Raw genomic sequence first — 103,431 nt, 5'->3', positions numbered from 1 at the left:
TGATTCTGCAGGTAAAAATGCAGTCAGATCGCTATTTTAATAATAGATCAAAGGCTCCAAAACACTGAACCCCAGCTACAGAAGCATCTGCAGAGACTTTTAAACTGCAAATTTCCAGGTCCCTCCTCAGAGCCCGATTCAATTGGTGTTAGATATAGTCTCAGAAGTAATACTAAAAACCTACAGAGTGATTTTGATGCATAGCCAAGGTTATGAACCACAGGCTGCAATGAGAAAGCTTCTGGCCTCTCTGATAAAGACTGGAAGCAGGGTGAGAAGACAATGGGGTCAAAAAAGAAAAAAAAAAATGTAGAAATGACATAGAAGGTATTTTAGTCTCTGTTAACTGCCCAATATTCAAAATAATAATTTCTACTGTTATTTGAATTTAATAAAAAACACTTGCCAAAAAATATATATATATATTTTCAGCCGGGCACGGTGGCTCACACCTGTAATCCCAGCACTCTGAGAGGCCGAGGCGGGTGGATCATGAGGTCAGGATTTCGAGACCAGCCTGGCCAATATGGTGAAACCCCGTCTCTACTAAAAATACAAAAAATTAGCTGGGTGTGGTGGCGTCCGCCTGTAGTCTCAGCTGCTCGGGAGGCTGAAGCAGGAGAATTGCTTGAATCCGGGAGGCAGAAGTTGCAGTAAGCAGTGATCGCGCCACTGCACTCCCTGGGCGACAGAGCAAGACTCCGTCAAAACAAAAAAAATAGTTGCTCGTCTAGATAGATTGGCTACAGCAGACAAAAAGACAGGACACTCCGCGAGCTGTCGGCATCCCGCAGGTTGGCGGAGGCCAGGCGTGCACTTCCCCAGAGACCTGCCGCGAGGCTGGGGGGGGCGCCGCTCCCCGCAGAAAGCAGGGCGAGGGGCGAGGGCGAGGCGCGGCGAGTAGGGCTCCCGTGAGCAGGGAGTGCCCTGGTCATGGCTACTAGGCCGACTTCCACGCGGCGACAGCGGCGGCAGCCACCCTGAGGAGGGAGGGGACCCGTGAGGCCGGCACGCTAGGGCCAGCAGGGCGCCAGGGCGGAGGGCGGGGCGAAGGGGGCGGAGCGTGAGGCCCAGGTGGCCCGGGGCGCCTCCAGGCCCTGTTTCGAGAGCGATGGAAGTGCGGGGTCACCGGAGCCCAGCCGGGTCTTGTGTTTCCAGCTGTGCACGATCTGGCGCCGCAGGGCAGCACGGGGAGAGGCTTTGGTGAAGGTGGGAGCAGGGAGGTCCTCAAACCGAGGATTTTTAAGCTAGAGCAAAAAGATCCGGCTGATTGATTGGATGTGAGATGTGGATGGGGAATCGGAGTGACTCCGGGGAGTCGCGGCTACTCCCTGAGCGGGGAAGCCTCCTCCACGCCTCGCTGCGCCAGACCCTGAGCCAGTGCTGAGAGTGAGCCCATCATGTCCCCTCTGATCACCTTGCCGTGAAACACACTCAGCCACACACAAACACAAAAATCGTACCTTCCAGAATACTTAGGACAAACTCACTGAACACTTGCAGAACCATTGTACTTTTGATGAGTGAGACACGGCCGTGAGCAATCCAGTAGACAGCTGAGTTGTGACCAAAAGAATTTCTTTCCTCCTTCACTCATAATGAGACTAAAAGACGACCTCGCTGGCTGTAAACAAGTCTCCCTCCCACAAGAACTTAGTCTTGATTTTCACATATTTCTCTGCAAAGTAGGGACACTCTGGTGCTCCTAGAGGGAAATATTGATGATACAATAACCATGTGATACCATCTGAAGCGCACAGTGGAAAGATGATACAATTGGGAGGGTTCTAATTTAAGTGGTCCCTGACCGTCCTTTACAGCTTTCAGCAATCCGTTGCCTTTCCTGCCACCTGTATGCTGTATATGATTTTCCACCTTTTTTTATACCATTTAACATTGGTTCTTCTATAATTTTTTTTTACTTTCAAGTACTGCAATGTAAATGTTATTTATGTAATATAAAATAACATGTATTTTCCATAAGTATTCCTGTAATACTAATGTATTATATTACCATGAACTATGTTCTTATTTTTGGTTATGAATCTCTTCAGGTGCTTTTTCTTGAGGCACCTCTTAAGATAAAATTGGGTATACCCACCGGATGCCTAAGGCCACACAGTGTTTTGCCAGTCACAGCACTTTACCCCTACTTTGTTTTGTATTTCTAGCAATTATGACACATGTGACTCAATGATTCTTGCCTGAGAAATTTGTTTTTTCTTCATTAAGTCAATGAGGGGAAAGATAAGTAAGAATCTTGGCATCCTTATACTTTGTCTTCTAACAGGAAAATAAATACAGCCATTTGCCTTCATCTCCTTAAGCTGTCAGAAGATATCAACTAATATGGGGTCCTTCTAGTTTTGTATGAGTCTGTGCAATTACATGCGTGTATTTGCAGTTTTGATTGTGAAGCCTTCTGAAAAAAGAAACTGATGGTCAGCTGCCATCAACGCTTTTCCTTTCCTCTAGTTCTATACACCAAGTCAAGGGTTCCCCCCAACGTGTGGAACTCCAGTTCCACATCAAAGACAAAGCATATAAGAAATACATTTACGTTTGTATTCTCTTCTGAGTCCAGCCTTCCATCTAAAAGGCATGAGTCATGCCAATCCACACACACATGCATACCTTCCACACTCCCGACTCAGTCCCTTCCTGATTCAAGACAAGCAGGAAACCAGTCCGTCAGTGGCTCCAAGTCATTGAGGAACTTCTTATCGTGTTTATCTTATTAATAAAGCAACTGTCCACTGCATTCCTGCCATATTCCTGGCCTGTGCCCGTGTAGAACCTCACAGTGGAGCTCCTCTTCCCTCCTCGCTTCTCACTCGCTCATATGGGATAGTATCCCCATGGCTAGTCTTTCACCTGGACTTCAGATCCCTGTGTTCACCACGTGGTGTCTCAGAAGTACCTTCAGCCACATGTTCAAAGGCAGCACAGATCTTCACAGGCTCATGCATGTCTCCACCAGGGAATGGCACAGTTATCCTTCCAGATGTACAATCCAGAAAGGGGAGGCAATCCCTCAAAACTCCCTGTTACCCACCTGGCATAGTCAATTTGTCACCAGATCCTGTAAATTTACATTCCCAAACAAATAAAAAATCCATTCACCTTCTCCCTCTCTGCTATCACCTCTCTAGTCCAAGCTACAAGTATTATACACTCGCTTCTCTGAAAGAACCTAGATCTGCCCAAATCTACCCAGCCTTCTAAAATCTGCTGTTGATACAGCCTAGCCTCTGTGCTGCAACTGCCCAAAGCCCCCGAGCTGCTCACCGCTGCTCTCTAAGTTGGACCTCAAAGCCCTGCAATGTCTTGGTGTGATTCACTCCCTTCCTGCCTCCAACTCACCCTCCTTTCCTTTTCTCCACGCCCTAGCTTTTTCCCACTAGATTTCACTTGTTAGCTGCTATTCATCTGTCATATCACAGCTGAAGATTCACCTCTTATAATAAATATCCTTCCCTCAGCACAGGCTCTCACAACACCCTACAACGTCTCTCCCATGAAACTGAGCACAGTTGGGAAACATGAACTGAGAAACGGATCTGCCTATGTGGTCAGTGCCTTCCCCTCTATGAGACTGTAAGTCCTACGAGAAGGGACCAAGTCCAATTTGCTCATCACCATATGCCTAGCATCTAAAACAGACTCTGGTACATAACTGTTGCATTACCAATATTTGTTGCAAAAATATTTTTGAGTGATCAAAATATAGAGGTCATTTTTTAAACAATAACTTTGCTAATGAGTCCAGAATAAGGAGATGGTAATATTGACTTCTCCTTTTGTATGAATTTGCCCTACCACCCAATATATAGGCCAAAGAAAAAAATTCTTTTTTAAATTTTCAAAACAATTGTGTTGATTCTTCACTAAATGTCATGCATTATATGCATTATGCTAAGTGCTACATATGCACAATCTCATTGAATAAATCCAAGGTTACTTACATTTTCTGGCATCAATCTGGGGGGTAGGCAGGAAGGCTGCACACTTTTATCTGTCATCACACGTTGTCACAATCACTCTGGGACAAGAACCCTGTTTGTGGGTGATGAAAAGGAAGCTCAGAAAGTTTAGGGGATCCTGAGCTCATTCAGCCAGGTAAGTGGCAAGCCCATATCTAATTCTTGATCACCAGCTCTACTTCCAGCACGTGCTCCAATGTGGCAGTTGGTCAAAATAGTGGCAAATTACATAGAAAAGTGTGTCTCATGCTGCTCAACTGATGTGATCTTAAATGTTTTATCCTTAATTTGTGTTTTCAGTAAGTATCTATTGTAAGACAAGAGTCCTTCATGAGCTCAGCAAAACAACTTAAGTACAAGTATACCCTTTACCTCCCCAGAAAAACTCTGCAATCTCACAGGAGGCTTGGTCTGACTGGCCACCACTGCCTTTGACCCTCTGCCATAAACTAGGAGTTATAAGTTAAATCAGAGGTTATAAATGTTTACAGAAAATGTACTTCATGGGTTCAAACACTACATTTAAAAATCCTTTTCAACGTATCCAAAACTTGACAGAAAAGTTATTATTTGTTCACTTTCTAGACTGCTAACTTGGCAATTTGTTCACAATATGGGCTACAAAGAGACCAATTCAAAGTCTGTATTTATTCACGTCTGGTGCTGAAATTCCTTCAGTCAGAGTGGAATGTTCTTTTTTTTTTTTTTTTTTTTGTATCCTGAGTAGAGCTGAAATTTTTTTATTTGTAAATGTTCACATAAAAAACAATTCCTAGCTTTAAAATCTAGAATGTCTCAAAAATGTCTGTGTATTGGCCAGGTGAGGCCAATACACCTCACCTGGCCAATACACAGACATTTTGGGGAGGCTAAGGTGGGAGGATTGCTTGCACCCAGGAGTTTTGAGACCAGCCTGGGCACCACAGTGAAGCCCTTTCTCTACAAAAAAAAAAAAAATTAATCATTTATCCAGATGTGGCAGCATGTGCCTTAGCCTCAGCTACATGGGAGGCAGCAGTGGGAGAATCCCTTGAGTTCAAGAATTTGAGGCTGCAGTCAGCTCTGATCACACCACTGTACTCCAGCCTGGACCACAAAGTGAGAACCCATCTCAAAAAAAATTAAAATATCTATGTATTTTTGTGATATTTTCATCAATTTTTAAACAAATAAATGGAAATAAATGCAGGGTTCAAGAGAAATCAGCATTTTCAAGAGGCTCCCTTTAAAGGCTTCAGTCTTACTGAAAACTTCAGGAAGCCACGGTTGTCTGTGAAAGTCACAGGGCTGAACGGAGCCATCCATCACTACTCACTGCACTCTGAGTTACAGAAATGTCACTCTCTGAATTCACGTTCTGAGCCCAATCATTAAATTATGTATCATAAGGATAGCCCTCATTTTACAGCTTTTCTAACTCTCCTGATTTGGGGCATATTTTCAGATCTCTGTCACTGTTTTTAATATTTGCTCTACTTGGGACTTTCCACAAATATCATCTCTGGCAAGGAAGCAAATAAACATGTTCTTCCAACATAAGACCTTTATTTTCCACCCTGGTTATACTTGCTACAGACCTTTGGCCGAGCCCCCTAGCTGATCAGAAGCCTCTCATTGTTTCAATCCTTGCTGCTAGAAATCTTCCTGGAATTGCCCTGTTTTCTTAACTCAGGAAATAGTGCACAAACAGTTCTTAACAATACAAATAAGCTTATTCCAAAAATTCATTTTTGTAAATTATTTAGAACTTCAACTACACTAGGCAATGAAAACACTATTACAAATTGTTGCTTTTCTAAACTAGCTCACAAAAGATCATTTTACTCATAAGACATTTGCTAAACATAATTTATTCAGATGACATATCTGAATAAATTCTATCACATAGCTATCCATTCCAGGTTCTCCTCAAATAAAATACTCTGTTTTGTTCTTTTTCTTTCTTTTTTTTCTTTTTGTTTATTTTTTATTGGATTTTAGGTTTTGGGGTACATGAGCAGAGCATGCAAGACAGTTGTGTAGGTACACACATGGCAGTGTGCTTTGCTTTTCTTCTCCCCTTCACCCACATTTGGCATTTCTCCCCAGGCTATCCCTCCCCACCTCCCCCTCCCACTGGCCCTCCCCTTTTTCCCCCAATAGACCCCAGTGTTTACTACTCCCCTATCTGTGTCCATGTGTTCTCATTTTTCATCACCCACCTATAAGTGAGAATATGCGGTGTTTCATTTTCTGTTCTTGTGTCAGTTTGCTGAGGATGATGTTTTCCAGATTCATCCATGTCCCTACAAACGACACAAACTCATCATTTCTGATTGCTGCATAATATTCCATAGTGTATATGTGCCACATTTTTCCAATCCACTCTATTATCAGTGGGCATTTGGGTTGATTCCAGGTCTTTGCTATTGTAAACAGTGCTGCAATGAACATTCGTGTACATGTGTCCTTATAGTAGAACGATTTATAGTCTTTTGGATATATACCCAGTAATGGGATTGCTGGGTCAAATGGAATTTCTATTTCTAAGGACTTGAGGAATCGCCACACTGTCTTCCACAATGGTCGAACTAATTTACACTCGCACCAACAGTGTAAAAGTGTTCCTTTTTCTCCACATCCTCTCCAGCATCTGTTGTCTCCAGATTTTTTAATGATCGCCATTCTAACTGGCGTGAGATGGTATCTCAATGTGGTTTTGATTTGCATCTCTCTGATGACCAGTGACGATGAGCATTTTTTCATATGATTGTTGGCCTCATATATGTCTTCTTTCTCAAAGTATCTGTTCATATCCTTTGCCCACTTTTGAATGGGCTTGTTTGTTTTTTTCCTATAAATCTGTTTGAGTTCTTTGTAAATTCTGGATATCAGCCCTTTGTCAGATGGGTAGACTGCGAAAATTTGTTCCCATTCTGTTGGTTGCCGATTCACTCTAGTGACTGTTTCTTTTGCCGTGCAGAAGCTGTGGAGTTTCATTAGGTCCCATTTGTCTATTTTGGCTTTTGTTGCCAATGCTTTTGGTGTTTTGTTCATGAAGTCCTTGCCTACTCCTATGTCCTGGATAGTTTCGCCTAGATTTCCTTCTAGGGTTTTTATGGTGCCAGGTCTTATGTTTAAGTCTTTTATCCATCTGGAGTTAATTTTAGTGTAAGGTGTCAGGAAGGGGTCCAGTTTCTGCTCTCTGCACATGGCTAGCCAGTTTTCCCAACACCATTTGTTAAACATGGAGTCCTTTCCCCATTACTTGTTTTTGTCAGGTTTATCAAAGATTGTATAGTTGTATGTATGTTGTGTTGCCTCCGGTGCCTCTGTTTTGTTCCATTGGTCTATATCTCTGTTTTGGTACAAGTACCATGCTGTTTTGATTACTGTAGCCTTGTAGTATAGTTTGAAATCCGGTAGTGTGATGCCCCCCGCTGTGTTCTTTTTGCTTAGAATTGACTTGGCTATGCGGGCTCTCTTTTGGTTCCATATGAAGTTCATGGTGGTTTTTTCCAGTTCTGTGAAGAAAGTCAATGGTAGCTTGATGGGGATAGCGTTGATTCTGTAAATTACTTTGGGCAGTATAGCCATTTTCACGATGTTAATTCTTCCTAACCATGAACATGGAATGTTTCTCCATCTGTTTGTGTCCTCTCTGATTTCGTTGAGCAGTGGTTTGTAGTTCTCCTTGAAGAGGTCCCTTACGTTCCTTGTGAGTTGTATTCCAAGGTATTTCATTCTTTTTGTAGCAATTGTGAATGGCAGTTCGTTCTTGATTTGGCTTTCTTTAAGTCTGTTATTGGTGTAGAGGAATGCTTGTGATTTTTGCACATTGATTTTATATCCTGAGACTTTGCTGAAGTTGCTTATCAGTTTCAGGAGTTTTTGGGCTGAGGCAATGGGGTCTTCTAGGTATACTATCATGTCGTCTGCAAATAGAGACAATTTGGCTTCCACCTTTCCTATTTGAATACCCTTTATTTCTTTTTCCTGCCTGATTGCTCTGGCTATAACTTCCAGTACTATATTGAATAGGAGTGGTGAAAGAGGGCATCCTTGTCTAGTGCCAGATTTCAAAGGGAATGCTTCCAATTTTTGCCCATTCAGTATGATATTGGCTGTTGGTTTGTCGTAAACAGCTTTTATTACTTTGAGATACGTGCCATCGATACCGAGTTTATTGAAGGTTTTTAGCATAAAGGGCTGTTGAATTTTGTCGAATGCCTTCTCTGCGTCAATTGAGATAATCATGTGGTTTTTGTTTTTGGTTCTGATTATGTGGTGAATTACGTTGATAGACTTGCATATGTTGAACCAGCCTTGCATCCCCGGGATGAATCCTACTTGATCATGATGAATAAGTTTTTTGATTTGCTGTTGCAATCGGCTTGCCAATATTTTATTGAAGATTTTTGCATCTATGTTCATCATGGATATTGGCCTGAAGTTTTCTTTTCTCGTTGGGTCTCTGCCGGGTTTTGGTATCAGAATGATGTTGGTCTCATAAAATGATTTGGGAAGGATTCCCTCTTTTTGGATTGTTTGAAATAGTTTTAGAAGGAATGGTACCAGCTCCTCCTTGTGTGTCTGGTAGAATTTGGCTGTGAACCCGTCTGGACCTGGGCTTTTTTTGTGTGGTAGGCTCTTAATTGCTGCCTCAACTTCAGACCTTTTGATTGGTCTATTCATAGTTTCAGCTTCCTCCTGGTTTAGGCTTGGGAGGACACAGGAGTCCAGGAATTTATCCATTTCTTCCAGGTTTACTAGTTTATGCGCATAGAGTTGTTTGTAATATTCTCTGATGATGGTTTGAATTTCTGTGGAATCTGTGGTGATTTCCCCTTTATCATTTTTTATTGCATCGATTTGGTTGTTCTCTCTTTTCTTTTTAATCAGTCTGGCTAGTGGTCTGTCTATTTTGTTGATCTTTTCAAAAAACCAGCTCTTGGATTTATTGATTTTTTGAAGGGTTTTTCATGTCTCAATCTCCTTCAGCTCAGCTCTGATCTTAGTTATTTCTTGTCTTCTGCTGGGTTTTGAGTTATTTTGATCTTGCTCCTCTAGCTCTTTCAATTTTGACGATAGGGTGTCAATTTTGGATCTCTCCGTTCTTCTCATATGGGCACTTATTGCTATATACTTTCCTCTAGAGACTGCTTTAAATGTGTCCCAGAGGTTCTGGCATGTTGTGTCTTCATTCTCATTGGTTTCGAAGAACTTCTTTATTTCTGCCTTCATTTCATTGTTTACCCAGTCAACATTCAAGAGCCAGTTGTTCAGTTTCCATGAAGCTGTGCGGTTCTGGGTCGGTTTCTGAATTCTGAGTTCTAACTTGATTGCACTATGGTCTGAGAGGCTGTTTGTTATGATTTCAGTTGTTTTGCATTTGTTGAGCAGTGCTTTACTTCCAATTATGTGGTCAATTTTTGAGTAGGTGTGATGTGGTGCTGAGAAGAATGTGTATTCTGTGGATTTGGGGTGGAGAGTTGTGTAAATGTCTATCAGGTTTGCTTGCTCCAGGTCTGAGTTCAAGCCCTGGATATCCTTGTTGATTTTCTGTCTGGTTGATCTGTCTAGTATTGACAGTGGAGTGTTAAAGTCTCCCACTATTATTGTGTGGGAGTCTAAGTCCTTTTGTAAGTCATTAAGAACTTGCCTTATGTATATGGGTGCTCCTGCGTTGGGTCCATATATGTTCAGGATCGTTAGCTCTTCTTGTTGTATCGATCCTTTTACCATTATGTAATGGCCTTCTTTGTCTCTTTTGATCTTTGTTGCTTTAAAGTCTATTTTATCAGAGATGAGAATTGCAACTCCTGCTTTTTTTTTGCTTTCCATTTGCTTGGTAAATCTTCCTCCATCCCTTTATTTTGAGCCTTTGTGTATCCTTGCATGTGAGATGGGTTTCCTGGATACAGCACACTGATGGGTTTTGGATTTTTATCCAATTTTCCAGTCTGTGTCTTTTGATTGGTGCATTTAGTCCATTTATATTTAGGGTTAATATTGTTATGTGTGAATTTGATACTGCCATTTTGATACTATGTGGCTGTTTTGCCTGTTAGTTGTTGTAGATTCTTCATTATATTGATGCTCTTTAGCATTCAGTGTGATTTTGGAATGACTGGTACTGGTTGATCCTTTCTATGTGTAGTGCCTCTTTTAGGAGCTCTTGTAAAGCAGGTCTGGTGGTGACAAAATCTCTGAGTACTTGCTTGTTCGCAAAGGATTTTATTTTTCCTTCACTTCTGAAGCTCAGTTTGGCTGGATATGAAATTCTGGGTTGAAAGTTCTTTTCTTTAAGAATGTTGAATATTGGCCCCCACTCTCTTCGGGCTTGTAGTGTTTCTGCCGAGAGATCTGCTGTGAGTCTGATGGGCTTCCCTTTGTGGGTGACCCGACCTTTCTCTCTGGCTGCCCTTAGTATTCTCTCCTTTATTTCAACCCTGTTGAATCTGACGATTATGTGCCTTGGGGTTGCTCTTCTTGCAGAATATCTTTGTGGTGTTCTCTGTATTTCCTGCAATTGAGTGTTGGCCAGTCTTGCTAGGTGGGGGAAATTTTCGTGGATGATGTCCTGAAGAGTATTTTCCAGCTTGGATTCATTCTCTTCGTCTCCTTCTGGTACACCTATCAAACGTAGGTTAGGTCTTTTCACATAGTCCCACATTTCTTGGAGACTTTGTTCATTCCTTTTGGCGCTTTTTTCTCTAATCATGGTTTCTCATTTTATTTCATTGAGTTGGTCTTCGACTTCAGATATTCTTTCTTCTGCTTGGTCAATTCGGCTATTGAAACTTGTGCATGCTTCGCGAAGTTCTCGTATTGTGTTTTTCAGCTCCTTTAATTCATTCATATTCCTCTCTAAGTTATCCATTCTTGTTATCATTTCCTCAAATCTTTTTTCAAATCTTTTTTCAAGGTTCTTAGTTTCTTTGCATTGATTTAATACATGATCTTTTAGCTCACAAAAGTTGCTCATTATCCATCTTCTGAAGTCTAATTCTGTCATTTCGTCACAGTCATTCTCCGTCCAGCTTTGTTCCCTTGCTGGTGAGGAGTTTTGGTCCTTTCTAGGAGGCGAGGTGTTCTGGTTTCGGGTGTTTTCCTCCTTTTTGCGCTGGTTTCTTCCCATTTTTGTGGATTTGTCCGCTGGTCGTCTGCGTAGTTGCTGACTTTTCGATTGGGTCTCTGAGTGGACACCCAGAATGTTGATGATGAAGTATTTCTGTTGCTTGGTTTTCCTTCTACCAGTCTAGCCCCTTCGCTGTACGACTGCTGAGGTCCGCTCCAGACCCTGCTTGTCTGGGGTGCACCTCTAGCAGTTGTGGCACAGCAAGGGATGCTACCAGTTTCTTTTTCTGCTATCTTTGTCCCAGGATGATGGCTGCCTAATGTCAGTCTTTTGGATATAGAGGGGTCAGGGAGCTGCTTGAGGAGACAGTTTGTACTTTATAGGAGCTTGATTGCTGAGCTGTGAGCTCTGTTGTTCATTCAGGGCTGTTAGGCTGCTATGTTTGATTCTGCTGCAACTGAGCTCATTAAAAAAAAACCCTTTTTTTTCTCAAATGCTCTGTGTTGAGGGGTTTGGGCTTTATTTTTGGATGTCCATTGAGGTCCTGCCCAGCTAGGACGCAGACTAGCCACTGTTTGCCTGCCGAGGCTCCGCCCTGCTGTTGTGATGATTGCCCTGTCTCTGCTGTTCTGCTGTTCTCCGCCACACCCTGCGGCGGAGTCTCTCTGTTGTAGCGGGTTGCCTCGGCAACGGCAGGCTGCGTCAGCAGTGGGCGTGTATCTCAGTAGGGACAGGTTGCCTCGGTAATGATGGACGCCCCTCCCCCTCAGAGCGTCTCCGGCCATCTGCATGGGGCTTGTTTGAAATCGCGGTTTTGTTCGTCCCACTGGGCCACCCCTAACGCTCTGTCCCTGCAATCCCCTGGGCTGGCCTACTGTCCAAGTCTAGCTCAGTCTCAAGTCCAGCCCTCTCACTTCTCCGGTTGCCGGTTCAACGGGGCACCCGTATGAGCGTGCCCTGTGGGGAGCGCTGGGTAGGGCCGGCCGCCGCCACCCCCGCTGCCGGCTTCGCCAGGCGGAGTTTCTGCCTTGTGTACCGCATCTCTTCTTCACTTGGGAATTTCCCCGTTCCGTGGGCAACAAAGATCAGTCTGGAAATGCAGCTCAGACTCACCTCTCCGTGGACACAGCGAGATCTCCAATCCTGGGTTGTTCTCACAGCGCCATCTTGAGTAGCAATCTGTTCTTTTTCTTTTAAAGACAAAGCCTCATTCTGTTGCCCAGGCTGGAGTGCAGTGATGTGATCATAGCTCACTGCAGCCTTGAAGTCCTGGGCTCAAGTGATGCCGGCACCTCAGCCTCCTGAATAGCTGGGACTACAGGCATGCCATGCCCAACTAATTTTTGTATTTTTTTGTATAGACAGAGTCTTGATATGCTGCCAGACTGGTCTCTGACACCTGGCTTTAAGCACTGGGATTACAAGTGTGAGCCACTGTGCCCACCCAAAAGAAAGGACTTGGTATAATACTCACTCTACACCTAATTTAGACACTCTGAAAGGGGCGAACACAGCTCAAGCATGAAAGAGGAATTTTACCACAGTCAACCAATGCAGAACGCTCCCTGAGTCCTGATTTTCTGTTATTCTGACCTAGATTCATTCAAAACTTTCCATTCAATAAACAGCCCTTACCATATACCCTGATGCTGCTGTTGCTCTTTCTCTGCTTGCCATTGCTGGTAATGAGTCTGCTTGAGATCTGTGCTCTCAGAACTGCCACTTCATGGTCTCTGCATGGTCCCAGCTGACCGCTCATTCCTGTCTCCAGGATATCATCCCACTGACCCAATCAATGTGTGTATAGGCCAGGCATAGTGGCTCACACCTGCAGTCCCAGTGCTTTGGGAGGCCAAGGCAGGAGGATCACTTGAGGTCAGGAGTTGGAGGCTGCAGTGAGCTATGATTGAGCCACTGCATTCTAGCCTGGACAACAGAGCAACACCTTGTCTCAAAAAAAAAAAGAGGGGTGGGGCCGGGAGCAGTGGCTCACACCTGTAATCCTAGCACTTTGGGAGGTCGAGGCAGGCAGATCACAAGGTCAGGAGATCAAAACCACCCTGGCTAACACAGTGAAACCCAGTCTCTAATAAAAATAGAAAAAATTAGCCAGGCATGGTGGCACATGCCTGTAGTCCCGGCTAACCGCTTGAACCCAGGAGGCAGAGGTTGCAGTGAGCCGAGATCACACCACTGCACTTCAGCTTGGGTGATAGAGCAAGACTCTGTCTCAAAAAAAAAAAGAGGGGTGGGTATGTAGCAAATGCTACTAGACACCAATGAGCTTTCTCTTCAGAGTGGAGGCAGGCTTTCTCCTCCTGCCAGGATGTTGGCTGTTAATGGATCCCAGCTATGCCCTCCCCAGGAGTATCCTGGCTAAAGGAAGCTTTCTTGCCCATGGTCATGCCCCTTGCTGAGGACAGGGACCTATGAACACAGGAAGCAGGTTCTTCTCAACCCAGGAGCACAGAAACTGGGTGCCCTGGATTAAGTCTGGACTATGGGAGCTCAGAACCCCCTGAAGGAGCTGAGAACAGCTCACCTTCTCCCTTTACCCAGTCCTGCTTCCCTCTCTTCTTACGGGTGCTGTTCTGGAGGGCAGTAACCCCCAAAAATCCTGCATATGAAAATCTGACTCCCAGTTCCTTCCCAGAAGAACTCAAACTAAGATATTTAGTACTGGGGACAGTCCAGGGAAGGTCATCGGGAGCTCACTTACCTGCCTCTGGCCAGCACTGAGCTCCCTGGGGGACCCATCCCCCTGGCAGGTTGCAGCCAAGAAACTACTGCACAATTCATTGTGGTGCATTTGGGCAGGTCATGGTGAAGGAGTCCCATACTGAAGGTGACATCCCAGACAGTCAAGAGGTTCTGGTGGAATAGTAATTATAAGGTCTATGGAATGAGGCTGCCTTCTGGAAGCCATCAATGCATTGCAGAAAGACAATTAAGGCTTCATTAAATGAACCTCACATTTGATGTAAAATGTGAACACTACTGGGCCACCAAAGCAATGCAGACACTTTCATCTCCTCCAGCAGAAGAGCCAGGACAACAAAAGATCACACCAGGACTTAATTTTGAAGGAAGCAAAAAAAGAGGCTCAACCCTGCAAGTCTGATATCTCAAAGTCAAGGCCCCAAATGAAAAGAAGTGAAATCCTGAGATCGAAGTAGGAATACCCTGGAACATTTTGAATCTGTCTACTTCCTTGAGCCTCAGGGTCTGCAGAAGTGGCCCATCCTCCCTATGAATGGCTTATGCTCCCACTTGCACAAAGTTGATGCAGAGGTCTCTGCCTTGTGGGACAATGTGTGCCACTATCAAAGTCCACCTCCAGATGCCATCCTGGCCAACAGGATTAGTAATGAGGGTCAAACCATAACACAATTTAGCCAGGTAAGTGCAGGTCAGTCAACTCTTTGCTACTCTTTTCATTAAGAGCTAAATATAATCTCTTCTGCTTGCTTCTGGGCTGCTTTTAGTGACCAGTTTGCCCAACAGAAAGTGGAAGAATAGTAATTCTGGGGCTAGGGCATAAGGAGCCTTATAGCTTCTACCCAAGTCGCTTGTAACATACTTTCAGGGAACTCTGGACTGCCATGTGAGAAGTCTGATTACCCACCTATTGTCAAACTAAGGAAGCCTTGCAGATCCCTGTCGAGACACCAGACACATTGAGTAAAGCTATCTTAGACCCTCCAGGCCAGTCCACTGCCAGATACACACCACTAAGTGAACTCCAGTGATGCTGTGGCATAAGAGTCACCTGGCAGAGCCTGGCCTGTATTCCTAACTCTGAAATATGTAAGCTATAATACAATTGTTGTGTTGAGCCACTAAATTTGAGGACTATATGCTGAAGTTACTGCAGTCACAGCAAACTTGCACCAGCAAGAGCCATGAGACTCTGTAGGGGACTGGATATGCTGAGGGGGCTGGGTCAGGATTGGTGGAGCATAAATTTAGAAAGCTCATTGAAATGACAACACTTTCCTCTAATAAAGAACTGAATATCCAATACAGGAAGGAGCATGGTAGGATGGTTCTTGAAAGGCTGAATAGCAATGGCCCACACCAAATGAAATAGAATTATCAGAACTGCTTGAGGCAGAGAATGGAAGAACTCATAAAGGCTTGCAGAGGTGAACATACAAGACTAGATATTCTATGTAAGGCCTCAAGCCACCCCCTAAACACACTGCATTCTAAGGAGGGCACAGAAGACACCGTTTTCCAAAGGTATAAGGGAGGTGATGAGGATAGGGACACCAGCATCACTAAGAAGCTCAGAGATGCTGGTGCCAGGGTGACGGCAGGAGATGCCATCACACAACTGAGAGTAATTGGGATGCCAGGAGCCAAGCATGGCAGCAGACAGCGGTCAGCACTTACCTACCCAAAGTAGGGTGGGCACAATTGTCACAGTGAGCAGCAGGACTGGAACGGCGGCCAGGAGGCCCAGCCTGCAAAGAACTATGGAGGAGGTTGTCAGACACAGTGTGCTTAGGGACAACATGGATGTGCATCCAACATGAGTATTATTCAGTATTTGTGGTGTGAACGCTTCACCCACAACATGATGCCCTTATTCATGGTGACAAGTTGATTACATGGAGCCCTTCTATGCTGGAAGGGACAGTGATTCACACAGACAGGAATTAATACATAGTCCAAGTAAGGTTTAGGCTTTTTTCTTCCCACATAGCCTCGGTCAGAACATCTGTTAGCTCTCATAGGGTTTGGCCATTAGGCACAGTGCCTCCTGCAATATTGTGTGGGACCAAACCTCTGCTTTGTAACAGAGGAAGTGGAAAGAGGATCTCCTGGTCCTGTCACACCTCACGGTACCCAGTTGCATCCGACCTTTTAGACTGACCGAATGTGTAGTCTTCAAATGTGTAGATAAGCATCAACTTAGGCAAGATACTCGTTGATGGGTCTTTTTACATTGCTGGATTATGAAATTTAGATTGTCTAATAAGGTGTCTAAATAAAAAACTGCTTTAACACAAACACACTCTTCTCTACTCCACTTGTTTTGAAACAAACAGTTCCTTTGCCCCCTCTCCTAGACTTCAGTAAGAGCTTGGGTCAGGGGCTGGTCACGAAGCTTGGAGAGTCTTATGTCACCTCTGCTGCTCTTCTTGATCTAATTGAGTAACTTTCAGTCACTCTAGGAAAGCATAATCAGTGTTTTAGCTGGAAATGTTTCTATTCCTGTACTTTATCCCTGATCCCAAGACACCCTATATAAAATAGCAGCTCCCAGCTCTGTCTCCTTAGCCTGCTTGGTTTTCTTTCTTGCACTTGCTACTATGTGATATGCCACATTCTCCCGACCCCCTCTCTGCCTTTTACACACACAAACACAGACACAAGACATAAAACTCAAGATGAGCAGAGATTGAAAACATTGGATTGGTGCAAATCCCCACTTTGCATGCTTTATATACTGAGCTTATGCCAGTGAGGTTCCTGGAGTACATGTTCTGATTGGATGAGAGAAAACCGCTAGGCCTACTCTGATCGGACTTTATTTTCATACTCTGATTGAATGAGAGCAAGTCTTAGGATAATCAATCAGAACATGAAGATAAAATCCAATCAGAGTAGGCCTAGCAGTTTTCTCTCATCCAGTCAGAACATGTAGTCCATAATCTTGGTTTATGAATGGGGAGGGTGGGGATAATCATGCCATTCCAGTCTCTTTTGTGTTTGCCTGCACAGTTGCTCTGTTCCCAGCTTGGAGAAGGAGGCGCCACCTGCTGTACACTGGAGACTGAAGCCTGTGGAACTGTGGCTTGCCCAACTGGCTTGCTTGCCCAGCTCACAAGGCTGTGGTTAGTGACAGTCACAGACACTGCAGCCAGCCAGAGTGTAATGCACTGGGGTAGGCCTGCTTTCCAGGGCTGTACTGCCCGCTGCCTGGGGTGGGTTTGGGCACTGTCTCAGGCATTACTGCTAGCCTTGAGTGGCTGCTTGGGTGTGCTATCCAAGGTTGTGCTGCCTGCACAGGGTGAGTAGATTGGAGGCCCGGAGCTGCACTGCCCTTGGTAGGAAGCAGGTTGGGAGTGCTATCCGGGACTGTATTGCTGGCAGCAGTGAAGTGGGTTGGGGGTGCTATCCAGGGCTGCACTGCATGCAGGGGTGGGTGTGGGGGCGCTATCAGGTGCTACAATGCCTCAGTATGGGGAGTGGGATGGTTTGAGTGTGTTGGGTGTGCTGGAGGGGGCTATACTGTTAGTGGCTAGGGGGCGGGGTGGGGTGAATTGGGGGCCACATGAGGGGCTGCAATGATTGCTCTACCTAGGATTTCCAGTACTATGTTAAATAGCAGTGGTGACAGTGGGCATCCTTACCATGTTCCAGATCTTAGAGGAAAGGCTTTCCATTTTTCCCCATTCCATGTGATTCTAGCTGTGGGTCTCTCTAGTGGTTATTTCATTAGGTTGAGGTATGTTTCTTCTGTACCCAATGTTTTGAGGATTTGTAGCATGAAGGGATGCTGAATTTCATCAAATGCTTTTTCAGTTTCGACTGACATGGTCATACGGTTTTTGTCCTCTTTTTGGTTGATAGGATATATCACATTGATTGTGTGTTGAATGGCCCTTGCGTCCCAGGGATACATCCCACTTGTTCATGATGAATTGTGTTTTTAATGTATTGTTGAATTTGATTTGCTGCTATTTTGTTGAGGACTTTCGTATCAGTATTGGTGATACTGGCCTGCAGTTTTATTTTTTTATGTCTTTGTCTGATTTTGGTACCAGGGTAATAATGGCTTCATAGAATAAGTTTAAAAGTATTCCCTCCTCTGTTTTTCAAGATAGTTTTAGTAGGATTGATACTAGTTCTTTAAATGTTTGGCATGAAGGCATCAGCAATGAAGCCATGAGTTCTTGGGCTTTTCTTTACTGGGAGACTTCTTCTGATGGCTTCAATCTTATTACTTATTACTGATCTGTTCTGGTCTTGGATGTTTTCATGGTTCAACCTAGGTAGGTTGTATGCATCTAGGAATGTGTCCATTTCTGCTAGGCTTTCCAATTTATTGGCATATAATAGCCAGTTATGATGCTTTGAATACCTGTAGTATCAGTTGTAATGCCTCCTTTTTTTAGCTCTGATTTTACTTATTCAAATCTTCTCTTTTTTCTTAGTTAACCTGGCTAAAAGTTTGTCAATTTTGTTTAACTTTCCAGAAAACCAACTTTTTGCTTCTTGGGTACCTTTTTCATTTCAATTTTATGTCTGCTATGACCTTTATTATTTCTTTTCTAGTTTTAGGTTTAGTTTGTTCTTACTTTTCTAGTTCTTTAAAATGTATTGTTCGAAGTTTTTCTTCTTTTTTGATGGTAGGCACTTATAGCTATAAATGTCTGCATTTGTACTGCTTTCTGTGTATCTTAAGTTTGGTATATTGTGTTTTCATTACCATTTGTTTCAAGAAATTTTTCAATTTTCATCTTAATATCTTCATTGACCCACAAAGTCATTTATTCAGGAGCACATTGTTTAACTTCCATGTGACTGTATGGTTTCCAAAATTCCTCTTGTTACTGATATCTAGTTTTATTCCTTTTTAATCAGAGAAGATGCTTGATGCTATTTCATTTTCTTAATGTTTTAAAACTTGTTTTGTGACCTAACATATGGTCTATGCTTGAGAATGGCCCATGTGCTGAGGAAAATAATGTGTATTCTGAAGTTTTGTAAATATGTATCAGATGCATTTGGTATATAATTCAGATTAAGTTCATTGTTTCTTAATTTTCCATGTGGAAGATCTGTTCAGTGTCGAAAGTGGGACGTTGAAGTGTTCAGTTATTATTGTATTGAGTTTCTAGCTCACTAACTGTAATAATATTTTCTTTATATATCCAGATGCTTCAGTGTTGACTGCATATATAATTACAATTGTTACATCTTCTTGCTAAATTCATCCTTTATCATTGTATAATGGCCTCCTTTGTCTCTCCTTATAGTAGTTTTAAAGTTTGTCTGATATAAATATAGTTATTTCTGCTCTTTTTTTGGTTTCCATTGGCAGGGAATCTTTTCCATTCCCTTATTTTCAGACTATGAGTGTCTTTGTAGGTAAAGCGTGTTTCTTCTAGGCAACAGATAAATGGGTCTTACTTTTTTTATCCATTCTACCACATGCCTTTGGATTAGAGAGTTCAGTCCAAGTACATTCATTGTTATTACTGTTAAGTAAGGGCTTACTCTTACTATCTTGTTATTTGTTGTTTGGTTGCTTTGTAATCTTCTCTTCATTTTCTATTCCTTCCTATCTTCCTTTTAGTGAAAGTGATTTTCTCTAATATAATTTAATTTTTCCCTTTTTACTTTTTGTGTAGCCTTTGTATGTTTCTTTTATTGCATTTTAGGTTTTGGGGTACATGTGCAGAGCATGCAATACAGTTGCATAGGTACACACATGACAGTGTGTTTGCTTGCTTTCTCCCCTTCACCCACATTTGGCATTTCTCCCCAGGCTATCCCTCCCCACCTCCCCCTCCCACTGGCCTTCCCATTTTCCCCCCAATAGACCCCAGTGTTTACTACTCCCCTCTCTGTGTCCATGGGTTCTCATTTTTCATCACCCGCCTATGAGTGAGAATATGCGGTGTTTCATTTTCTGTTCTAGTGTCAGTTTGCTGAGAATCATGTTCTCCAGATTCATCCATGTCCCTACAAACAACACGAACTCATCATTTCTGATTGCTGCATAATATTCCATGCTGTATATGTGCCACATTTTCCCAATCCGGTCTATCATCAATGAGCATTTGGGTTGATTCCAGGTCTTTGCTATTGTAAACAGTGCTGCAATGAACATTGGTGTGCATGTGTCCTTATAGTAGAATGATTTATAGCCCTTTGGATATATACCCAGTAATGGGATTGCTGGGTCAAATGGAATTTCTATTTCTAAGGCCTTGAGGAATCGCCACACTGTCTTCCACAATGGTTGGACTAATTTACACTCCCACCAACAGTGTAAAAGTGTTCCTTTTTCTCCACATCCTCTCCAGCATCTGTTGTCTCCAGATTTTTTAATGATCACCATTCTAACTGGCATGAGATGATATCTCACTGTGGTTTTGATTTGCATCTCTCTGATGACCAGTGACGATGAGCATTTTTTCATATGATTGTTGGCCTCATATATGTCTTCTTTCGTAAAGTGTCTGTTCATATCCTTTGCCCAATTTTGAATGGGCTTGTTTGATTTTTCCTGTAAATCTGTTTGAGTTCGTTGTAAATTCTGGATATCAGCCCTTTGTCAGATGGGTAAACTGCAAAAATTTGTTCCCATTCTGTTGGTTGCCGATTCACACTAGAGACTGTTTCTTTTGCTGTGCAGAAGCTGTGGAGTTTGATTAGATCCCATTTGTCTATTTTGGCTTTTGTTGCCAGTGCTTTTGGTGTTTTGTTCATGAAGTCCTTGCCTTCTCCTATGTCCTGGATGGTTTTGCCTAGATTTCCTTCCAGGGTTTTTATGGTGCCAGGTCTTATGTTTAAGTCTTTTATCCATCTGGAGTTAATTTTAGTGTAAGGTGTCAGGAAGGGGTCCAGTTTCTGCTTTCTGCACATGGCTAGCCAGTTTTCCCAGCACCATTTGTTGAACGGGGAATCCATTCCCCATTGCTTATTTTTGTCGGGTTTATCAAAGATTGTATGGTTGTAGCTATGTTGTGTTGCCTCTGATGCCTCTGTTCTGTTCCATTGGTCTATATCTCTGTTTTGGTACCAGTACCATGCTGTTTTGATTACTGTAGCCTTGTAGTATAGTTTGAAATCCGGTAGTGTGATGGCCCCCGCTGTGTTCTTTTTGCTTAGAATTGACTTGGCTATGCGAACTCTCTTTTGGTTCCATATGAAGTTCATGGTGGTTTTTTCCAGTTCTGTGAAGAAAGTCAAAGGTAGCTTGATGGGTATAGCATTGATTCTGTAAATAACTTTGGGCAGTATAGCCATTTTTACAATATTAATTCCTCCTAACCATGAACATGGAATGTTTCTCCATCTGTTTGTGTCCTCTCTGATTTCGTTGAGCAGTGGTTTGTAGTTTTCCCTGAAAGGTCCCTTACATTCCTTGTGAGTTGTATTCCAAGGTATTTTATTCTTCTTGTAGCAATTATGAATGTGAGTTCGTTCTTCATTTGGCTCTCTTTAAGTCTGTTATTGGTGTAGAGAAAGGCTTGTGATTTTTGCACATTGATTTTATATCCTGAGACTTTGCTGAAGTTGCTTATCAGTTTCAGGAGTGTTTGGGCTGAGGCGATGGGGTCTTCTAGGTATACTATCATGTCGTCTGCAAATAGAGACAATTTGGCTTCCACCTTTCCTATTTGAATACACTTTATTTCTTTTTCTCGTCTGATTGCTGTGGCTAGAACTTCCAGTACTATATTGAATAGGAGTGGTGAAAGAGGGCATCCTTGTCTAGTGCCGGATTTCAAAGGAAATGCTTCCAGTTTTTGCCCATTCAGTATGATATTGGCTGTTGGTTTGTCATAAATAGCTTTTATTACTTTGAGATACGTTCCATCGATACCGAGTTTATTGAGGGTTTTTAGCATAAAGGGCTGTTGAATTTTGTCAAATGCCTTCTCTGCATCAATGGAGATAATCATGTGGTTTTTGTTTTTGGTTCTGTTTATGTGGTGAATTACGTTGATAGACTTGCATATGTTGAACCAGCCTTGCATCCCCGGGATGACTCCTAATTGATCATGATGAATAAGTTTATTGATTTGCTGTTGCAATCGGCTTGCCAATATTTTATTGAAGATTTTTGCACTATGTTCATCATGGATATTGGCCTAAAGTTTTCTTTTCTTGTTGGGTCTCTGCCGGGTTTTGGTATCAGGATGATATTGGTCTCATAGAATGATTTGGGAAGGATTCCTTCTTTTTGCATTATTTGGAATAGTTTCAGAAGAAATGGTACCAGCTCCTCTTTGCATGTCTGGTAGAATTCGGCTGTGAACCCGTCTGGACCTGGGCTTTTTTTGTGTGGTAGGCTCTTAATTGCTGCCTCGACTTCTGACCTTGTTATTGGTCTATTCACAGTTTCAGCTTCCTCCTGGTTTAGCCTTGAGAGGACACAGGAGTCCAGGAATTTATCCATTTCTTCCAGGTTTACTAGTTTATGTGCATAGAGTTGTTTGTAATATTCTCTGATGATGGTTTGAATTTCTGTGGAATCTGTGGTGATTTCCCTTTTATCATTTTTTATTGCATCTATTTGGTTGTTCTCTCTTTTCTTTGTAATCAATCTAGCTAATGGTCTGTGTATTTTGTTGATCTTTTCAAAAAACCAGCTCTTGGATTTATTGATTTTTTGAAGGGTTTTTCATGTCTCAATCTCCTTCAGTTCAGCTCTGATCTTAGTTATTTCTTGTCTTCTGCTGGGTTTTGAGTTTTTTTGATCTTGCTCCTCTAGCTCTTCCAATTTTGACGATAGGGTGTCAATTTTGGATCTCTCCATTCTTCTCATATGGGCACTTATTGCTATATACTTTCATCTAGAGACTGCTTTAAATGTGTCCCAGTGATTCTGGCATGTTGGGTCTTCATTCTCATTGGTTTCGAAGAACATTCAAGAGCCAATTGTTCAGTTTCCATGAAGCTGTGCAGTTCTGGGTTGGTTTCTGAATTCTGAGTTCTAACTTGATTGCACTATGGTCTGAGAGGTTGTTTGTTATGATTTCAGTTGTTCTGCATTTGCTGAGCAGTGCTTTACTTCGAATTATGTGGTCAATTTTAGAGTAGGTGTGAAGTGGTGCTGAGAAGAATGTATATTCCGTGGATTTGGGGTGCAGAGTTCTGTAAATGTCTATCAGGTTTGCTTGCTCCAGGTCTGCGTTCAAGCCCTGGATATCCTTGTTGATTTTCTGTCTAATATTGACAGTGGAGTGTTAAAGTCTCCCACTATTATTGTATGGGAGTCTAAGTCTCTTTGTAAGTCGTTTAGAACTTGCCTTATGTATCTGGGTGCTCCTTTATTGGGTCCATATATGTTTAGGATCGTTAGTTCTTCTTGTTGTATTGATCCTTTTACCATTATGTAATGGCCTTCTTTGTCTCTTTTGATCTCTGTTGCTTTAAACTCTATTTTATCAGATATGAGAATTGCAACTGCTGCTTCCTTTTGCTCTCCATTTGCTTGGTAAATCTTCCTCCACCCCTTTATTTTGAGCCTTTGTGTATCCTTGCATGTGAGATGGGTTTCCTGGATACAGCACACTGATGGGTTTTGGATTTTTATCCAATTTTCCAGTCTGTGTCTTTTGATTGGTGCATTTAGTCCATTTACATTTAGGGTTAATATTGTTATGTGTGAATTTGATACTGCCATTTTGATGCTAGCTGGCTGTTTTGCCCGTTAGTTTCTGTAGATTCTTCATTATGTTGATGCTCTTTAGCATTTAGTGTGATTTTGGAATGGCTGGTACTGGTTGTTCCTTTCTATGTGTAGTGCCTCTTTCAGGAGCTCTTGTAAAGCACGCCTGGTGGTGACAAAATCTCTGAGTACTTGCTTCTTCGCAAAGGATTCTATTTTTCCTTCACTTCTGAAGCTCAGTTTGGCTGGATATGAAATTCTGGGTTGAAAGTTCTTTTCTTTAAGGATGTTGAATATTGGCCCCCACTCTCTTCTGGCTTGTAGAGTTTCTGTCGAGAGATCTGCTGTGAGTCTGATGGGCTTCCCTTTGTGGGTGACCCGACCTTTCTCCCTGGCTGCCCTTAGTATTCTCTCCTTTATTTCAACCTTGTTGAATCTAACGATTATGTGCCTTGGGGTTGCTCTTCTTGTGGAATATCTTTGTGGTGTTCTCTGTATTTCCTGCAATTCAGTGTTGGCCTGTCTTTCTAGGTGGGGGAAATTTTCCTGCGTAATGTCCTGAAGAGTATTTTCCAGCTTGGATTCATTCTCTTCGTCACATTCTGGTACACCTATCAAACGTAGGTTAGGTCTCTTCACATAGTCCCACATTTTTTGGAGACTTTGTTCATTCTTTTTTGCGCTTTTTTCTCTGATCTTGGTTTCTCGTTTTATTTCAATGAGTTGATCTCCGACTTCAGATATCCTTTCTTCTGCTTGGTCAATTCGGCTAATGAAACTTGTGCATGCTTCGCGAAGTTCTCGTATTGTGTTTTTCAGCTCCTTTAATTCACTCATATTTCTCTCTAAGGTATCCATTCTTGTTATCATTTCCTTAAATCTTTTTTCAAGGTTCTTAGTTTCTTTGCATTGATTTAAAGCATGTTCTTTTAGCTCACAAAAGTTTCTCATTATCCACCTTCTCAAGTCTAATTCTGTCATTTCATCACAGTCATTTTCCATCCAGCTTTGTTCCCTTGCTGGTGAGGAGTTTTGGTCCTTTCTAGGTGGTGAGGTGTTCTGGTTTTGGGTGTTTTCCAACTTTTTGCGCTGGTTTCTTCCCATCTTTGTGGATTTATCCACCTGTCATCTGTGTAGTTGCTGACTTTTCGATTGGGTCTCTGAGTGGACACCCAGATTGTTGATGATGAAGTATTTCTGTTACTTGGTTTTTCTTCTACCAGTCTAGCCCCTTTGCTGTACGACTGCTGAGGTCCACTCCAGGCCCTACTTGTCTGGGGTGCACCTATAGCAGCTGCAGAACAGTGAGGGATGCTACCAGTTTCTTTTTCTGCTATCTTTGTCCCAGAATGATGCCTGCCAAATGTCAGTCTTTTGGATATAGAGGGGTCAGGGAGCTGCTTGAGGAGACAGTCTGTACTTTGTAGGAGCTCAAGTGCTGAGCTGTGAGCTCTGTTGTTCATTCAGGGCTGTTAGGCTGAAAAAAACCCTTCTTTTCTCAGATGCTCTGTCAGGGGCGGGGTTGGGGCTTTCCTTGTGAGTGTCTGCCTCGCTGTCCTGTCCAGCTAGGAAGCAGTCTAGTCACCATTTGCCTGCCGAGGCTCTGCCCTGCTGGTGTGAGTTTTGCCCTGTTGCTGCAGGCTCTGCCCTTCTGCTGCAGTCTCCGCCCTGTTGTCATGGGCTACGCCCTGCAGCAGAGTCTCTCTGTTGTACCGGGTTCCCTTGGCAATGGTAGGCTGCATCAGCAATGGGCATATACCTCAGTAGGGGCTGATTGCCTCGGTAATGGCGGACGCCCCTCCCCCATGGAGCTGTGCTTTAAGAAAACCTCCTCACCGGGAGCATTTGGAATCACCGTTTTTTTTGTCGCACTGCACTACCCCAAACGCTGTGTCCCTGGGATTTCCTGGGCTGGCTCACTGTCCGAGTCCCATTCAGTCTCAAGTTCAGCCCTCTCAGGTCTCAGTTTGCCGGTTCAACAGGGCACCCGTAACAGTGTGCTTTTGTATGGAGCGCTGTGGAGTGCCTCTGTGCTCTGGCGCGGGCCAGAGCTGCACCGGCTGCCGGCTACACCAGGCAAGACCTCTGCCTGGCATCCCGCGTCTCTTTTATACCTGGGAATTTCCCCATTCTGTGGGCAACTAAGATCCATCTGGAAATGCGTTCCCAACTCACCCTCTTCACGGATCCAGCGAGAGCTTCAATCCTGGGTTGTTCTCGCAGCGCCATCTTGAGTCCTCCCCTGTATGTTTTTTGATTTGAGGTTACCATGAGGCTTGCAGATACTGATATATAACTTTATTTTAAGGTAATAACATGGCTTGCATAAACTAACAAGCAAAAAGAAGGCTAACATAGGCTCTCCACTTAACTTTGTCCTCCTGCTTTTTACATTTTTCCTTTTTTTTAAGATGGAGTCTCACTCTGTCACCCAGGCTGGAGTGTAGTGGTGCAGTGTCAGCTTACAGCAACTACTGCCTCCCTTAGCCTCCCAAGTAGCTGGAATTACAGGTGTGCACCACCAAACCTGGCTAATTTTTGTATTTTTTTGTATAGACGGGGTTACACCAAGTTGGCCAGGGTGGTCTTGAACTCCTGACCTCAGGTGGTGTTGCCTTGGCCTCCCAAAGGGATGGCAACTCTTTCCTTCAACTTTTTCGTCAGCTCCTATAACATTTTCCCCTTATTTCTAATTCTGCTGTTATGGGATAACACTATAATGCTTATCTTATAAGCAATATATTCCTCAAATGTAACATGATTTTGTACTTTTTGCTTTTTGATATGAATTACTTCACATAGCCTGAAACTTTCCACATTGTCATTAGAAATCATGTGTTTCCAGGGACAGATCCAAGATGGCCAATTAGGAGCAGCTCAGGATTGCAGCTCCCAGTGAACATGCAGAGGGTGAGTGGATGTCACACTCCCAGATGGATTTTTATTGCCCACAGACCAGAAGCAGAGGAGCTCCACGGTCACCAACACTGCTGTTTTGGTTGACAAGGTGGGTCTCCGCACAAAATACATGGATCCAGGTGCCGTTTTAGCTGGTGATTGGAGCTCCTGGGAGAGAGTTGCCCATTTAACTGATAAAAAAAAAAGGGAGGGGACTGAAACAGGGAGTCAGACCAGGAAATTCCCAGGCAAAAAAAATGCCACGAATCTCAGCACAGCTGTTTCAGCAAGCACAGTGGGTTGCTGCATAGGTAATCACACAGATCCTAGCACCTTTTCAACAGGTGACTGGAATGCCTGGGAGACAGAGTCACCTGTTCAACTAAAAAAAAAAAAGGAGGTCTGAGGCAGAGAGCCAGGTGATCAGGCTCAGCTGGTCCGATGCCCACAAAAAGACATCAATCTGAAACACTCTGGATTGAGAGTTTCACAGCAAGCACAGCTGAAACAGGGAAGAGAAGCTCTGTGGGGGAGGGGCATCCACCATTACCGAGGCAGTCCACCACTATGGAGGCAGTCTGCCCTTGCTGAGGCAGCCCACCATCACAGAGAGAATAAGCCATTACAGAGGTGGGCCGCCATTGCCAAGGCAGTTCTAACTATACCCGTATAAACAGGACTGCAGGGAAGTTCACATGGCAGGTAGGTGGAGCCCACAGCAGCTCAGCAAAGCCTCTGGAGGCAGACTGAGACTAGGCTTCCTCCTCCCTGGGCAGGGCAGCCCTGTAAAAAGGCAGCAACATGACAGAAACTTATAAATAAAGCCCTGACTCCCTGGGACAGAGCAGCTGGGAAGAAAAAAAAAGCGTTTATGAGTTCTGCTGCAGCAGACTTAAACATACCCGCCCAGCAGCTCTGAATGAACAACGGAGCTCACAGCTCAGCTCTTGAGCTCTTATACAGGACAGATTGTCTCCTCAATCAGCTCCCTGATCCTCATATATCCAAAGAAACCTCATAAAGGAGAGTTCAGACTGACATCTGGCAGGTATCCTTTTGGGAAAAAGATAGCAGAAGAAGAAACTGGCAGCAACCCTTACAGTTCTGCAGCCATTGCAGGTGATCTGCAGACAAGCAGGGCCTGGAATGGACCTCAGCAGTCTTACAGCAGAGGAGCCTGTTAGAAGGGAAACTAAGAAACAGAAAGAAATAACTTCATCATCAACAAACTGGACATCCACTCAGAGACCCAATCTGAAAGTCAATGACTACAAAGATGACAGGTGGCTAAATCCACAAAGATGGGAAGAAACCGGTGCAAAAAAGGATGAAAACACCAAAAACCAGAACGCCTTTCCTCCTACAAGGGATCACAACTCCTCACTAGCAAGGGAACAAGGCTGGATGAAGAATGAGTGTGATAAACTGACAGAAACAGGCTTCAGAAGTGGATAATAAGAAACTTCTCTGAGCTTAAAGAACATGTTCTGACCCAATGCAAAGAAACTAAGAATGTTGAAAAACGATTTGATGAAATGCTAACAAGAATAAATAGTTTAGAGAGGAATATAAGTGAATTGATGGAGCTGAAAAACACAACACGAGAACTTCATGAAGCATACACAAGTCTCAATGGCTGAATTGACCAAGCAGAAGAAAGGATATCAGAGGTCAAAGATCAACTCAATGAAATAAAATGAGAAAGCAAGATTAGAATAAAAAGGGTGAAAAGGAATGAACAAAGTCTCCAAGAAATATGGGACTATGTGAAAAGACCTAATCTACATTTGACAGGTGTACCTGAATGTGATGGAGAGAATGAATCCAAGCTGGAAAATACTGTTCAGGATATTATCCAGAAAAACTTCCCCAACCTAGTAAGGCAGGCCAATATTCAAGAAATACAGAGAACACCGCAAGGATATTCCTAAAGAAGAGCAACCACAAGGCACATAATCGTCAGATTCACCAGGGTTAAAATGAAGGAGACAATGCTAAGGGCAGCCAGAGAGAAAGGTCGATTTACCCACAAAGGGAAGCCCATCAGACTCACAGTGGATCTCTCAGCAGAAACCTACAAGCCAGAATGAGAGTGGGGGCCAATATTCAACATCCTTAAAGAAAAGAACTCTCAACCCAGAATTTTATATCCGGCCAAACTAAGCTTCATAAGTGAAGGAGAAATAAAATTCTTTATGGACAAGGAATTACTCAGAGATTTCATCACCACTAGGCCTGCTTTACAAGAGCTCCTGAAAGAAGCACAAAACATAGAAAGGAACAACGAGTACCAGCCACTCCAAAAACATACCAAATGGTAAAGAGCATTGACACAATGAAGAAACTGCATCAACTAATGGGCAAAACAGCCAGCTAGCATCAAAATGGCAGGATCAAATTCACACATAACAATATTAACCCTAAATGTAAATTGGCTAAATGCCCCAATCAAAAGACATGGAATGGCAAATTGGATAAAAAGCCAAAACCCATTGGTGTGCTGTATCCAGGAAATCCATCTCACATGCAAGGATACACAAAGACTCAAAATAAAGGGATGGAGTAAGATTTACCAAGCAAATGGAGAGCAAAAAAAAGCAGGAGTTGCAATTCTCATCTCTGATAAAATAGACTTTAAACTAACAAAGATCGAAAGAGACAAAGAAGGACATTACATAATGGCAAAAGGATCAGTGCAACAAGAAATAATGATTCTAAATATATCCATACCCAATACAGGAGCACCCAGATACATAAAGCAAGTTCTTAATGACTTACAAAGGAACTTAGACTCCCACACAATAATAGTGGGAGACTTTAACAACCGTTGTCAATATTAGTCAGACCAACAGACAGAAAACTAACAAGGATACCCAGGGCTTGAACTCAGCCCTGGACCCAGCAAACCTAGTAGACATTTACAGAACTTTCCACCCCAAATCCACAGAATATACATTCTTCTCAGCACTACATCACACCTACTCTAAAATTGACAACATAATTGGAAGTAAATCACTTCTCAGAAAAGCAAAAGAACAGAAATCATAACAAACTGTCTCTCAGATGACAGTGCAATCAAGTTAGAACTCAGAATTCAGAAACTAACTTAGAACTGCACAATTTCATGGAAACTGAACGACTGGCTCTTGAATGTTGACTGGATAAACAATGAAACGAAGGCAGAAATAAAGATGTTCTTTGAAACCAGCAAGAATGAAGACACAACATACCAGAATCTCTGGGACACATTTAAAGCAGTCTCTAGAGGAAAATATATAGCAATAAATGCCCACATGAGAAGCAACGAGAGATCTAAAATTGACACCCTATGGTCAAAATTGAAAGAGCTAGAGGTGCAAGATCAAAAAAAACTCAAAACCTAGAAGAAGACAAGAAATAACTAAGATCAGAGTAGAACTGAAGGAGATAGAGACACAAAAAACCCTTTAAAAAAATCAATAAATCCAGGAGCTGGTTTTTCAAAAAGATCAACAAAATAGCCCACTAGTCAGATTAATAAAAAAGAAAAGAGAGAATAATCAAATAGATGCAATAAAAATCAATAAAGGGGATATCACCACAGAGTCCCTAGAAATAAAAACCATCATCAGAGATTATTACAAACAACTCCATGCAAATAAACTAGTAAACCTGGAAGATATGGAAAAATTCCTGGACACTTGCATCCTCCCAGGCCAAACCAGGAGGAAGACGAAACCCTGAATAGACCAGTAGCAAGGGCAGAAGTTGAGGCAGCAATTAAGAGCCTACCACCCAAAAAAAGCACAGATCCAGATGCATTCAAGGCAAATACTACCAGGTGTACAAAGAGGAGCTGGTAGCACTCCTGAAACTATTGCAAACAATCCAAAAAGAGGGAATCCTTCCCAAGTCATTTTATGAGACCAACATCATCCTGATACCAAAACCCAGGAGAGACACAGCAAGAAAAGAAAACTTCAGGCCAATATCCATGATGAACATAGATGCAAAAATCTTCAATAAAATACTGGCAAACCAATTGCAACAGCACATCAGAAAGCTTATCCACCATGATCAAGTAGGATTCATCCTAGGGTTGCAAGGCTGGTTCAACATATGCAAGTCTATAAACGTAATTCACCACATAAACAGAACCACAGACAAAAACCACATAATTATCTCAATTGATGCAGAGAAGGCCCTTGACAAAATTCAACAACACTTTATGCTAAAAACCCTCAATAAACTAGGTATTGATGGAACGTATCTCAAAATAATAAAAGCAATTTAAGACAAACCAACAGCCAATATCATACTGAATGGGCAAAAACTAGAAGCCTTCCATTTGAAATCTGGCACTAGACAAGGATGCCCTCTCTCACCACTCCTATTCAATATAGTACTGGAAGTTCTAGCCAGAGTAATCAGGCAAGAAAAAGAAATAAAGTGTATTCAAATAGGAAAGGTGGAAGCCAAATTGTCTTTATTTGCGGATGACGTGATTGTATATTTAGAAGACTCCATTGTTCAGCCCAAAATCTTCTGAAACTGATAAGCAACTTCAGCAAAGTCTCAGGATACAAAATCAATGTGTAAAAATCACAAGCATTCCTATACACCAATAACAGACTTAAAGAGAGCCAAATCAAGAACCAACAGCCATTCACAATTGCTACAAAGAGAATGAAATACCTAGGAATAAAGCTAACAAGGAACGTAAAGGACCTCTTCAAGGAGAACTAAGAGAGGACACAAAGAGATGTAGAAACATTCCATGTTCATGGTTAGGAAGAATCAATATCATGAAAATGGCCATACTGCCCAAAGGAATTTACAGATTCAACGTTATCTTCATCAAGCTACCAATGACCTTCTTCACAGAACTGGAAAAAACCACCTTAAACTTCAGATAGAATCAAAAGAGAGCCCGCCTACCCACCTCAATTCTAAGCAAAAAGAACAAAGCTGGACGCATCACACTACCTAACTTCAAACTATACTACAAGGCTACTGGTACCAAAACAGAGATATAGACGAATGGAACAGAACAGAGGCCTTGGAGATAATGCCATATATCTACAGCCATCTGAGCTTTGACAAACCTGATTAAAACAAGTAAAGGGGAAAGGATTCCCTGTTTAATAAATGATGTTGGGAAAACTGGCTAACCATGTGCAGAAAGCAGAAACGGGATCCCTTCCTGACATCTTATACTAAAATTAACTCCAGATGGATTCAAAACTTAAACATAAGACCTAGCACTGTAAAAACTCCAGAAGAAAATCTAGGCAAAACCATTCAGGACATAGGTGTAGGCAAGGACTTCATGAACAAAACACCAAAAGAATTGGCAACAAAAGCCAAATAGACAAATGGAACCTTATCAAACTCCACTGCTTCTGCACAGCAAAAGAAACAGTCATTAGAGTGAATCAGCAACCAACAGAATGGGAACAAATTTTTGCAGTCTACCCATCTGACAAAGGGCTAATATCCAGAATCTACAAAGAACTAAAACAGATTTACAAGAAAAAAACAAAGAAGCCCATTCAAAAGTGGGAGAACACATGGACACAGGGAGGGGAGCATCACACACTGGGGTCTGCTGGGGGGAAATAACGGAAAGACAGTGGGGGGTGGGGAGTTGGAGAAATGCCAGATATAGGTGATGGGGAGGAAGGCAGCAAATCACACTGCCATGTGTGTACCTATGCAACAATCCTGCATGTTCTTCACATGTACTCCAAAACCTCAAATGCAATAAAAATAATAACAATAATTAAAAAAAAAGAAATCATGTGTTTCCCTGCTCAAGATACTAGTCTTCCTGTTTACTTTTCTCTATAATACAACATTCTCACATGACCCTGGACACATTCTTGCTACATCTAATTAAATGCAAGTACCCTTTTCATCAGGTTTGACTTCCAAGTTATTTAAATAAACATTCTATAAAAAGAAGCAATCACACTACAGGAGGTTTTCCTTTACCTTTTTGATGACTGGACTAAAAACAAAGATTTTGCATTTTATGAAGATAATTACTTTGTTGTCTTTACTGGTTTTTCTGATTACTTGGGAAAACTGAGCGTAAAAGTGTTAAGGTTTTTATATCAGTGTAACTTTCTGTATTGCTTTTGAGGTCTTTTGATTATCACTCTAGCTAAGCAAATAACTATTATTTTTTAATGACCTGTGATTCTGTTTTGATCAAGTGTTTTGAAACCTCGACATCTTGACTAAGACATTTGGAAAACTGTTTGGAAGGCATTAGCAAATCATACATAACATTGATCTGCTTTTGGTTACATTTATGGATATGTTATTGATACAAATTTTCCAAAATTTATTAAAATATACTGTGATATTGGTCATACTTTTACCTATGTTAAATCTCTTCTAAAGTTACAGTAGTATGGTTATATTATTAGTCTAAGTATTCCAAGGATTTTATAAAATTTACAAAAGTCTGTTGATCCTAATGTGATGCTATCAGTCAAAATTCTGGTTATTACCTTCAAATGCTGCATATAATAGAAAACATTAAATTTCTTGTCAATTGAGAGCTTCCATTAGATTTTAATTCCAAGTTTTTGCCATCAGAGTTACTCTTTTGAATTCTTCTCTCAGAACAATTGTGATCATCTATAATTCAAATTACTTTTCGTGAAAAAGAGTACTCTTAAACACAAGTCTGATAACTTCGGAGATTATACCATTGGACTAGAAAACACCCTCAAGGACTCCACAGTAAAAAATTGCATGAGGATTGCTGACACAATATTTAGCAGAAAAGAGGAAGCAGTAATAGAAATGAGCTTTTTGTGTGAAGTTTATTTCGCACAAAAATTTACAGTAATATGATTTGTCTTTGGTAAAATTGGGAATTGGAGACAGAGAAATTACATCTCAGAAGAAAACTGTAATACACCTGTCTCTGCTAACAGTAAACCAAATAGGTAACTTTCAGAATGTGTCAAGGGCTTATGTGAACCTCCTGCATATATATTTGTTTGTCAATATATCAATCACCCATGGGTTTGGGATGAGAGATATTTGACTATTAGGATATCTGGCTACTCCCGTTTCTATTTATAGCTCCAGTGTTATTCAGCACAGAACTAGTTTCTTAAAATTTTTTCCAGGACTAGACAAACTCTACCTGAAACCCGAGAAGACAGACCTTGGCCTATGTTTGGCAGATCTCTCTCACCATGGTGAGTCCCTTATGAACATATATGGTTAGAAATCTGTCAATCACTCTAGGTAACTTAGTGAATGAAGCAACTGAAGCTTTAGCTACCAAAAACCTTTAGACTTTTTAGGCAGGATAGTCCTGGATAACGAACTATCCTTAGACCACATATTGGTGGAACAGAGAGGAGTTTGTATATTATTATAGCTAACACATCATGTTGTGTTTACACCAATACATTTTCTCAAGATAAAAGACGTTTAGAAAAAATAAGACAATCTTATTGGTTACGACATATTGTTAGAGAAGGAGGAGGTACCAACTGGTTCTCGTTTGTTTTTGATTTTGTTTTCGTTTCTGTTTTTGTTTGACCCCCACACAGAATTCGATCTGTGCTCTAGGGCATAGTAAAATTGGAACTTTATCTACTGTTAATTTTCATTGTTGTATATCTGGTAATCTGGTAATGCTGTTTCCAATGCTATGTTAAAACTGTTTTTAAAAAGCAATGCACTTGTTACAGCAACAGAAAAAAACAAAGCAATGCAGTAGTGATGCAAAATGTTAATATTGAACCAGATGTTAGAGAATATCTTCCACTTAATGTGAAACAATTTCTTTCCTCATGTTCAGACTTGCACCCCTAGTCAGCAGGAAGGAGCTAGAGTGAACACTGTCCCTTATTTTTCACAATGGAAGAATGTACATAGGACAAGGGAGTCTAAATTCATTGCCCAAATAATTTAAAAAACTAATGTTGTTATGGCCTAAATTTCTGTGACATGTTTTATACTAACTTTCCCTGATTTCCACAGGCAACCAATGAGTCAGCATAGAGAGATAACTGCCCATGCCCAAGGACTTCCAGACCTCCCCTTTCCCTCCACCAGTAACCTACTCATCTCAGAATACACCCTTTGTATCTTTTCTAATAAAAAGACACTGCCTTGAAGCCAGCATGGGGAGGCAAACTTGAGCTTGACTCCATCTTCTAGGCTTGAACTTGCAGTATAAAGCTTTTCTTTTCTCAAAAACCTGGTGTCATAGTATTGGTTTCTAGTGTATCAGACAGTTAGCCCCTTCTGCTTGATAACATGATTTATCTAACTTCTAGGAAGTTGGAGAGCTGGACAAACTGATGTATGTCAATAAAAATCAAAATTGGCTGCATGAGGTGGGGTGGGTGAATATTAGTTGAAAAGTTACAAGGGAGTATTTTGTTAATGAACATGATCTATATATTGATAGAACTTGTTGGATACTTTAAGCAATACAGTGTTCTAAAAATCAGTAAAGCCATACACTTTACATGTGCAGATCTTACTATAATTTTATAATGATATAAAATAACCAAGAAAAGGTAAAGAATGATCATTAAACAGTAACAGAGATAAGCATCTTTTACTTACAAATGTCCCGCTGTCAGTAAGCATATAACTGACCAATCCAAGATGCCAGTTGCTGGTTGGGTTCCAAGCAGAATGTTGGAGTATTCTCTGGAGTTTGTTGTGGCTTCAGAATCCACGGTTACTGGGCAGCGCCCTGTGGTGGCTGTAGTGCCATGGAGGAGCTGCCATCCTCTGAGGGGCTGCGCCCTGGGCTGACCCTTGGGAAGCTGGGCAAAATGGTGGTGGAGCTGCTGCCCGCTGACCTGAGTCCACAACTCTCCTTCTGCTATCTTCAGGAGAATACACTGGTATGTCCATCTCTCATTGGCTTATTGGTGGGTCAGTCCATTGGGAGTCAACTTTATGGAAGATGTAAAAAGCAGCTTCTGGAAACACCGGATTCACAGATACAGAAGAAATGTCAATTCGATGACAAGCTTAGTACTGCCAAAAAGGAGTATGTAGAGGTCAAGTTATCTTTAGATATTATCAGGGTAGACAAAGTCTTTTCAGATGCATCGGCCCTATAGATACCTATGAAAAGCTTAAGAATACCAACTCAGTGCTAATGGGCATGAGGGTGGTGAGTGTGAGGAGTAGGCAGAGGTCAGAGTGGCCTAACTCAGTGAAAAAAAATGGCCAGAGAGGATGTGGCAGGGGGTTGGCTGAAGGCCCCCAGGGGTCCGATGATGCATGGAGCCATTGCCCATAATAGAGTGTAATTTTAATATAAAAGGTCAGAAGCTGCCATGTGAGAAATAGGGTAAAGTAGGGAGACCATGTGGGAGACTGTGACAGTGATTGAGGCTGAGGATGGTGATGGTTAGACCCTGGGAAGCAGTGGAGGTAGAGATGGAGAGATGGGGTTGGGCCCAGGACCTGTGCTGCAGGCAGAGACCATGGGGTTTGCTGATGCCTCTGGGTGCAGAGAAGAGGTGAATCAGGATGAGGATAAGGTGTCCTGTGCGAGCATCTGCATGACGGGGTGTCCTTCACTGCAACAGAGAGAGATGGCAGAGGAGTGCATCTGGATGATAGTTGTTTGGGGAGAAGACCAAAAACTTTGGACATCAGAGTAGAAATACAAAGCACTCCAAATAATGTAACACAGAAGATTCAGAGGAAATATCATGGAGTATAAATGTGATGGGTCATGAGGGAGTGAGGTAACTACAGCAGAGAAGACATTCAAGGTCACCAGTATATTCCATGAGATAAATTCAATGGTCCTATTGTTGGGCAGAGCCCTTCTTAGGTTTTCCAGTATCAACAACACCACAGAGTCTCAAGAGAGATCTACCCAAATCCGTTCCTGTAAGCTGGGGCTTGAGTTTTGCAGAATCTCCATAGCTTAGCCTCCATCACATGTGTATGTGTGTCCAGCACATGCCATATACAGCATATTGATGAAGCTTCTGTCTTTGACCAGGCTCTAGATAGGCTCACCTGAGTTCTCTTCTACACTGGGGCTCAACTTTGGCCCAGGAAATGTAGACTCATCACAAATTATTGAGTCCACATCTTCCCCTGTATTTCAAGGCTTAGACATTCACATAGCTCCATCACCTAAAGGCTGTACTTTTTTACCTATTAACCAACCTGTCTCCATCCCCCTGCACCCTCCCCTCCCTATCCTCTGGCAACCACTATTCTACTTTCTAGTTCCATGTGAACAAGTTTATCAATTGCATATATGAGTGGGATCAAGTGGTACTTCTCTTTCTCTGCCTGGCTTAGTTCACCTAACATAATATACATAGGAGTGCGGATATCTCTTAGACATACTGATTTTATTTCTATTGCCTAATACACCCAGTAGTGGGATTGCTGGATCATATGACAGTTCTTTTAAATTTGTTTGAGAAACTTTTATACTGTTTTCTATGATGGTGTATAGGTGCTCCCTTTTCTCCATATTCTTATGAATACTTGTTACCTTTTTATTTTTTGAGGGGAGACATTCTGAATGAAGTGACACATTACCTCATTGTGGTTTTGATGTGCATTTTCTTTGTTTGTGTCCTTAAATGGAAATCTTTTTATTATTTTTCCTGATTTTATAAATAATACATTCTCATGGTACAAAATTTAAACAATTCAGAGATGAGTATTAAATTTAAACAATTCAAAACTCCCATAAACATATTTCTTAAAAAATCACTGTTAACAATTTGATGCATCTTTTTTGATATTTTATCTTACTGTATTTTAAGTTCCAGGATACACATGCAGGACGTGCAGGTTTGCTACACAGGTCAATGTGTGCCTTGGTGGTTTGCTGCACAGACCTTCCCATCACCTGCATATTAAGCCCAGCATCCATTAGCTATTCTTCCTGATCCTCTCCCTCCTCCAGGCTCCCTACCCTCTGACATGCCCAAGTTTGTGTTCTCATAATTCAGCTCCCACCTGTAAGTGAAAATATGCAGTATTGGGTTTTCTGTTCCTGCATTAGTTTGCTAAGCATAATGGCCTCCAGCTCCATCCATGTCCCTGCAAAGGACATGATCTCATTTCTTTTTATGGCTGCAGAGCATTCCATGGTATTTATGTACCACATTTTCCTGTCCTTTCCTTATCTAGTCTCTCACTGATTGGCATTTGGGTTGATTACATGTCTTTGCTATTCTCAGTAGTGCTGCAATGAACATACTTGTGCATGTATATTTATAGCAGAATGATTTATATTTCTTGGTTATATACCTAGTAATGGGATTGCTGGGTCAAATGATATTTCTGTTTCTAGATCTTTGAGGAATTGTGCCCCTGTTTTTCACAGTGGTTGAACTAATTTACGTTATCATCAATAGTGTAAAAGTGTTTCTATTTCTCCACAGCCTCAACAGCATCTGTTGTTTCTTGACTTTTTAATAATTACTATTCTGACTGGTATGAGATGGTATCTCATTGTGGTTTTGATTTTTATTTTTTTCATGATTAGTCATGTTGAGCTTTTTTTCATGTGTTTATTGACTTATTGCGCATTTTCTTTCCTGATGATTAGTGATATTGAGCATTTTCTCATATATCTGTTGGCCATTTGCATACCTTCTTTTGAGAAATGTTTATCCAAGTCTTTGGCTCATTTGTAAATCAAGGTCTTTGGGCTTGTTGTTGTTTGTGAGTTGTTTGAGTTCTTTATGTATTTTGGGTATTAGCCCTGTTATCAGCAGTATCACCTGCAAATATAACTCTTTCTGTAGGTTGTCTCTTCACTCTGTTAATTACTTCCCTTGACATGCAGAAGCCTCGCAGTTGCATGTAATGCCATTTGTCTACATTTTCTTTGGTTGCCTACAGGTTTGAAGTTTTATTCAAAAAATCCTTGCCTCATAGTTTTACATTCAACATTTAAGACTTTAATCCATTTTGAGTTAATTGTTTTATATGAGAAGTGAGGGTAGAGTTTTATCTTTCTGCATATGGATATCCAGTTTTCCAAGCAGCATTTATTAAAGAGGTTGTCCTTCTCTTATTGTGTGTACTTGGCACTTTGTTCAAAAGTCAGTTTGCTGTAGATGTGTGGATTTATTTGTGGATTTCTATTCTGTTCCATTGGCCTATGTGTCTACTGTGTTGTTTTGGGCCTTAAAGTTTTGCAGTATGTTTTGAAGTCAGTTAGTGTGATGCCACTAGCTTTTTTTTTTAATGATTGTTTGACTATTTAACATCATTTGTGGTTCTATACAAATTTTAGAATTTTTTTCTATTTCTGTGAAAAATGTCATTGGTATTTTCCTAAGGATGACATCGAATCTGTAGTTTGCCTTGAATAGTATGAACATTTTAGCAGTATTAGTTTTTCTAATCCATGAACATGGAGTTTCTTTCTATTTATTTGTATCTGTTTCTTTTATCAGTATTTTTCAGTTTTGATTGTAAAAATATTTTACTTGGTTAAATTTATTTCTAGGTGTTTTACTTTTTTGGAGCTATTGTAAATGGGATTGTTTTGTTTTTTCAGAAAATTTGCTGTTCATGTATAGAAACATGATTGATTTTTGTACATTAATTTTTTTCATCCTGCAATTTTACTGAATTTCTAGAAAACACAAGAGTGGACTCATTGTAAATAACCCTAAGAGAAATACACGAAGGAAAGACTTCCAAAATGTCTCATTACCTGGTTGACATTAACGTTCTCACATGAAGAGATCCTCTGGCCTAGAGTCAATGTGAAAAAGCCTTCTTCTAGGACTTATATGAGAAAATTCAGGTATGTTATTAAAGTACCAACCAAAGGAAAGCAGAAGTGGCTAAACTAAGATCATATAATGTAGAATTCAAAGGAAAGAAAATTACCAGATGCTTAAAAGAATATGTTACAATGATAAAAGAATCAACCTATTTAGAAGACATAATTTAAAATATTTACATACCAAACAACAGAGCTGCAAAATTAGAAAAGTGAAAAGGTGATAGTATTGAAAGGAGAATTAGGTTAAAAACTACTCTGCAATAAAGAGGAATGAATACATTTTGACACACAAAAACAACTTGAAAAAATCTTCAAGAAATTTTCCTGAGTGGGAAAAAAAGTCAATCAGAAAACTTTCCACGTTTTTCTGGAAAAATAAATTTTTGAAAATAGAGAAGAAATTCATGGTGGCAAAATATTAGGTCTGGAGTAAGTATGGTAGGAAGTGAGTTTGAGGCAGTGGGTTTGGTTATAACAGGACAAGAGGAGAAATTCTAGTACTGGAACTGCTCACTATCTGAGTAATATCCACAAGATGGCAGAGACGGGAGCTCTGGACCATCCTTCTTCTGATACACACAGTGATTAGCAAAAGTTAACCCTCAAGTTCAATTGCTGAGAATTATAAATTAATTGAAATACTCCTGTACCCTGGAAGAACTAATAGTGTTTTTGTGGAGTCTTTGGGTTTCTATATATAAGATCACGATGTCTGCAGACAAGAACAGTTTTGACCTCTTTTTTGTAATCAATTTGGATGCTCTGACTTTGTTGATGTGAATGTATTCTTTATGATGTTGAAAGATGTTCTATTTATCCCTAGTTTGGTGTTTAGTTAGCTGTGATTTTGTTATATATGTTCTTTTTTTTTTTTTTTTTTTTTTTTTTTTTGAGACGGAGTCTCTCTCTTGTTACCCAGGCTGGAGTGCAATGGCGCGATCTCAGCTCATCACAACCTCCGCTTCCTGGGTTCAGGCAATTCTCCTGACTCAGCCTCCTGAGTAGCTGGGATTACAGGCACGCGCCACCGTGCCCAGCTAATTTTTTGTATTTTTAGTAGAGACGGGGTTTCACCATGTTGACCAGGATGGTCTCGATCTCTTGACCTCGTGATCCACCCTCCTCGGCCTCCCAAAGTGCTGGGATTACAGGCTTGAGCCACCGCGCCCGGCCCTATATGTTCTTTATTGTATTGAAATATGTTCTTTCTGTGTTGAAATATGTTCTTTCTGTTGTTGTTTGTTGAAATATATTCCTTCTATACCAATTTGTTGAGGAAATTTGATATGTCAAATTTTATTAATTACTTTTTCTGCATCTATTGAGATGATCATATTGTTTTCATTCTGTTTACGTGATGTATCATTTTTATTGGCTTGCATACTGGGGACTATCTTTGCATCTCTGAGATGAATTCCTGGATTTCTTAGCCCTTGCAAAGGTACTATTGTATATGGATCCTTGCAAATTTGATATTTCTGTGGGAAGAGGGTCACTGGACAGTCGTATTTTGTCAACTTGCTTCACCCCATTCTCTCTTAAAGATTATTTCCAAAGGTGCACTTCTAATTTTTCTAAAACTGATTCTCATGTCACCCACATCAAGGGCTTTTAATGTTAAATATTTGGGCTCCAATAGATTTATGTCTTGAAAGATAAATTTCTCTTAGGCAAGGAAAAAGAAACAACCATCGGGTTCACATAGAGGAGATGGGGGAGGACAGCCCTGACACTGTTCTCAGGTCTCCAGGGGTAAATTTCCTTCTTTGAGCTCAGCTCACCCTACTCACACCTGCTGGGAAGTGGACACAGAGTAAGGAGCTGGGGCTCCACATGTTCCACATTTGGAAGTCAACGGGTGGTCTCAGGAGAGCAGAGGACCTTCAGGGAGACTCAGGTCTGTTACACCAACCAGGGTGCATTCATGCCACATGAGTGCTAACACGACAGTTTCCAAGGTGTTCTCTGAGCACAAATTCCCCAAGATGCTCAAAAGAAATAATGTCCAAACCTAGAAAACTGTGACCATTCATCCTCTTCATGAAAACACAATGGACATTTGCATTTTCTGAAACAGTGTGACCTTGGGACTAACTTAGGCAGTGTGATTTACTAATATCCAAGCAACTTGCATTTATAGAATATCTGGAGAACATTATGTATATGCATCTCAAATCCTAATTACAGTCCATGTTGCTTGCAACTCAGAAAAGTGGGTGAAGCATGCTTTCCATCTCTGTCAGACCTCAGCAGCCAGAAGCATATTGCTTCCACTCTACCTTTCCAGGTGAAAGGAGTGCTGTGTTTCCTACACACTCAGTACCATGCTCACTGAAGTGTACCTTCTGCCGTCTTTCCCAGTGTCAGGTCTCTGAATGCCTGATCTGACCTCTTTATTTCCTATCCAGCTAACTTTACCACCAAGTTAATCACATCCTTTATGAGGTCTCCCTCACTCCGTGTCCCACCAACCTAGCCTCCCTCCTCTCCAGCCTAGATTAAATGCCCTCCTCTATACCTATCTCTGCCATTCAACAAATAAAAGTAAAGAGGTACTTCCTCATTACTTGCTTGGTTCTAGGCACTTAAATGTGCTTAATAAATACTTTAGATTGAATCTCCAACTAGTATGTTTGCTCCAAAAGCAAAAGTATTTTATTTTACCCATAGTTGTAGCTTTAGTATTATGCAAGTACTATGCGGTAACTGCTCAATAAATACATTTATTTGACAAATACTTATACATATTATGTACACATACAACTCTTAATATACACATAAATCAAAATACTAGCTAGTTAAACAAATTAATTAATACATTAATGGACATGATTGGAATAGGGAAAGGAGCTGATTCAGTCTAGTCCCTACTTGAAGATTCACAGATATGGTAGAAACTAAACAATACATTTCCTTTAAATGCCAACATCAGAAAAGAAAGAAAAAAAGAGAAAGACCTCCAGTCAGTACCTAACTTTATACCTAGAATAATTAGAAAAAGAGTAATTAAACCAAAAGCTAGTAGAAGAAAGGACATAATAAGCATCAGAAATAAAATACAGATAGAAATAAAATAATGGAGAAAAAAATAAAAGAATACAAAAACAATAGAGAGAATCAACAAAACCAAATGTTGATTCATGGAAAAGGTTGGAAAAATTGAAAAATCTTTAGCCATACTGACAAAGACAAAAAGGGAAATGACAGAAATAACTAAAGAGAAATAAAGTACAGATTTTTTTATTGCATTTTAGGTTTGGGGGTACATGTGCAGAACATGAAAGATAGTTGCATAGGTACACACATGGCAGTGTGATATGCTGCCTTCCTCCCTTTCACCCACATCCGGCATTTCTCCCCAGGCTATCGCTCCCAAGCTCCCCCTCCCTGCTGTCCCTCCCCTATTCCCAACAATAGATCCCAGTGTGTAGTGCTCCCAGCCCTGTGTACATGTGTTCTCATTGTTCATCACCCCGCTATGAGTGAGAATATGCAGTATTTCATTTTCTGTTCTTGTGTCAGTTTGCTGAGAATGATGTTCTCCAGATTCATCCATGTCCCTACAAAGGACATGAACTCATCGTTTTTGATTGCTGCATATTATTCCATGGTGTATATGTGCCACCTTTTCCCAGTCTAATCTATCATTGACGGACATTTGGGTTGGTTCCAGGTCTTTGCTATTGTAAACAGTGCTGCAATGAACATTCGTGTGCATGTGTCCTTATATTAGAGCAATTCATAGTCCTTTGGATATATACCCAGTAATGGGATTGCTGGGTCAAATGGAATTTCTATTTCTAGGTCCTTGAGGAATCGCCACACTGTCTTCCACAATGGTTGAACTAATTTACACTCCCACCAACGTGTAAAAGTGTTCCTATTTCTCCACAACCTTTCCAGCATCTGTTGTTTCCAGATTTTTTAATGATCACCATTCTAACTGCCGTGAGATGGTATCTCAATGTAGTTTTGATTTGCATTTCTCTAATGACCAGTGACGATGAGCATTTTTTCATATGTTTGTTGGCCTCATGTATGTCTTCTTTTGTAAAGTGTCTGTTCACATTCTTTGCCCATTTTTGAATGAGCTTGTTTGTTTTTTTTCTTGTAAATCTGTTTGAGTTCTTTGTAAATTCTGGATATCAGCCCTTTGTCAGATGGGTAAACTGCAAAAATTTGTTCCCATTCTGTTGGTTGCCAATTCACTCTAATGACTGATTATTTTGCAGTGCAGAAGCTGTGGAGTTTGATTAGCTCCCATTTGTCTATTTTGGCTTTTGTTGCCAATGCTTTTGGTATTTTGGTCATGAAGTTCTTACCTACTCCTATGTCCTGAATGGTTTTGCCTAGATTTTCTTCTAGGGTTTTTATGGTGCCATGTCTTATGTTTAAGTCTTTAATCCACTGGGAGTTAATTTTGGTGTAAGGTATCAGGAAGGGGTCCAGTTTCTGCTTTCTGCACATGACTAGCCAGTTTTCCTAGCATCATTTATTAAATAGGGAGTCCTTTCCCCGTTGCTTGTTTTTTGTCAGGTTTATCAAAGATTGTATGGTTGTAGATATGCTGTGTTGCCTCCGATGCCTCTGTTCTGTTCCATTAGTCTGTATCTCTGTTTTGGTACCAGTGCCATGCTGTTTTGATTACTGTAGGCTTGTAGTATAGTTTAAAGTCCAGTAGTTTGAACACAGCCTCCCACTGTGTTCTTTTTGCTTAGAATTGACTTGGCTATGTGGGCTCTCTTTTGGTTCCATATGAAGTTTAAGGTGGTTTTTTCCAGTTCTGTGAAGAAGGTCATTGGTAGCTTGATGGAGATAGCATTGAGTCTGTAAATTACTTTGGGCAGTATGGCCATTTTTACAATATTGATTCTTCCTAACCATGAACATGGAATGTTTCTCCATCTGTTTGTGTCCTCTCTTATTTCGTTGAGCAGTTGTTTGTAGTTCTCCTTGAAGAGGTCGTTTACGTTCCTTGTTAGTTGTATTCCTAGGTATTTTATTCTCTTTCTAGCAATTGTGACTGGCAGCTCGTTCTTGATTTCAGTCTCTTTAAGTCTGTTATTGGTGTATAGGAATGCTTGTGATTTTTGCACATTGATTTTGTATCCTGAGACTTTGCTGAAGTTGCTTATCAGTTTCAGGAGTTTTTGGGCTGAGACGATGGGATCTTCTAGATATACTATCATGTCATCTGCAAATAGAGACAATTTGGCTTCCACCTTTCCTATTTGAACACCCTTTATTTCTCTTTCTTGCCTGATTGCTCTGGCTAGAACTACCAGTACTATATTGAATAGGAGTGGTGAGAGATGACATCCTTGTCTTGTGCCAGATTTCAAAGGGAATGCTTCCAATTTTTGCCCATTCAGTATGATATTGGCTGTTGGTTTGTCATAAATTGCTTTTATTATTTTGAGATACATTCCATTAATACCGAGTTTATTGAGGGTTTTTAGCATAAAGGGCTGTTGAATTTTGTCAAAGGCCTTCTCTGCATTAATTGAGATAATCATGTGGTTTTTGTTTTTGATTCTGTTCATGTGGTGAATTACGTTTATAGACTTTTGTATGTTGAACCAGCCTTGCATCCCCGGGATGAATCCTACTTGATCATGGTGGATAAATTTTTTGACGTGCTGTTGCAATCGGCTTGCCAGTATTTTATTGAAAATTTTTGCATCTATGTTCAACATGGATATTGGCCTGAAGTTTTCTTTTCTTGCTGAGTCTCTGCCGGGTTTTGGTATCAGGATGATGTTGGTCTCATAAAATGATTTGGGAAGGATTCCCTCTTTTTGCATTATTTGGAATAGTTTCAGAAGGAATGATAACAGTTCCTCTTTGCGTGTCTGGTAGAATTCAGCTGTGAACCCATCTGGACATGGGCTTTTTTTGTGTGGTAGCCTCTTAATTGCTGCCTCAACTTCAGATCTTGTTATTGGTCTATTCATGGTTTGGGCTTTCTCCTGGTTTAGGCTTGGGAAGACACAAGTGTCCAGGAATTTATCCATTTCTTCCAGGTTTACTAGTTTATGTGCATAGAGTTCTTTGTAATATTCTCTGATGATGGTCTGAATTTCTGTGGAATCTGTGGTGATTTCCTCTTTATTGTTTTTTATTGCATCTATTTTGTTATTCTCTCTTTTATGTTTTATCAATCTGGCTAGTGGTCTATTGTGTTGATCTTTTCAAAAAACCAGCTCTTGGATTTATTGATTTTTTAAAGGGTTTTTGGTGTCTCGATCTCCTTCAGTTCTGCTCTGATCTTAGTTATTTCTTGTCTTCTGCTAGGTCTTGAGTTTTTTTATCTTGCTCCTCTAGCTCTTTCAATTTTGATAATAGGGTGTCAATTTTGGATCTCTCCACTCTTCTCATGTGGGCACTTATTGCTATATATTTTCCTCTAGAGACTGCTTTAAACGTCTCTCAGAGATTCTGGTATGTTGTGTCTTTGTTCTCGTTGGTTTCAAAGAACTTCTTTATTTCTGCCTTCATTTCATTGTTTATCCAGTCAACATTCTAGAGCCAGTTGTTCAGTTTCCATGAAGCTGTGCGGTTTGAGTTAGATTCTGAGATCTGAGTTCTAACTTGATTGCTCTATGGTCTGAGAGACTGTTTGTTATGATTTCAGTTGTTTTTCATTTGCTGAGGAGTGCTTTACTTCCATTTATGTGGTCAATTTTAGAGTCGGTGTGATGTGGTGCTGAGAAGAATGTATATTCTGTGGATTTGGGGTGCAGAGTTCTGTAAGTGTCTATCAGGTTTGCTTGTTCCAGTTCTCAGTTCAAGTCCTGGATATCCTTGTTAATTTTCTGTGTGGTTGATCTGTCTAATATTGTCAGTGGAGTGTTAAAATCTCTTACTATTATTGTGTGGAAGCCTAAGCCTCTGTGTAAGTCATTAAGAACTTGCCTTGTGTATCTGGATGCTCCTGTATTGGGTCCATATATATTTAGGATCAGTAGCTCTTCTTGTTGTATCGATCCTTTTACCATTATTTAATGTCCTTCTTTGTCTCTTTTGATCTTTGTTGCTTTAAAGTCTATTTTATCAGAGTTGAGAATTGCAACTCCTGCTTTTTTTTGCTCTCCATTTGCTTGGTAAATCTTCCATCCCTTTATTTTGAACCTTCGTGTATCCTTGCCTGTGAGATGGTTTCCTGGATACAGCACACCAATGGGTTTTGGCTTTTTATCTAATTTGCCAGTCTGTGTCTTTTGATTGGTGCATTTAGCTCATTTACATTTAGGGTTAATATTGTTATGTGTGAATTTGATACTGCCATTTTGATGCTAGCTGTCTGTTTTGCCCGTTAGTTGATGCAGATTCTTCATTTTGTTAATGCTATTTAGCATTTGGTATGTTTTTGGAATGGCTGGTACTGGTTGTTCCTTTCTATGTGTAGTGCCTCTTTCAGGAGCTCTTGTAAAGCAGGCCTAGCGGTGACAAAATCTCTGAGTACTTGCTTGTTTGCAAAGGATTTGATTTTTCCTTCACTTATGAAGCTCAGTTTGGCTGGATATGAAATTCTGGGTTGAAAGTTCTTTTCTTTTTTTTTTTTTTTTTCAAATAAAAAGAGGTTTAATTGGACTTACAGTTCCACATTACTGGGGATGTGTGGGAATGATGGTGGGCGGCAAAAGACACTTCTTACATGGTGGCAACAAGAGAAAATGAGAAAGAAGCAAAAGTGGAAACTCCTTATAAACCCATCAGATCTCATGAGACTTATCCACTATCACAAGAATAGCATAAGGAAGACCTGCCCCATGATTCAATTACCTTCCCCTGGGTCCCTCCCAGAGCACATGGGAATTCTGGGAGATACAATTCAAGCTGAGATTTGAATGGGGACATAGCCAAATCATATCATTCCACCCTTGGCCCCTCCAAATCTCATGCCCTCACGTTTCAAAATCAATTATGCCTTCCCAACAGTCCTCTAAACTCTTAACTCATTTCAGCATTAACCCAAAAGTCCACAGTCCAAAGTCTCATCTGAGATGAGGCAAGTCCCTCCTGCCTATAAGCCTGTAAAATCAAAAGCTAGCTAGTTATTTCTAGATACAGTGGGGGTACAGGCATTGAGTAAGTTCAGCCATTCCAAATGGAAGAAATTGGCTAAAACAAAGGGGATACAGGGCCCATACAAGTTTCAAGTTCAGTGGGGCAGACAAATTTTAAAGCTCCAAAATGATCTCCTTTGACTCCAGATCTCACATCCAAGTCAAGCTGATGCAAGAGGTAGGTTCCCATGGTCTTGGGCAGCTCCACCCCTCTGGCTTTGCAGGGTACAGCCTCCCTCCTGGCTGCTTTCCTGGGCTGGCATTGAATGTCTGTGGCTTTTCCAGGCACACAGTGCAAGCTGCTGGTGGATCTACCATTCTGTGGTCTGGAGGGCAGTGGCTCTCTTCTCACAACCTTACTAGGCAGTTCCTCAGTAGGGACTTCGTTGTGGGGGGGGCTCTGACATCATATTTCCCTTCTGCACTGCCCTAGCATATGTTCCCCATGAGGGCTCCACCCCTGGAGCAAACTTTTGTCTGGGCATCCAGGTGTTTCTAAACATTTTCTGAAATCTAGGCAAAGGTTCCCAAACCTCATTCTTGACTTCTGTGCATCCACAACCTCAACACCATGTGGAATCTGCCAAGGCTTGAAGCTTTGACCCTCTGAAGCCACAGCCCGAGCTGTACGTTGGCTCCTTTCAGCCATGGTTGGAGTGGCTGGGACAAAGGGAACCAAGCCCCTAGACTGCACAAAGCAGGGGGGTCCTAGCCCTGGCCCACAAAACCACTTTTTCTTCCTGGGCCTCTGGGCCTGTGATGGGAGGGGCTGCTGTGAAGGTCTCTGACATGGCCTGGAGACATTTCCCCATGGTCTTGGGGATTAACATTAGGCTCCTTGCTACTTATGCAAATTTCTGCAGCTGGCTTGAATTTCTCCTCAAACAATGGGTTTTTCTTTTCTACTGCATCATCAGGCTGCACATTTTCTGAACTTTCATGCTGTTTCCCTTTTAAAATGAAATGCCTTTAACAGTATCCAAGTCACCTCTTGGATGCTTTTCTGCTTAGAAATGTCTTCTGCCAGATACCCTAAATCATATCTCTCAAGTTTCAAGTTCCACAAATCTCTAGAGCAGGGCCAAAATGCTGCCAATTTCTTTGCTAAAACATAAAAAGGGTCACCTTTGCTCCAGTTCCCAACAAGTTCCTCATCTTCATCTGAGACCACCTCAGCCTGGACCTTATTGTCTATATCACTATCGGGACATTTGTCAAAGCCATTCAACAAGTCTGTAGGAAGTTCCAAAGTTTTCCACATTTTCTTATTTTTTTTAATTATTTTTTATTGCATTTTAGGTGTTGGGGTACATGTGCAGAACAGTACCCTAGTTGCATAGGTACACACATGGCAGTGTGTTCTGCTGCATTCCTCCCCTTCATCAACATTTGGCATTTCTCCCCAGGCTTTTCCTCCCCAGTTGCCCTACCCACTGTCCCTCCCCTATTCCCCCAATAGACCCCAGTGTGTAGTACTCCCCTCTCTGTGTCCATGAGTTCTCATTTTTCATCACCCGCCTATGAGTGAGAATATGCGGTGTTTCATTTTCTGTTCTTGTGTCAGTTTGCTGAGAATGATGTTCTCCAGATTCATCCATGTCCCTACAAACGAAACAAACTCATCATTTTTGATTGCTGCATAATATTCCATGGTGTATATGTGCCACATTTTCCCAGTCCAGTCTATCATCAATGGGCATATGGGTTGGTTCCAGGTTTTTGCTATTGTAAACCGTGCTGCAATGAACATTCGTGTACATGTGTCCTTATAGTAGAACAATTTATAGCCCTTTGGATATATACCCAGGAATGGGATTGCTGGGTCAAATGGAATTTCTATTTCTAGGTCCTTGAGGAATCGCCACACTGTCTTCCACAATGGTTGAACTAATTTACACTCCCACCAACGTGTAAAAGTGTTCCTATTTCTCCACAACCTTTCCAGCATCTGTTGTCTCCAGATTTTTTAATGATCGCCATTCTAATTGGCGTGAGATGGTATCTCAATGTGGTTTTGATTTGCATCTCTCTGATGACCAGTGACGATGAGCATTTTTTCATATGATTGTTGGCCTCATATATGTCTTCTTTCATAAAGTGTCTGTTCATATCCTTTGCCCAATTTTGAATGGGCTTGTTTGTTTTTTTCCTGTAAATCTGTTTGAGTTCTTTGTAAATTCTGGATATCAGCCCTTTGTCAGATGGGTAAACTGCAAAAATTTTTTCCCATTCTGTTGGTTGCTGATTCACTCTAGTGACTGTTTCTTTTGCCGTGCAGAAGCTGTGGAGTTTCATTAGGTCCCATTTTTCTATTTTGGCTTTTGTTGCCAATGCTTTTGGTGTTTTGTTCATGAAGTCCTTGCCTACTCCTATGTCCTGAGTAGTTCTGCCTAGATTTTCTTATAGGGTTTTTATGGTGCCAGGATTTATGTTTAAGTTTTTAATCCATCGGGAGTTAATTTTAGTGTAAGGTGTCAGGAAGGGGTCCAGTTTCTGCTCTCTGCACATGGCTAGCCAGTTTTCCCAACACCATTTATTAAACAGGGAATCCTTTCACCATTGCTTGTTTTTGTCAGGTTTATCAAAGATTGTATGGCTGTAGATACGTTGTGTTGCCTCCGATGCCTCTGTTCTGTTCCATTGGTCTATATCTCTGTTTTGGTACCAGTACCATGCTGTTTTGATTACTGTAGCCTTGTAGTATAGTTTGAAGTCCGGTAGTGTGATGCCTTCTGCTGTGTTCTTTTTGCTTAGAATTGACTTGGCTATGCGGGCTCTCTTTTGGTTCCATATGAAGTTCATGGTGGTTTTTTTCCAGTTCTGTGAAGAAGGTCATTGGTAGCTTGATGGGGATAGCATTGATTCTGTAAATTACTTTGGGCAGTATGGCCATTTTCATGATATTGATTCTTCCTAACCATGAATATGGAATGTTTCTCCATCTGTTTGTGTCCTCTCTTATTTCATTGAGCAGTGGTTTGTAGTTTTTCTTGAAGAGGTCCCTTACGTTCCTTGTAAGTTGTGTTCCTAGGTATTTTATTCTTTTTGTAGCAATTGTGACTGGCAGTTTGTCCTTGATTTGGGTCTCTTTAAGTCTGTTATTGGTGTATAGGAATGCTTGTGATTTTTGCACATTGATTTTGTATCCTGAGACTTTGCTGAAGTTGCTTATCAGTTTCAGGAGTGTTTGGGCTGAGGCGATGGGGTCTTCTAGGTATACTATCTTGTCATCTGCAAATAGAGACAATTTGGCTTCCACCTTTCCTATTTGAATACCCTTTATTTCTTTTTCTTGCCTGATTTCTCTGGCTAGAACTTCCAATACTATATTGAATAGGAGTGGTGAGAGAGGGCATCGTTGTCTTGTGCCCGATTTCAAAGGGAATGCTTCCAGTTTTTGCCCATTTAGTATAATATTGGCTGTTGGTTTGTCGTAAATAGCTTTTATTACTTTGAGATACGTTCCGTCAATACTGAGTTTATTGAGGGTTTTTAGCATAAAGGGTTGTTGAATTTTGTCAAATGCCTTCTCTGCATCAATTGAGATAATCATGTGGTTTTTGTTTTTGATTCGGGTCATGTGGTGAATTACGTTTATAGACTTGCATATGTTGAACCAGCCTTGCATCCCCAGGATAAATCCTACTTGATCATGATGGATACGTTTTTTGATGTGCTGTTGCAATTGGTTTGTCAGTATTTTATTGAAGATTTTTGCATCTATGTTCATCATCGATATTGGCCTGAAGTTTTCTTTTCTTGTTGAGTCTCTGTGGGGTTTTGGTATCAGGATGATGTGGTCTCATAAAATGATTTGGGAAGGATTCCCTCTTTTTGCACTATTTGGAATAGTTTCAGAAGGAATGGTACCAGCTCCTCTTTGTGTGTCTGATAGAATTCGGCTGTGAACCCATCTGGACCTGGGCTTTTTTTTAGTGGTAGCCTCTTAATTGCTGCCTTGACTTCAGATCTTGTTATTGGTCTACTCATAGTTTCAGCTTCCTCCTGGTTTAGGCTTGGGAGGACACAGATGTCCCAGAATTTATCTATTTCTTCCAGGTTTGCTAGTTTATATGCATAGAGTTGTTTGTAATATTCTCTGATGTTGGTAGAATTTCTGTGGAATCTGTGGTGATTTCCCCTTTATTGTTTTTTATTGCATCCATTTTGTTGTTCTCTCTTTTCTTTTTTATCAGTCTGGCTAGTGGTCTGTCTATTTTGCTGATCTTTTCAAAAAACCAACTCTTGGAATTATTGATTTTTTGAAGGGTTTTTCGTGTCTCTATCTCCTTCAGTTCTGCTCTGATCTTAGTTATTTCTTGTCTTCTGCTAGGTTTTGAGGTTTTTTTATCTTGATCCTCTAGATCTTTCAATTTTGATGATAGGGTGTCAATTTTGGACTCTCCACTCTTCTCATGTGGGCACTTATTTCTATATATTTTCCTCTGGAGACTGCTTTAAATCTGTCCCAGAGATTCTGGTATGTTGTGTCTTCATTCTCGTTGGTTTTAAAGAACTTCTTTATTTCTGTCTTCATTTCATTGTATATCCAGTCAACATTCAAGAGCCAGTTGTTCAGTTTCCATGAAGCTGTGAAGTTCTGAGTTAGTTTCTGAATTCTGAGTTCTAGTTTGATTGCACTATGGTCTGAGAGACTGTTTGTTATGATTTCAGTTGTTTTGCATTTGCTGAGGAGTGCTTTACTTCCAATTATGTGGTCAATTTTAGAGTCGGTGTGATGTGGCGCTGAGAAGAATGTATATTCTGTGGATTTGGGGTGCAGAGTTTTGTAAATGTCTATCAGGTTTGCTTGTTCTAGGTCTGAGTTCAAGCCCTGGATATTCTTGTTGATTTTCTGTCTGGTTGATCTGTCTAATATTGACAGTGGAGTGTTAAAGTCCCCCACTATTATTGTGTGGGAGTCTAAGTCTCTTTGTAAGTCATTAAGAACTTACCTTATATATCTGGGTGCTCCTGTATTGGGTCCATATATATTTAGGATCGTTAGCTTCTCTTGTTGTATCAATCCTTTTACCATTATGTAATGTCCTTCTTTGTCTCTTTTGATCTTTGTTGCTTTAAAGTCAATTTTATCAGAGTTGAGAATTGCAACTTCTGCTTTTTTTGCTGTCCATTTGCTTGGTAAATCTTTCTTCATTCCTTTATTTTTAGCCTTTGTGTATCCTTGCCTGTGAGATGGGTTTCCTGTATACAGCACACCGATGGGTTTTGGTTTTTTATCCAATTTGCCAGTCTGTGTCTTTTGATTGGTGCATTTAGTCCATTTATATTTAGGGTTAATATTGTTATGTGTGAATTTGATACTGCCATTTTGATGCTAGCTGGCTGTTTTGCCCATTAGTTGATGCAGATTCTTCATTTTGTTGATGCTCTTTAGCATTTGGTATGTTTTTGGAATGGCTGGTACTGATTGTTCCTTTCTATGTGTAGTGCCTCTTTCAGGAGCTCTTGTAAAGCAGGCCTGATGGTGACAAAATCTCTGAGTACTTGCTTGTTCACAAAGGATTTTATTTAACCTTCACTTATCAAGCTCAGTTTGGCTGGATATGAAATTCTGGGTTGAAAGTTCTTTTCTTTAAGAATGTTAAATATTGGCCCCCACTCTCTTTTGGCTTGTAGCATTTCTGCCGAGCGATCTACTGTGAGTCTGATGGGCTTCCCTTTGTGGGTGACCCGACCTTTCTCTCTGGCTGCCCTTAGTATTTTCTCCTTCATTTCATCCCTGGTGAATCTGACGATTATGTGCCTTGGGGTTGCTCTTTTTGCGGAATATCTTTGAGGTGTTCTCTGTATTTCCTGGACTTGAATATTGGCCTGCCTTGCTAGGTTGGGGAAATTTTCCTGCATAATATCCTGAAGAGTATTTTCCAGCTTGGATTTATTCTCTTTGGCCCCTTCTGGTACACCTATCAAAAGTAGGTTAGGTCTCTTCACATAGTCCCACATTTCTTGGAGACTTTGTTCATTCCTTTCTGCACTTTTTTCTCTAATCTTGTTTTCTCGTTTTATTTCATTGAGTTGATCTTCGACTTCTGATATTCTTTCTTCTGCTTGGTCAATTCGGCTATTGAGACTTGTGCATGCTTCACGAAGTTTTTGTGTTGTGTTTTTCAGCTCCTTCAATTCATTCTTATTCCTCTCTAAGTTGTCCATTCTTGTTATCATTTCCTCAATTCTTTTTTCAAATCTTTTTTCAAGGTTCTTAGTTTCTTTGCATTGATTTAGAACATGTTCTTTTAGCTCATGGAAGTTTCTCATTACCCACCTTCTGAAATCTGATTCCCTCATTTCATCACACTCATTCTCCGTCCAGCTTTGTTCCCTTGCTGGTGAGGAGTTTTGGTCCTTTGTAGGAGGTGAGGTGTTCTGGTTTCAGGTGTTTTCCTCCTTTTTGCGCTGGTTTTTTTTTTTTTTTCATCTTTGCAGGTTTATCCACCTGTCATCTGAGTAGTTGCTGACTTTTCGATTGGGTCTCTGAGTGGATGTCCAGATTGTTGATGATGAAGTATTTCTTTTACTTAGTTTTCCTTCTAACAGTCTAGCCCCTCTGCTGTAGGACTGCTGAGGTCCTCTCCAGGTCCTGCTTGTCTGGGGTACACCTGTAGCAGCTGTGGAACAGTGAGGGGTGCTACCAGTTTCTTCTTCTGCTATCTTTGTTTCAGAATGATGCCCACCAAATGTCAGTCCGATCAGTTTTTTTTTTGAGGTGACTCTTTGGATATACAGGGGTCAGGGAGCTGCTTGAGGAGGTGGTCTGTACTTTACAGGAGCTCAAGTGCTGAGCTATGAGCTCCGTTGATCATTCAGGGTGGTTAGGCTAGTACATTTAAGTCTGCTGCAGCAGAACTCATAAAACCCCTTTTTTTCCTCAGATGCTCTGTCTCGGGGAGTTAGAGCTTTCTTTGTGAGTATCCGTTGCACCTTCCTGCCCAGTTAGGAGGTAGTCTAGTCACTATTTGCCTGTCCTGGCTCTGCCCTGCTGCCATGGGCTCTGCCCTGTTGGCGGAGTCTCTCTGTTATGGCGGGTTGCCTCGGCAATGGCAGGCTTCATCAGCAATGGGAGTGTACCTCAGTAGGGGCAGTATGCCTCGGTAATAGTGGACGCCCCTCCCCCACTAAGCTGCACCATCCCAAGCTGCACTGTCCTGGGTTCAGCTGTGCCTGCAGTGAAACTCTCAACCCCGAGCATTTTGTATCGCTGTTTTGTTTGTCCCTGTCGGGGTGGGACCTGCCGAGCCTGATCACCTGGCTCTTTGCCTCAGAGCCCTCTTTTTTTTTTTTAAGTTTAAAGGTAGACTCTCTCCCAGGTGTTTCAGTCAGCTGCTGATACGGCACCGGGTGTGTGATTTCCTGTGCAGCTACCCAATGCACCAACTCAAATCTCTCTTCCTGGTAATATCCTGGTCTGGCTCACTGTCCAAGTCCCATTTAATCAGATGGATATGCTAATCTGCCCTCCCAAATTTCAGATTGCCAGTTTAACAGGGCATCAAGACCAGTGCATTCTGTGTGGAGTGCCGCTGCACTGTGGCACCAGCTGAAACAGGCCACGTGAGCCTTAACAGCTGTGCTGGCATCCCATGTCTCTCCTACACCTGGGAATTTCCCCATTCTGTGGGCAACAAGGATCCATCTGGAAATGTGGATTGAACTCACCCTCTGTGTCTTCACTGAGAGCTGCAATCCTGATTTGCTCCTACCATGCCATCTTGGCAGTCCTCCGAAAGTTCTTTTCTTTAAGGATGTTGAATATTGGCCCCCACTCTCTTCTGGCTTGTAGGGTTTCTGCCGAGAGATCTGTTGTGAGTCTGATGGGCTTCCCTTTGTGGGTGACCTGACCTTTCTTTCTGGCTGCCCTTAGTATTTTCTCCTTCACTTCAGCCCTGGTGAATCTGTCAATTATGTGCCTTGGGGTTGCTCTTCTTGAGGAATATCTTTGTGGTGTTCTCTGTATTTCCTGGACTTGAATATTGGCCTGTCTTGTTAGGTTGGGGAAATTTTCCTGGATAATATCCTGAAGAGTATTTTCCAGCTTGGATTCATTCTCTTCATCACATTCTGGTACACCTATCAAACGTAGGTTAGGTCTCTTCACATAGTCCCACATTTCTTGGAGACTTTGTTCATTCCTTATTGCACTTTTTTCTCTAATCTTGGCTTCCCGTTTTATTTCATTGAGTTGACCTTCAACTTCTGATATCCTTTATTCTGCTTGGTCAATTCGGCTGTTGAGACTTGTGCATGCTTGGCAAAGTTCTCGTGTTGTGTTTTTCAGCTCCGTCAATTCACTCATATTCCTCTCTAAGTTGTCCACTCTTGTTATCATTTCTTCAAATCTTTTTTCAAGATTCTTAGTTTCTTTGAATTGAGTTAGAACATGTTCTTTTAGCTCATGGGAGTTTCTCATTACCCACCTTTTGAAGTCTGATTCTGTCATTTCATCACACTCATTCTCCATCCAGCTTTGTTCCCTTGCTGGTGAGGGGTTGTGGTCCCTTGTAGGAGGTGAGGTGTTCCAGTTTTGGGTGTTTTTCTCCTTTTTGCACTGGTTTCTTCCCATCTTTGTGGATTTATCCACCTGTCATCTGAGTAGTTGCTGACTTTCCGATTGGGTCTCTGAGTGGATGTCCAAATTGTTGATGATGAACTATTTCTGTTTCTTAGTTTTCCTTCTAACAGTCTAGCCCCTCTGCTGTAGGACTGCTGAGGTCCACTCCAGGCCCTGCTTGCTTGGGGAACACCTGTAGCAGCTGTGGAACAGTAAGGGTTGCTGCCAGTTTCTTCTTCTGCTATCTTTGTCCCAGAATGATGCCTGCCAAATGTCAGTCTGATCAGTCCTTTATGAGGTGACTCTTTGGATATACAGGGGTCAGGGAGCTGCTTGAGAAGACAGCCTGTACTTTATAGGAGCTCAAGTGCTGAGCTGTGAGCTCCATTGTTCATTCAGGGCTGCTGGGCAGGTATGTTTAAGTCTGCTGCAGCAGAACTCATAAAGCCCCTTTTTTTCCTCAGGTGCTCTGGCCCAGGGAGTTAGGGCTTTATTTATGAGTATCTGTTGCACTGTCCTGCCCAGCAAGGAGGCAGTCTAGTCACTGCCTGCTGGAGAGGCTATGCTGAGCTGCTCTGGGCTCTGCCCTGCTGTCATGGGCTCCACCCTGTGCTGTGGGCTTCTCCCTGCTGCTGTGTGTAATTCCCTGTAGTCCTGTTTATATGGGTGTGGTTAGAACTGCCATGGTGATGGTGGCCTGCCTCTGTAATGGAGGACCCTCTCTGTTATGGCGGGTTGCCTCGGCAATGGCAGGTTGCCTCGGCAATGGCAGGCTGCATCAGCAATGGCAGAGTACCTCCATAGGGGTGGAGTGCCTTGGTAATTGTGGACACCCCTCCCCCACCAAGCTGCACCATCTGGGGTTCAGCTGTTCTTGGCATGAAACTCTCAACCCTGGGCGGTTCCAATTGCTGTTTTGTTTGTTTTTTGGGGGGGGGACCCGCCAAACCTGATCAACTGAATCCCTGCCTCAGAGCCCTTTTTTTCTTAAGTTAAACAGTTGACTCTCTCCCTGGTGTTCCAGTCGCCTGCTGAAAGGGCACCAGGATCTGTGTGATTTCCTGTACGGCAACCCACTGTGCCAACTGAAACAACATCACTGCCCAGGAATCTCCTGGCCTGGCTTACTGTTTAAGTCCCGTTTAATCAGATGAATGTGCTAATCTGCCTTCCCAAATCTCAAATTACCAGTTTAACAGGGCAACCAGACCAGTGTATTTTGTACGGAGTGCTGCTGCGCTGCGGTGCTGGCCAAAACCGCTGCGCCTGCCAAACAGCCTCACTGGCAGCCTGCAGGGCTCCTACACGTGGCAATCTCCTGGTCTGTGGGCAATAAAGATCCATCTGGAAATGCGGCATCCACTCACCCTTTGCACTTTCACTGGGAGCTGTAATCCTGAGTTGCTCCTGTAGTGCCATCTTCTCCTCCCTCCCCCTGAAGTACAGATATTATTTATAAACCTTAAAGAAAGAAAAAGAATTAAAAGAGAATACTGTGAACAATCATAAGTCAACAAATTATATAATACAGATAAAACAAACTAATTTCCAGAAACATAAAAACTGTCTACACTGACTCAGGAAGAACTGGAAAATCTCAAAATACCTGTAACAAGTAAGAGATTGGATCATTCATCAAACACTGCCAACAGAAAAAGTCAATGAGGAGAGACCTCCATGGGTGAACTCTACCCAAAATTTAAAGAAGAATGATTTGATGTCAATTCTTCTCAAATTCTTCCAAAAAAAATGGAAGAGGAGGGAATATTTTCTTATGTATTCTAATAAGCTAGCATTATTATACTATATTAGCCAAATAAAGACATGACAAGAAAAAAAATTACAGACCAGTATCCCCTAACAATAGATATACAAAACTATACATACAGATACACAAATACAAGCAAGATATATCTAACAGTACATTAAAAGGATTATACATCAGGACCAAGTGGGACTTATCTTGAAAATTCTAGCATGGGTCAACATAAGAAAATTAATATACCACATTAATAAAACACCACATTAGTAAAATAAAGGGAAAAAAACACATGATAATCTCAGTTGCTGCAGCAAAGGCATTTGACAAAATCCAACTTCAATTTATGATAAAGAAGAAAACAAGGAATAGAGTTTCCTCAACATGAAAAGAGCATTAGTGAAGAATCCACAGCTTACATTGTAGTCAGTCATGAAAGAAGGCTTTCATCTGAACATCATGAACAAGACAAAGAAACCCATCTTCACCAGTGCTATTTAACATTATAATGGAAGTTTCAACCAAGAAATTAAACAAGAAACAAAAATAAAGACATCCATTGTGAAGGAGGAAGTAAAACTATGTCTGCTTACAGATGAGATATCCTAAAGATAGAGAACATCATAAAGAATCAACAAGAAAAAGACTGTAGCTAATAAACATTCAGTAAAGTTTCCAGATATAACGTCCACACGCAAAAATCGTTTGTGTTTCACACCTGCAAGGACAATCTGAAGAGGAAAATAAGAAAACAATTCTATTTATGGTAGCATCTAAAAGAATAAAATACCTAAAATAAATTAAACCAAGAAGGTGTAAGACTTGTATCACTGAAAACTATAAAACATTGCTGAAAGTTATTAAAGAAGGCATAAGTAAATGAAATAGTATCTCAAGCTCATGGTTTGGAAGATTTCAGATTGTTAAGATAATAATACCAATCTACAGATTAATGCAATTCTTATAAAAACTCATCAGCACTTTTGCAGAAATGAAAAGCTGATTCTTAATGTCACATGGAATTGCAAGGGGTCCTGGATAGCCAAGGTAATTTTTAAAGGGAAAAACAAAGTCACAGGACTCACAATTTCCAATCTGAAAACTATTAAGTTTTAATTAGAAAGCTACAGTAATCAACAGTGTGGTCATAGCATTCAGATAGACATATAGACAAGTGGGATACAACTGACAGCCCCAAAATATACTGATTTTTGACAAAGGTGTCAAATCTATTCACTGGGAGAAATGGATATAGACAAATGGAATACAACTGACAGCCCCAAAAATAAACTTATTTTTGACAAAGGTGTCAAATCCATTCACTTGGAGAAACTCTGACAAATGATGTTGGGTCAGCTGAATTTCCACATAAAAAATGAATTTATAGTCTACCTTAAACCACATACAAAAATTAATTCAGAATGTATTAATAACCTAAATACAAGAGCTAAAACAATAACATGCTTGGAAGAAAACATAAGGCAAACCTTTGTTTTGGTAATGGATCCTCAGATATGACGTCAAATGTGTGAGCAACAGGAGAAAAAATAAAAATATTTCAGCTGTCCACCAAAAAGCTAAAAAAAAATTACCCCTTGATAAAATAATTACACTCCTATGTATATGCCCAAATTAATTGAAAACAGGGACTTTAACATATAATAATATTCTACTGTTCACTAAAACATTATTCATGGTAGCCAAAAGGTGTACATGAACTGATGAATGAATAAGCAAAATGCAGTACACAGAAAGAATGAAATATTATTCAGTCAGGAAAGAAAAACTTCTGACACTTCCTTCACATAGGTGAAACTTGAAAGCACTTGCTAAATAAAATAAGGCAGACACAAAAGAACAAATATTGTCATAGTGCTATTGGCATGAAATACTTAGAAAAGTCACATTCATAGACAAAAAGTAGATCAGAGGTTACCACAGGCTGGTGAGAGAGGGAAATGAATAATTATTGCTTAATGGTTATAGACCCTCTGTTTGGAATTATGAAAAGGTTTTGGAAATAGACAGTGAAGATGGTTCCACAACATCATGAGTGCAATTAATGCCACTGAATTGCACTATAAAAGTGGTTTAAATGGCAAATTTCATGTTATGTGAATTTTATCATGATAGAAAAAAAGATGTTGTCAGAATGTTTCAGCACCATTTGTTGAATTCCTGAAAATAATTTTTTTTTTTTTTGAGACAGATTCACTCTGTCACCCAGGCTGGAGGGCAGTGGCATGATCTTAGTTCACTGCAACCTCCGACTCCTGAGTTCAAGTGATCCTCCCACCTCAGCCTTCCAAGTACCTGGAACCATGGGCACATGCCACATCCAGCTCATTTTTTGTATTTTTAGTAGAGATAGAGTTTCACCAAGAGCTCAAGCTATCTGCCCACCTCAGCCTCCCCAAAAGCCCGGCCCTGCATAGAATAAAGAAGCATTCCTGTCAACAGTCGGTTTGGTATATATCTCAGTTCCAGCTGCTATAACAAAATATCACATACTGTGTGGCTTAGACAATAGTTTATTTTCTCAAGTCTGGGGGCTGAAAGTCTGAGATCAGGATACCAGCATCAGGCCAGGGCCTGATGAGGACCTTTTCCTGGCATACAGACAGCCACTGTGTGTTCATGTGGCCTTTCCTCTGTGCATGCATGTGGAGAGAGAGCAAGCTCTTACTTCCTCTTTCTAATCTCAAGAGCCCAATTCTCAAGAACTAATCTAACCCTAATTACCTCCCAAAGGCTCCGTCTCCAAACACCACCATATTGAGGACACGGAATATAAATTTGGAGGAGACACAAACATACAGTCTAATATAGCACATTCTGAGTCAATTTTTAGATTTTCTAGTTGTCTTCATTTTTCTTTATGTGGATTCCATCAATGTGTATATTTCATTAACACCCTCTTCCCTTATTGCAGTTTTATATAGTAGTCCCCCCTTTATCCATGGGTGACACATTCCCATACCCCCAGTGGATGACTGAAACATTGGATAATATTGAGCCCTGTAAATAACTATGGTTTTTTTCTATATATACATAACTAAGATAAGGTTTAATTTGTGAGTTAGGCATAGTAAGAGATTAACAGCAATAAATCATCAGAAAACAGAAAAGTTATAACAATATGCCGGCATCACTAAACTTGCACTTTAGGGCCATCGTTAAATAAAACAAAGGGTACTTGAACACAAGCACTATGAAACCATGACAGTGGATCTGATAACCAAGACAGCTACTAAGTAACTAGTGGATGGTTAGCATATAGAGCCTGAGTATGCTGGACACAGGTTGATTGATGTCTCTGGAGGGATGGGGTAGGCCTGTGGAAGATTTCATCATGCTACCCAGAATAGCATGCAATTTAAAACTCAAGCATTTTTTATTTCTGGAATTTTCTATTTAATATTTTTGAACTGCAGTTGACCTTGGGTAACTGAAACTGTGGAAAGCAAAGCCTCAGGTCAGGGGGAACCTGTTATAAGCTTTGCACTGACTTACACCATACAATGAGTCCTCCTATTATTCTTTCTTTCAAAATTTTTTCAGCTATATCTAGTTCCTCTGTCTGTTTATTCCACTTTTGAAATGTTTATTTAGGACTAAAACATCTTCCTGGGATTTTGACAGAAATGCCAATAAACCTATAAATCACTTCAGTGAGAATTAATGTACTTACTACGTTGAGTCTTTCAATGCACAAAAACCACATGTCTTCATTTATTTCAGTATTCTTGTCTTTCTTTCATCAGCATTTTGTAATTTTCAGCACAAAGGTCCTATACACATTTTGTTTTAATTTATTCCAAAATATTTCATTTTCCATGGAATGATTATTAGCAGTTTTGTGTTTTTAACTTGGATTTTCATTGGTGCATTGTTGCTGGAGAAAGATGGATTGATTAAAGGTATGTTCATCTTGGATCCTGAAACTTTGTGGAAAGCATTCACTGGTTCTGGGAGGTTTTGTTTTGTAAAATTTCTTGGAATTTTATACAAATGCAATTATGTCATATGTAAATATGAACAGTTTTATTTATTCTCTCAATCTCTATGCCTTCCACCTCTTTTTCTTCCCTTATTTGGCTTTTTAAAAGTTACAGTACTATTCTGAGTAGGAGTGGTGAGAGCAAACTTCTTTGCTTCCTCCTCAATTTTACAGGGAAAGTATTCAGTCTTGAATGCAAGTCTACTATTTGTTATAGATATTTTGTAGATGTTCATTTATCAACTTGAGAAGTTCCTCTCTCTTTCTAGTTTGGTGAGTTTTTATCACAGATGGATATTACATGTTATCAAACATTTTTTCTACACAAACTGATACTATAAGATTTATCTTTTTTAGCCTATGGTGGATTAGTTACATGGACTGATTTTTGAATGTTGAAGCATTTTACTTGCATGCCTCAAGTAAATCCCACTTGGTCAGTGTATGATAATTTCAACATGTGACTACTTTATTAATGTTTTTGGTAAGGCTTTTTGCTACTAAATTTACAGGAGACATAGGTCTGCAGTTTTGTTATTATTTTGTACTGTCTTTGTATGGTTTTTGTGTAAAATAATTTTTAAAATGTGTTCTGAAGACACTAAAATCATCTTGAACTCCTTATTAAATGTTTGATAGAATTCTCTAGCAAAGACTGCCAGTCTCTCACACTAGGAAATAGCTCTTTTATAGGTTTATACTTAAAATTTAATTTCTTTAGCTCGAATTATCCATATCAACCTCCATGACAATTTATGAATCATTCAAATAATCTATATGACCCTGATTGAATTTCAATAATCTGTAGTTTCTGAAGAATTGGCACATTTCTTTTAAGTTGCAACTTTATGAACATAAAGTTGCTAATGATATTCCCTTATCCTATTAGTGGATGCTGGCTTGATATTCCTTGTTTCTTTCCTGATATTGGTAATTTATGTTTTCTTTTTATATTTTTGTCCATATTGCTGGAGGTTTACCAATTTTATTTATTTTTTTAAAGAAGATTGTGTTTTATTCGTTGTGTCTAGTGTTTTCCTATTTTACTTACTTATTTCTGCTCTTAGCTTTTAAATTTTTCTTTTCTATCCTTGCAGAAGTTTTATTTTGCTCTTTTCCAGTTTCTTTTTTGGTTTTTTTTTTCACCACTTACTGGTTTCCCACTGCCAGCCAGGCACTGAGCTGGATGCTCATAGGACACATGGGCATATACCTCACAGCAGCCATTTGAGGCAGGGATGATTCCTACTGAACAATCCAGAAACCAGAGGCTCCCAGATGACCTACCCTGTTCACACAGCTAGTCAGATGGTGGCATCAGGGACTAAATTCTGTTCTTCTTGACTCCAGTTTCAATTCAACTCTTGGTTCCATCACTTTAGAAAATACAAAAGGTTTGATCCCAATTCAAAGAGTCTATTAAATATTTTTCCAGGTTTTGTTTCCTATACTGCCACCCCCATAATCATTTTTGGAGTTTGGAAAAAATACAGTTAAAAATTAATTTTGTTGTATAGTTTGGAGTTCAGTAAATAGTACACAGGTTCTGTTTGGTTCAGAGACCTTTCCATCTAGGTCCCTGGCATGGCAGTAAGAGTTCTACTAATGGCCAACTTAGTACTTCTAGTTCTCCCTGCCTCCCTGCTGGTTCTGCACATGCCTGAGGCCTGCCAGTTGGGACTCAGGAAGGTTAAAGCATAAGGGAAGAGAAAGAGGTGCTCACAGCAATGAAATAAGCAAAGGAAAAATAGATGTTAGTAATCCTCCCATAATGGTTAATCAGTAAACACACATGAAAACTCCTCATTTTTCTCAGTCAAGAATCTTTAGTTCTCCTCCCTCTATGGGGTGCTCACATTAGATTCTACTCAGGTATGCACAGGGCTTTCTGTGTCTGGAAGTGAAAGTGCCAAGCCTTGCCAGGGTCGCCCAAGTGGAAGGAGGGGCGGATGGTTCTGGGACATCAGAGACCACCCTTCCAAACTGTCTCATCTTAAAGTGCAGAAAACTGAGGTTGAAAGAAGAAAGCAAATTGTCAACATCTTCTACAGCTACCAATTCCAAAGAAAGATGAAAGAAACCTGGCAAAGTAAATTTGATTTCCCAAATCACAAGTGTAAAAGTCAAGAGGCAGGCACCGAAACTAATCATATCTTAACACAGACATGAAGTGCAACTGTTTCTTTGATCATCAGGAGACCCCAGCTGAGGGATCTATCACGTACCCTTTGACGGTTTTTATCCCATTACCACTCACTCTAGCCAAATATACCTCCTCAGAGATGGAGTCCAAAGCCAGCTTCTCTAGGGGGAGACAGAGAGAGACCCCTCTGGTCCTGTGCCACAAGCCTGCAGAGCAGCTCAAGACTGCATCCTGCCATGGCCCTTCTCGCTCTCTGGTAAACAGCAGCCTGTTCCACCTATGCACACACCCAAGACAGCATGACTGGAATCCTATTGATGGATGGTCCAGGATGAACATGTAAGAGATTTCAAAGAAAAGTTTATCATCTTCACCTTTTCCCTCTGCCTAATAACAACACAATCTACACACTAGCCCCTCTAGAGGAGTCTGCACAGTGAGGACTGACTCTATGTGCTCCCAGCATTTAGATACTTGCTGTAAAGCCAACCCAGGAATATCAGGGCATTTCACTGCCTTTGGTCAAGGATCTAGAAACAGAAATAACATTTGACCCAGCAATCTCATTACCGGATATCTACCCAAAGGATTATAAAACATCCTATAAAGACACATGCACACGTATGTTTATTGCAGCACTGTTTACAATAGCAAATACTTGGAACCAACCCAAATGCCCATCAATGATAGAGTGGATAAAGAAAATGTGTCACAGATACACCATGGAGTACTATGCAGCCATAAAAAGGATGAGTTTATGCCCTTTGCAGAGACATGGATGAAGCTGGAAACCATCATTCTCAGCAAAACTGCACAAGAACAGAAAACCAAACACCACATGTTCTCACTCATAAGTGGGTGTTGAACAATGGGAACACTTGGACACAGTGAGTGAAACATCACCAGGGCCTATTGGGATGTGCAGTGGTAGGAGAGGGATAGCAGAGAGTTGGGGGGTTGGGGAGGGATAGCATTAGGAGAAATATCTAATGTAGGTGACGGGGGGATGGATGCAGCAAACCACCATGCCCTCTGTATACCTATGTAACAATCCTGCACGATCTGCACATGTACCCCAGAACTTAAAATATAATAAAAATGATTTTTAAAGGAAAAAAAAGAGTTTCATTCTACTTAGATCCCTTTACCCTTCCCCTTTTTAAATAAAATTACATTAAGTATTTCCTCTATATACAGAGCATTTTTCTCCAAACAACAAATATGATTTCAGAAACTCATGAGAAACAGATTCTATTGTTATGTTTATCCTTATTTTTGCCAACTTCCAATATTCTTTCTTTCCTATATTCCAAACCTTCTTGTGTTATGTCCTTTCTAGTTAGAGAAACTCTTCTAGCCATCTTTTTAAAGGCAGATTTGCTGGCAACATTTTCTCTTAGATTTCCTGTCTGATAAGCTTTTCATTTCCTTTTGTTCATGAATATAGTTTCAAAAAATAGAGAATTTTGTGATAGTTCTTTTCTTACAGTGCTTCAGAAAAGTTTCTGCTTCCTTCTGGCCACCATGGATCCAGACGAGAAATCTGCCATTCCTTTTTTGAGACAATGTGTTGTTTATCTCTGACTACTCTTAAGATTTTGTTTTGTCTTTAGTTTTCAAAAAATTTAATTGATTTGCTGTCACCATGGATTTCTTTGAAATCATCTTATTTGATGTAAGCTCAGATTCTTGAATGTGTGGTTTTGTAACTTTTGCTAAATTTGGGGAATTTTTCAGTCATTTTTTTCAAATGCTTTAAATACTTCTTTCTGATGTAACAAATATTTGTTCTTTTCTTATCGCCCTGTTTTCTAAATATTGAGAGAATCAAATTTCATCTCATTCCCTCCAGGCCTTCCAGCTTTGTCCAGGCCACTGCAATCACTCAGGAAGAAAACCACCACAGCTCCTTAATGAGCTCTCTATGCCTTTATGCTCTGCCTAATATTTTCTCTACAGAGGTGAGAAAGCACTCATACACACACAAATTAGATGTTGCTCGTTTGCTGAAAAGCTACCACTAAATTAAAAATAAAATTAATTTACAGAATAAGGCTTATGATAGGCTCACCTTTGGAGTCTACTCCCTTCCTGACATCATCTAAGCACATTCTTGCCTACGGCTAGCAGCTGCTGTTACAATGCTAAAATAAAGGCAGAATCCTCATGGCTCACAGTCATTTTGGTCAAATTTCTGCTCTTCTGTTGATCTCAGTAAGGTTTCTCATGACTATTTCTTAAAGAAGCCCATTCAATCTAATCCTGCTTTAATTTATTTGATAGGCTTTAAAACCAGAGAACATTTAATATACATAAACATCTGTTTATGTATTTAGTGCTACTTCTGTGAATTCATTTAGAGGCAAAAATTATCAAGTCTGCCCAATATACCTGAAATAATTATAATTTCTGGAAATACTGAGATTACTAAAAACCTTCTTGTATTAATGGAGCATATAGATGTTAAGAAAATATATTACAATGGTGCAAATATAATACAATGGTGAAAATTGGCTAACTCTGTAAATGAGAGAGGAAGTTGGTTCTGTTTTGAGCTTCACTGAGGAAACACAGACGTTTTTTGAAGTATTACTATGCTGTGTTCTTCATAGGCACAGGGCCATGGTACAGGCAAAGGTGGGGGCCTCCAAAACATAATTATTACAAACAACTCTATGCACATAAGCTAGTAAACCTGGAAGAAGGATAAATTCCTGGACGCTTTCATCCTCCCAAGCCTAAACCAGAAAGAAGTCAAAACCATGAATAGACCAATAAAAATGTCTGAAGTTGAGGCAGCAATTAACAGCCTACTACCCAAAAAAAGCCCAGGTCCAGAAGGCTTCACAGCCGAATTCTACCAGACATACAAAGAGAAGCTGCTACCATTTCTTCTGAAACTATTCCAAACAATCCAAAAAGAGGGAATCCTTCCCAAATCATTTTATGAGACCAACATAATCCTGATACAAAAACCAGGCAGAGACTCAGCAAGAAAAGAAAATTTCAGGTCAATATCCATGATGAACATAGATGCAAAACTCTTCAATAAAATACTGGCAAACCAATTGCAACAGCACATCAAAAAGTTTATCCACCATGATCAAGTAGGATTCATCCCGGGGATGCAAGGCTGGTTCAACATATGCAAGTCTATAATTCACCACATAAACAGAACCAAAAACAAAAACCACATGATTATCTCAATTGATGCAGAGAAGGCTTTTGACAAAATTCAACAGCACTTTATGCTAAAAGCTCTCAATAAACTAGGTATTGATGGAATGTATCTCAAATTTTAAAAAGCTATTTACGACAAACCAACAGCCAATATCATACTGAATGGGCAAAAAATGGAAGCATTCCCTTTGAAATATGGCACTAGAAAAAGATGCCCTCTCTCACCACTCCTACTCAATATAGTATTGGGAGTTCTAGCCAGAGAAATCAGGCAAGAAAAAGAAATAAAGGGTATTGAAATAGGAAAGGAGGAAGTCAAATTGTCTCTACTTGCAGACAACATGATTGTATAGCTAGAAGACCCCATTGTCTCAGCCCAAAATCTCCTGAAACTGATAAGCAACTTCAGCAAAGTCTCAGGTAACAAAATCAATGTGCAGAAATCACTAGCATTCCTATATACCAATCACAAACTTAAAGAGAGCCAAATCAAGAATGAATTGCCATTCACAATTGCTACCAAGAGAATAAAATACCTAGGAATACAACTAACAAGGAAAGTAAACGACCTCTTAAAGGAGAACTACAAATCGCTGCTCAACGAAATAAGAGAGAACACAAACAGATGGAGAAACATTCCATGTTCATGGTTAGGAAGAATCAATATCGTGAAAATAGTCATAATGCCATAAGTAATTTACAGATTCAATTTTATCCCCATCAAGCTAACAATGACCTTCACAGAATTGGAAAAAAACACCTTAAACTTCATATGAAACCAAAAGAGAGCCCACATAGCCAAGTCAATTCTAAGCAAAAAGCACAAAGCACAAGGCATCACACTACTAAACTTCAAACTATACTACAAGGCTACAGTAATCAAAACAGTATGGTACTGGTACCAAAACAAAGATATAGACCAATGGAACAGAACAGAGGCCTTGGAGATAATGCCATGTATCTACAACCATCTGATCTTTGACAAAACTAATAAAAACAAGCAATGGGGAAAGGATTCCCTGTTTAATAAATGGTGTTTTGAAAACTGGCTAGCCATATGCAGAAAGCAGAAACTGGACCTCTTCCTAACACCTTACACTAAAATTAACTACTCCAGATGGATTAAAGACTTCAACATAAGACCTAACACCATAAAAAAAAAAAACCCAGAAGAAAATCGAGGCAAAACCATTCAGGACATAGGCATAGTCGAGGACTTCATGACTAAAACACCAAAGCATTGTCAACAAAAGCCAAAATAGACAAATGGGACCTAATCAAACTCCACAGCTTCTGCACAGCAAAAGAAACAATCATTAGAGTGAATCGGCAACCAATAGAATGGGAAAAAATTTTTGCAGTCTACCTATCTGAAAAAGGACTGATACTCAGAATCTACAAAGAACTAAAACAGATTTACAAGAAAAAAAAACAAGCCTATTTAGAAGTGGGCAAAGGATATGAACAGACACTTTACAAAAGAAGACATACATGATGCCAAGAAACATGAAAAAATGCTCATCATCACTGGTCATTAGAGAAATGCAAATCAGGAGGACTCAAGATGGTGCTGTGAGAACAACCCAAGATTGGAGCTCTCATTGAATCCGCAAAGAGGTGAGTTGGAGCGGCATTTCCAGACTAATCCTTGTTGCCCACAGAACGGGGAAACTCCCAAGTATAAAAAACACACGGGACGCCAGGCAGTACGTCTGCCTGGCGAAGCCGGCAGCCGGGGTGGCGGTGGCAAGCCCTACCCAGCAATCCCCACAGGGCGCGCTTATCCGGGTGCCCTGTTGAACCGGCAACCTGAGACTTGAGAGGGCTGGACTTGAGACTGAAAGAGACTTGGACAGTAGGCCAGCCAAAGGGATTGCAGGGACAGAGTGTTCGGGGTACCCAGTGGGATGAACAAAACCACGATTTCAAACTATCCCGAGCAGACGGTCCGAGACGCTCTGTGGGAGAGGGGCGTCCACCACTACCGAGGCAACCCGTCCCTACTGAGATACACGCCCACTGCTGACGCAGCCTGCCGTTGCTGAGGCAACACGCTACAACGAAAAGACTCCGCCACAGGGCATGGCAGAGACCACAGCAGAGCCTGCAGGAACAGGGCGAATCACACAACAGCAGGGCGGAGGCTCGGCAGGCAAACAGTGGCTAGTCCGCCTCCTAGCTGGGCAGGACACCTCAACGGACATCAAAAAATAAAGCCCGAACCCACCAAGACAGAGCATTTGAGAAAAAAAGGGTTTTTTTAATGAGCTCTGTTGCAGCAGAATCAAACATAGCAGCCTAACAGCCCTGAATGAACAACAGAGCTCACAGCTCAGCAATTGAGCTCCTAAAAAGTACTGACTGTCTCCTCAAGCAGCTCCCTGACCCCTCTATATCCAAAAGACTGACATTTGGCAGGCATCATCCTGGGACAAAGATAGCAGAAAAAGAAACTGGTAGCATCCCTCACTGTGCCACAGCTGCTAGAGGTGCACCCAGACAAGCAGGGCCTGGAGTGGACCTCAGCAGTTGTACAGCAAAGGGGCTAGGCTGGTAGAAGGAAAACCAAGTAACAGAAATACTTCAGCATCAACAATCTGGGTGTCCACTCAGAGACCCAATCAAAAAGTCAGCAACTACGCAGACGACAAGCGGATAAACCCACAAACATGGGAAGAAACCAGCGAAAAAAGGAGGAAAACACCCGAAACCAGAACACCTCGCCTCCTAGAAAGGACCAAAACTCCTCACCAGCAAGGGAACAAAGCTGGACGGAGAATGACTGTGACGAAATGACGGAATTAGCCTTCAGAAGGTGGATAATGAGAAACTTTTGTGAGCTAAAAGAAGATGTATTAAATCAATGCAAAGAAACTAAGGAACTTAAAAAAAGATATGAGGAAATGATAACAAGAATGGATAACTTAGAGAGGAATATGAATGAATTAAAGGAGCTGAAAAACACAATACGAGAACTTCGTGAAGCATGCACAAGTTTCAATAGCCGAATTGACCAAGCAGAAGAAAGAATATCTGAAGTCGAAGACCAACTCAATGAAATTAAACTAGAAACCAAGATCAGAGAAAAAAGTGCAAAAAGGAATGAACAAAGTCTTCAAGAAATGTGGGACTATGTAAAAAGACCTAACCTACGTTTGATAGGTGTACCAGAAAGGGACGAAGAGAATGAATCCAAGCTGGAAAATACTCTTCAGGACATCATCCAGGAAAACTTCCCCCACCTAGCAAGTCAGGCCAACACTCAAATGCAGGAAATACAGAGAACACCACAAAGATATTCCACAAGAAGAGCAACCCCAAGGCACATAATCATCAGATTCAACAAGGTTGACATATAGGAGAAAATACTAAGGGCAGCCAGAGAGAAAGGTCGAGTTACCCACAAAGGGAAGCCCATCAGACTCACAGCAGATCTCTCGGCAGAAACACTAGAAGCCAGAAGAGACTGGGGGCCAATATTCAACATTCTTAAAGAAAAGAACTTTCAACCCAGAATTTCATATCCAGCCAAACTGAGCTTCAGAAGTGAAGGAAAAATAAAATCCTTTGCGAACAAGCAAGTACTCAGAGATTTTGTCACCACCAGGCCTGCTTTACAAGAGCTCCTAAAAGAGGCACTACACATAGAAAGGAACAACCAGTACCAGCCATTCCAAAATCACACTGAATGCTAAAGAGCATCAACATAATGAAGAATCTACAACAACTGACGAGCAAAACAGCCACTTAGCATCAAAATGGCAGTATCAAATTCACACATAACAATATTAACCCTAAATGTAAATGGACTAAATGCACCAATCAAAAGACACAGACTGGAAAATTGGATAAAAATCCAAAACCCATCAGTGTGCTGTATCCAGGAAACCCATCTCACATGCAAGGATACACAAAGGCTCAAAATAAAGGGATGGAGGAAGATTTACCAAGCAAATGGAGAACAAAAAAAAGCAGGAGTTGCAATTCTCATCTCTGATAAAATAGACTTTAAAGCAACAAAGATCAAAAGAGACAAAGAAGGCCATTACAAAATGGTAAAAGGATCGATAAAACAAGAAGAGCTAACGATCCTAAACATATATGGACCCAATGCAGGAGCACCCAGATACATAAGGCAAGGTCTTAATGACTTACAAAGAGACTTAGACTCCCACACAATAATAGTGGGAGACTTTAACACTCCACTGTCAATATTAGACAGATCAACCAGACAGAAAATCAACAAGGATATCCAGGGCTTGAACTCAGACCTGGAGCAAGAAAACCTGATAGACATTTACAGAACTCTCCACCCCAAATCCACAGAATATACATTCTTCTCAGCACCACATCACACCTACTCTAAAATTGACCACATAATTGGAAGTAAAGCACTGCTCAACAAATGCAAAACAACTGAAATCATAACAAACAGCCTCTCAGACCACAGTGCAATCAAGTTAGAACTCAGAATACAGAAACCAACCCAGAACCGCACAGCTTCATGGAAACTGAACAACTGGCTCTTGAAAGTTGACTGGGTAAACAATGAAATGAAGGCAGAAATAAAGAAGTTCTTCGAAACCAATGAGAATGAAGACACAACATGCCAGAACCTCTGGGACACATTTAAAGCAGTCTCTAGAGGAAAGTATATAGCAATAAGTGCCCATATGAGGAGAATGGAGAGATCCAAAATTGACACCCTATCGTCAAAACTGAAAGAGCTAGAGGAGCAAGATCAAAATAACTCAAAACCCAGCAGAAGACAAGAAATAACTAAGATCAGAGCTGAACTGAAAGAGGTAGAGACACGAAAAACCCTTCAAAAAATCAATAAATCCAAGAGCTGGTTTTTTGAAAAGATCAACAAAATAGACAGACCACTAGCCAGACTGATTAAAAAGAAAAGAGAGAACAACCAAATCGATGCAATAAAAAATGATAAAGGGGAAATCACCACAGATTCCACAGAAATTCAAACCATCATCAGAGAATATTACAAACAACTCTATGCACATAAACTGGTAAACCTGGAAGAAATAGATAAATTCCTGGACTCCTGCGTCCTCGCAAGCGTAAACCAGGAGGAAGCTGAAACTATGAATAGACCAATAACAAGGTCAGAAGTCGAGGCAGCAATTAAGAGGCTACCACACAAAAAAAGCCCAGGTCCAGATGGGTTCACAGCCGAATTCTACCAGACACACAAAGAGGAGCTGGTACCATTCCTTCTAAAACTATTTCAAACAATCCAAAAAGAGGGAATCCTTCCCAAATCATTTTATGAGACCAACATCATTCTGATACCAAAACCCAGCAGAGACCCAACAAGAAAAGAAAACTTCAGGCCAATATTCATGATGAACATAGATGCAAAAATCTTCAATAAAATATTGGCAAGCCGAATGCAACAGCAAATCAAAAAACTTATTCACCATGATCAAGTAGGATTCATCCCGGGGATGCAAGGCTGGTTCAACATACGCAAGTCTATCAACATAATTCACCACATAAACAGAACCAAAAACAAAAACCACATGATTATCTCAATTGATGCAGAGAAGGCATTTGACAAAATTCAACAGCCCTTTATGCTAAAAACCCTCAATAAACTCGGTATCGATGGAACGTATCTCAAAGTAATAAAAGCTATTTATGACAAACCAACAGCCAATATCATACTGAATGGGCAAAAACTGGAAGCATTCCCTTTGAAATATGGCACTAGACAGGGATGCCCTCTTTCACCACTCCTATTCAATATAGATCTGGAAGTTCTAGCCAGAGCAATCAGGCAAAAAAAAGAAATAAAGGGTATTCAAATAGGAAAGGTGGAAGCCAAATTGTCTCTATTTGCAGACGACATGATAGTATACCTAGAAGACCCCATTGCCTCAGCCCAAACAGTCCTGAAACTGATAAGCAACTTCAGCAAAGTCTCAGGATATAAAATCAATGTGCAAAAATCACAAGCATTCGTCTACACCAATAACAGACTTAAAGAAAGCCAAATCAAGAACGAACTGCCATTCACAATTGCTACAAAAAGAATAAAATACCTTGGAATACAACTCACAAGGAACGTAAGGGACCTCTTCAAGGAGAACTACAAACCACTGCTCAATGAAATCAGAGAGGACACAAACAGATGGAGAAACATTCCATGTTCATGGTTAGGAGGAATTAATATCGTGAAAATGGCTATACTGCCCAAAGTAATTTACAGAATCAATGCTATCCCCATAAAGCTACCATTGACCTTCTTCACAGAACTGGAAAAAACCACCATGAACTTCATATGGAACCAAAAGAGCGCCCGCATAGCCAAGTCAATTCTAAGCAAAAAGAACACTGCGGGGGGCATCACACTACAGGATTTCAAACTATACTACAAGGCTACAGTAATCAAAACAGCATGGTACTGGTACCAAAACAGAGATATAGACCAATGGAACAAAACAGAGGCACCGGAGGCAACACAACATATCTACAACTATACAATCTTTGATAAACCTGACAAAAACAAGCAAGGGGGAAAGGATTCCCTGTTTAATAAATGGTGTTGGGAAAACTGGCTAGCCATGTGCAGAAAGCAGAAACTGGACCCCTTCCTGACACCTTACACTAAAATTAACTCCAGATGGATTAAAGACTTAAACATAAGACCTGGCACCATAAAAACCCTAGAAGGAAATCTAGGCAAAACCATCCAGGACATAGGAGTAGGCAAGGACTTCATGACCAAAACACCAAAAGCATTGGCAACAAAAGCCAAAATAGACAAATGGGACCTAATGAAACTCCACAGCTTCTGCAGGGCAAAAGAAACAGTCACTAGAGTGGATCGGCAACCAACAGAATGGGAAAAAATTTTCGCAGCCTACCCATCTGACAAAGGGCTGATATCCAGAATTTACAAAGAACTCAAACAGATTTACAGGAAAAAAAAACAAACAAGCCCATTCAAAAGTGGGCAAAGGATATGAACAGATACTTTACGAAAGAAGACATATATGAGGCCAACAATCATATGAAAAAATGCTCATCGTCACTGGTCATCAGAGAGATGCAAATCAAAACCACATTGAGATACCATCTCACGCCAGTTAGAATGGCGATCATTAAAAAATCTGGAGACAACAGATGCTGGAGAGGATGTGGAGAAAAAGGAACACTTTTACACTGTTGGTGGGACTGTAAATTAGTTCAACCATTGTGGAAGACAGTGTGGCGATTCCTCAAGGCCTTAGAAATAGAAATTCCATTTGACCCAGCAATCCCATTACTGGGTATATATCCAAAAGACTATAAATCGTTCTACTATAAGAACACATGTACACGAATGTTCATTGCAGCACTGTTTACAATAGCAAAGACCTGGAATCAACCAAAATGCCCATTGATAATAGACTGGATTGGAAAAATGTGGCACATATACACCATGGAATATTATGCAGCAATCAGAAATGATGAGTTTGTGTCGTTTGTAGGGACATGGATGAATCTGGAGAACGTCATCCTCAGCAAACTGACACAAGAACAGAAAATGAAACACCGCATATTCTCACTCATAGGCGGGTGATGAAAAATGAGAACACATGGACACAGAAAGGGGAGTACTAAACACTGGGGTCTATTGGGGGGAAAAGGGGAGGGCCAGTGGGAGGGGGAGGTGGGGAGGGATAGCCTGGGGAGAAATGCCAAATGTGGGTGAAGGGGAGAAGGCAAGAAAAGCACACTGCCATGTGTGTTCCTACGCAACTGTCTTGCATGCTCTGCTCATGTACCCCAAAACCTAAAATCCAATAAAAATTTTAAAAATATATATATATATATATTAGGTATACTAAAAAAAAAAGAGAAATGCAAATCAAAACTACATTGAGATACCATCTCATACCAGTTAGAATGGCAATCATTAAAAAATATGGAGACAACAGATGCTGGAGAGGATGTGGAGAAATAGGAAGACTTTTACATTATTGGTGGGAGTGTAAGTTACTTCAACCATTGTAGAAGACCGTCTGGTGATTCCTCAAGGACCTAGAAATAGAAATTCCATTTGACTCAGCAATCCCATTACTGGGTATATATCCATAGGATTATAAATTATTCTACTATAAGGACACATGCACACGAACGTTTATTGCAGCACTGTTTACAATAGCAAAGACCTGGAACCAACCCAAATGCCCATCAATGATACACTGGACAGGGAAAATGTGGCACATATACACCATGAAATATTATGCAGCCATCAAAAATGATGCGTTCATGTCGTTTGTAGGGACATGGATGAACCTGGAAACCATCATTCTCAGCAAACTGACACAAGAACAGAAAATCAAACATCACATGTTCTCACTCATAGGCAAGTGTTGAAGAATGAGAACACATGTACACAGGGAGGGGAGCACTACACACTGGGGTCTGTTGGGGGGAAATAGAGGAGGAACAGCAGGGGCTGGGGAGTTGGGGAGAGATAACATGGGGAGAAATGCCAGATAAAAGTGATGGGGAGGAACGCAGCAAATCACACTGCCATGTGTGTACCTATGCAACAATCTTGCATGTTCTTTACATGAACCCCAAAACCTAAAATGCAATTTTTTTTAATTTTTTTTTTTTAATTTTTTATTGGATTATAGGTTTTGGGGTACATGAGCAGAGCATGCAAGACAGTTGCATAGGTACACACATGGCAGTGTCCCTTGCTTTTCTTCTCCCCTTCACCCACATTTGGCATTTCTCCCCAGGCTATCCCTCCCCACCTCCCCCTCCCACTGGCCCTCCCCTTTTCCCCCCAATAGACCCCAGTGTTTAGTACTCCCCTTTCTGTGTCCATGTGTTCTCATTTTTCATCACCCGCCTATGAGTGAGAATATGTGGTGTTTCATTTTCTGTTCTTGTGTCAGTTTGCTGAGGATGATGTTCTCCAGATTCATCCATGTCCCTCCAAATGACACAAACTCATCATTTCTGATTGCTGCATAATATTCCATGGTGTATATGTGCCACATTTTTCCAATCCAGTCTATTATCAATGGGCATTTTGGTTGATTCCAGGTCTTTGCTATTGTAAACAGTGCTGCACTGCCATGTGTGTACCAATGCAACAATCTTGCATGTTCTTTACATGTACCCCAAAACCTAAAATGCAATTTTTAAAAAAAGAACATAATCAGAGAAAGACGGGTGGGCATGGTGGCTGATGCCTGTAATCCCAGCACTTTGGGAGGCTGAGGCAGGTGGATCACCTGATGTTGGCAGTTCAAGACCAGCCTGCAAACATGGAGAAAACTCATCTCTCCTAAAAGTACAAAATTAGCTGGACGCGGTAGCGCGTGCCTGTAATCCCAGCTACTTGGAAGGCTGAGGCAGAAGAATCACTCGAACTTGGGAGGCTGAGGTTGCAGTGAGCCAGGATCGTGCCATCGCACTCCAGCCTAGGCAAAAAGAGCAAAACTCCATCTCAGAAAGAAAAAGATAGGAAAAGAAATCAGCAAAAGGGCAAACAGCAGAGGAGATGAGAACATGGCCTTGTGCTGTCATGAGAAAAAGGGCCAGGGAAGTATTAAGGTAATGGGCTACAGAACAATTTTAGATCAATCATCTCCAAAGCATTTGATCATATACTATTTTTCTAGAATATTATTCAGCATTATAGATATATATTTTAAAATTCTAAAAACAAATAATAAATTCATTTATTATAAATTCTAATTCTTTTTTCTTTGAGAGACAAGACTTATTTTTTAATGATATTCTAAAATCACAGCTGGAGCCTGGGAGCTCCAGTCCCAGAGCACCACATCCTACTGCATGCCAGCACTGCTGTGTTTGTTCTGTTAAGATTGCTTTTAGGATTTCTGAATTAGTACTTTACAAGAGTCCATCTAGGAAGATTAACAGGGTTTTTTTAAATTGTCATACTTTAAGTTCTGGGGTATGTGTGCAGACTGTGAAAGTTTGTTACATAGGTATACATGTGCCTTGGTGGTTTGATGCATCCATCTCCCTGTCACCTACATTAGGTATTTCTCCTAATGTTATCCCTCCCCAATCCTCCCACCCCCTGCTATCTCCTAGCCCCCCACCACCCGACAGGCACCAGTGTGTGATGTTCCCCTCCCTGTGTTTATGTGTTCTCAATTGTTCAACACCCATTTATGAGTGAGAACATACAGTGTTTGGTTTTCTGTTCTTGTGTGAGTTTGCTGAGAATGATGGTTTCCAGCTTCATCCATGTCCCCTCAAAGGACCTGAACTCATCATTTTTTATGGCTGTATAGTGTTCTATAGTGTATAAGTGCCACATTTTCCTTATCCAGTCTATCATTGATGGGCATTTGGGTTGGTTCCCAGTCTTTGCTATTGTAAACAGTGCCACAATAAACATATGTGTGCATATGTCTTTATAACAGAATGTTTCATAATCCTCTGGGTATAAACGCAGTAATGGGATTGCTGCATCAAATGGAATATCTATTTCTAGGTCCCTGAGGAATCGCCACACTGTCTTCCACAATGGGTGAACTAATTTACACTCCGATCAATAGTGTGAAATTTTTCCTATTTCTCCACATCTTCTCCAGCATCTGTTGTCTCCTGATTTTTTTAATGATCACCATTCCAACTGGTGTGAGATGGTATCTCAATATGATTTTGATTTGCACTTCTCTAATGACAAGTGATGATGAGATTTATTTCACATTTGTTGGCTGCACTAATGTCTTCTTTTGAAAAGTGTCTGCTCATATCCTTCACCCACTTTTTGATGGGGTTTTATTTTCTTGTAAATTTGTTTAAGTTCTTTGTAGATTCTGGTTATTAGCCCTCTGTCAGGTGGGTAGATTGCAATTTTTTTCCCATTCTATTGGTTGCCTGTTCACTAATTTAAGTCTTATTTGGATTTTAAAATGAAGAAAGCAACCTAACATTTTGTTTCATTGCAATACAAATTCTGGGATCTAATCCTTTAATTCAGAGACAATAAGGGTGTGTAGAAAATGGAAAGATATTTGAAGTATTATGCTTGAACTGTCTGTAGAGTACATAGGAGAAGATATCCATTTGGATTTTTTTTGACGTCCTCTAACTGTACACCTCTTCTAGGGATCACTGCTGTGGGAAATGGAGAGCAGAAGGTGAAATGCAAGCATAGAATTAAATTATGTTGCCAGGTTTCCTCTATACAAGCAATTCTCTTGAGAAAGGGAGGGAATAGATAAAGTATAAAACAAGACCCCTTACATAAACTACTGTAGTTGAAACTGGGATGAAAATAGGCCACTGATAATAGGAGACAGAGGGCAGCAAAACACGGGCACCAATTCATGGAGAGGAAAAAAATGTTTTCTCAGGTGATCCCCATGAACAGTGGCCCAGATACTAGAGCCACAAAGTAAGCCAGGAAAATCAGGAGAAAATAGATTAAACACAGTCCAGCAAGAGAGGTCTTAAATATACTAAATTTGAAGCAAAATATGGAGATCAAGAATGAAAATAAGGAATTAAGAGACATTGATAATCTAGTGGAGTTCAAACCCATCAAGAGTGAATCAGAAGGTTGTGAGAGAACTGAGGAAAGAAAATCATCAAGAATAGAATCTGAGGGTAAATTGCCTTTTAACGGGCTTAGAGAAAGAATTAGCCATGATGACCATGAGGGAATTTTCTGAAATGTGAAAATAAAGGTAGCAATAAATTGTTTTAAAAATCAAGAGATGATCATATTATCATACCAGTAGATGCAGAAAAGCATGATTAAAAAAAAAAAACTCTTGGCCAACTAGAAATAGGAAGGAATTTTAAATGCTAAAAATTATATCTACAAACACCTACAACAAACATCATGCTTAATGGTGAAATATGGAAAGGGTTCAGGTAGAAAAATAAGACTGAGATAAGGATGTCTGCTATCTTCAATTTTATTCAATAATTTTTAAAGTTCTTACAGTAACAAAATAAAACAACTATGTACACAAAAAGATACAAATAAAATTACAGCTTTAGAAACAGGTTACAAGTTTAATATAACCAAATGTTTTGTATTTCTAGTTAAGGTAGTGTGACACAGGTGTAAAGATTTTCAAATGCATGAACAGAAGAGAAAGCTCAGAAATAGATCCACATATATATGGACACTTGATTCATGACTAGGTTGGCAGAAAAATAATAATTTCAATAAATTGTTATAGGTTCATTATAAGGAGATTTATTGCCATCTTAAGTGTAAGCAAAATCCATCTTAGACAGTGTAGATATCTAAATTTGAAAATTAAGGCAAAAAATTTTAGAAAATGCCATAAGAAGTTTTTCTTCATGACTTCAGAATAGGCAAAGACTTCTTAAACAGAACACATTATATTAACCATACTTTATTAAAATTAAGAACTCATTTTATCAAAAGGTAGAAAGAATAAAAATGCAATCCAGAGTGGGAGAAGATATTCAGAATACATATGTCAGACAAAAAATTCCTAATCCAAGCATAGAAAGATATTTATTGTTATCCCATTTGTACCTAGAAGAGAAATAAATTGCATAAATTAATGAAAAAAAGTAGGCCATCTCAAAAGCAAAACTGATGACAAACATTTCAAGAGAAACTATGAAAGGCAGAAGACAGTGGGAAATTTTTGAACAGGTAATTTGTAAATGAGAAAATGAAAATGGAATGACATTTTTAAAAGTTAAAAAGGCAACCAGAAAATTCTAAATCCTTCAAGGATACTCTTCTAAAATAATATATTTTCTAAATAAAGGCTAGAAAAAAAAACTGACAACAGTACACAATACACAACAAGGAATACTGTAGTTCTTCATTTTGTAGAAAAATAATATTTGATGGAAGAACAAAAATGCAGGATGGAATGAAGTGACCTGAAAAGGAAATTCAATGCAACTACAGTAATGTCTATTAGAATATGACAATCATAAAAATAAAGTATGTCAAAACAACGGCAAAAAAAAGCAGTATAAGGGTAAAGTTAAACTGTTTTGAGATTCTTACACTGCCTGTGATGTAGAGAAGTCCTGTTTTCTAATCCTAGTTTAAGGTGGACAAAAAAATTTAAAAATGAATACTGTAATAACCAGAGTGAATGCTACAAAAGTACAAAATGGTAAATGAAGAAACTACTAGAAATAAAATTAAAATTTATAAAATACCTGTCAAGAGGAAAATTGCAAAATGTTATAATATTTTTATGCAGTGAAATACTATGTAACAATACAAGGAATGAACTTCTAGTGCACTTTAAAAAATGAATGAATTTGACATGGGAAAGAAAAAAAGCCTGATGTAAAATTGTACACACTGATTCTATGCATATGAGTTTCAACAACATGTAACGAAGAGATGAAGTGTTTTTCTAGGTGGGATGAAAGGGAAAATGGACAATAAAAAGATCCTGATGACTTCTACCAGAGAAACTACAAAACACTGCTGAAAAAAAATAAGAGATAACGTAAGCAACTGCAAAAATATTTTATGCTCATGGATTAGAAGAATAAACATTTTTTAAATATGACCATATGTCCAAAGCAATTTACAAATTCAACGCTATTCCTCTAAAATTACCAACATCATTTTTGAACAGAATTGGAAAAAAAATTCTAAAATTCATACAAAACAAAAAGAGCCCAAATAGCTACAGTGATCCTAAATGAAAAGGACAAAGCCAGAGCCATCACATTGCCTAACTTCAAACTATAATACAAGATTGTAGTAACCAAAACAGCATGGTACTAGTACAAAAACAGATACCTAGTCAAATAAAACAGAGTAGAGAACCCAGAAATAAAGCCGCACAACCACAATCAGCTGATTTTCAACAAAGTTTACAAAAACTAAGCAATGGGGAAAAGACACACTATTCAATAAATGGGGTACTGGGATAACTATATGAAGAAGAATGAAACTGGACCCCTTCATATCACCATATACAAAAATCAACTCAATATAAATTAAACATTTACATGGAAGACCTCAAATTATCAAAATCCTAGAAGGAAACCTAGAAAATACCTTTCCTGACATTGGCCCTGGCAAAGAATTTATCACTAAGTCATCAAAAGCAGTTGCAAGAAAACAGAAATTGGTAAGTGGTACCTATTTAAGCTAAAGAACTTCTGCACAGTAAGAGAAAGTGTTAAGGAAGTAAACAGATATCCTACAGAACGGGAGAAAATATTCACGAACTGTGCATCTGACAAAAGTCTACTATCCAGAATCCAGAAGGAACTTACTGAAATCAACAAGTAAAAAAACATACAAACCCATTAAAAAGTGAGCAAAGGACATGAACGGACACTTCTCAAAAGAAGACATGCCAGCAGCCAAGCAACGTATTAAGAAAGTTTATTATCCTTAATCATCAGAAAATTTTAAAATCCAAACCACAATGAGAGAACATCTCACACTAGCCAGAATGGATAGTATCAGAAGGTCCAAAAATAACAGGTGCTAGTGAAGTTGCAGAGAAAAAGGAACGCATTTACACTATTGGAGAGAGTGTAAATTAGTTCAACCATTGAGGACAACAGTGTGGTTATTCCACAAAGAGCTAAAAACAGAACCACCATTTGACCTAGCAATCCCATTACCAGGGATATACCAAAAGGAATAAAAATTGTTCTATCATAAAGACATATAAATGCCTGTGTTCATTGACCCACTATTCACAATATCAGAGACATGGAACCAGCATAAATACCCAACAGTAGTTGACTGGAAAAAGAAAATGTACTACATATACATCATGAAATACTATGCAGCCACAGAAAAGAAAGCAAAATAATGCTCTTCGCAGCTGGAGGTCATTATCCTAAACAAACTAATGCAAAAATAGAAAAACAAATACCGAGAACGATCCAAGATGGCCCATCGCTAACATCCCGGGATTGCAGCTCTCAGGGAGGGCGCGGAGAACTAGAGGACGCCACACTTTCAGACAAATTCTGGTCGCTCATGGAGCAGAAGATCCCCCAGTGGAGGAAACACACGGGACGCCAGCGCCACTCTCGTGGCTGGCGCAGCAGTTCCGCCGGCACCTCCGCGTGGCAGCTCTCTGAGCAGAGTAAACAGGTTCGGAGGACCTGCACGGGTCCCCAGCAGGACACCAGAGCCCGGCGCAGTGGCTGCGACAGCACCTCGGTGCGGCAGCACTCGGCGCAGAGTAAACGGGACCGGTTCCCCTTCTGACCGAGGTTTGGAGCCCCAGGAAGGCAGAGTCGCCTACTTCAGACACAAGAAGGAAGCCAGACAGGAGAATCCTGGGCAGAAAAGCACCATCAGTTTTAACGCCGCTGCTCTGGCCCTGGGAACTAACAACCTGGACATCCACTCAAGAGACCTAATCTGAAAGTTGGTAATTTGAAAGACGGCAGGAGGATAAATTTACAATGACGGGAAGAAACCAGCGTAAAAAAGCTGAGAATACTCAAAGTCAGAACGCCTCTCCCTCTAAAGATGATCACAGTTCCACATCAACAATGGAACAAGGCTTGATGGAGAACGAGCGCATCCTGATGACAGAATCACTCTTCAAGGAATGGATAATAACAAACTTCGGTGAGTTAAAAGAACATGTTGTAGCCCAACGTAAAGAAACTAGGAACTTTGAAAAAAAGTTTGATGAAATCCTATTGAGAATAGACAACTTAGAGAGGAGTATGAGTGAAATAATGGAACTGAAGAATACAATACAGGAACTCCGAGAAGTATGCACAGGTTTAAACACTCGAATTGTTCAAGCAGAAAAAGGGATATCAGAGGTCAAAGTCCAACTTAATAAAATAAAACGTGAAGAAAAGATTAGAGAAAAAAGGATAAAAAGGAATGAGCAAAGTCTTCAAGAAATGTGGGACTATGTGAAAAGACCAAATTTACATTTGATAGGTGTACCTGAATGCGACGGAGAGAATGAATCCAAGCTGGAAAATACCCTTCAGGATATTATTCAGGAAAATTTTCCTAAACTAGCAAAGCAGGTCAACATTGAACCCCAGGTAATACAGAGAACACCACAAAGATATTCCTCAAGAAGAGCAACCCCAAGGCATATAATCGTTAGATTCACCAGGGTTGAAACGAAGGAGAAAATACTAAGGGCAGTCAGGGAGAGAGGTCAGGTTACCCAAAAAGGCAAGCCTATCAGACTTACAGCAGATCTCTCAGCAGAAACTCTAGAAAGCCAGAAGAGAGTGGGGGCCAATATTCAACATCCTCAAAGAACAGAACCTTCAACCCAGAATTTCATATCCAGCCAAACTAAGCTTCACAACTGAAGGAAAAATAAAATCTTTTATGAACAAGCAAGAACTCAGAGATTTTATTACCACCAGGCCTGCTTTACAAGAGCTTCTGAAAGAAGCATTACACACAGAAAGAAATAACCAGTATTAGCCTTTCTAAAAATACACCAAAAAGTAAAGAGCACCAACATAAAGAAGAATTTACACCAACGAATGGATAAAACAGCCAGTCAAAATCAAATGGCAGTAACCCTAAATTTAAATTGACTGAATTCCCAATCAAAAGACACAGCCAAAACCCAACGGCATGTTACATCCAGACCTGATTCACATGCAAGGATACACAAAGACTCAAAACAAAGGGATGGAGAAAGATTTACCAACCAAATGGAGAGCAAAAATAAATAATAAATAAATAAAAAGCAGGAGTTGCAATTCTCGTATCGGATAAAATAGATTTTAAAGCAACAAAGATATAGTGGTAAAAGGATCAATGCAACAACAAGAGCTAACGATCCTAACACCCAGATACGAGGCTTAGATTCAATGAGACAGAAAATTAATGAGGATATCAAGGACTCGAACTCAGATCCGGAACAAGTAAACTTAATAAATATTTATAGAGCTCTCCACTTCAAATACACAAAATATACATTCTTGTCAATACCACATCACACCTACCCATAAGTTTAAATGAAACATTGATTGACCATTATTAATACCCAATTTTTTTCAAAATAAAGCAATATTTCCATTTACTCTCCCTCTTTCTCTTCTTCTTTCTTCCTCTCCTTTACTTATTTTTTTTTTTCCTTCTCTCAAAAAAAAAGAAATCAACTTGTAAACCTCTAGATCCAGGTCGGCAATGTGTCTCTCATTGCTTGATTTCCTTCCTTCCCTTCCCTCCCTCCCTCCCTCCCTCCCCGCTTCCTCCCTTCCTTCCTTCCTTCCTCGCTTCCTTCCTTCCTTCATCCCTTCCTTCCTCCCTACCATCCTTCTTCCCTCCCTTCCTGCCTTCCTCCCCCCCCAAAAAAAAATTAAAAAAAAAAGAAAAACAAATACCACCTGTTTTGAGTACAAATGAACATAAAGATGGCAATAATAGACAGTGGGGACTGTTAGAGGAAACAAGGCTGGGGGCAAGGGCTGAAAAACTCCCTATCAGATACTATGCTTCTACCTGAGTGATGAGTTCAGTCATATTCCAAACCTCAGCATCATGCAATAAACCTTTGTAACAAACCTGCACATCTCCTGATTCTGAATGAAAGTTGAAAAAAAAGATACTGATGAGAAAACGTTATTTAACATGTATTATTAATAAAGAAATACAGGCTCAACTCGAATAATTAGTAATAAGTTGATAATCAGAACTATAAAGCAACAATCTACAAAATTAACAAAAAAGAAAAGAAATTTGACCAGCAGCACAATAGAAAAACAGGAAAAGTAGCTGAAAACTATAATATAAAGTAAAACATACATCACGTCAATGATATTCTGATATTTTTGTGAACAAACCTGCTAAATAAATGACAAGTAAGCTACAAGAGGCTATATGAGTGTTCTGAATTTCTTATCAATGACAAAAATATTTGACTTTATTTATTTTCTTTTTTTCTTTAAAACTTTTTTTCTTTTTTGGTACAGACAGGATCTCCTTATGTTGCCCAGACTGAACTTGAACTCCTGGCCTCAAGTGATCCTGTTACCTTGCCCTGTCAAAATCCTAGGATCACAGGCGTGAGCCACCATGCCTAGCCTGAAATACGTAATTTTAAAACAAAACCAGCTATACGTTACTACAAGAAAAGGTAAAGAAATCTGAAAATAAAGAAATTGACAAGTATAAAATATATGATAGAAAATATAAACAAAACTAAAGTCAGACTGCCTATATTTACGATAAATAGGGTAACACTGATGACCAAACAAATTAAATGACAAAGATAATTCTCTAAGAAGAAATCATTCACCTATATCTTTTGGGGCACAAAATATCAAGAAGCAAAACACAGACGGAATAAACTACTATGAGTACCAAAATACTTTGATTAAAGCACACTCACTTATTGATGAAAATACGAGAGGTGGCAAGGTGCAATTGCTCATGTCTGTAATCCTAGCGCTTTGGGAAGCTGAGCCAGGAGAATGAGCTGAGATCAGGAATTCAAAACTAGCCTGGCCAACATGGTCAAATCCTGTCTCTACTAAAAAATGCAAACTTGCTAGGTGTGATGATGTTTTCTGTAGTCCAAGCCACTCGGGAGGCTGAGGTGGGAGAATCACTTGAACCCAGGAGGTGAAGGTTGCAGTGAGCCATGATTGTGTGAGTGCACTCCAGCCTGGGCAACAGTAAGACACTCTCAAAAAATAAAAAACTTAAAAAAATACAAGAGGTAATATAGCAGGCCATTTCTTCCGGATAACAACACAGACAGGCCTCCATAGCATACCAGTTATACAGGCAAACTTCCACAGCATCTGCTTTAACATTAAGTTAATAGTTAAACCTAGGAAAATTGATGCCTGGACACCAAAGCCAGAAAATGAAGCATATGTTCATTAACGGCCTTGCCCAACCTTCTCCTGAAACCTAGAGCAAGTCACGGTAATAAAGACAATCCTATATTCCATGTACCAAGAGTTGAGCTACTGGGGGCTCTTCTCAGGGAGCAGCTGGAGCCACAGGAACAGCAGGTGCCCTGACAGCCCCACATCAGAGCTTTGCATTTAGGAGCCCCAGGAAGTCCTGGTTGCCCTTGGAAATTCACCCCCCTTACCCCAACAAAGGGCCAGAGAGCTTAGAGGTAGAGAAGATCTCCGTAGGCTCACCAAAACGTGCAGCTGGCTCTATGTTCTTTACTGATATCCTGCGAGCCCTTAAGGTGTTTCAGCAATGAACATCTTGATTTTCTGTGGATTTATGGAAGAAAATGTATCTTTCCAAATGTGTATGGTAGTTCCCTGCTGTTTGCAGGGAATAGTTGCAAGACCCCAGTGCATGCCTAATACTGCAGATAGGACACAACCCTATATATACTATTTTTTTACTGTACATACATACTGGAAATACAGTCTAATTTATAAACTGGGCATCATATGTGATTAACAACCAAAGCTACCAATAAAATAGAACAATTAAGACAATATGCTGTAATCCAAGTCATGTGACTGTGGTCTCCCTTTCGCTATCGAAATATCTTACTGTACTGCACTCACCCTTCTTGTGGTAATGTGAGATGATACAGTGCCTACGGGATGACATGAAGTGTGGCAAAGGACGTAGACATTTTGACATGTCGTTAGGCTACTACTGCCCTTCCGATGATACATCAGGAGGATCACCTTGTTTGGGTGATCCCAGAGCATCGAGCCATGACAATGTATTTTTTCCTGGGTGTCAGGAGCAGACAATGCTGATGTTTGGGGATCCTTGAGAACTGAAGGGTTTTTTGTTGCTGCTGCTGCTGTTGTTGTTGTTTGCCAAGACCTGCTAGAAGAACATTGCACTCAGATCTTCAGCACATTTCAGTTATGTCCACATTGCTGGTTCTGCTCCATTTCTTCATCTTTCTCTGCAGAAGACTCAACAAGTTCTTCCAATTCCTAATTTTTAACACTTCTTGATGGCCTTCAGTATCTTCTGCCACTTCAGCAAGCATGTCGGCAATCCTTCTCCACCAACTTGTCTTGCTGCACGAATGATTTTCCTGACTTCTCCATTGATCCCGGAGCAGCCTTTAAAATCATTCATGACTTCACTCCATGAGTTCCTCTAGCAGGCATTTACAATTTCCGGTTTTAATTCATCCACTGCAGCTTCGAAGAATATTATTGCATTAGTAGTAGTGAATGGTTGCACTGCACTATCCAGATTAGGATCTGCATCAATTGCTTATAAAATGTGATTAAATACAGTCATGCATCAATTAACAACATAGATACATTCTGAGAAATGTGTCATAAGATGATTGTGTCTTTGCATGAATGACAAAAGTGCATTTACACAGACCTAGATGGAAAAACCTACTGCACACATAAGCTGTATGCAGTACAGGTGTATGTTGCTCCTAGGCTACAAACCTGTACCACATGTTACTGTACTGAACATTACAGGCAATTATAACACAATGGTATTTGTGTACCCAAACATATCTAAACATAAAAAAGGAACAGTAAAAATCAGGCATAAAAGATAAAATATGGTATGCCTGAAGAGGGAATTATGATAAGCGGAGCCTGCAGGACTGGAATTAGCTTTGAGTGAGTGAGTGAGTGAGTGGTGGGTGAATGAGAAGGCTAGGACATTACTGTGCACTGCTGTAGTCTTTACAAACGTTGTACACTTAGGCTACACTAAATTTCTTTTGGATTTTTTCTTCAATACTAAATTAACCTTAGCTTACTGTAACTTTTTGGCTTTATAAGCTTAATTTTTCTTAATTTTTTGACTCTTGTAATAACACTTAAAACACAAACAGATTGTATGGCTGTAGAAAAATATTTTATTCTACAAGCTTTTATTTATTTATTTTACTTTTTCTAACAGTTTTTTGTTAAAAACTAACATGCAAACACCACTTGCATTAGCCCATGTAGGCCCACACAGGGTCAGGATCATCAGCATCACTGTCTTCCACCTCCACATCCTGTCCCACAAGGTCTTCGGGGCAATAACAAGCATGGATCTGCCATCTCCTGGGTTAACAGTGCCTTCTGCATACCTCCTGGAGGACCTGCCTGAGGCTGCTTTACAGTTAACTTTTTTAAATACGTAGAAAGAGTACACTCTAAAATAACAAAAAGTATAGTATAGTAAACGCATAAACCAGTAACATAGTTGATTTCATTATCAAGTATTATATATGGAACCTAATTGTGTGTGCTATACTGTTATACCACTGGTAACACACCAGCATCAACACAAAGACATGAATAATGTGCCACACTATGACATAGAAAGGCTACAGTGTCACTAGATGATTAGTGCTCTTCCAGCTCCATCATAATCTTATGAGACCACCATCCCATACGGGTCTGTCATTGACCAAAGCCTTGTTAAGCCATGTATGACTGTACTTCCATGAAACTCAGTGACCTTTTCTATGAAAATGGAATGATGTTAGTACTATGTCAGGGCATTATGTGAGAATTAATTGGGATGATGTATGTAAAGATTCTGAGCAATTTTACATAGAATCCTTCTCAAGATCAGGGCACAATAAATTTATATTTTAAATAACTACAGATACAAATTGAAAAACTAGAGTCATACATTAATAAAGTATAATATTGCTACTTTTCTAGCAAGTCCTAAATCAACCTAGCTATAAAATTAGTAAATAAAATTATCCTTGATTTTCGTTTTTCAATTCTTATAAAGCAAACCTCTGAGATTTCCGGCTCAAAGTTTTCCATTTATGTTTATTTGTTGCTGTTTTTATTTCTGCCGCTTTGTATGGATTTGGTCCTTTTAACTGAAGAGACGATAATGAGATGATCATGATTTTTCAACTCACCCAAACACAAATCTAAATTTCTGTTTTAAAAGTGGAAGTAAATTCTTGCTAGAAGTTAAAACATTGACAATTGTCTAACTGAAAGTAGACAATTATCTGACAGAGAATATATCTACTTCTTCTGCAGGTGATCGTAAAGTCTAAAGAAAATACTAGGATTTTATAAGTCAATTGATGCTGTCTTAATCCAGAAATTGGTTTCCAACTGCTGAGTTAACTAAGTGGTTCGTAAAAGATAAAATGTGTAAATACGAGCAGGGAGCCTTATGTCCTAACTATCTATTACTATGTAACAAGCAGCCCCAAACCCAGGGTAAGCAAAAGCAAGCACTCATGGACCTCATGAATCTGTATTTGGGTTGAGCTCAGAGGGACTGGCTCATTTCTACTGCATGTGGCATCAACTGGGGCAGCTCCTGGGGCTGAGTTCATCTGAAGACTCAGTGTTCACCTGTCTCGAGAATGACAGCAACTGTGGGCTGGAACACTCATTCCCAAGGCCCCTCCACACAGTTCCTTGGCCCCCACCCAGAATCTGGCTGAGTTCCAAAATCAAGCACCCCAAGTGAAAGTGAGGCAGAAGCTATTTGATCTGTTTTGCCCTAGCCTCGGAAGTCACATGGCATCAGTTATCCCACTCTCTATGAGGCTGACTTACAAAGAACCACTGAGACTCAAGGAGAGCAGCCACAGACTCAACATTTTAATGGGGAGTAGCAAAGTTCTGGTAGGGCAAGTAGGTTGGGAAATATTTTTGCCACCATTTTTGGAAAACATTTTCTATCTCAGTTACATTTCACTGAGTCAGTGCAACATATTTATCTGCTATGGTATTTTGCCAGTGCCTTGTATCCAAGTTAGAAATTCATTCATTCATTCAAAAAAAACTATGCACGGAGCTCCTGTTATGAGCTGTGCACTTTACAAAGTAATGGATATATCAACACTAATAGGCAAGATTCGATGTGAAAATTGTCAATGCCTCTGCTTAAAATATTTCCTCATAACATTAATAATTTGTTTGAGAATGATTTAGAGTAGTTGTTAGAATCAAACTCAGGATCCAGATTGCCTGGGTGCTAATCCTCGCTCTGTTGCATGCTCCTGTCTATGACATGGGCAAGTTCCTGAAACTTCTCTGGGCTTCTTTCTTCTTGCCTGTAACATGAGAATAGTAATAGATCCGCCTGGTAGGGTTGTTACGAGGAGGTAAGGTATTAATTCATGCAACTAGTTAAATAGTGTCTGCTAGTAAGCACTCAATGAGTGTTAGCCATAATTATTATTATTAATTAAGATTAAAATGGGTTTCAAATGTTTATGACATAACAGGTGAAAAAGAAGAAAATTAGAAAATCAACAATGCATACAATATCACCATAACAAAGAACAGAAAAACCTTACATGCAGAAGAAATTTTATGTTGGAAAAATAATGCAGCAAAACATTTTGAGTGATGTGTTGGAGTGGAATGACTATAGAAAATTTTTTTCTTCTTTATACTCCAAAGATTTTTTTTCTCACAAAAACAAATTGCTTGTATAATGTTTGTATCTGCTGACCTATAACTGAAATAATAAAGCTACTTCCTGCTATAAGAAAAATCAAATGTTTAAAGGCATACATTCTCCGTACTCCCAGTTCCCCTTAAAGTTGATCATATCGATCTGCATTATACTTTGCTCTCGTCAATACAGCATACCTAGTGTTGCAGCCTATAGAGAAAGGAAAGAAAAAATGGCTTAAAAGTTAATGACACAGTACAGTCTGAATTACTAATACATACTCGGTCAATCCCTGATGCCCAAAAGACCATCTGTCTCCTTTTAATGTCTCCGATAACCATCTATATGTTGCGGATTTATCACTCTGGCCCTAATGCATTTGCCAAACACATGAATATTTAAATATCTAAAACTGTTGCATCAACAGAAAATGTGACAGATTTACAGTTGGGGTTTTTTCCTTTGAGTAACCAAAGGAAAAAACTGTGCACCTGTGCTGGGGACCGCAAGGAAATTCAGTTTCACCTGAAGATATCCAAGATCCCAAATTCCAGAACTTCAGCAATAATGGTAGCTGTGCTTGTCCGTGCTTACTCTGTCCTAGGCCCCAGGCTGGTATTTGTCCTCTGTTATCTCATTTCATCCTCCTGACGGTTCTATGAGTTGTGAAATATTATTACTCCTCTTTACAGGGGAGGAAACTGAAGCTCAAAAAATTAAATGACTTCCCACAGCAGGAGGTGGCAGGGCTGAGACTCAGACATCTTTCTTCCCAGCGCCAAATCTGGGCCCTGACCACTGACCTCCTGCAGCAAGCAGCCAGGAAGAAGAGGCTCCACACACTCCACTGCAGGCTCTCAGCGCTCGGGTTCACCGGGGTGACTGGCGAGTTTTACCAATGATACACTACCCTGAGCATTTCCCCGCAGAAAAGTGATGGCCAGGATTCTTACGAGGCCTCACTGTTATATGAGAGGTCACTTCCTTGGGCCTTATAAAACCATCCTGCTGCTTTGTCTCTCTCTTCATAATAGGACACGTACATCATCCTTAAACGGGATTGGGAGTGAGTGTATTAAGCTGTTTTTGTATCATTGTAAAGACATCCCTGAGACTGGGTAATTTACAAAGAAAAGAGAGTTAGTTTGTTCACGATCTGCTGGCTGTACAGGAAGCATAGTGCCAGCATCTGCTTGACTCCCAGTGAGGCTTTTACTCATGGCAGAAGGCAGTGAGGGAGGAGGCATGTCACATGGCAAGAATGGGAGCAAGACAGACATGGGGGAGGTGCTACACACTTTTCAGCAACCAGATCTCATATGAACTCAGAGTGAGAACTCATCACCAAGGGGCTGGCCGGAGCCATTCACGAGAGATCTGTCCGAATGATCCAAACACCTCCCACCAGGCCCCCCTCCAACACTGGGAGTTACATCTCAACATGAGATTTAGAGGGGACAAACATCCAAACTATATCAGGGAAGGTATGCAATTAAAGAAAAGTTCAAGCCCAATGGCAAAAAATAGTGGCATGAGAAGTATCTAGACCAACTTACATCAGCATCAAGCTTACCAGAGAAATCAAATCTTGTAAGTCCAATTGGAGGTTCTAAGGTGGTCAAAGGTAAGCCCATGAAAGATGGGACAAATCATAAATAAGCAACACTTGGAATGAGAAAACGCAAATGGATACCTACGTGGAGGGGGCTTTTTAAAAAGCATGTGTAGAGTGAAGCTAATAATTCTGTTGGTATTAAGCATTTTTCTAATCTTTCATAAGAACTACCTGGGCTAAAATATAAATATTCCCCTGAAATGTATAGTTTGACTTTTATTTGAGGTTTGTTTTGTTTTTAAACTTGAAAGGATGAAAGAATGGGTTGTTCAAGAGCCAACTAGCCCCTCCACCACCACCAAGAAAAACATTCATTAGATTTCCTTCTTTTCAGGAACTGTCTGCTATGGCTGAAGGCAACATTTTTCATGAAGCCACCATGATCTCCTTGAACAACATAATGTTAGAGCCACCAGTTACCTTGGAAGGTATCTCTGCCAAAAGCCTTTTCTGAACGAGGGAACTTGGATACCCTTTCCCAGATTCACTTAGCTAATTAGTGAAGAGCCTCTTGGAATGCATAAGTTCAACATGTTGGCTTAAACAAGCCTTTCTTATGGCTGTTTCTCTAAAAACTCCTGTTATAACGAGCCCTTTGTTCCTTCAGTAAGTTGTTAACATGATTGCTGTTGATGGATGACATTCATCCAAGGAAGAACTGATCAGGCCTCTCGAAGTCAGACCAACCCAAAACAGAAGCTCATATCCTGCTTTAATGAATCCATCACATCAGAATTTGGAACGTGTTGCAAACGTCTGAATCTGCCACAACCTGCCTACATGGGTTTTAGTATTGACTACCACTGACAGTGTCCATTGAAATGATATGCATAGTAGATAAGGCTTTTTTTTCTAATATACTGAGGGAATTGGAGGGCTAGTTAAATAATCACTGTAATTAACACATTTTTATTTACAGCGCCCCTATAGTCCCTACTGCCACACCTAGGAATCATAAACACATAGGCTGTCAGCACAGGAAGATGTCTGAGTGGTCATCGCAGCCCAGTTCTCACTCTATAGTTCTCTGATTTGTCTTCTTATCACATTTTCAAGCATCAGAATTTTTGGTGGCACACTGGAAAGGCTCAGACAACTCACAATCACCCCAAACAAAACATCAAAAATTGCAATGCTGTCATCCCAACAACAAAAAAATGCCCGGAAAAACAAAGCCATTCTCCCCTTCCCTGTCAGCCACCCTTCATCCAGGCACCAGTTTGACCAAAACTCATTTCTGCTGCATCTCAGCTTGTCCTGACTAAACCCAAGCTCTCCTGGGCTTGAGCTGGAAATGCTACTACTCGCCGCAAGCCTACCTGACTCCACGTCATTCCCCACAACAGCTCAGCTCAAATTCCTCCCAGTAGACACTACTGAAGACTATCTCTCTGACTGGAGCAGTATAAATTCATGTGATGTAAATCAGGCAACAGTCCTGTGAATGATACAGGATACATCAGAGTGCCATGGCCTAGTGCTTAAGAAACACTCCTCCGCCCTAATAATAAAACACAGGGTGAAGACAGGGAACCATAAATGTGCTAAGAAATCTGAATTCTAGTATGGGTTCTTCCATTAATTAGCTAAATGACCAGAAAAGTAGTCTTTGATTTTCATGCTATCAATGAGACATTTGGAAGACATACTTTCTTAGGAGTCTTCTAGTTTAAAGTTTCATGGTTCTAAACAATATCACTGTGGTTCCCTGAATGCTGTTACCCTCTAAATCTATAGACAGTTCCTGAAAGGAGATCAATGTACAAATAAATTGGATGGCTTTTCTTTCTGCTGGGTACTAAGCCAATTCTGTCATCAAAATGTACTTAAGCCACTAGCATAGAAAAAGCTATGCTAACTGGCTACCGAATGAAGATCAGGAAACAGCCTAATAACGTCAGTTTCTTGACAATCAGGAGGAGTGGTTAAAGGCCAAATAACACATCTCTTGTTATAAATGCATCATCACATAATAATGATTTGGGTGCAAAGTTTTTTCCCTGTGCTTTTCATCCTTCGAATGAACATAAAGTACACTTTTATCAACATCGAGAAATGGATCACTAAATACATATGCATAGCACCATGAAACATTTTACAAATTACACCAACTGACATAGCAAATAAAAAATGAACAAATTAAGACATAGAATGAAAAATAATTTTAATCCCTTTTAATGATTATATAGCAATTAGAAAGTAATAATAGTTTAATGAAATCAAACTATCTTGCACAAGTAAAAGTATTCATTGTATGAAAAGTGAATTAGTGCTTTTTATCAATAAGATAGACTTTTTATATCCTGAATTACAAGTTGTTTGAGTTTTCAATTTATTTTTTCTAGATCCTCTTAAAAATTGCATTTCTTCTCATTCAATATTAATATTTATCTTCATACAAATGACTTAGTCACCATAAAATAGCACAGTGCCCAAGGTCATACCTCTGAATTATGAAATGGCCTCAGAGACTCTCAAAGATTCTCCAAAGTTGCCACATAAAGAAATGACAATTGATCCAACATAAAACCACCTAGGGAAATTTCCTCCAGGATTTGAATCCCAAGACTACTGGAAGCAGTGTTATCAAAGTTTCAGTATGTTAATGAAACTCATTAAATTCCTGGCTTCAGAATCAGCCCATCTTTCCCAGGACCTGCTCACTCACAGGCATGGAGCAAACTGCCCATCCAGGTATCAGTGGTTTATCTACAGGTCTGCTCTGATCTGCTCTTGAAATTCTGTAGGAATTCTTGTTTCAAGAGTTCCCAGAATTTGGGGTTTTGCATGGACACACCCTCCGACTTGCTGTTGACACAGTAAGAGGAGAAAGCCATGGACAATGCAGGCAGGGATTGGAGAAAGGTGGCCACATGCCAGGGAATAGCGGCAGCCACCAGAAAATGGAAGGGACAAGGTGCACATTCTCCCTTCAGCCTCCAGGGGGAGCAAACCTCTGCTGGTCTTCATTTCAGCCCAGTGACATTAATTTGGAGATTCCAGAAACCTTAAAGCTGTTGTCATAGCCATCATGTTTGCGGTAGTTTCTTACAGCAGCCACAGGAAGCTAATACAATTTTCAACTGGACTTTCCACTGATCATAACCTCAGAAGCAAACTTGGGTATGGTATTAAGCATCCCTAGAAGACCATAACAGACACATCCAGTTATGGCATTAAACATCCCCAAGAGACCCTCTACAGACAATACCTCTGCTCACCCTATGAGACGCTTGTCAGGTCTTCTGCAGACAGTCTCTTTGTTGTTCTAAGAACTACTCTTATAACTGTTTTTTTCTCGAGAGAAACATCCATTTTTGTTGATGTTAATAAGCAATTCAGCTTGTTAAACATAGGAAAATACAATTTTAGGTTTAGGTCTTAGTAATTAGTGTTCTTTATATGCAAATACAATTAGCATTTTCATGCAAACTAGCCAAAACTAAGGAATACATTTATTTCTGTTTCAATCTACTTAACAGTTGTAATTATGTTATTATTTGTCAGTTCAGACACAATCCCAATTATAGGTCATAGAGGAAAGTTTTTAAATAAACAATTTATCTAAAATGTTGATTTTAGAAATTTACTAAAAACAAAACAACTTGCTAGAAGTGGCTCTTTTCCCTGATAACATTTGGATCCTATACAGGTTTTGAGATATGTGTAATTTGCAACAAATGTGGTGTTAAATAAACACTTCCAAATAGAAATAGTGCAACCATGCTGAATTAGGACCACTTTGTAATGTGCTTCATTCACATCAAATTCTCACTGGAAACACCTGGGCCCATCACCACTGCCCCTGATCAGTGCTGGCACCTCCTGGCCACAGCTGTGCTGTCTGCCAGCCAGTAGGTGCTGAGCAGCTGGATCATCACCCTAGTCTCCAATCTCACAATGATGTCATGGGTGCATTAACTGCCCTGTGATGGAGAATTTCCCACATAAATGATTCCCATCCAGCCACACACGGAGCCAATGAAATCTGAGGACACAGATGGCAAATGGCATCTTATGCAGAGAACTAAAGTTCACAGTGGTGAGATCAGCAAACTCAAAAGTGGTATTTTATCATATCAAAGGCATTCTTCCCTCACAATATGCAATAGAAATGAGACCATTTGGGTTATGACGTGTGAGCAAGAAATAACTCCTGGCTACATCAAGCTCCTCAGGAAGGAGGTCACTGGGGCAGGTCCTGAGTTCATGCAGGCATTCAACGAGCCAAGAAAGCTTCCTTGGGCAGGTTCTGGCTGCACCATCCCCACATTGCCACCCTAACAGTCTATCAAGGGGAGTTCTGGGAACAAGGACAGCACTGGTTAAGCACATATTCAGCACAACCAGGAGGAAAGCTTGATATATGGGCAGATAAGGTTAATGTGAGCTGTACCAGGATCATCACCCACATCCAAAAACTTGGGTCTAGTCCCAGAGATTGGCTTCCAAGTCACTTTACAACACTTGTCTCAGCTCTTCTCCAACATGTAATATCAGTTACATTGTGAATGGTCCATGGGCACCTACTGTGAAACACAGAGATTTACATGAGATTTCTATAAGAAACTTGTAACAGATGCAGGATTTCTTAAAGTGGATTCCAGAGGCATCAAGGACAGCAGAGTTAGTTCAGTCACAATTTGAGCCCTGGAAATGAACAAGTCACAATGCACATTAGCATATTGACAATTCTGAGAAGTTCAGGAGACAAATATCTCTACTTGCCTACCCAGACGCCCTTTTCCCCTCCTCCTGTACCAACAGGGAACCAATATTTGCAGGGGCTGCTGTATGGTTAGCTCAGATTTAACTTGCCAGCCTCTTTTGCAGCTAAGAATGAGAATTTGACACAGCTCTGACTGAGAAAATGGACAGGGATATCACCCACGGCACTGGCTTAGATGATTAATAGTGTGTTTGCCCTTTGGCTTTTCCCTTCTTCCTCCTTGGAATGAAAAATGTGATGGCTGGTGCTTCAGCAGCCATCTTGGGAACATGAAGACCAAGGTCAGCAGAAAGGAAAGCTGTAAAGAACTTGGATCCCTGATGATATTGTGAAACTATCATATCAGCATAGACTGCCACGTGTAGATGGGTATTAATGAGAAATCCTTCATATGGTTAAGCCACTGTGCTCCTTGTTTTCTGTTACTGGCAGCCAAATGCAACTCCTACTGACTTATCCTTTTAAAGCCAACATGCATAAAATTTTGGAATCACAGCAGATTCCAAAAGGAATGGGCATTCATTGATACTTAAACATCCTCACAGAACACTTTTGCTTATCTAAAGGATTACACTTTTGGTACTATCTGGAAAATTCATCTGTCTCCTACAACTACAGGGAAAATAGGGGACCCACCAGCAGTCATGACACATACACTGGCTTTTGGAATCCCACCAGTGTTCATTTTCTTATAAAGTATGGCAATGCTGGCTGAGAGCTCACAGAATCTACGATTCAAGGGGGCATAGATTCATTGTCTTATTAAAATTATTTGTTAAATACATAATACAAAGGGAATTTACCTAAGATTTGAGGACTTATATACAGTTATAGCATATCAGTAACAGCAGCTATATGTTTCAAAAGATGTAAAAATGTGATAGAAAGGACAAAGTCAAGTTCTTGGTACTGGAAATCTCCAAAGTCGGAGCGGCTGTGGTTGTCCAATTTTGCCTTAGGATACACTTAGTCAACAAAAGAAAAGCTAACATCTTTTTTTTTTAATTTTTTATTGCATTTTAGGTTTTGGGGTACATGAGCAGAGCATGCTAGACAGTTGCATAGGTACACACATGGCAGTGTGTTTTGCTTCCTTTCTCCCCTTCACCCACATTTGGCATTTCTTCCCAGGCTATCCCTCCCCACCTCCCCCTCCCACTGGCCCTCCCCTTTCCCCCTCAATAGTCCCCAGTGTTTAGTACTCCCCTCCCTGTGTCCATGTGTTCTCATTTTTCATCACCCGCCTATTAGTGAAAATATGCAGTATTTCATTTTCTGTTTTTGTGTCAGTTTGCTGAGAATGATGTTCTCCAGATTCATCCATGTCCCTACAAATGACACGAACTCATCATTTCTGATTGCTGCATAATATTCCATGGTGTATATGTGCCACATTTTCCCAATCCAGTCTATCATCGATGGGCATTTGGGTTGATTCCAGGTCTTTGCTATTGTAAACAGTGCTGCAATGAACATTCGTGTGCATGTGTCCTTATGGTAGAATGATTTATAGTCCTTTGGATATATACCCAGTAATGGGATTGCTGGGTCAAATGGAATTTCTATTTCTAAGGCCTTGAGGAATCGCCACACTGTCTTCCACAATGGTTGAACTAATTTACACTGCCACCAACAGTGTAAAAGTGTTCCTTTTTCTCCACATCTTCTCCAGCATCTGTTGTCTCCAGATTTTTTAATGATCGCCATTCTAACTGGCGTGAGATGGTATCTCAATGTGGTTTTGATTTGCATCTCTCTGATGACCAGTGACGATGAGCATTTTTTCATATGATTGTTGGCCTCATATATGTCTTCTTTCGTAAAGTATCTGTTCATATCCTTTGCCCACTTTTGAATGGGCTTGTTTGTTTTTTTCCTGTAAATCTGTTTGAGTTCTTTGTAAATCCTGGATATCAGCCCTTTTGTCAGATGGGTAAACTGCAAAAATTTTTTCCCATTCTGTTGATTGCCGATTCACTCTAGTGACTGTTTCTTTTGCTGTACAGAAGCTGTGGAGTTTGAATATGTCCCATTTGTCTATTTTGGCTTTTGTTGCCAATGCTTTTGGTGTTTTGTTTGTGAAGTCCTTGCCTACTCCTATGTCCTGGATGGTTTTGCCTAGATTTCCTTCCAGGGTTTTTATGGTGGCAGGTCTTATGGTTAAGTCTTTAATCCATCTGGAGTTAATTTTAGTGTAAGGTGTCAGGAAGGGGTCTAGTTTCTGCTTTCTGCACATGGCGAGCCAGTTTTCCCAACACCATTAATTAAACAGGGAATCCTTTCCCCATTGCTTGTTTTTGTCAGGTTTATCAAAGATTGTATAGTTGTAGATATGTTGTGTTGCCTCCGGTGCCTCTGTTTTGTTCCATTGGTCTATATCTCTGTTTTGGTACCAGTACCATGCTGTTTTGATTACTGTAGCCTTGTAGTATAGTTTGAAATCCTGTAGTGTGATGCCCCTCGCTGTGTTCTTTTTGCTTAGAATTGACTGAGCTATGTGAGCTCTCTTTTGGTTCCATATGAAGTTCATGGTGGTTTTTTCCAGTTCTGTGAAGAAAGTCAATGGTAGCTTGATGGGGATAGCGTTGATTCTGTAAATTACTTTGGGCAGTATAGCCATTTTCACGATGTTAATTCTTCCTAACCATGAACATGGAATGTTTCTCCATCTGTTTGTGCCCTCTCTGATTTCGTTGAGCAGTGGCTTGTAGTTTTCCTTGAAGAGGTCCCCTACGTTCCTTGTGAGTTGTATTCCTAGGTGTTTTATTCTTTTTGTAGCAATTGTGAATGGCAGTTTGTTCTTGATTTGGCTTTCTTTAAGTCTGTTTTTATTGGTGTATAGGAATGCTTGTGATTTTTGCACATTGATTTTATATCCTGAGACTTTGCTGAAGTTGTTTATCAGTTTCAGGACTGTTTGGGCTGAGGCAATGGGGTCTTCTAGGGATACTATCATGTCGTCTGCAAATAGAGACAATTTGGCTTCCTCCTTTCCTATTTGAATACCCTTTATTTCTTTTTCTTGCCTGATTGCTCTGGCTAGAAATTCCAGTACTATATTGAATAGGAGTGGTGAAAGAGGGCATCCTTGTCTACTGCCGGATTTCAAAGGGAATGCTTCCAGTTTTTCCCCATTCACTGTGATATTGGCTGTCGGTTTGTCATAAATAGCTTTTATTACTTTGAAATACGTTCCATCGATACCGAGTTTATTGAGGGTTTTTAGCATAAAGGGCTGTTGAATTTTGTCAAATGCCTTCTCTGCGTCAATTGAGATAATCATGTGGTTTTTGTTTTTGGTTCTGTTTATGTGGTGAATTACGTTGATAGACTTGCGTATGTTGAACCAGCCTTGCATCCCCGGGATGAATCCTACTTGATCATGATGAATAAGTTTTTTGATTTGCTGTTGCAATCAGCTTGCCAATATTTTATTGAAGATTTTTGCATCTATGTTCATCATGGATATTGGCTTGAAGTTTTCTTTTCTTGTTGGGTCTCTGCCGGGTTTTGGTATCAGGATGATATTGGTCTCATAAAATGATTTGGGAAGGATTCCCTCTTTTTGGATTATTTGGAATAGTTTCAGAAGGAATGGTACCAGCTCCTCTTTGTGTGTCTGGTAGAATTCGGCTGTGAACCCATGTGGACCTGGGCTCTTTTTGTGTGGTAGGCTCTTAATTGCTGCCTCGACTTCTGACCTTGTTATTGGTCTATTCATAGTTTCAGCTTCCTCCTGGTTTAGGCTTGGGAGGACACAGGAGCCCAGGAATTTATCCATTTCTTCCAGGTTTACTAGTTTATGTGCATAGAGTTGTTTGTAATATTCTCTGATGATGGTTTGAATTTCTGTGGAATCTGTGGTGATTTCCCCTTTATCATTTGTTATTGCATCGATTTGGTTGTTCTCTCTTTTCTTTTTAATCAGTCTGGCTAGTGGTCTGTCTATTTTGTTGATCTTTCCAAAAAACCAGCTCTTGGATTTATTGATTTTTTTGAAGGGTTTTTGTGTCTCTACCTCCTTCAGTACAGCTCTGATCTTAGTTATTTCTTGTCTTCTGCTAGGTTTTGAGTTTTTTTATCTTGCTCCTCTAGCTCTCTCAATTTTCACGATAGGGTGTCAATTTTGGATCTCTCCATTCTCCTCATATGGGAACTTATTGCTATATATTTTCCTCTGGAGACTGCTTTAAATGTGTCCCAGAGATTATGGCATGTTGTGTCTTCGTTCTCATTGGTTTCGAAGAACTTCGTTATTTCTGCCTTCATTTCATTGTTTATACTGTCAACATTCAAGAGCCAGTTGTTCAGTTTCCATGAAGCTGTGCGGTTCTGGGTTGGTTTCTGAATTCTGAGTTCTAACTTGATTGCACTGTGGTCTGAGAGACTGTTTGTTATGATTTCAGTTGTTCTGCATTTTCTGAGGAGTGCTTTACTTCCAATTATGTGGTCAATTTTTGAGTAGGTGTGATGTGGTGCTGAGAAGAATGTATATTCTGTGGATTTGGGGTGGAGAGTTCTGTAAATGTCTATCAGGTTTTCTTGCTCCAGGTCTGAGTTCAAGCCCTGGATATCCTTGTTGATTTTCTGTCTGGTTGATCTGTCTAATATTGACAGTGGAGTGTTAAAGTCTCCCACTATTATTGTGTGGGAATCTAAGTCTCTTTGTAGGTCATTAAGAACTTGCCTTATGTATCTGGGTGCTCCTGTATTGGGTCCATATATGTTTAGGATTGTTAGCTCTTCTTGTTGTATCGATCCTTTTACCATTATGTAATGACCTTCTTTGTCTCTTTTGATCTTTGTTGCTTTAAAGTCTATTTTATCAGAGATGAGAATTGCAAATCCTGCTTTTTTTTGCTGTCCATTTGCTTGGTAAATCTTCCTCCATCCCTTTATTTTGAGCCTTTGTGTATCCTTGCATGTGAGATGGGTTTCCTGGATACAGCACACCGATGAGTTTTGGATTTTTATCCAATTTGCCAGTCTGTGTCTTTTGATTGGTGCATTTAGTCCATTTACATTTAGGGTTAATATTGTTATGTGTGAATTTGATACTGCCATTTTGATGCTATGTGGCTGTTTTGCCTGTCAGTTGTTGTAGATTCTTTATTATGTTGATGCTCTTTAGCATTTAGTGTGATTTTGGAATGGCTGGTACTGGTTGTTCCTTTCTATGTGTAGTGCCTCTTTCAGGAGCTCTTGTAAAGCAGGCCTGGTGGTGACAAAATCTCTGAGTACTTGCTTGTTTGCAAAGGATTTTATTTTTCCTTCACTTCTGAAGCTCAGTTTGGCTGGATATGAAATTCTGGGTTGAAAGTTCTTTTCTTTAAGAATGTTCAATATTGGCCCCCACTCTCTTCTGACTTGTAGTGTTTCTGTCGAGAGATCTGCTGTGAGTCTGATGGGCTTCCCTTTGTGGGTGACCCGACCTTTCTCTCTGGCTGCCCTTAGTATTTTCTCCTTCATTTCAACCTTGTTGAATCTGACGATTATGTGCCTTGGGGTTGCTCTTCTTGCGGAATATCTTTGTGGTGTTCTCTGTATTTCCTGCATTTGAGTGTTGGCCTGGTTTGCTAGGTGGGGGAAATTTTCCTGGATGATGTCCTGAAGAGTATTTTCCAGCTTGGATTCATTCTCTTCGTCCCCTTCTGGTACACCTATCAAACGTAGGTTGGGTCTTTTCACATAGTCCCACATTTCTTGGAGACTTTGTTCATTCCTTTTTGTGCTTTTTTCTCTGATCTTGGTTTCTCGTTTTATTTTATTGAGTTGATCTTCGACTTCAGGTATTCTTTCTTCTGCTTGGTCAATTCAGCTATTGAAACTTGTGCATGCTTCGTGAAGTTCTCGTATTGTGTTTTTCAGCTCCTTTAATTCATTCATATTCCTCTCTAAGTTATCCATTCTTGTTATCATTTCCTCGATTCTTTTTTCAAATCTTTTTTCAAGGTTCTTAGTTTCTTTGCATTGATTTAATACATATTCTTTTAGCTCACAAAAGTTTCTCATTATCCACCTTCTCAAGTCTAATTCCGTCATTTCATCACAGTCATTCTCCATCCAGCTTTGTTCCCTTGCTGGTGAGGAGTTTTGGTCCTTTCTAGGAAGCGAGGTGTTCTGGTTTCGGGTGTTTTCCTCCTTTTTGTGCTGGTTTCTTCCCATCTTTGTGGATTTATCCACCTGTCGTCTGTGTAGTTGCTGACTTTTCGATTGGGTCTCTGAGTGGACACGCAGATTGTTGATGATGAAGTGTTTCTGTTACTTGGTTTTCCTTCTACCAGTCTAGCCCCTCCACTGTACAACTGCTGAGGTCCACTCCAGGCCCTGCTTGTCTGGGGTGCACCTATAGCAGCTGCGGAACAGTGAGGGATGCTACCAGTTTCTTTTTCTGCTATCTTTGTCCCAGAATGATGCCTGCCAAATGTCAGTCTTTTGGATATAGAGGGGTCAGGGAGCTGCTTGAGGAGACAGTCTGTACTTTATAGGAGCTCAAGTGCTGAGCTGTGAGCTCTGTTGTTCATTCAGGGCTGTTAGGCTGCTACGTTTAATTCTGCTGCAGCAAAACTCATTTAAGAAAACCCTTTTTTTCTCAGATGCTCTGTCTCTGGGGGGTTGGGGCTTTCTTTGTGAGTGTCGGTTGTGCTGTCCTGCCCAGCTAGGAGGCAGTCTAGTCACTATTTGCCTGCCGAGGCTCCACCCTGCTGGTGTGAGGTTCACCCTGTTTCTGCAGGCTCTGCCCTGCTGCTGCAGTCTCCACCCTGCTGCCATGGGCTACGCCCTGCGGCGGAGTCTCTCTGTTGTAGCGGGTTGCCTCGGCAACAGCAGGCTGCGTCAGCAATGGGCGTGTACCTCAGTAGGGGCGGATTGCCTCAGTAATGGCTTACGCCCCTCCCCCACGGAGCTGCACCGTCCTGGGTTCAGCTGTGCCTTCAGGGAACCTCTCCACCTGGAGCGTTTGGAATTGCCATTTTGTTTGCCCACTGCACTACCCCAAACACTGTTTCCCTGA

General features: G+C 40.4%; 1 long non-coding RNA gene across 2 annotated transcripts; it reads left to right on the top strand.

Moving 5' to 3' along the window:
• The first annotated feature begins 35,023 nt into the window (after positions 1 to 35,023).
• LOC144578994 (uncharacterized) lies at positions 35,024 to 93,844 on the top strand. Of its 2 annotated transcripts, none has more exons than XR_013525706.1 (3): positions 35,024 to 35,175; positions 92,025 to 92,118; positions 92,298 to 93,844. It is a non-coding gene; the product is annotated as an uncharacterized LOC144578994 (long non-coding RNA). The 2 variants fall into 2 exon arrangements; XR_013525707.1 differs by adding an exon at positions 38,914 to 39,083 and having other exon boundaries at positions 92,025 to 93,844.
• The last annotated feature ends 9,587 nt before the right edge of the window (positions 93,845 to 103,431 follow it).

This window comes from Callithrix jacchus, chromosome 13 (assembly GCF_049354715.1).
Source record: "Callithrix jacchus isolate 240 chromosome 13, calJac240_pri, whole genome shotgun sequence".
NCBI lineage: Eukaryota > Metazoa > Chordata > Mammalia > Primates > Cebidae > Callithrix > Callithrix jacchus.
The sequence above is the reverse complement of the archived record's forward strand: the minus strand, read 5'-3'. Positions and strand labels throughout refer to the sequence as shown.